This window comes from Leuresthes tenuis, unplaced genomic scaffold, assembly GCF_036924035.1.
Source record: "Leuresthes tenuis unplaced genomic scaffold, fLeuTen1.0.hap1 SCAF_5, whole genome shotgun sequence".
Classification (NCBI taxonomy): Eukaryota; Metazoa; Chordata; class Actinopteri; order Atheriniformes; family Atherinopsidae; genus Leuresthes; species Leuresthes tenuis.
In genome coordinates this window covers 24,669,228-24,811,929 of record NW_027325359.1, presented here as the reverse complement: position 1 = coordinate 24,811,929, position 142,702 = coordinate 24,669,228, and the positions used below count along the sequence as shown (strand labels likewise).

At 44.6% G+C, this 142,702-nt stretch overlaps 25 non-coding genes across 25 annotated transcripts; all 25 read left to right on the top strand.

Annotated features, from left to right (window-relative positions):
* The first annotated feature begins 12,290 nt into the window (after positions 1 to 12,290).
* Positions 12,291 to 12,404, top strand: LOC140308176 (U5 spliceosomal RNA). The gene has a single exon (XR_011916147.1). It is a non-coding gene; the product is annotated as a U5 spliceosomal RNA (small nuclear RNA).
* A 285-nt stretch (positions 12,405 to 12,689) lies between these two features.
* On the top strand, positions 12,690 to 12,880 carry LOC140308055 (U2 spliceosomal RNA). The gene has a single exon (XR_011916053.1). It is a non-coding gene; the product is annotated as a U2 spliceosomal RNA (small nuclear RNA).
* Positions 12,881 to 13,291: 411 nt separating this feature from the next.
* LOC140308302 (U5 spliceosomal RNA) lies at positions 13,292 to 13,405 on the top strand. Its single transcript, XR_011916261.1, has one exon. It is a non-coding gene; the product is annotated as a U5 spliceosomal RNA (small nuclear RNA).
* A 27,774-nt stretch (positions 13,406 to 41,179) lies between these two features.
* LOC140308175 (U5 spliceosomal RNA) lies at positions 41,180 to 41,293 on the top strand. Its single transcript, XR_011916146.1, has one exon. It is a non-coding gene; the product is annotated as a U5 spliceosomal RNA (small nuclear RNA).
* Positions 41,294 to 41,578: 285 nt separating this feature from the next.
* On the top strand, positions 41,579 to 41,769 carry LOC140308043 (U2 spliceosomal RNA). The gene has a single exon (XR_011916052.1). It is a non-coding gene; the product is annotated as a U2 spliceosomal RNA (small nuclear RNA).
* A 411-nt stretch (positions 41,770 to 42,180) lies between these two features.
* Positions 42,181 to 42,294, top strand: LOC140308174 (U5 spliceosomal RNA). The gene has a single exon (XR_011916145.1). It is a non-coding gene; the product is annotated as a U5 spliceosomal RNA (small nuclear RNA).
* Positions 42,295 to 42,602: 308 nt separating this feature from the next.
* On the top strand, positions 42,603 to 42,793 carry LOC140307917 (U2 spliceosomal RNA). The gene has a single exon (XR_011915938.1). It is a non-coding gene; the product is annotated as a U2 spliceosomal RNA (small nuclear RNA).
* A 411-nt stretch (positions 42,794 to 43,204) lies between these two features.
* LOC140308173 (U5 spliceosomal RNA) lies at positions 43,205 to 43,318 on the top strand. Its single transcript, XR_011916144.1, has one exon. It is a non-coding gene; the product is annotated as a U5 spliceosomal RNA (small nuclear RNA).
* Positions 43,319 to 43,626: 308 nt separating this feature from the next.
* LOC140307916 (U2 spliceosomal RNA) lies at positions 43,627 to 43,817 on the top strand. The gene has a single exon (XR_011915937.1). It is a non-coding gene; the product is annotated as a U2 spliceosomal RNA (small nuclear RNA).
* A 411-nt stretch (positions 43,818 to 44,228) lies between these two features.
* Positions 44,229 to 44,342, top strand: LOC140308300 (U5 spliceosomal RNA). Its single transcript, XR_011916259.1, has one exon. It is a non-coding gene; the product is annotated as a U5 spliceosomal RNA (small nuclear RNA).
* Positions 44,343 to 69,277: 24,935 nt separating this feature from the next.
* On the top strand, positions 69,278 to 69,391 carry LOC140308172 (U5 spliceosomal RNA). The gene has a single exon (XR_011916143.1). It is a non-coding gene; the product is annotated as a U5 spliceosomal RNA (small nuclear RNA).
* A 274-nt stretch (positions 69,392 to 69,665) lies between these two features.
* LOC140307811 (U2 spliceosomal RNA) lies at positions 69,666 to 69,856 on the top strand. The gene has a single exon (XR_011915842.1). It is a non-coding gene; the product is annotated as a U2 spliceosomal RNA (small nuclear RNA).
* Positions 69,857 to 70,267: 411 nt separating this feature from the next.
* Positions 70,268 to 70,381, top strand: LOC140308171 (U5 spliceosomal RNA). Its single transcript, XR_011916142.1, has one exon. It is a non-coding gene; the product is annotated as a U5 spliceosomal RNA (small nuclear RNA).
* Positions 70,382 to 70,689: 308 nt separating this feature from the next.
* Positions 70,690 to 70,880, top strand: LOC140307915 (U2 spliceosomal RNA). The gene has a single exon (XR_011915936.1). It is a non-coding gene; the product is annotated as a U2 spliceosomal RNA (small nuclear RNA).
* Positions 70,881 to 71,291: 411 nt separating this feature from the next.
* On the top strand, positions 71,292 to 71,405 carry LOC140308298 (U5 spliceosomal RNA). The gene has a single exon (XR_011916258.1). It is a non-coding gene; the product is annotated as a U5 spliceosomal RNA (small nuclear RNA).
* A 26,253-nt stretch (positions 71,406 to 97,658) lies between these two features.
* On the top strand, positions 97,659 to 97,772 carry LOC140308383 (U5 spliceosomal RNA). The gene has a single exon (XR_011916335.1). It is a non-coding gene; the product is annotated as a U5 spliceosomal RNA (small nuclear RNA).
* A 285-nt stretch (positions 97,773 to 98,057) lies between these two features.
* Positions 98,058 to 98,248, top strand: LOC140308129 (U2 spliceosomal RNA). The gene has a single exon (XR_011916103.1). It is a non-coding gene; the product is annotated as a U2 spliceosomal RNA (small nuclear RNA).
* A 411-nt stretch (positions 98,249 to 98,659) lies between these two features.
* Positions 98,660 to 98,773, top strand: LOC140308297 (U5 spliceosomal RNA). Its single transcript, XR_011916257.1, has one exon. It is a non-coding gene; the product is annotated as a U5 spliceosomal RNA (small nuclear RNA).
* A 31,551-nt stretch (positions 98,774 to 130,324) lies between these two features.
* Positions 130,325 to 130,438, top strand: LOC140308170 (U5 spliceosomal RNA). The gene has a single exon (XR_011916141.1). It is a non-coding gene; the product is annotated as a U5 spliceosomal RNA (small nuclear RNA).
* A 308-nt stretch (positions 130,439 to 130,746) lies between these two features.
* LOC140307982 (U2 spliceosomal RNA) lies at positions 130,747 to 130,937 on the top strand. The gene has a single exon (XR_011915998.1). It is a non-coding gene; the product is annotated as a U2 spliceosomal RNA (small nuclear RNA).
* A 412-nt stretch (positions 130,938 to 131,349) lies between these two features.
* Positions 131,350 to 131,465, top strand: LOC140308368 (U5 spliceosomal RNA). Its single transcript, XR_011916321.1, has one exon. It is a non-coding gene; the product is annotated as a U5 spliceosomal RNA (small nuclear RNA).
* Positions 131,466 to 131,771: 306 nt separating this feature from the next.
* Positions 131,772 to 131,962, top strand: LOC140308021 (U2 spliceosomal RNA). Its single transcript, XR_011916034.1, has one exon. It is a non-coding gene; the product is annotated as a U2 spliceosomal RNA (small nuclear RNA).
* Positions 131,963 to 132,373: 411 nt separating this feature from the next.
* On the top strand, positions 132,374 to 132,487 carry LOC140308169 (U5 spliceosomal RNA). The gene has a single exon (XR_011916140.1). It is a non-coding gene; the product is annotated as a U5 spliceosomal RNA (small nuclear RNA).
* A 308-nt stretch (positions 132,488 to 132,795) lies between these two features.
* On the top strand, positions 132,796 to 132,986 carry LOC140307970 (U2 spliceosomal RNA). The gene has a single exon (XR_011915987.1). It is a non-coding gene; the product is annotated as a U2 spliceosomal RNA (small nuclear RNA).
* Positions 132,987 to 133,397: 411 nt separating this feature from the next.
* LOC140308296 (U5 spliceosomal RNA) lies at positions 133,398 to 133,511 on the top strand. The gene has a single exon (XR_011916256.1). It is a non-coding gene; the product is annotated as a U5 spliceosomal RNA (small nuclear RNA).
* Positions 133,512 to 142,702: the final 9,191 nt, after the last annotated feature.

Sequence of the window (142,702 nt, the reverse complement as noted above, 5' to 3'; positions counted from 1 at the left end):
CAGACCGCCAAGGCCTCTGCCTTCGGCCGCTACCCAGCTCACATCGCACCCGACCCCCTTGGCCCCTCCCACGGGTGGTGAGCCCGTCAGAAGGGGGACCCACGTCATCATTTCGGGCTATGCCCGACCGAGCCCCATGGGCACAGACCCGGCCACCAGGCGCCCGCTGCCGGGCCCCACCCCCGGGCCTGGCTCCGGGGGGAGGCCCCGGTGTCCCATATCCAGGCAAGGGATCACGAGGTCCAAATTTTTTGTTCATCATAAGGGGTCTTTTGAGCTGTTCTTTGTCTGGTCCCTCATCTAGGATCTGCTTGCCTTGGGTGACCCTACCAGGGGCTTAAAGCCCCGAGCAACATAGCTCCCGGACTCATTGGGGCACGCAAACTCCCCCACCACGATAAGGTGACAGCTCAGGAGGGAGGGATGTCAGATCATAATTTGCAAAAAGCTGATGAGAAAGGGTGAGAATGCCCAACTATACACCATCAAATGCGGGAGCGGAGTTGTTCGTCTGTGAGTAGGTGTGAATCTCCGACCATAATTGCTGAAAAATGTGTTAGAAAAGGTAAGAATGCCGGTCCATACATCATCAAAAGCGAGAGAAGTGGTGTTCTGCTGAAAGTAGGTGTGAATGTCCAGCCATAATTACTCACAAACGGGTAAGAAAAGGTAGTATTGCCAGACCATACATGATCAAAACAGGGAGCGGAGGTGGTTCAGCTGCAAGAAGGTGTGAATGTCCGACTAAAGTTCAAATATATTAACAAAAGCGAGAGGAGAAGTCTTCGGATGAGAGTGTTTGAGAATTTCCAACCATAATCTATAAAATGCGGTGAAAAAAAGGTGTTATAGAACACTAAAAGGTGGAGCGGAAGTGTTCGGCTGCAAGAAGGTGTGAATGTCCGACTATATTTGGTGAAAAGCATGTGAAGCAAGGTCTGAATGCCCAACCTTACATCATCAAAAGCGAGATCAGAGGTGTTTGGCTGCAAGAAGGCCATAGTTTGCCAAAAGCGGGTAAGGTGCGAATGACCGACTAAATATCAACAAAAGTGGGGGCGGAGGTCTTCGGATGCAAGTGGGTGTGAATATTCCACCATACAAGTATGGTGGAGAGGAAGCTATGAATTGCTGACCATTGTTTGCAAAAAGCGGGTGAGAAAAGGTGCGAATGTCCAACCATACATGATCAAAACAGGGAGCGGACGTGTTTGGCTGCGACAAGGTTTTAATGTCCACCCATAATTAATGAATAGCGGGCAACAAGTAGGTTCCAATGCCCAACCATACATCATCAAAAGCAGGAGTGGATGTGTTCGGCTACAAGAAGGTTTGAATGTCCGAGCATAGTTTGTAAAAATCGGGTAAGAAAAGCTTCGAATGCCCGAACATACACCATCAAAAGACAGACCGGACGTGTTCCGCTGTAAGTAGGTGTGAATGCCCAACCATAGTTGGTAAAAAGAAGGTAAGAAAAGGTTCAAATATCCGACTGTACACAATCAATAGCGGGAGCGGATGTGTTCGGCTACAAGAAGGTGTGAAAGTCTCACCATGGTTTGTAAAAAGCGGGTAAGAAAAGGTGCGAATGCCCGACAATGTATGATCAAAAGAGGGAGCGGAGGTTTTCGGCTACAAGAAGGTCTGAATGTCCGACCAAAGTTTGTAAAAAGCGGGTAAGAAAGGTTTGAATGCCCGACTATACACCATCAAAAGCGGGAGCGGAGGTGTTGCACTGTAAGACGGTGTGAATGTCTGACCATAGTTTGTAAAAAGCAGTAGGTGTGAATGTCAGATCATAATTTGCAAAAAGCTGATGAGAAAGGGTGAGAATGCCCTACTATACACCATCAAAAGCGGGAGAGGTGGTGTTCGGCTGCAAGAAGGTGTGAATATCCAGCCATAATTACTCACAAACGGGTAAGAAAAGGTAAGAATACCAAACCATAAATTATCAAAAGCGGCAGCAGAGATGTTCGGCTGGTATTTATAAATGTCTAGATAGATTTGAACAAAAAACAACGTAGTATTTTGCAGTAAAAGAAAGAAAGGTTCAGAAATCCGAGAAAAAGCTTTTCATGAGTTCTGCATGATTTGGGATTTTGCTTATAAAATGCATTCCTTCAATCAAACTATGGTAAAACGGCTTTTACCTTCATATTTATCAATGTCTAGATCGACTTCAACAAAGAACAACATTAGATTTTGCAGTAGAAGAAAGAGAGACACTGAAGGAACAGGAATCCGAGAATAAGCTTACTTTCATACGTTCTGCATGATTTGGGATTTTATGTATAAAATGAATTCCTTCACTCAAACCAAGTGAAAACTTCTTTGTCCTTCATATTTATCAATGTCTAGATCGACTTCAACAAAGAACAACATTGTATATTGCAGTAGAAGAAAGAGAGACACTGAAGGAACAGGAATCCGAGAATAAGCTTCTTTTCATACGTTCTGCATGATTTGGGATTTTGCTATAAAATGAATTCCTTCACTCAAACTATGTTAAAACTGCTTTTAACTTCATATTTATCAATGTCTAGATCGACTTCAACAAAGAACAACATTGTATATTGCAGTAGAAGAAAGAGCAACACTGAAGGAACAGGAATCCGAGAATAAGCTTATTTTCATACGTTCTGCATGATTTCGGATTTTCCTATAAAATGAATTGCTTTGCTCAAACCAAGTTAAAATTGCTTTGTCTTCATATTTATCAATGTCAAAGCAGTTTTAACATAGTTTGAGTGAAGGAATTCATTTTAAAACAAAATCTCAAAACATGCACAACACATGAAAAGCTTATTCTCGGATTCCTGATCCTTCAGTGTTGCTATTTGTTATATTGCAAAGTACAACGTGTTTTCTTTGTTTTGTTTAAATCTATCTCGACATTGATAAATATGGAAGGACAAAGCAGGTTTAACTTGGTTTGAGCAAAGCAATTCATTTTGTAGCAAAATCCGAAATCGTGAAGAACTCATGAAAGCAAGCTTATACTCGGATTCCTGAAACTTTTAGATCTTAGATTTGCTCTTTCTTTTACTGCAAAGTACGTTGGGGTTTTTTTTTGTTTAAATCTTTCTAGACAAGGTAAATATGAAGGACAAATCAGTTTTAACATAGTTTGAGTGAAGGAATGCATTTTATAAGCAAAATCCCAAATCATGCAAAACTAACGAAAAGCTTTTTCTCGCTTTTCACTGCTTTTTACAAACTGGTCGGACGTTCACACCTTCTTGCAGCCGAACAATTCCGCTTCCACTTTTGATGGTGTATATTCGGGCATTCAAACCTTTTCTTACCCGCTTTTTACAAACCATGGTCGGACTTTCACACCTTCTTGCAGCCGAACACCACCTCTCCCGCTTTTGATGATGTATGGTCCAGCATTCTTACCTTTTCTAACACATTTTTCAGCAATTATGGTCGGACATTCACACCTACTCACAGCCAAACACTTCCGCTCCCGCATTTGATGGTGTTTAGTCAGGCATTCTCACCCTTTCTCATCAACTTTTTGCATATGATCTGATATTCACACCTACTTGCAGTCGAACACCTCTGCTTCCGCTTTTGATGGTACATATTTGGGCATTCGAACCTTTTCTTACCCGCTTTTTACATACCATGGGTGGACTTTCACACCTTCTTGTAGCCGAACAACTCTGCTCCCGCTATTGATTGTGTACAGTCGGGTATTTTAACCTTTTCTTACCCGCTTTTTACCAACTATGGTCGGACATTCACACCTTCTTACAGCGGAACACGTCCGCTCCCTCTTTTGATGGTGTATGTTCGGGCATTCGAACCTTTTCTTACCTGCTTTTTACAAACCATGGTCGGACTTTCACACCTTCTTGTAGCTGAACACCTCCGCTCCCTCTTTTGATCATACATTGTTGGGCATTCGCACCTTGTCTTACCCGCTTGTTACAAACTATAGTCAGACATTCACACGTTGCAGCTGAACCACCTCCGCTCCCTGTTTTGATCATGTATGGTCTGGCAATACTAGCTTTTCTTACCCGTTTGTGAGTAATTATGGCTGGACATTCACACCTACTTGCAGTCGAACAGCTCTGCTCCCGCTTTTGATTTTGTTTGGTTGGATATTCGAACCTTTTCTTAACTGCTTTTTACAAACTTTGGTCGGACGTTCACACCTTCTTGCAGCCGAACAACTCCACTCCCGCTATTTATTGTGTACAGTCGGGTAGTTTAACCTTTTCTTACCCGCTTTTTACCAACTATGGTCGGACATTCACACCGTCTTACAGCGGAACACCTCCGCTTCCGCTTTTGATGGTGTATAGTCGGGCATGCCAACCTTTTCTTACCCGCTTTTTACAAACTATGGTCGGACATTCAAACCTTCTTGTAGCCGAAAGCCTCCGCTGCCTCTTTTGATCATACATTGTCGGGCATTCGCACCCTTTCTTACCCGCTTTTTATAAAACCATGGTCGGACTGTCACAACTTCTTGTAGCCGATCACATCTGCTCCCGCTATCGATTGTGTACAGTTGGGTTTTTTAACCTTTTCTTACCCGCTTTTTACCAGCTCTGGTCGGACATTCACACCTTCTTACAGCGGAACACGTCCGCTCCCTCTTTTGATGGTGTATTTTCGGGCATTCAAACCTTTTCTTACCCGCTTTTTACAAACTATGCTCGGACATTCAGACCTTCTTGCAGCTGAATCACCTCCGCTCCCTGTTTTGATTATGTATGGTCTGGCAATACTACCTTTTCTTACCCGTTTGTGAGTAATTATGGCTGGACATTCACACCTACTTTCAGCAGAACACCACCTCTCTCGCTTTTGATGATGTATGGACCGGCATTCTTACCTTTTCTAACACATTTTTCAGCAATTATGGTCGGACATTCCCACCTACTCAGAGCCGAACACCTCCGTTCCCGCATTTGATGGTGTATAGTCGGGCATTCTCACTCTTTCTCATCAGCTTTTTGCAAATTATGATCTGATATTCACAGCTGCTTTTGATAATGTATGGTTGGGCATTCGCACCTTTTTTTACCCATTTTTCAGGAATTATGGGTGGACATTCACACCGTCTTGCAGCTGAAAACATCCTCTCCCGCTTATGATCATGTGCGGTTTGATATTCGAAAATTTTCTTTCATGTTTTAAAGAAATTATTGATGGACATTCAGACCTTCTTGCAGCTGAACCCCTCTGCTCGCGCTTTTGATGGTGTATAGTAGGGCTTTCGAGCCTTTTTTTCCCGGTTTTTACAAATTATGGTTGGACATTCAGACCTTCTTGCAACCTAACACCTCCGCTCCCTCTTTTGATCATACATTGTCTGGCATTCGCACCTTGTCTTACGCGCTTTTTACAAACTTTAGTCGGACATTCAGACCTTCTTGCAGCTGAACCACCTCCGCTCCCTGTTTTGATCATGTATGGTCTGGCAATACTACCTTTTCTTACCCGTTTGTGAGTAATTTTGGCTGGACATTCACACCTACTCAAAGCCGAACAACTCCGCTACCGCATTTGATGGTGTATAGTCGGGCATTCTCACCCTTTCTCATCAGCTTTTTGCAAATTATGATCTGACATTCACACCTACTTGCAGTCGAACAGCTCTGCTCCCGCTTTTGATTATGTTTGGTTGGATATTCGAACCTTTTCTTCACTGCTTTTTACAAACTTTGTTCGGAGGTACACGTCTTCTTGAAGCCGAACACCTCCGCTTCCGCTTTTGATGGTGTATAGTCGGGCTTTCGAGCCTTTTCTTACCTGGTTTTTAGAAATTATGGTTGGACATTCAGACCTCGCAGCCGAACACCTCCGCTCCCTCTTTTGATCATACATTGTCGGTTATTCGCACCTTGTCTTACCCGCTTTTTACAAACTATAGTCAGACATTCACACGTTGCAGCTGAACCACCTCTGCTCCCTGTTTTGATTATGTATGGTCTGGCAATACTACCTTTTCTTACCCGGTTGTGAGTAATTATGGCTGGACATTCACACCTACTTGCAGTCGAACAGCTCTGCTCCCGCTTTTGATTTTGTTTGGTTGGATATTCGAACCTTTTCTTAACTGCTTTTTACAAACTTTGGTCGGACGTTCACACCTTCTTGCAGCCGAACAACTCCACTCCCGCTATTTATTGTGTACAGTCGGGTAGTTTAACCTTTTCTTACCCGCTTTTTACCAACTATGGTCGGACATTCACACCGTCTTACAGCGGAACACCTCCGCTTCCGCTTTTGATGGTGTATAGTCGGGCATGCGAACCTTTTCTTACCCGCTTTTTACAAACTATGGTCGGACATTCAAACCTTCTTGTAGCCGAAAGCCTCCGCTGCCTCTTTTGATCATACATTGTCGGGCATTCGCACCCTTTCTTACCCGCTTTTTATAAAACCATGGTCGGACTGTCACAACTTCTTGTAGCCGAACACATCTGCTCCCGCTATCGATTGTGTACAGTTGGGTTTTTTAACCTTTTCTTACCCGCTTTTTACCAGCTCTGGTCGGACATTCACACCTTCTTACAGCGGAACACGTCCGCTCCCTCTTTTGATGGTGTATTTTCGGGCATTCAAACCTTTTCTTACCCGCTTTTTACAAACTATGCTCGGACATTCAGACCTTCTTGCAGCTGAATCACCTCCGCTCCCTGTTTTGATTATGTATGGTCTGGCAATACTACCTTTTCTTACCCGTTTGTGAGTAATTATGGCTGGACATTCACACCTACTTTCAGCAGAACACCACCTCTCTCGCTTTTGATGATGTATGGACCGGCATTCTTACCTTTTCTAACACATTTTTCAGCAATTATGGTCGGACATTCCCACCTACTCAGAGCCGAACACCTCCGTTCCCGCATTTGATGGTGTATAGTCGGGCATTCTCACTCTTTCTCATCAGCTTTTTGCAAATTATGATCTGATATTCACAGCTGCTTTTGATAATGTATGGTTGGGCATTCGCACCTTTTTTTACCCATTTTTCAGGAATTATGGGTGGACATTCACACCGTCTTGCAGCTGAAAACATCCTCTCCCGCTTATGATCATGTGCGGTTTGATATTCGAAAATTTTCTTTCATGTTTTAAAGAAATTATTGATGGACATTCAGACCTTCTTGCAGCTGAACCCCTCTGCTCGCGCTTTTGATGGTGTATAGTAGGGCTTTCGAGCCTTTTCTTCCCGGTTTTTACAAATTATGGTTGGACATTCAGACCTTCTTGCAACCTAACACCTCCGCTCCCTCTTTTGATCATACATTGTCTGGCATTCGCACCTTGTCTTACGCGCTTTTTACAAACTTTAGTCGGACATTCAGACCTTCTTGCAGCTGAACCACCTCCGCTCCCTGTTTTGATCATGTATGGTCTGGCAATACTACCTTTTCTTACCCGTTTGTGAGTAATTTTGGCTGGACATTCACACCTACTCAAAGCCGAACAACTCCGCTATCGCATTTGATGGTGTATAGTCGGGCATTCTCACCCTTTCTCATCAGCTTTTTGCAAATTATGATCTGACATTCACACCTACTTGCAGTCGAACAGCTCTGCTCCCGCTTTTGATTATGTTTGGTTGGATATTCGAACCTTTTCTTAACTGCTTTTTACAAACTTTGTTCGGAGGTACACGTCTTCTTGAAGCCGAACACCTCCGCTTCCGCTTTTGATGGTGTATAGTCGGGCTTTCGAGCCTTTTCTTACCTGGTTTTTAGAAATTATGGTTGGACATTCAGACCTTGCAGCCGAACACCTCCGCTCCCTCTTTTGATCATACATTGTCGGTTATTCGCACCTTGTCTTACCCGCTTTTTGCAAACTATAGTCAGACATTCACACGTTGCAGCTGAACCACCTCTGCTCCCTGTTTTGATTATGTATGGTCTGGCAATACTACCTTTTCTTACCCGGTTGTGAGTAATTATGGCTGGACATTCACACCTACTTGCAGTCGAACAGCTCTGCTCCCGCTTTTGATTTTGTTTGGTTGGATATTCAAACCTTTTCTTAACTGCTTTTTACAAACTTTGGTCGGACGTTCACACCTTCTTGCAGCCGAACACCTCCGCTTCCGCTTTTGATAGTATATATTCGGGCATTCGAACCTTTTGTTACCCGCTTTTTACAAACCATGGGTGGACATTCACACCGTCTTGCAGCTGAAAACATCCTCTCCCGCTTATGATCATGTGCGGTTTGATATTCGAAAATTTTCTTTCATGTTTTAAAGAAATTATTGATGGACATTCAGACCTTCTTGCAGCTGAACCCCTCTGCTCGCGCTTTTGATGGTGTATAGTAGGGCTTTCGAGCCTTTTCTTCCCGGTTTTTACAAATTATGGTTGGACATTCAGACCTTCTTGCAACCTAACACCTCCGCTCCCTCTTTTGATCATACATTGTCTGGCATTCGCACCTTGTCTTACGCGCTTTTTACAAACTTTAGTCGGACATTCAGACCTTCTTGCAGCTGAACCACCTCCGCTCCCTGTTTTGATCATGTATGGTCTGGCAATACTACCTTTTCTTACCCGTTTGTGAGTAATTTTGGCTGGACATTCACACCTACTCAAAGCCGAACAACTCCGCTATCGCATTTGATGGTGTATAGTCGGGCATTCTCACCCTTTCTCATCAGCTTTTTGCAAATTATGATCTGACATTCACACCTACTTGCAGTCGAACAGCTCTGCTCCCGCTTTTGATTATGTTTGGTTGGATATTCGAACCTTTTCTTAACTGCTTTTTACAAACTTTGTTCGGAGGTACACGTCTTCTTGAAGCCGAACACCTCCGCTTCCGCTTTTGATGGTGTATAGTCGGGCTTTCGAGCCTTTTCTTACCTGGTTTTTAGAAATTATGGTTGGACATTCAGACCTTGCAGCCGAACACCTCCGCTCCCTCTTTTGATCATACATTGTCGGTTATTCGCACCTTGTCTTACCCGCTTTTTGCAAACTATAGTCAGACATTCACACGTTGCAGCTGAACCACCTCTGCTCCCTGTTTTGATTATGTATGGTCTGGCAATACTACCTTTTCTTACCCGGTTGTGAGTAATTATGGCTGGACATTCACACCTACTTGCAGTCGAACAGCTCTGCTCCCGCTTTTGATTTTGTTTGGTTGGATATTCAAACCTTTTCTTAACTGCTTTTTACAAACTTTGGTCGGACGTTCACACCTTCTTGCAGCCGAACACCTCCGCTTCCGCTTTTGATAGTATATATTCGGGCATTCGAACCTTTTGTTACCCGCTTTTTACAAACCATGGGTGGACTTTCACACCTTCTTGTACCCGAACAACCCTGCTCCCGCTATTGGTGGTGTACAGTCGGGTATTTTAACCTTTTCTTACCCGCTTTTTACAAACTATGGTCGGACATTCACACCTTCTTACAGCGGAACACGTCTGCTCCACCTTTTAGTGTTCTATCACACCTTTTTTTCACCGCATTTTATGGATTATGGTTGGAAATTCTCAACCACTCTCATCCGAAGACCTCTCCTCCCGCTTTTGTGAATATATTTGAACTTTAGTCGGACATTCACACCTTCTTGCAGCTGAACCACCTCCGCTCCCTGTTTTGATCATGTATGATCTGGCAATACTACATTTTCTTACCTGTTTGTGAGTAATTATGGCTGGACATTCACACCTACTTTCAGCAGAACACCACCTCTCTCGCTTTTGATGATGTATGGACCGGCATTCTTACCTTTTCTAACACATTTTTCAGCAATTATGGTCGGAGATTCACACCTACTAACAGACGAACAACTCCGCTCCCGCATTTGATGTTGTATAGTTGTTGTTTTGCAAATTATGATCTGACATTCACACTTACTTGCAGTCGAACAGTTCTGCTCCCGCTTTTGATTATGTTTGGTTGGATATTCGAAACTTTTCTTAACTGCTTTTTACAAACTTTGGTTGGACGTTCAAACCCTCTTGTAGCCGAACACATCCACAGCTGCTTTTGATGATGTATGGTTGGGTATTCGCACCTTTTTTTTACCCATTTTTCAGTAATTATGGGTGGACATTCACACCTTCTTGCAGCTGAACACCTCCTCTCCCACTTATGATCATGTGCGGTTTGATTTTCAAAATTTTTACTTTAATTTTTTCTAGCAATTATTGATGGACATTCAGACCTTCTTGCAGCTGAACAACTCCGCTCCCTCTTTTGATCATAAATTGTCGGGCATTCGAACCTTTTCTTACCCGCTTTTTACAAAACTTGGTCGGACTTTCACACCTTTTAGTAGCCGAACAACTCCGCTCCCGCTATTGATTGTGTACAGTCGGGTATTTTAACCTTTTCTTACCCGCTTTTTACCAACTATGGTCGGACATTCATAACTTCTTACAACGGAACACCTCCGCTCCTTATTTTGATGATGTATGGTTGGGCATTCAAACCTACTTGTTGCCCGCTTTTCATTAATTATGGGTGGACATTCACACCTTGTCGCAGCCAAACACCTCCGCTCCCTGTTTTGATGGTGTATAATGGTGGACATTCGCACCTTTTCTCACCCGCTTTTTACTATGGTCGGCCATTCACAGCTTCCTCTCCACCATACTTGTATGGTGGGATATTCACACCCACTTGCATCCGAAGACCTCCGCCCCCACTTTTGTTGATATTTAGTCGGTCATTCGCACCTTACCCGCTTTTGGCAAACTATGGCCTTCTTGCAGCCAAACACCTGATCTCGCTTTTGATGATGTAAGGTTGGGCATTCAGACCTTGCTTCACCTACTTTTCACCAAATATAGTCGGACATTCACACCTTCTTGCAGCCGAACACTTCCGCTCCACTTTTGAGTGTTCTATGTAGCATTCACACCTTTTTCTTCACCGCATTTTATAGATTATGGTTGGAAATTCTCACCCACTCTCATCCGAAGACCTCTCCTCCCGCTTTTGTTAATGTATAGTCGGGCATGAGAACCTTTTCTTACCCGCTTTTTACAAATTATGGTTGGACATTCACACCTACTTGCAGCCGAATACTGATACTGATCCTCCCGTAATAAAATGGTCGGATCTTATCAAACACACTTTGTTTCTTGTGACAATCAAGTCAGCGAAACAGCGTATACACGTCAAGACACTGAATCAAGTTTGCCACAAGAACTCATAAGTTTGGCAGTATTGCTCTGCCGTCAGCAATCATACACCCATTTTATTTTCGTGAGACATGTGCAGGCACCTGTTCATCTACTGTTCTATCACTATGAATTAGTTTATCTATTATCAATAAGGATACTTCTACAACTACTATCAAAGTATGTCCGGACTTCTTATGTTGTCAGTTGCTATATATGAATAAGTGGGTAGCTACTGACAAGCATTAAGCATGTCACACAGCCCAAACATATAACATTTCAGGACACACCACACAGTTAACAACCACAGTGAAGCGTGTCAAAGCCCAAACATGTAACATTCAACGGGACACTTACACAACACATTCAAATCAAACAGTCAGACAACATACAAGAACATATACCCCAGCTGGCATTCCTCCCTGCCTATTTTCCTACAGCTCACTATGTGTGCGCACACCTTTATTCACAAACTCTTCAACTTATACTCTTTTACCGAAGCTGCTACAGCTCGATTGGCCGAATACCCTTAGATCCTATTTCGGTGAATTTGACATCTGCCTTACATGTAACAGATTAGCGATTTAGTTTGAGTGAAGGAATTCATTTTATAGCAAAATCCCAAATCGTGAAGAACTCATGAAAGTAAGCTTATTCTCGGATTCATGAAACTTTAGATTTGCTCTGTCTTTTACTGCAAAGTACAACGTTGTTTTTTTTGTTTAAATCTTTCTAGACATGGTAAATATGAAGGACAAAGCAGTTTTAACATAGTTTGAGTGAAGGAATTCATTTTATAGATAAAATCCCAAGAGTCTGCTGAGAAACAAGAATGAATGAGAAGTAGACTTTAACACGGCTCTAGGAGCGAGCCGAGTGTGGGCTAACCGGGAGAATTGCTTGAAAGAAACGCGACACCGAATGAGCGGTCAGAACAAAGCCTCAATACGGTTTTCCCGTGGTGTTTTTGTTGCTGCCTTGTCTTTTGCACAGAGTAAAAGACAAGGCAGCCATCGAATAGGGCCCGATTGTTCCTACTTGGTCAGCCGAGGAGCAAGGGGGGGAGCAAGCGTCTCAACCAAGCAAAGCTCACCATGGGGAAGGTGGCTATGCCAACTAGCCTGATGCCCTGCTCCCGCAGTGATGGATAATCGTACTCTGGTTTCTCTTCATAACGTACAAGTCTTTCGCCTTTTACTAAAGACTTCCGTGGAAAGCAGCACTAATGAGTTGTTTCTATTTTTGGCAGGCTTTACCTTTGCGGGTGAAGCCCTTTCCGTCTGTGCAAAAGAAATCTTGTTACTGTGCAGAGTGACTTCTCTGAGTAGAGTCGCCTTACTTGTTGCAACTGTGCCGATGTTGCTTGGATGGTGCTTGCTGGAGCGTGCGGGAGTGCAAAGTTATACCATTTAAAAGGGCTGAAGAGTGCTCAGTGCAGCGGGTGGGCGGAGGTGCAAAGTGACACTCTGGCCACCTATGGCCATAAAAAGAACACCGCTACAAGTGCGCATTGTGCCAGGAAGGGCCCTTGGACGTGAACCAGTGGACAGATATCGCTTCTCGGCCTTTTGGCTAAGATCAAGTGTAGTACCTGTTCTTATCAGTTTAATATCTGATATGGCCTTTGTACGAGGACTACATATTAAATTGATTTTTAGCAATAGGAGTTGAAAAAGGAGCTTGCTCCGTTCACTCCAAGCATCGACCCGGTACTGCAGTGCCGCTGGGAACGGTGCGCTCTTCTCTGCTCTTGTGAAAAAGCAAACAGTGGTGCAGGATGGAAGTTTCAGGGAGCCCAAGATGAAACTTTCTTTTAGTCTGCTGAGAAAAGAGAGTGAATGCGAAGTAGACTTTAACACAGCTCTGGGGGCGAGCCGAGTGCGGGCTAACCGGGAGAATTGCTTGAAAGAAACGCGACACTGAATGAGCGGTCAGAACAAAGCCTCAATACGGTGTTCCCGTGGTGTTTGTGGCTGCCTTGTCTTTTGCACAGAGTAAAAGACAAGGCAGCCATCGAATAGGGCCCGATTTTTCCTACTTGGTCAGCCGAGGAGCAAGGAGGGGGAGCAAGCGTCTCAACCAAGCAAAGCTCACCATGGGGAAGGTGGCTATGCCAAACAGCCTGATGCCCTGCTCCCGCAGTGACAGATAATCGTACTCTGGTTTCTCTTCATAATGTACAAGTCTTTCGCCTTTTACTAAAGACTTCCGTGGAGAGCAGCACTAATGAGTTGTTGCTATTTTTGGCAGGCTTTACCTTTGCGGGTGAAGCCCTTTCTGTCTGTGCAAAAGAAATCTTGTTACTGTGCAGAGTGACTTCTCTGAGTAGAGTTGCCTTACTTGTTGCGACTGTGCCGATGTTTGAAGCTGGAGTGCAAAGTTGTTGCTTGAATGGTGCTCGCTGGAGCGTGCGGGAGTGCAAAGTTATACCATTTAAAAGGGCTGAAGAGTGCTCAGTGCAGCGGGTGGGCGGAGATGCAAAGTGACACTCTGGCCACCTCGAAAACCGAGGTTACATCCAGTACCAGGGGCAGCCCAAGCTCTGCCGCAAGTGTGGTGAGCATGGGCACCTGGTTGAGGCTTGTACCAAGGTGATATGTTGGAAGTGCAGAGAAATTGGGGACACTTTTGGAGAGTGTCCAAATGGCAGGAAATGTAATATCTGTGGAGAATTAAATCACCTCTTCTGAGATTGCCCTAAATCTTTTGCCAACAAATTAAAGACGGTAAAGCCACAGTCAAGCCAACAAAGAGAAGGACCAGAGGTGGCAGTTGGTGAACAAAGTGAAGAGGTTGACCCAATAAATTCAAACTTCCCGCTAAAAGCTTGGATTGGAAGTGAGGAGCAAAAAGGAGAGGGGCCTGTAGAGGCCTCACCACTCAGTGCTGAAGTCTGTGAGAATTCACAGGCAGAGGGTGGAGCTAAGCTAAATGAGGAGGAAGAGCAGACAGGTGAGTCTAGTGAAGGTACTCACCTCCCCGAAGGTCAACAGCCGAGGAGGACGGCATCTGAGTTGTCCTCTGATTCCCTTTAGCTCTGCAATCAACCCCCAGGGACTCAAAGTTAAATGCAACATTGCATCAGAGGCCAACACGAGAGTCCGAAAAGGAGAGCTAGTTTCCCAAGAAATAACCTGAGTGTGTAATTTGTTTTGATAACTTAGAAAAACGAAAATGACATACCTACTTTCCTTTATCCTTTTAATGGTTCTCACCTTCTCAACACTAAATGTGAGAAGTGTGAAATCAAAGACAAGAGCCCAGAGTATTATATCCTTCTTAGACTCCATAAAATCAGATGTGTTTTTAATACAAGAATGTGGACTACCTTTTTTGAAAAACCATAGACAATGGGAGGAAATGTGGCCCAATTTATCGATATGGAGTGGCTCAAATCAAATTAAAAATGATGGTGTGGCCATTCTAATTAAAAATCCGCATGTTCTGGTGCGAGACGGACGGGCACTTTTAGCACACTTGAATTTTATGGGGCAAGACTTTAACCTCTTAAATATTTATGGTTTCAATGGAAAAAATGACAGGTATGACCTTTTAGAAGATTACTCACAAACGGGTAAGAAATGGTAGTATTGCCAGACAATACATGATCAAAACAGGGAGCGGAGGTGATTCAGCTGCAAGGTGTGAATTTCTGACTAAAGTTTGTAAAAAGCGCGTAAGACAAGGTGCGAATGTCCAACAATGTATGATCAAAAGAGGGAGCGGAGGTTTTCGGCTGCAAGGTCTGAATGTCCAACCATAATTTGTAAAAACCGGGGAAGAAAAGGCTCGAAAGCCCGACTATACACCATCAAAAGCGGGAGCGGAGGTGTTCAGCTGCAAGAAGGTGTGAATGTCCGACCATAGTTGGTAAGAAGCGGGTAAGAAAAGGTTAAAATGCCCGACTGTACACCATCAAAAGCGGAAGCGGAGGTGTTCGGCTTCAAGAAGACGTGAACCTCCGAACAAAGTTTGTAAAAAGCAGTTAAGAAAAGGTTCGAATATCCAACCAAACATAATCAAAAGCGGGAGCAGAGCTTTTCGACTGCAAGTAGGTGTGAATGTCAGATCATGATTTGCAAAAAGCTGATGAGAAAGGGTGAGAATGCCCGACTATACACCATCAAATGCGGTAGCGGAGTTGTTTGTCTGTGAGTAGGTGTGAATCTGCGACCATAATTGCTGAAAAATGTGTTAGAAAAGGTAAGAATGCCGGTCCATACATCATCAAAAGCGAGAGAGGTGGTGTTCTGCTGAAAGTAGGTGTGAATGTCCAGCCATAATTACTCACAAACGGGTAAGAAAAGGTAGTATTGCCAGACCATACATGATCAAAACAGGGAGCGGAGGTGGTTCAGCTGCAACGTGTGAATGTCTGACTATAGTTTGTAAAAAGCGGGTAAGACAAGGTGCGAATGCCCGACAATGTATAATCAAAAGAGGGAGCGGAGGTGTTCGGCTGCAAGGTCTGAATGTCCAACCATAATTTCTAAAAACCGGGTAAGAAAAGGCTCAAAAGCCCGACTTTACACCATCAAAAGCGGGAGCGGAGGTGTTCAGCTGCAACGTGTGAATGTCTGACTATAGTTTGTAAAAAGCGGGTAAGACAAGGTGCGAATGCCCGACAATGTATAATCAAAAGAGGGAGCGGAGGTGTTCGGCTGCAAGGTCTGAATGTCCAACCATAATTTCTAAAAACCGGGTAAGAAAAGGCTCAAAAGCCCGACTTTACACCATCAAAAGTGGGAGCTGAGGTGTTCAGCTGCAAGAAGGTGTGAATGTTCGACTAAAGTTTGTAAAAATCTGGTAAGACAAGGTATGAATGTCCGACAATGTATGATCAAAAGCGGGAGCGGAGATGTTCAGCTGCAAGAAGGTCTGAATGTCCATCAATAATTGCTAGAAAAAATTAAAGTAAAAATTTCGAAAATCAAACCGCACATGATCATAAGTGGGAGAGGAGGTGTTCAGCTGCAAGAAGGTGTGAATGTCCACCCATAATTCCTTAAAAATGGGTAAAAAAAAGGTGCGAATACCCAACCATACATCATCAAAAGCAGGTGTTAATGTCAGATCATAATTTGCAAAAAGCTGATGAGAAAGGGTGAGAATGCCCGACTATACACCATCAAATGCGGGAGCGGAGTTGTTTGTCTGTGAGTAGGTGTGAATCTCCGACCATAATTGCTGAAAAATGTGTTAGAAAAGGTAAGAATGCCGGTCCATACATCATCAAAAGCGAGAGAGGTGGTGTTCTGCTGAAAGTAGGTGTGAATGTCCAGCCATAATTACTCACAAACGGGTAAAAAAAAGTAGTATTGCCAGACCATACATGATCAAAACAGGGAGCGGAGGTGGTTCAGCTGCAAGAAGGTGTGAATGTCTGACTAAAGTTCAAATATATTAACAAAAGCGGGAGGAGAGGTCTTCGGATAGATTGGTTGAGAATTTCCAACCATAATCTATAAAATGCGGTGAAAAAAAGGTGTGATAGAACACTAAAAGGTGGAGCGGAAGTGTTCCGCTGCAAGAAGGTGTGAATGTCCGACTATATTTGGTGAAAAGCAGGTGAAGCAAGGTCTGAATGCCCAACCTTACATCATCAAAAGTGAGATCAGAGGTGTTTGGCTGCAAGAAGGCCATAGTTTGCCAAAAGCGGGTAAGGTGCGAATGACCGACTAAATATCAACAAAAGTGGGGGCGGAGGTCTTCGGATGCAAGTGGGTGTGAATATCCCACCATACAAGTATGGTGGAGAGGAAGCTGTGAATTGCTGACCATAGTTTGCAAAAAGCGGGTGAGAAAAGGTGCGAATGTCCAACCATACACCATCAAAACAGTGAGCGGAGGTGTTTGGCTGCGACAAGGTGTGAATGTCCACCCATAATTAATGAAAAGCGGGCAAGAAGTAGGTTCGAATGCCCAACCACTCATCATCAAAAGCAGGAGTGGATGTGTTCGGCTATAAAAAGGTTTGAATGTCCGAGCATAATTTGTAAAAAGCGGGTAAGAAAAGGTTAAACTACACGACTGTACACAATCAATAGCGGGAGTGGAGTTGTTCGGCTACAAGAAGGTGTGAAAGTCCGACCATGGTTTGTAAAAAACGGGTAAGAAAAGGTTCGAATTCCCGAATATATACCATCAAAAGCGGAAGCGGAGGTGTTCGGTTGCAAGAAGGTGTGAACGTCCGACCAAAGTTTGTAAAAAGCAGTTAAGAAAAGGTTCGAATATCCAACCAAACAAAATCAAAAGCAGGAGCAGAGCTGTTCGACTGCAAGTAGGTGTGAATGTCCAGCCATAATTACTCACAAACGGGTAAGAAAAGGTAGTATTGCCACTACATACATGATCAAAACAGGGAGCGGAGGTGGTTCAGCTGCAACGTGTGAATGTCTGACTATAGTTTGTAAAAAGCGGGTAAGACAAGGTGCGAATGCCCGACAATGTATGATCAAAAGTGGGAGCGGAGGTGTTCGGCTGCAAGGTCTGAATATCCAACCATAATTTCTAAAAACCGGGTAAGAAAAGGCTCGAAAGCCCGACTTTACACCATCAAAAGCGGGAGCGGAGGTGTTCAGCTGCAAGAAGGTGTGAATGTTCGACTAAAGTTTGTAAAAATCTGGTAAGACAAGGTATGAATGTCCGACAATGTATGATCAAAAGCGGGAGCGGAGGTGTTCATCTGCAAGCAGGTCTGAATGTCCATCAATAATTGCTAGAAAACATGAAAGTAAAAATTTCTAAAATCAAACCACACATGATCATAAGTGGGAGAGGAGGTGTTCAGCTGCAAGAAGGTGTGAATATCCACCCATAATTCCTGAAAAATGGGTAAAAAAAAGGTGCGAATGCCCAACCATACATCATCAAAAGCAGCTGTGGATGTGTTCGGCTACAAGAAGGTGTGAACGTCCAACCAAAGTTTGTAAAAAGCAGTTAAGAAAAGGTTCGAATATCCAACCAAACATAATCAAAAGCGGGAGCAGAACTCTTCGACTGCAAGTAGGTGTGGATGTCAGATCATGATTTGCAAAAAGCTGATGAGAAAGGGTGAGAATGCCCGACTATACACCATCAAATGCGGGAGCGGAGTTGTTTGTCTGTGAGTAGGTGTGAATCTGCGACCATAATTGCTGAAAAATGTGTTAGAAAAGGTAAGAATGCCGGTCCATACATCATCAAAAGCGAGAGAGGTGGTGTTCTGCTGAAAGTAGGTGTGAATGTCCAGCCATAATTACTCACAATCGGGTAAGAAAAGGTAGTATTGCCAGACCATACATGATCAAAACAGGGAGCGGAGGTGGTTCAGCTGCAACGTGTGAATGTCTGACTATAGTTTGTAAAAAGCGGGTAAGACAAGGTGCGAATGCCCGACAATGTATAATCAAAAGAGGGAGCGGAGGTGTTCAGCTGCAAGAAGGTGTGAATGTTCGACTAAAGTTTGTAAAAATCTGGTAAGACAAGGTGCGAATGCCCGACAATGTATGATCAAAAGCGGGAGCGGAGGTGTTCAGCTGCAAGAAGGTCTGAATGTCCATCAATAATTGCTAGAAAAAAATAAAGTAAAAATTTCGAAAATCAAAGCGCACATGATCATAAGTGGGAGAGGAGGTGTTCAGCTGCAAGAAGGTGTGAATGTCCACCCATAATTGCTGAAAAATGGGTAAAAAAAAGGTGCGAATACCCAACCATACATCATCAAAAGCAGGTGTTAATGTCAGATCATAATTTGCAAAAAGCTGATGAGAAAGGGTGAGAATGCCCGACTATACACCATCAAATGCGGGAGCGGAGTTGTTTGTCTGTGAGTAGGTGTGAATCTCCGACCATAATTGCTGAAAAATGTGTTAGAAAAGGTACACACCATCAAAAGCGAGAGAGGTGGTGTTCTGCTGAAAGTAGGTGTGAATGTCCAGCCATAATTACTCACAAACGGGTAAGAAAAAGTAGTATTGCCAGACCATACATGATCAAAACAGGGAGCGGAGGTGGTTCAGCTGCAAGAAGGTGTGAATGTCCGACTAAAGTTCAAATATATTAACAAAAGCGGGAGGAGAGGTCTTCGGATGAGAGTGTTTGAGAATTTCCAACCATAAGCTATAAAATGCGGTGAAAAAAAGGTGTGATAGAACACTAAAAGGTGGAGCGGAAGTGTTCGGCTGCAAGAAGGTGTGAATGTCCGACTATATTTGGTGAAAAGCAGGGGAAGCAAGGTCTGAATGCCCAACCTTACATCATCAAAAGCGAGATCAGAGGTGTTTGGCTGCAAGAAGGCCATAGTTTGCCAAAAGCGGGTAAGGTGCGAATGACCGACTAAATATCAACAAAAGTGGGGGCGGAGGTCTTCGGATGCAAGTGGGTGTGAATATCCCACCATACAAGTATGGTGGAGAGGAAGCTGTGAATTGCTGACCATAGTTTGCAAAAAGCGGGTGAGAAAAGGTGCGAATGTCCAACCATATGTGATCAAAACAGGGAGCGGAGGTGTTTGGCTGCGACAAGGTGTGAATGTCCACCCATAATTAATGAAAAGCGGGCAAGAAGTGGGTTCGAATGCCCAACCACACATCATCAAAAGCAGGAGTGGATGTGTTCGGCTATAAGAAGGTTTGAATGTCCGAGCATAGTTTGTAAAAAGCGGGTAAGAAAAGGTTCGAATGCCCGAACATACACCATCAAAAGAGGGAGCGGAGGTGTTCCGCTGTAAGAAGGTGTGAATGTCCGACCAGAGTTGGTAAAAAGCGGGTAAGAAAAGGTTAAAAAAACCCGACTGTACACAATCAATAGCGGGAGCAGATGTGTTCGGCTACAAGAAGGTGTGACAGTCCGACCATGGTTTGTAAAAAGCGGGTAAGAAAAGGTGCAAATGCCCGACAATGTATGATCAAAAGAGGGAGCGGAGCTTTTCGGCTACAAGAAGGTTTGAATGTCCGACCATAGTTTGTAAAAAGCGGGTAAGAAAAGGTTCGAATGCCCGACTATACACCATCAAAAGCGGAAGCGGAGGTGTTCCGCTGTAGACGGTGTGAATGTCCGACCATAGTTGGTAAAAAGCGGGTAAGAAAAGGTTAAACTACACGACTGTACACAATCAATAGCGGGAGTGGAGTTGTTCGGCTACAAGAAGGTGTGAAAGTCCGACCATGGTTTGTAAAAAACGGGTAAGATAATGTTCGAATTCCCGAATATATACCATCAAAAGCGGAAGCGGAGGTGTTCGGTTGCAAGAAGGTGTGAACGTCCGACCAAAGTTTGTAAAAAGCAGTTAAGAAAAGGTTCGAATATCCAACCAAACAAAATCAAAAGCAGGAGCAGAGCTGTTCGACTGCAAGTAGGTGTGAATGTCCAGCCATAATTACTCACAAATGGGTAAGAAAAGGTAGTATTGCCACTCCATACATGATCAAAACAGGGAGCGGAGGTGGTTCAGCTGCAACGTGTGAATGTCTGACTATAGTTTGTAAAAAGCGGGTAAGACAAGGTGCGAATGCCCGACAATGTATGATCAAAAGAGGGAGCGGAGGTGTTCGGCTGCAAGGTCTGAATATCCAACCATAATTTCTAAAAACCGGGTAAGAAAAGGCTCGAAAGCCCGACTTTACACCATCAAAAGCGGGAGCGGAGGTGTTCAGCTGCAAGAAGGTGTGAATGTTCGACTAAAGTTTGTAAAAATCTGGTAAGACAAGTTATGAATGCCCGACAATGTATGATCAAAAGCGGGAGCGGAGGTGTTCAGCTGCAAAGAAGGTCTGAATGTCCATCAATAATTGCTAGAAAACATGAAAGTAAAAATTTCTAATATCAAACCGCGCATGATCATAAGTGGGAGAGGAGGTGTTCAGCTGCAAGAAGGTGTGAATGTCCATCAATAATTGCTAGAAAACATGAAAGTAAAAATTTCTAAAATCAAACCGCACATGATCATAAGTGGGAGAGGAGGTGTTCAGCTGCAAGAAGGTGTGAATATCCACCCATAATTCCTGAAAAATGGGTAAAAAAAAGGTGCGAATGCCCAACCATACATCATCAAAAGCAGCTGTGGATGTGTTCGGCTACAAGAAGGTGTGAACGTCCAACCAAAGTTTGTAAAAAGCAGTTAAGAAAAGGTTCGAATATCCAACCAAACATAATCAAAAGCGGGAGCAGAACTGTTCGACTGCAAGTAGGTGTGGATGTCAGATCATAATTTGCAAAAAGCTGATGAGAAAGGGTGAGAATGCCCGACTATACACCATCAAATGCGGGAGCGGAGTTGTTCGTCTGTGAGTAGGTGTGAATCTCCGAACATAATTGCTGAAAAATGTGTTAGAAAAGGTAAGAATGCCGGTCCATACATCATCAAAAGCGAGAGAGGTGGTGTTCTGCTGAAAGTAGGTGTGAATGTCCAGCCATAATTACTCACAAACGGGTAAGAAAAGGTAGTATTGCCAGACCATACATGATCAAAACAGTAAGCGGAGGTGGTTCAGCTGCAAGAAGGTGTGGATGTCTGACTATAGTTTGTAAAAAGCGGGTAAGACAAGGTGCGAATGCCCGACAATGTAAGGCAAGGCAAGACAAGGCAAGTATATTTGTATAGCACAATTCAACAACAAGGTGATTCAAAGTGCTTCACAGAGACATTAAAACAGAAGAAATAAAAAGCATGATTTAAAATTTAAACAAAAGAAGGAAATAAGAACAATAGATAAAATCAGAAAAAATTATATATATGAAAGATAAAATCAATAGTTAAAACATGATTCCGTTTTGAAACTCAAGCTTATTCAAATGCAGCTGAAAATAGATGTGTCTTCAACCTGGACTTAAATACACTGAGTGTTTCAGCTGATCTGAGGCTTTCTGGGACTTTGTTCCAGACATGTGGAGCATAGAAGCTGAATGCAGCTTCTCCATGTCTGGTTTTGACTCTGGGAACTGATAAAATACCGGATCCAGATGACCTGAGGGGTCTGGAAGGTTCATAGTGGGTCAGGAGGTCACTGATGTATTTTGGTCCTTGACCATTCAGAGCTTTATAGACCAGCATCAGAACTTTAAAGTCTATCCTCTGATGGACAGGCAGCCAGTGTAAAGACTTGAGAGCTGGACTGTGATGTGCTCCACTTTTTTGGTCTTAGTGAGGACTCGAGCAGCTGAGTTCTGGATGAGCTGCAGTTGTCTAACTGACTTTTTAGGCAGACCTGTAAAGATGCTATTACAATAATCAAGCCTACTAAAGATGAATGCATGGACTAGTTTTTCCAGGTCCTGCTGAGACATCAGATCTTTTAGCCTTGATATATTCTTAAGGTGATAGTAGGCTGACTTTGTTAATGCCTTAATGTGTTTGTCCAAATTTAGGTCTGAGTCCATCACTACACCCAGATTTCTGGCCTGGTTGGTCGTTTTTAGATTTATAGATTGAAGCTCTGTGGTGACTTTCAATCGTTTATCTTTGGCTCCAAAGACAATTACCTCAGTTTTGTTTTTGTTTAGCTGGAGGAAGTTGTGGCACATCCAGTCATTAATCTCCTCAATGCATTTTCCAAGGGCCTGTACAGGCCCTCTGTCTCCTGGTGACATTGTTATATACATCTGTGTGTCATCTGCATAGCTATGGTAGTTTATTTGGTTGTTTTTTATAATCTGTGCCAGTGGGAGCATGTAGATGTTAAACAGAAGAGGTCCCAGGATGGAACCTTGGGGAACTTGTGATTCTTGTCTGCTCAGATGTAAAGTTACCTATTGACACAAAGTACTTCCTGTTCTCTAAGTATGTTTTGAACCAGTTTAGTACAGTTCCGGAAAGACCAGCCCAGTTCTCCAGTTGTTTGAGTAATATATTGTGGTCAACTGTATCAAAGGCAGCACTGAGATCCAGTAAAACTAAGACTGACATTTTTCCACTGTCTGTATTCAGACATATGTCATTAAACACTTTGGTCAGAGCAGTCTCAGTGCTGTGGTGCTGTCTAAAGCCTGACTGGAAGGTATCATAGCAGTTATTTTGTGTTAAAAAGTAATTAAGCTGTTGAAAAACCGCTTTTTCAATGATCTTACTTAAAAATGGGAGATTTGAGATGGGCCTGTAGTTGTTCATTTGCGTCTTATCAAGATTGTCCTTTTTCAGCAGAGGTTTAATTACAGCTGTTTTTAGTGGCTCTGGAAACACACCTGACGTTAAGGACAGGTTCACAATCAGTAACAGGTCTGACTCCAAAGTCTTTGAGACCCCTTTGAAAAAACCTGTTGGTAGGATGTCTAAACAGCAAGAGGAGGACTTCAGGTGACGTAAGATGTCCTCCAGGTCTTTACTGTTAATGGGTTGAAATAGTGTCATGGTGTTTAAACCGGTTTTCGGTGGACACAGTACATATGCTGAACCTGCTGCTGATGTACCAACTGCTTGTCTAATATTTTGGACTTTGTCTATGAAGAATTTGGCAAAGTCATTGCAGGCCATGGTGGAATGGAGTTCATTTGCCACTGACACAGGAGGGTTTGTTAGCCTGTCAACTGTAGCAAATAAGGCCCGAGCATTATGACTGTTTTTGGTGATGATGTCAGGGAAGTAGGATTTCCTTGCATTCCTCAGTTGTAAATTATAAGAGTGAAGTTTCTCTTTATAGATGTCATAATGAACCTGGAGATTTGTTTTTCTCCATCGGCGCTCAGCTTTCCGACACACTCTTTTCCCATTTTTCACCAGTGTGGAATTTCGCCATGGAGACTTCTTCCTTCCAGAGATAACCTTCACCTTAATGGGAGCAATAGTATCCATAACATTTAACATTTTAGTATTAAAGCTACTGACGAGCTCACTGACTGAACCCCCAGACAGGGCAGGTGCTAAGGAGAAAACCTGGTTAAAGATCTTACTACTGTTTTCAGTTTTGAGATCACTGCTGTTGAGACATTTGTGTGCACTGAAATCGTACTCTCAAAGAAAACACAGGAATGGTCAGACAGGCCCACATCAGACACAGTAATCTTTGAAATGCTTAGACCCTTGGAGATCACTAAGTCTAGAGTGTGCCCCCTATTGTGCGTATGCTCTGTTATATGCTGAGTCAGCCCAAAGTTGTCCAGAGTGTTACTCAGGTCTTTAGTCCCTCTGTCCTGAGGATTGTCCATATGGATGTTAAAATCACCAACAATAATTATACAGTCAAAATCAACACAGATCATAGACAGCAGTTCACTGAGGTCTTCAGAAAAATCTGAACAGTATTTAGGGGGCCTGTAAATATTCAGAAACAGGACACTGGGTGAGGCCTTCACCTGTATAGCCATATATTCAAAGGACTGAAAACTTCCAGGAGATAACTGCTTACATTGAAAGGATTCATTGAATAAGACTGCGACCCCTCCTCCTCTCCTGCTCACTCTGGCCTCGCTGATAAAACTGTAACCAGGAGGGGTTGACTCAATAAGAACAGCAGCACTGTTATTTTGTTCCAACCAAGTTTCAGTTAAAAACATAAAATCCAGGGTGTGCTCAGTGATAAAATCATCAATTAAGAATGTTTTCCCAGCTAAAGACCTAACATTTAATAAAGCCAACTTAAGTGTTTTAGAGGTATTATTTGCCCCCTCGTGTTTGGGTGCAGTCTGTGGCACACAAGGTATGTTTACTTTATTTAAAGATCTTTTTGAGTGCAACTCTCTGTGTTTTGACTGGGTCACATTTCTCCTTCTGTCACCTAAAAGTACAGAAATGTTAAGATCTTCTAATAAACAGGGTCCCAGCTTGTCCTGGGAAAAGTCACGACTGTCAGAATTCACACAGCCTGGACCCCTCACACATCACACATCAGACTGCGGAGACAGTACATGGTGGCAGCGTGAAGGGACAGAAGGGGGTGGGGCTGGGCTCCGTCGCTTCGGCTGCTCTAGTAGGGGCGGGGCTCGGCGGGGAACCTTTGGCCGCTTTGGTGGGGGGTTTATGGGGGATAAAAAGGGATTGGGCTGGGGGGTAGATCTAAGCCCAGCATTGACCCGTTCCATCATCTCCTCAGTGAATTTCAGGTGAGGGGAGGAGGAGGGAGAAAGGGAGGGTGAGGAGCACAATGACCTGTCAGGGGTTTGGGGGGCTGGGGAAGGTCCTGGTCCTGGTCCCTGGTCCTGGTCATTAGTGCTGTTGAGAGGGTTTGGGGCAAATAAAGACCTCTCTTCTTGCCTCTGATGTCTCTCCTTTCCAAAGTTCCTCTTGGGTGGGGGCAGATGGAGTTCCTCCTCAAGGTTTCTGCTGGGATTTGTTTGTTCCTCTCTATGAGATAACTCCTTGTTTATCTCAGCCTTGGCCCCGAGCACAGATGGATGACGTAGGAAATAAAATATGTTGGAGGTGAACAGTTTCACCCCTGACTTGTTAAAATTAAATCCATTTGCCATGTATGATCAAAAGAGGGAGCGGAGGTGTTTGGCTGCAAGGTCTGAATGTCCAGCCATAATTTCTAAAAACCGGGTAAGAAAAGGCTCGAAAGCCCGACTTTACACCATCAAAAGCGGGAGCGGAGGTGTTCAGCTGCAAGAAGGTGTGAATGTTCGACTAAAGTTTGTAAAAATCTGGTAAGACAAGGTGCGAATGCCCAACAATGTATGATCAAAAGCGGGAGCGGAGGTGTTCAGCTGCAAGAAGGTCTGAATGTCCATCAATAATTGCTAGAAAACATGAAAGTAAAAATTTCGAAAATCAAACCGCACATGATCATAAGTGGGAGAGGAGGTGTTCCGCTGCAAGAAGATGTGAATATCCACCCATAATTCCTGAAAAAAGGGGAAAAAAATGGTGCGAATGCCCAACCATACATCATCAAAAGCAGCTGTAGATGTGTTCGGCTACAAGAAGGTGTGAACGTCCAACCAAAGTTTGTAAAAAGCAGTTAAGAAAAGGTTCGAATATCCAACCAAACATAATCAAAAGCGGGAGCAGAACTGTTCGACTGCAAGTAGGTGTGGATGTCAGATCCATCCATCCATCCATCATCTGCCGCTTATCCGGGGGTCGGGTCGCGGGGGCAGCAGCTTGAGCAGAGAAACCCAGACGTCTCTGTCCCCGGCCACTTCCTCCAGCTCTTCCGGGGGGACCCCGAGGCGTTCCCAGGCCAGCCGAGAGACATAGTCTCTCCAGCGTGTCCTGGGTCTTCCCCGTGGGGTCTCCTCCCAGTGGGACGTGCCCGGAACACCTCCCCAGGGAGGCGCCCAGGGGGCATCCTAACCAGATGCCCGAGCCACCTCATCTGACTCCTCTCAATGCGGAGGAGCAGCGGTTCTACTCCGAGCCCCTCCCGGATGACTGAGCTTCTCACCCTATCTCTAAGGGAGAGCCCAGACACCCTGCGGAGGAAACCCATTTCGGCCGCTTGTATTCGCGATCTTGTTCTTTCGGTCACTACCCACAACTCGTGACCATAGGTGAGGATGGGAATGTAGATTGACCAGTAAGTAGAGAGCTTCGCCTTCTGGCTCAGCTCCCTCTTCACAACGACGGGTCGGTGCAGAGCCCGCAACACTGCAGACGCCGCACCGATCCGCCCGTCAATCTCCCGCTCCATTCGTCCCTCACTCGTGAACAAGACCCCGAGATACTTGAACTCCTCCACTTGGGGAAGGATCTCATTCCCGACCCGGAGAGAGCATTCCACCCTTTTCCGGCTGAGAACCATAGTCTCGGATTTGGAGGTGCTGATTCTCATCCCAGCCGCTTCACACTCGGCTGCGAATCGCTCCAGTGAGAGCTGAAGGTCACGGCCTGACGACGCTAACAGAACCACATCATCTGCAAAAAGCAGAGACCCGATTCTGAGGTCGCCAAATCGGACACCCTCAACGCCCTGGCTGCGCCTAGAAATTCTGTCCATAAAAGTTAGGAACAGAATCGGTGACAAAGGGCAGCCCTGACGGAGTCCAACTCTCACCGGAAACGTATCCGACTTACTGCCGGCAATGCGGACCAAACTCTGGCACCGGTCATACAGAGACCGAACGGACCCTATCAAGGGGTCCGGCACTCCATATTCCCGGAGCACCCCCCACAGGACTCCACGAGGGACACGGTCGAACGCTTTCTCCAAGTCCACAAAACACATGTAGACTGGTTGGGCGAACTCCCATGCACCCTCCAGGATCCTGCCGAGGGTATAGAGCTGGTCCACTGTTCCACGGCCAGGACGAAAGCCACACTGCATCTCCTGAATCCGAGGCTCGATTATCCGACGGATCTTCCTCTCCAATACCCCCGAATAGACCTTACCAGGGAGGCTGAGGAGTGTGATACCCCTATAGTTGGAACACACCCTCCGGTCCCCCTTTTTAAAGAGGGGGACCACCACCCCAATCTGCCAGTCCAGAGGCACTGTCCCCGATGTCCACGCGATGCTGCAGAGGCGTGTCAGCCAAGACAGCCCTACAACATCCAGAGCCTTGAGAAACTCAGGACGGACCTCATCCACCCCCGGGGCCTTGCCACCGAGGAGCTTTTTGACCACCTCGGCAACCTCAGCCCCAGAAATGGGAGGCCCCGTCTCCGAGCTCTCCGACTCTGCCTCTTCCGAGCACGTGTTGGTAGGATTGAGGAGTTCCTCGAAGTACTCCCCCCACCGACTCACAACATCCCTAGTTGAGGTCAGCAAAGCCCCGTCCCCACTGTAAACAGTGTTGACTGTGAGCCGCTTCCCCCCCCTGAGACGCCGGATGGTGGACCAGAATCTCTTCGAGGCCGTCCGGAAATCGTTCTCCATGGTCTCACCGAACTCCTCCCAGGCCCGAGTTTTTTTCTCAGCAACCGCCGAAGCCGCAGCCCGTCTGGCCTGTCGGTACCTATCAGCTGCTTCCAGGGTCCCACTGGCCAAAAAGGCCCGATAGGACTCCTTCTTCAGCTTGACGGCTTCCCTCACCACTGGTGTCCACCAGCAGGTTCGAGGGTTGCCGCCACGACAGGCACCGACCACCTTACGGCCACAACTCCGATCAGCTGCCTCGGCAATGGAGTCACGGAACATGGCCCATTCGGACTCAATGTCCCCCACCTCCCCCGGGATATGGTTGAAGCTCTGCCGGAGGTGGGAGTTAAAGCTCCTTCTGACGGGGGATTCTGACAAACGCTCCCAGCAGACCCTCACAATACGTTTGGGCCTGCCAGGTCTGATCGGCATCCTCCCCCACCAGCGGAGCCAACTCACCACCAGGTGGTGATCAGTTGACAGCTCCGCCCCTCTCTTCACCCGAGTGTCCAGGACATACGGCCGCAAGTCCGATGATACAACCACAAAGTCGATCATCGAACTGCGGCCAAGGGTGTCCTGGTGCCAAGTGCACATATGGACACCCTTATGTCTGAACATGGTGTTCGTTATGGACAGTCCATGACCAGCACAGAAGTCCAACAACATAACACCACTCTGGTTCAGATCGGGGGGGCCGTTCCTCCCAATCACACCCCTCCAGGTCTCACTGTCATTGCCCACGTGAGCATTGAAGTCCCCCAGCAGAACGAGGGAGTCTCCGGTAGGAGCATTCTCCAGTGCCTCCCCCAGAGACTCCAAAAAGGGTGGGTACTCTGAACTGCTGTTTGGCGCATAGGCACAAACAACAGTCAGGACTCGTCCCCCCACCCGAAGGCGGAGGGAGGCTACCCTCTCGTTCACTGGGGTAAACCCCAATGTACTGGCACACAGCCGGGGGGCAATAAGTATGCCCACACCTGCTCTGCGCCTCTCACCACGGGCAACTCCAGAGTGGAAGAGAGTCCAACCCCTCTCAAGAGGACTGGTTCCAGAGCCCAAGCCGTGCGTCGAGGTGAGTCCGACTATATCTAGCCGGAACCGCTCAGCCTCGCGCACCAGCTCCGGCTCCTTCCCCAACAGAGAGGTGACATTCCACGTCCCAAGAGCTAGCTTCAGTAGCCGAGGATCAGACCGCCAAGGCCTCTGCCTTCGGCCGCTACCCAGCTCACATCGCACCCGACCCCCTTGGCCCCTCCCACGGGTGGTGAGCCCGTCGGAAGGGGGACCCACGTCATCATTTCGGGCTATGCCCGACCGAGCCCCATGGGCACAGACCCGGCTACCAGGCGCCCGCTGCCGGGCCCCACCCCCGGGCCTGGCTCCGGGGGGAGGCCCCGGTGTCCCATATCCGGGCAAGGGATCACGAGGTCCAAATTTTTTGTTCATCATAAGGGGTCTTTTGAGCTGTTCTTTGTCTGGTCCCTCATCTAGGATCTGCTTGCCTTGGGTGACCCTACCAGGGGCTTAAAGCCCCGAGCAACATAGCTCCCGGACTCATTGGGGCACGCAAACTCCCCCACCACGATAAGGTGACAGCTCAGGAGGGAGGGATGTCAGATCATAATTTGCAAAAAGCTGATGAGAAAGGGTGAGAATGCCCAACTATACACCATCAAATGCGGGAGCGGAGTTGTTCGTCTGTGAGTAGGTGTGAATCTCCGACCATAATTGCTGAAAAATGTGTTAGAAAAGGTAAGAATGCCGGTCCATACATCATCAAAAGCGAGAGAAGTGGTGTTCTGCTGAAAGTAGGTGTGAATGTCCAGCCATAATTACTCACAAACGGGTAAGAAAAGGTAGTATTGCCAGACCATACATGATCAAAACAGGGAGCGGAGGTGGTTCAGCTGCAAGAAGGTGTGAATGTCCGACTAAAGTTCAAATATATTAACAAAAGCGAGAGGAGAAGTCTTCGGATGAGAGTGTTTGAGAATTTCCAACCATAATCTATAAAATGCGGTGAAAAAAAGGTGTTATAGAACACTAAAAGGTGGAGCGGAAGTGTTCGGCTGCAAGAAGGTGTGAATGTCCGACTATATTTGGTGAAAAGCATGTGAAGCAAGGTCTGAATGCCCAACCTTACATCATCAAAAGCGAGATCAGAGGTGTTTGGCTGCAAGAAGGCCATAGTTTGCCAAAAGCGGGTAAGGTGCGAATGACCGACTAAATATCAACAAAAGTGGGGGCGGAGGTCTTCGGATGCAAGTGGGTGTGAATATTCCACCATACAAGTATGGTGGAGAGGAAGCTATGAATTGCTGACCATTGTTTGCAAAAAGCGGGTGAGAAAAGGTGCGAATGTCCAACCATACATGATCAAAACAGGGAGCGGACGTGTTTGGCTGCGACAAGGTTTTAATGTCCACCCATAATTAATGAATAGCGGGCAACAAGTAGGTTCCAATGCCCAACCATACATCATCAAAAGCAGGAGTGGATGTGTTCGGCAACAAGAAGGTTTGAATGTCCGAGCATAGTTTGTAAAAAGCGGGTAAGAAAAGCTTCGAATGCCCGAACATACACCATCAAAAGACAGACCGGACGTGTTCCGCTGTAAGTAGGTGTGAATGCCCAACCATAGTTGGTAAAAAGAAGGTAAGAAAAGGTTCAAATATCCGACTGTACACAATCAATAGCGGGAGCGGATGTGTTCGGCTACAAGAAGGTGTGAAAGTCTCACCATGGTTTGTAAAAAGCGGGTAAGAAAAGGTGCGAATGCCCGACAATGTATGATCAAAAGAGGGAGCGGAGGTTTTCGGCTACAAGAAGGTCTGAATGTCCGACCAAAGTTTGTAAAAAGCGGGTAAGAAAGGTTTGAATGCCCGACTATACACCATCAAAAGCGGGAGCGGAGGTGTTGCACTGTAAGACGGTGTGAATGTCTGACCATAGTTTGTAAAAAGCAGTAGGTGTGAATGTCAGATCATAATTTGCAAAAAGCTGATGAGAAAGGGTGAGAATGCCCTACTATACACCATCAAATGCGAGAGCGGAGGTGTTTGTCTGTGAGTAGGTGTGAATGTCCCACCCTAGTTGCTGAAAAATGTGTTAGAAAAGGTAAGAATGCCAGCCCATACATCATCAAAAGCGGGAGAGGTGATGTTCGGCTGCAAGAAGGTGTGAATATCCAGCCATAATTACTCACAAACGGGTAAGAAAAGGTAAGAATACCAAACCATAAATTATCAAAAGCGGCAGCAGAGATGTTCGGCTGGTATTTATAAATGTCTAGATAGATTTGAACAAAAAACAACGTAGTATTTTGCAGTAAAAGAAAGAAAGGTTCAGAAATCCGAGAAAAAGCTTTTCATGAGTTCTGCATGATTTGGGATTTTGCTTATAAAATGCATTCCTTCAATCAAACTATGGTAAAACGGCTTTTACCTTCATATTTATCAATGTCTAGATCGACTTCAACAAAGAACAACATTAGATTTTGCAGTAGAAGAAAGAGAGACACTGAAGGATCAGGAATCCGAGAATAAGCTTATTTTCATACGTTCTGCATGATTTGGGATTTTGCTATAAAATGAATTCCTTCACTCAAACTATGTTAAAACTGCTTTTACCTTCATATTTATCAATGTCTAGATCGACTTCAACAAAGAACAACATTGTATATTGCAGGAGTAGAAAGAGCAACACTGAAGGAACAGGAATCCGAGAATAAGCTTACTTTCATACGTTCTGCATGATTTGGGATTTTATGTATAAAATGAATTCCTTCACTCAAACCAAGTGAAAACTTCTTTGTCCTTCATATTTATCAATGTCTAGATCGACTTCAACAAAGAACAATATTGTATATTGCAGTAGAAGAAAGAGAGACACTGAAGGAACAGGAATCCGAGAATAAGCTTCTTTTCATACGTTCTGCATGATTTGGGATTTTGCTATAAAATGAATTCCTTCACTCAAACTATGTTAAAACTGCTTTTAACTTCATATTTATCAATGTCTAGATCGACTTCAACAAAGAACAACATTGTATATTGCAGTAGAAGAAAGAGCAACACTGAAGGAACAGGAATCCGAGAATAAGCTTATTTTCATACGTTCTGCATGATTTCGGATTTTCCTATAAAATGAATTGCTTTGCTCAAACCAAGTTAAAATTGCTTTGTCTTCATATTTATCAATGTCAAAGCAGTTTTAACATAGTTTGAGTGAAGGAATTCATTTTAAAACAAAATCTCAAAACATGCACAACACATGAAAAGCTTATTCTCGGATTCCTGATCCTTCAGTGTTGCTATTTGTTATATTGCAAAGTACAACGTGTTTTCTTTGTTTTGTTTAAATCTATCTCGACATTGATAAATATGGAAGGACAAAGCAGGTTTAACTTGGTTTGAGCAAAGCAATTCATTTTGTAGCAAAATCCGAAATCGTGAAGAACTCATGAAAGCAAGCTTATACTCGGATTCCTGAAACTTTTAGATCTTAGATTTGCTCTTTCTTTTACTGCAAAGTACGTTGGGGTTTTTTTTTGTTTAAATCTTTCTAGACAAGGTAAATATGAAGGACAAATCAGTTTTAACATAGTTTGAGTGAAGGAATGCATTTTATAAGCAAAATCCCAAATCATGCAAAACTAACGAAAAGCTTTTTCTCGCTTTTCACTGCTTTTTACAAACTGGTCGGACGTTCACACCTTCTTGCAGCCGAACAATTCCGCTTCCACTTTTGATGGTGTATATTCGGGCATTCAAACCTTTTCTTACCCGCTTTTTACAAACCATGGTCGGACTTTCACACCTTCTTGCAGCCGAACACCACCTCTCCCGCTTTTGATGATGTATGGTCCAGCATTCTTACCTTTTCTAACACATTTTTCAGCAATTATGGTCGGACATTCACACCTACTCACAGCCAAACACTTCCGCTCCCGCATTTGATGGTGTTTAGTCAGGCATTCTCACCCTTTCTCATCAACTTTTTGCATATGATCTGATATTCACACCTACTTGCAGTCGAACACCTCTGCTTCCGCTTTTGATGGTACATATTTGGGCATTCGAACCTTTTCTTACCCGCTTTTTACATACCATGGGTGGACTTTCACACCTTCTTGTAGCCGAACAACTCTGCTCCCGCTATTGATTGTGTACAGTCGGGTATTTTAACCTTTTCTTACCCGCTTTTTACCAACTATGGTCGGACATTCACACCTTCTTACAGCGGAACACGTCCGCTCCCTCTTTTGATGGTGTATGTTCGGGCATTCGAACCTTTTCTTACCTGCTTTTTACAAACCATAGTCGGACTTTCACACCTTCTTGTAGCCGAACACCTCCGCTCCCTCTTTTGATCATACATTGTTGGGCATTCGCACCTTGTCTTACCCGCTTGTTACAAACTATAGTCAGACATTCACACGTTGCAGCTGAACCACCTCCGCTCCCTGTTTTGATCATGTATGGTCTGGCAATACTAGCTTTTCTTACCCGTTTGTGAGTAATTATGGCTGGACATTCACACCTACTTGCAGTCGAACAGCTCTGCTCCCGCTTTTGATTTTGTTTGGTTGGATATTCGACGCTTTTCTTAACTGCTTTTTACAAACTTTGGTCGGACGTTCAAACCTTCTTGCAACCGAACACCTCCGCTTCCGCTTTTGATGGTATATATTCGGGAATTCGAACCTTTTCTTACCCGCTTTTTACAAACCATGGTCGAACTTTCACACCTTCTTGTAGCCGAACAACTCCACTCACGCTATTGATTGTGTACAGTCGGGTAGTTTAACCTTTTCTTACCCGCTTTTTACCAACTATGGTTGGACATTCACACCGTCTTACAGCGGAACACCTCCGCTTCCGCTTTTGATGGTGTATAGTCGGGCATTCGAACATTTTCTTACCCGCTTTTTACAAACTATGGTCGGACATTCAATCCTTCTTGTAGCCGAAAAGCTCCGCTCCCTCTTTTGATCATACATTGTCGGGCATTTGCAACTTTTCTTACCCGCTTTTTACAAACCATGGTCGGACTGTCACACCTTCTTGTAGCTGAACACATCCGCTCCCACTATTGATTGTGTACAGTCAGGTTTTTTAACGTTTTCTTACCCGCTTCTTACCAACTCTGGTCGGACATTCACACCTTCTTAAAGCGGAACACGTCCGCTCCATCTTTTGATGGTGTATGTTTGGGCATTCGAACCTTTTCTTACCCGCTTTTTACAAACTATGCTCGGACATTCAAACCTTCTTGTAGCCGAACACATCCACTCCTGCTTTTGATGATGTGTGGTTGGGCATTCGAACCTACTTCTTGCCCGCTTTTCATTAATTATGGGTGGACATTCACACCTTGTCGCAGCCAAACACCTCCGCTCCCTGTTTTGATCATGTACGGTTGGACATTCGCACCTTTTCTCAACCGCTTTTTGCAAACTATGGTCAGCGATTCACAGCTTCCTCTCCACCATACTTGTATGGTGGAAGATTCACACCCACTTGCATCCGAAGACCTCCGCCCCCACTTTTGTTGATATTTAGTCGGTCATTCGCACCTTACCCGCTTTTGGCAAACTATGGCCTTCTTGCAGCCAAACACCACTGATCTCGTTTTTGATGATGTAAGGTTGGACAATCAGACCTTGCTTCACCTGCTTTTCACCAAATATAGTCGGACATTCACACCTTCTTGCAGCCGAACACTTCCGCTCCACCTTTTAGTGTTCTATCACACCTTTTTTTCACCGCATTTTATAGATTATGGTTGGAAATTCTCAACCATTGTCATCCGAAGACCTCTCCTCCCGCTTTTGTTAATATATTTGAACTTTAGTCGGACATTCACACCTTCTTGCAGCTGAACCACCTCCTCTCCCTGTTTTGATCATGTATGGTCTGGCAATACTACCTTTTCTTACCCGTTTGTGAGTAATTATGGCTGGACATTCACACCTACTTTCAGCAGAACACCACCTCTCTCGCTTTTGATGATGTATGGACCGGCATTCTTACCTTTTCTAACACATTTTTCAGCAATTATGGTCGGACATTCCCACCTACTCAGAGCCGAACACCTCCGCTCCCGCATTTGATGGTGTATAGTCGGGCATTCTCACTCTTTCTCATCAGCTTTTTGCAAATTATGATCTGATATTCACAGCTGCTTTTGATAATGTATGGTTGGGCATTCGCACCTTTTTTTACCCATTTTTCAGGAATTATGGGTGGATATTCACACCGTCTTGCAGCTGAAAACATCCTCTCCCGCTTATGATCATGTGCGGTTTGATATTCGAAAATTTTCTTTCATGTTTTAAAGAAATTATTGATGGACATTCAGACCTTCTTGCAGCTGAACCCCTCTGCTCGCGCTTTTGATGGTGTATAGTAGGGCTTTCGAGCCTTTTCTTCCCGGTTTTTACAAATTATGGTTGGACATTCAGACCTTCTTGCAACCTAACACCTCCGCTCCCTCTTTTGATCATACATTGTCTGGCATTCGCACCTTGTCTTACGCGCTTTTTACAAACTTTAGTCGGACATTCAGACCTTCTTGCAGCTGAACCACCTCCGCTCCCTGTTTTGATCATGTATGGTCTGGCAATACTACCTTTTCTTACCCGTTTGTGAGTAATTTTGGCTGGACATTCACACCTACTCAAAGCCGAACAACTCCGCTACCGCATTTGATGGTGTATAGTCGGGCATTCTCACCCTTTCTCATCAGCTTTTTGCAAATTATGATCTGACATTCACACCTACTTGCAGTCGAACAGCTCTGCTCCCGCTTTTGATTATGTTTGGTTGGATATTCGAACCTTTTCTTCACTGCTTTTTACAAACTTTGTTCGGAGGTACACGTCTTCTTGAAGCCGAACACCTCCGCTTCCGCTTTTGATGGTGTATAGTCGGGCTTTCGAGCCTTTTCTTACCTGGTTTTTAGAAATTATGGTTGGACATTCAGACCTCGCAGCCGAACACCTCCGCTCCCTCTTTTGATCATACATTGTCGGGCATTCGCACCTTGTCTTACCCGCTTTTTACAAACTATAGTCAGACATTCACACGTTGCAGCTGAACCACCTCTGCTCCCTGTTTTGATTATGTATGGTCTGGCAATACTACCTTTTCTTACCCGGTTGTGAGTAATTATGGCTGGACATTCACACCTACTTGCAGTCGAACAGCTCTGCTCCCGCTTTTGATTTTGTTTGGTTGGATATTCGAACCTTTTCTTAACTGCTTTTTACAAACTTTGGTCGGACGTTCACACCTTCTTGCAGCCGAACAACTCCACTCCCGCTATTTATTGTGTACAGTCGGGTAGTTTAACCTTTTCTTACCCGCTTTTTACCAACTATGGTCGGACATTCACACCGTCTTACAGCGGAACACCTCCGCTTCCGCTTTTGATGGTGTATAGTCGGGCATGCGAACCTTTTCTTACCCGCTTTTTACAAACTATGGTCGGACATTCAAACCTTCTTGTAGCCGAAAGCCTCCGCTGCCTCTTTTGATCATACATTGTCGGGCATTCGCACCCTTTCTTACCCGCTTTTTATAAAACCATGGTCGGACTGTCACAACTTCTTGTAGCCGAACACATCTGCTCCCGCTATCGATTGTGTACAGTTGGGTTTTTTAACCTTTTCTTACCCGCTTTTTACCAGCTCTGGTCGGACATTCACACCTTCTTACAGCGGAACACGTCCGCTCCCTCTTTTGATGGTGTATTTTCGGGCATTCAAACCTTTTCTTACCCGCTTTTTACAAACTATGCTCGGACATTCAGACCTTCTTGCAGCTGAATCACCTCCGCTCCCTGTTTTGATTATGTATGGTCTGGCAATACTACCTTTTCTTACCCGTTTGTGAGTAATTATGGCTGGACATTCACACCTACTTTCAGCAGAACACCACCTCTCTCGCTTTTGATGATGTATGGACCGGCATTCTTACCTTTTCTAACACATTTTTCAGCAATTATGGTCGGACATTCCCACCTACTCAGAGCCGAACACCTCCGTTCCCGCATTTGATGGTGTATAGTCGGGCATTCTCACTCTTTCTCATCAGCTTTTTGCAAATTATGATCTGATATTCACAACTGCTTTTGATAATGTATGGTTGGGCATTCGCACCTTTTTTTACCCATTTTTCAGGAATTATGGGTGGACATTCACACCGTCTTGCAGCTGAAAACATCCTCTCCCGCTTATGATCATGTGCGGTTTGATATTCGAAAATTTTCTTTCATGTTTTAAAGAAATTGTTGATGGACATTCAGACCTTCTTGCAGCTGAACCCCTCTGCTCGCGCTTTTGATGGTGTATAGTAGGGCTTTCGAGCCTTTTCTTCCCGGTTTTTACAAATTATGGTTGGACATTCAGACCTTCTTGCAACCTAACACCTCCGCTCCCTCTTTTGATCATACATTGTCTGGCATTCGCACCTTGTCTTACGCGCTTTTTACAAACTTTAGTCGGACATTCAGACCTTCTTGCAGCTGAACCACCTCCGCTCCCTGTTTTGATCATGTATGGTCTGGCAATACTACCTTTTCTTACCCGTTTGTGAGTAATTTTGGCTGGACATTCACACCTACTCAAAGCCGAACAACTCCGCTACCGCATTTGATGGTGTATAGTCGGGCATTCTCACCCTTTCTCATCAGCTTTTTGCAAATTATGATCTGACATTCACACCTACTTGCAGTCGAACAGCTCTGCTACCGCTTTTGATTATGTTTGGTTGGATATTCGAACCTTTTCTTAACTGCTTTTTACAAACTTTGTTCGGAGGTACACGTCTTCTTGAAGCCGAACACCTCCGCTTCCGCTTTTGATGGTGTATAGTCGGGCTTTCGAGCCTTTTCTTACCTGGTTTTTAGAAATTATGGTTGGACATTCAGACCTTGCAGCCGAACACCTCCACTCCCTCTTTTGATCATACATTGTCGGTTATTCGCACCTTGTCTTACCCGCTTTTTGCAAACTATAGTCAGACATTCACACGTTGCAGCTGAACCACCTCTGCTCCCTGTTTTGATTATGTATGGTCTGGCAATACTACCTTTTCTTACCCGGTTGTGAGTAATTATGGCTGGACATTCACACCTACTTGCAGTCGAACAGCTCTGCTCCCGCTTTTGATTTTGTTTGGTTGGATATTCGAACCTTTTCTTAACTGCTTTTTACAAACTTTGGTCGGACGTTCACACCTTCTTGCAGCCGAACACCTCCGCTTCCGCTTTTGATAGTATATATTCGGGCATTCGAACCTTTTGTTACCCGCTTTTTACAAACCATGGGTGGACTTTCACACCTTCTTGTACCCGAACAACCCTGCTCCCGCTATTGGTGGTGTACAGTCGGGTATTTTAACCTTTTCTTACCCGCTTTTTACAAACTATGGTCGGACATTCACACCTTCTTACAGCGGAACACGTCTGCTCCACCTTTTAGTGTTCTATCACACCTTTTTTTCACCGCATTTTATGGATTATGGTTGGAAATTCTCAACCACTCTCATCCGAAGACCTCTCCTCCCGCTTTTGTGAATATATTTGAACTTTAGTCGGACATTCACACCTTCTTGCAGCTGAACCACCTCCGCTCCCTGTTTTGATCATGTATGGTCTGGCAATACTACTTTTTCTTACCCGTTTGTGAGTAATTATGGCTGGACATTCACACCTACTTTCAGCAGAACACCACCTCTCTCGCTTTTGATGATGTATGGACCGGCATTCTTACCTTTTCTAACACATTTTTCAGCAATTATGGTCGGAGATTCACACCTACTAACAGACGAACAACTCCGCTCCCGCATTTGATGGTGTATAGTTGTTGTTTTGCAAATTATGATCTGACATTCACACTTACTTGCAGTCGAACAGTTCTGCTCCCGCTTTTGATTATGTTTGGTTGGATATTCGAAACTTTTCTTAACTGCTTTTTACAAACTTTGGTTGGACGTTCAAACCCTCTTGTAGCCGAACACATCCACAGCTGCTTTTGATGATGTATGGTTGGGTATTCGCACCTTTTTTTTACCCATTTTTCAGTAATTATGGGTGGACATTCACACCTTCTTGCAGCTGAACACCTCCTCTCCCACTTATGATCATGTGCGGTTTGATTTTCAAAATTTTTACTTTAATTTTTTCTAGCAATTATTGATGGACATTCAGACCTTCTTGCAGCTGAACAACTCCGCTCCCTCTTTTGATCATAAATTGTCGGGCATTCGAACCTTTTCTTACCCGCTTTTTACAAAACTTGGTCGGACTTTCACACCTTTTAGTAGCCGAACAACTCCGCTCCCGCTATTGATTGTGTACAGTCGGGTATTTTAACCTTTTCTTACCCGCTTTTTACCAACTATGGTCGGACATTCATAACTTCTTACAACGGAACACCTCCGCTCCTTATTTTGATGATGTATGGTTGGGCATTCAAACCTACTTGTTGCCCGCTTTTCATTAATTATGGGTGGACATTCACACCTTGTCGCAGCCAAACACCTCCGCTCCCTGTTTTGATGGTGTATAATGGTGGACATTCGCACCTTTTCTCACCCGCTTTTTACTATGGTCGGCCATTCACAGCTTCCTCTCCACCATACTTGTATGGTGGGATATTCACACCCACTTGCATCCGAAGACCTCCGCCCCCACTTTTGTTGATATTTAGTCGGTCATTCGCACCTTACCCGCTTTTGGCAAACTATGGCCTTCTTGCAGCCAAACACCTGATCTCGCTTTTGATGATGTAAGGTTGGGCATTCAGACCTTGCTTCACCTACTTTTCACCAAATATAGTCGGACATTCACACCTTCTTGCAGCCGAACACTTCCGCTCCACTTTTGAGTGTTCTATGTAGCATTCACACCTTTTTCTTCACCGCATTTTATAGATTATGGTTGGAAATTCTCACCCACTCTCATCCGAAGACCTCTCCTCCCGCTTTTGTTAATGTATAGTCGGGCATGAGAACCTTTTCTTACCCGCTTTTTACAAATTATGGTTGGACATTCACACCTACTTGCAGCCGAATACTGATACTGATCCTCCCGTAATAAAATGGTCGGATCTTATCAAACACACTTTGTTTCTTGTGACAATCAAGTCAGCGAAACAGCGTATACACGTCAAGACACTGAATCAAGTTTGCCACAAGAACTCATAAGTTTGGCAGTATTGCTCTGCCGTCAGCAATCATACACCCATTTTATTTTCGTGAGACATGTGCAGGCACCTGTTCATCTACTGTTCTATCACTATGAATTAGTTTATCTATTATCAATAAGGATACTTCTACAACTACTATCAAAGTATGTCCGGACTTCTTATGTTGTCAGTTGCTATATATGAATAAGTGGGTAGCTACTGACAAGCATTAAGCATGTCACACAGCCCAAACATATAACATTTCAGGACACACCACACAGTTAACAACCACAGTGAAGCGTGTCAAAGCCCAAACATGTAACATTCAACGGGACACTTACACAACACATTCAAATCAAACAGTCAGACAACATACAAGAACATATACCCCAGCCGGCATTGCTCCCTGCCTATTTTCCTACAGCTCACTATGTGTGCGCACACCTTTATTCACAAACTCTTCAACTTATACTCTTTTACCGAAGCTGCTACAGCTCGATTGGCCGAATACCCTTAGATCCTATTTCGGTGAATTTGACATCTGCCTTACATGTAACAGATTAGCGATTTAGTTTGAGTGAAGGAATTCATTTTATAGCAAAATCCCAAATCGTGAAGAACTCATGAAAGTAAGCTTATTCTCGGATTCATGAAACTTTAGATTTGCTCTGTCTTTTACTGCAAAGTACAACGTTGTTTTTTTTGTTTAAATCTTTCTAGACATGGTAAATATGAAGGACAAAGCAGTTTTAACATAGTTTGAGTGAAGGAATTCATTTTATAGATAAAATCCCAAGAGTCTGCTGAGAAACAAGAATGAATGAGAAGTAGACTTTAACACGGCTCTAGGAGCGAGCCGAGTGTGGGCTAACCGGGAGAATTGCTTGAAAGAAACGCGACACCGAATGAGCGGTCAGAACAAAGCCTCAATACGGTTTTCCCGTGGTGTTTTTGTTGCTGCCTTGTCTTTTGCACAGAGTAAAAGACAAGGCAGCCATCGAATAGGGCCCGATTGTTCCTACTTGGTCAGCCGAGGAGCAAGGGGGGGAGCAAGCGTCTCAACCAAGCAAAGCTCACCATGGGGAAGGTGGCTATGCCAACTAGCCTGATGCCCTGCTCCCGCAGTGATGGATAATCGTACTCTGGTTTCTCTTCATAACGTACAAGTCTTTCGCCTTTTACTAAAGACTTCCGTGGAAAGCAGCACTAATGAGTTGTTTCTATTTTTGGCAGGCTTTACCTTTGCGGGTGAAGCCCTTTCCGTCTGTGCAAAAGAAATCTTGTTACTGTGCAGAGTGACTTCTCTGAGTAGAGTCGCCTTACTTGTTGCAACTGTGCCGATGTTGCTTGGATGGTGCTTGCTGGAGCGTGCGGGAGTGCAAAGTTATACCATTTAAAAGGGCTGAAGAGTGCTCAGTGCAGCGGGTGGGCGGAGGTGCAAAGTGACACTCTGGCCACCTATGGCCATAAAAAGAACACCGCTACAAGTGCGCATTGTGCCAGGAAGGGCCCTTGGACGTGAACCAGTGGACAGATATCGCTTCTCGGCCTTTTGGCTAAGATCAAGTGTAGTACCTGTTCTTATCAGTTTAATATCTGATATGGCCTTTGTACGAGGACTACATATTAAATTGATTTTTAGCAATAGGAGTTGAAAAAGGAGCTTGCTCCGTTCACTCCAAGCATCGACCCGGTACTGCAGTGCCGCTGGGAACGGTGCGCTCTTCTCTGCTCTTGTGAAAAAGCAAACAGTGGTGCAGGATGGAAGTTTCAGGGAGCCCAAGATGAAACTTTCTTTTAGTCTGCTGAGAAAAGAGAGTGAATGCGAAGTAGACTTTAACACAGCTCTGGGGGCAAGCCGAGTGCGGGCTAACCGGGAGAATTACTTGAAAGAAACGCGACACTGAATGAGCGGTCAGAACAAAGCCTCAATACAGTGTTCCCGTGGTGTTTGTGGCTGCCTTGTCTTTTGCACAGAGTAAAAGACAAGGCAGCCATCGAATAGGGCCCGATTTTTCCTACTTGGTCAGTCGAGGATCATGGAGGGGGAGCAAGCGTCTCAACCAAGCAAAGCTCACCATGGGGAAGGTGGCTATGCCAACTAGCCTGATGCCCTGCTCCCGCAGTGACGGATAATCGTACTCTGGTTTCTCTTCATAACGTACAAGTCTTTCGCCTTTTACTAAAGACTTCCGTGGAAAGCAGCACTAATGAGTTGTTTCTATTTTTGGCAGGCTTTACCTTTGCGGGTGAAGCCCTTTCCGTCTGTGCAAAAGAAATCTTGTTACTGTGCAGAGTGACTTCTCTGAGTAGAGTCGCCTTACTTGTTGCGACTGTGCCGATGTTTGAAGCTGGAGTGCAACGTTGTTGCTTGGATGGTGCTTGCTGGAGCGTGCGGGAGTGCAAAGTTATACCATTTAAAAGGGCTGAAGAGTGCTCAGTGCAGCGGGTGGGCGGAGGTGCAAAGTGACACTCTGGCCACCTATGGCCATAAAAAGAACACCGCTACAAGTGCGCATTGTGCCAGGAAGGGCCCTCGGACGTGAACCAGTGGACAGTTATCGCTTCTCGGCCTTTTGGCTAAGATCAAGTGTAGTACCTGTTCTTATCAGTTTAATATCTGATATGGCCTTTGTACGAGGACTACATATTAAATGGATTTTTAGCAATAGGAGTTGAAAAAGGAGCTTGCTCCGTTCACTCCAAGCATCGACCCGGTACTGCAGTGCCGCTGGGAACGGTGCGCTCTTCTCTGCTCTTGTGAAAAAGCAAACAGTGGTGCAGGATGGAAGTTTCAGGGAGCCCAAGATGAAACTTTCTTTTAGTCTGCTGAGAAAAGAGAGTGAATGCGAAGTAGACTTTAACACAGCTCTGGGGGCGAGCCGAGTGCGGGCTAACCGGGAGAATTACTTGAAAGAAACGCGACACTGAATGAGCGGTCAGAACAAAGCCTCAATACGGTGTTCCCGTGGTGTTTGTGGCTGCCTTGTCTTTTGCACAGAGTAAAAGACAAGGCAGCCATCGAATAGGGCCCGATTTTTCCTACTTGGTCAGCTGAGGAGCAAGGAGGGGGAGCAAGCGTCTCAACCAAGCAAAGCTCACCATGGGGAAGGTGGCTATGCCAACTAGCCTGATGCCCTGCTCCCGCAGTGACGGATAATCGTACTCTGGTTTCTCTTCATAACGTACAAGTCTTTCGCCTTTTACTAAAGACTTCCGTGGAAAGCAGCACTAATGAGTTGTTTCTATTTTTGGCAGGCTTTACCTTTGCGGGTGAAGCCCTTTCCGTCTGTGCAAAAGAAATCTTGTTACTGTGCAGAGTGACTTCTCTGAGTAGAGTCGCCTTACTTGTTGCGACTGTGCCGATGTTTGAAGCTGGAGTGCAACGTTGTTGCTTGGATGGTGCTTGCTGGAGCGTGCGGGAGTGCAAAGTTATACCATTTAAAAGGGCTGAAGAGTGCTCAGTGCAGCGGGTGGGCGGAGGTGCAAAGTGACACTCTGGCCACCTCTGGCCATAAAAAGAACACCGCTACAAGTGCGCATTGTGCCAGGAAGGGCCCTCGGACGTGAACCAGTGGACAGTTATCGCTTCTCGGCCTTTTGGCTAAGATCAAGTGTAGTACCTGTTCTTATCAGTTTAATATCTGATATGGCCTTTGTACGAGGACTACATATTAAATGGATTTTTAGCAATAGGAGTTGAAAAAGGAGCTTGCTCCGTTCACTCCAAGCATCGACCCGGTACTGCAGTGCCGCTGGGAACGGTGCGCTCTTCTCTGCTCTTGTGAAAAAGCAAACAGTGGTGCAGGATGGAAGTTTTAGGGAGCCCAAGATGAAACTTTCTTTTAGTCTGCTGAGAAAAGAGAGTGAATGCGAAGTAGACTTTAACACAGCTCTGGGGGCGAGCCGAGTGCGGGCTAACCGGGAGAATTGCTTGAAAGAAACGCGACACTGAATGAGCGGTCAGAACAAAGCCTCAATACGGTGTTCCCGTGGTGTTTGTGGCTGCCTTGTCTTTTGCACAGAGTAAAAGACAAGGCAGCCATCGAATAGGGCCCGATTTTTCCTACTTGGTCAGCCGAGGAGCAAGGAGGGGGAGCAAGCGTCTCAACCAAGCAAAGCTCACCATGGGGAAGGTGGCTATGCCAACTAGCCTGATGCCCTGCTCCCGCAGTGACAGATAATCGTACTCTGGTTTCTCTTCATAATGTACAAGTCTTTCGCCTTTTACTAAAGACTTCCGTGGAGAGCAGCACTAATGAGTTGTTGCTATTTTTGGCAGGCTTTACCTTTGCGGGTGAAGCCCTTTCTGTCTGTGCAAAAGAAATCTTGTTACTGTGCAGAGTGACTTCTCTGAGTAGAGTTGCCTTACTTGTTGCGACTGTGCCGATGTTTGAAGCTGGAGTGCAAAGTTGTTGCTTGAATGGTGCTCGCTGGAGCGTGCGGGAGTGCAAAGTTATACCATTTAAAAGGGCTGAAGAGTGCTCAGTGCAGCGGGTGGGCGGAGATGCAAAGTGACACTCTGGCCACCTCGAAAACCGAGGTTACATCCAGTACCAGGGGCAGCCCAAGCTCTGCCGCAAGTGTGGTGAGCATGGGCACCTGGTTGAGGCTTGTACCAAGGTGATATGTGGGAAGTGCAGAGAAATTGGGGACACTTTTGGAGAGTGTCCAAATGGCAGGAAATGTAATCTCTGTGGAGAATTAAATCACCTCTTCTGAGATTGCCCTAAATCTTTTGCCAACAAATTAAAGACGGTAAAGCCACAGTCAAGCCAACAAAGAGAAGGACCAGAGGTGGCAGTTGGTGAACAAAGTGAAGAGGTTGACCCAATAAATTCAAACTTCCCGCTAAAAGCTTGGATTGGAAGTGAGGAGCAAAAAGGAGAGGGGCCTGTAGAGGCCTCACCACTCAGTGCTGAAGTCTGTGAGAATTCACAGGCAGAGGGTGGAGCTAAGCTAAATGAGGAGGAAGAGCAGACAGGTGAGTCTAGTGAAGGTACTCACCTCCCCGAAGGTCAACAGCCGAGGAGGACGGCATCTGAGTTGTCCTCTGATTCCCTTTAGCTCTGCAATCAACCCCCAGGGACTCAAAGTTAAATGCAACATTGCATCAGAGGCCAACACGAGAGTCCGAAAAGGAGAGCTAGTTTCCCAAGAATTAACCTGAGTGTGTAATTTGTTTTGATAACTTAGAAAAACGAAAATGACATACCTACTTTCCTTTATCCTTTTAATGGTTCTCACCTTCTCAACACTAAATGTGAGAAGTGTGAAATCAAAGACAAGAGCCCAGAGTATTATATCCTTCTTAGACTCCATAAAATCAGATGTGTTTTTAATACAAGAATGTGGACTACCTTTTTTGAAAAACCATAGACAATGGGAGGAAATGTGGCCCAATTTATCGATATGGAGTGGCTCAAATCAAATTAAAAATGATGGTGTGGCCATTCTAATTAAAAATCCGCATGTTCTGGTGCGAGACGGACGGGCACTTTTAGCACACTTGAATTTTATGGGGCAAGACTTTAACCTCTTAAATATTTATGGTTTCAATGGAAAAAATGACAGGTATGACCTTTTAGAAGATTACTCACAAACGGGTAAGAAATGGTAGTATTGCCAGACAATACATGATCAAAAGGGAGCGGAGGTGGTTCAGCTGCAAGGTGTGAATTTCTGACTAAAGTTTGTAAAAAGCGCGTAAGACAAGGTGCGAATGCCCAACAATGTATGATCAAAAGAGGGAGCGGAGGTTTTCGGCTTCAAGAAGACGTGAACCTCCGAACAAAGTTTGTAAAAAGCAGTTAAGAAAAGGTTCGAATATCCAACCAAACATAATCAAAAGCGGGAGCAGAGCTTTTCGACTGCAAGTAGGTGTGAATGTCAGATCATGATTTGCAAAAAGCTGATGAGAAAGGGTGAGAATGCCCGACTATACACCATCAAATGCGGTAGCGGAGTTGTTTGTCTGTGAGTAGGTGTGAATCTGCGACCATAATTGCTGAAAAATGTGTTAGAAAAGGTAAGAATGCCGGTCCATACATCATCAAAAGCGAGAGAGGTGGTGTTCTGCTGAAAGTAGGTGTGAATGTCCAGCCATAATTACTCACAAACGGGTAAGAAAAGGTAGTATTGCCAGACCATACATGATCAAAACAGGGAGCGGAGGTGGTTCAGCTGCAACGTGTGAATGTCTGACTATAGTTTGTAAAAAGCGGGTAAGACAAGGTGCGAATGCCCGACAATGTATAATCAAAAGAGGGAGCGGAGGTGTTCGGCTGCAAGGTCTGAATGTCCAACCATAATTTCTAAAAACCAGATAAGAAAAGGCTCAAAAGCCCGACTTTACACCATCAAAAGCGGGAGCGGAGGTGTTCAGCTGCAACGTGTGAATGTCTGACTATAGTTTGTAAAAAGCGGGTAAGACAAGGTGCGAATGCCCGACAATGTATAATCAAAAGAGGGAGCGGAGGTGTTCGGCTGCAAGGTCTGAATGTCTAACCATAATTTCTAAAAACCGGGTAAGAAAAGGCTCAAAAGCCCGACTTTACACCATCAAAAGTGGGAGCGGAGGTGTTCAGCTGCAAGAAGGTGTGAATGTTCGACTAAAGTTTGTAAAAATCTGGTAAGACAAGGTATGAATGTCCGACAATGTATGATCAAAAGCGGGAGCGGAGATGTTCAGCTGCAAGAAGGTCTGAATGTCCATCAATAATTGCTAGAAAAAATTAAAGTAAAAATTTCGAAAATCAAACCGCACATGATCATAAGTGGGAGAGGAGGTGTTCAGCTGCAAGAAGGTGTGAATGTCCACCCATAATTCCTTAAAAATGGGTAAAAAAAAGGTGCGAATACCCAACCATACATCATCAAAAGCAGGTGTTAATGTCAGATCATAATTTGCAAAAAGCTGATGAGAAAGGGTGAGAATGCCCGACTATACACCATCAAATGCGGGAGCGGAGTTGTTTGTCTGTGAGTAGGTGTGAATCTCCGACCATAATTGCTGAAAAATGTGTTAGAAAAGGTAAGAATGCCGGTCCATACATCATCAAAAGCGAGAGAGGTGGTGTTCTGCTGAAAGTAGGTGTGAATGTCCAGCCATAATTACTCACAAACGGGTAAAAAAAAGTAGTATTGCCAGACCATACATGATCAAAACAGGGAGCGGAGGTGGTTCAGCTGCAAGAAGGTGTGAATGTCTGACTAAAGTTCAAATATATTAACAAAAGCGGGAGGAGAGGTCTTCGGATAGATTGGTTGAGAATTTCCAACCATAATCTATAAAATGCGGTGAAAAAAAGGTGTGATAGAACACTAAAAGGTGGAGCGGAAGTGTTCGGCTGCAAGAAGGTGTGAATGTCCGACTATATTTGGTGAAAAGCAGGTGAAGCAAGGTCTGAATGCCCAACCTTACATCATCAAAAGTGAGATCAGAGGTGTTTGGCTGCAAGAAGGCCATAGTTTGCCAAAAGCGGGTAAGGTGCGAATGACCGACTAAATATCAACAAAAGTGGGGGCGGAGGTCTTCGGATGCAAGTGGGTGTGAATATCCCACCATACAAGTATGGTGGAGAGGAAGCTGTGAATTGCTGACCATAGTTTGCAAAAAGCGGGTGAGAAAAGGTGCGAATGTCCAACCATACACCATCAAAACAGGGAGCGGAGGTGTTTGGCTGCGACAAGGTGTGAATGTCCACCCATAATTAATGAAAAGCGGGCAAGAAGTAGGTTCGAATGCCCAACCACTCATCATCAAAAGCAGGAGTGGATGTGTTCGGCTATAAAAAGGTTTGAATGTCCGAGCATAATTTGTAAAAAGCGGGTAAGAAAAGGTTCGAATGCCCGAACATACACCATCAAAAGAGGGAGCGGAGGTGTTCCGCTGTAAGAAGGTGTGAATGTCCGACCAGAGTTGGTAAAAAGCGGGTAAGAAAAGGTTAAAAAACCCGACTGTACACAATCAATAGCGGGAGCAGATGTGTTCGGCTACAAGAAGGTGTGACAGTCCGACCATGGTTTGTAAAAAGCGGGTAAGAAAAGGTGCAAATGCCCGACAATGTATGATCAAAAGAGGGAGCGGAGCTTTTCGGCTACAAGAAGGTTTGAATGTCCGACCATAGTTTGTAAAAAGCGGGTAAGAAAAGGTTCGAATGCCCGACTATACACCATCAAAAGCGGAAGCGGAGGTGTTCCGCTGTAGACGGTGTGAATGTCCGACCATAGTTGTTAAAAAGCGGGTAAGAAAAGGTTAAACTACACGACTGTACACAATCAATAGCGGGAGTGGAGTTGTTCGGCTACAAGAAGGTGTGAAAGTCCGACCATGGTTTGTAAAAAACGGGTAAGAAAAGGTTCGAATTCCCGAATATATACCATCAAAAGCGGAAGCGGAGGTGTTCGGTTGCAAGAAGGTGTGAACGTCCGACCAAAGTTTGTAAAAAGCAGTTAAGAAAAGGTTCGAATATCCAACCAAACAAAATCAAAAGCAGGAGCAGAGCTGTTCGACTGCAAGTAGGTGTGAATGTCCAGCCATAATTACTCACAAACGGGTAAGAAAAGGTAGTATTGCCACTCCATACATGATCAAAACAGGGAGCGGAGGTGGTTCAGCTGCAACGTGTGAATGTCTGACTATAGTTTGTAAAAAGCGGGTAAGACAAGGTGCGAATGCCCGACAATGTATGATCAAAAGTGGGAGCGGAGGTGTTCGGCTGCAAGGTCTGAATATCCAACCATAATTTCTAAAAACCGGGTAAGAAAAGGCTCGAAAGCCCGACTTTACACCATCAAAAGCGGGAGCGGAGGTGTTCAGCTGCAAGAAGGTGTGAATGTTCGACTAAAGTTTGTAAAAATCTGGTAAGACAAGGTATGAATGTCCGACAATGTATGATCAAAAGCGGGAGCGGAGGTGTTCATCTGCAAGCAGGTCTGAATGTCCATCAATAATTGCTAGAAAACATGAAAGTAAAAATTTCTAAAATCAAACCACACATGATCATAAGTGGGAGAGGAGGTGTTCCGCTGCAAGAAGGTGTGAATATCCACCCATAATTCCTGAAAAATGGGTAAAAAAAAGGTGCGAATGCCCAACCATACATCATCAAAAGCAGCTGTGGATGTGTTCGGCTACAAGAAGGTGTGAACGTCCAACCAAAGTTTGTAAAAAGCAGTTAAGAAAAGGTTCGAATATCCAACCAAACATAATCAAAAGCGGGAGCAGAACTCTTCGACTGCAAGTAGGTGTGGATGTCAGATCATGATTTGCAAAAAGCTGATGAGAAAGGGTGAGAATGCCCGACTATACACCATCAAATGCGGGAGCGGAGTTGTTTGTCTGTGAGTAGGTGTGAATCTGCGACCATAATTGCTGAAAAATGTGTTAGAAAAGGTAAGAATGCCGGTCCATACATCATCAAAAGCGAGAGAGGTGGTGTTCTGCTGAAAGTAGGTGTGAATGTCCAGCCATAATTACTCACAATCGGGTAAGAAAAGGTAGTATTGCCAGACCATACATGATCAAAACAGGGAGTGGAGGTGGTTCAGCTGCAACGTGTGAATGTCTGACTATAGTTTGTAAAAAGCGGGTAAGACAAGGTGCGAATGCCCGACAATGTATAATCAAAAGAGGGAGCGGAGGTGTTCAGCTGCAAGAAGGTGTGAATGTTCGACTAAAGTTTGTAAAAATCTGGTAAGACAAGGTGCGAATGCCCGACAATGTATGATCAAAAGCGGGAGCGGAGGTGTTCAGCTGCAAGAAGGTCTGAATGTCCATCAATAATTGCTAGAAAAAAATAAAGTAAAAATTTCGAAAATCAAACCGCACATGATCATAAGTGGGAGAGGAGGTGTTCAGCTGCAAGAAGGTGTGAATGTCCACCCATAATTGCTGAAAAATGGGTAAAAAAAAGATGCGAATACCCAACCATACATCATCAAAAGCAGGTTTAAATGTCAGATCATAATTTGCAAAAAGCTGATGAGAAAGGGTGAGAATGCCCGACTATACACCATCAAATGCGGGAGCGGAGTTGTTTGTCTGTGAGTAGGTGTGAATCTCCGACCATAATTGCTGAAAAATGTGTTAGAAAAGGTAAGAATGCCGGTCCATACATCATCAAAAGCGAGAGAGGTGGTGTTCTGCTGAAAGTAGGTGTGAATGTCCAGCCATAATTACTCACAAACGGGTAAGAAAAAGTAGTATTGCCAGACCATACATGATCAAAACAGGGAGCGGAGGTGGTTCAGCTGCAAGAAGGTGTGAATGTCCGACTAAAGTTCAAATATATTAACAAAAGCGGGAGGAGAGGTCTTCGGATGAGAGTGGTTGAGAATTTCCAACCATAATCTATAAAATGCGGTGAAAAAAAGGTGTGATAGAACACTAAAAGGTGGAGCGGAAGTGTTCGGCTGCAAGAAGGTGTGAATGTCCGACTACATTTGGTGAAAAGCAGGGGAAGCAAGGTCTGAATGCCCAACCTTACATCATCAAAAGCGAGATCAGAGGTGTTTGGCTGCAAGAAGGCCATAGTTTGCCAAAAGCGGGTAAGGTGCGAATGACCGACTAAATATCAACAAAAGTGGGGGCGGAGGTCTTCGGATGCAAGTGGGTGTGAATATCCCACCATACAAGTATGGTGGAGAGGAAGCTGTGAATTGCTGACCATAGTTTGCAAAAAGCGGGTGAGAAAAGGTGCGAATGTCCAACCATACGTGATCAAAACAGGGAGCGGAGGTGTTTGGCTGCGACAAGGTGTGAATGTCCACCCATAATTAATGAAAAGCGGGCAAGAAGTGGGTTCGAATGCCCAACCACACATCATCAAAAGCAGGAGTGGATGTGTTCGGCTATAAGAAGGTTTGAATGTCCGACCAGAGTTGGTAAAAAGCGGGTAAGAAAAGGTTAAAAAAACCCGACTGTACACAATCAATAGCGGGAGCAGATGTGTTCGGCTACAAGAAGGTGTGACAGTCCGACCATGGTTTGTAAAAAGCGGGTAAGAAAAGGTGCGAATGCCCGACTATACACCATCAAAAGCGGAAGCGGAGGTGTTCCGCTGTAGACGGTGTGAATGTCCGACCATAGTTGGTAAAAAGCGGGTAAGAAAAGGTTAAACTACACTACTGTACACAATCAATAGCGGGAGTGGAGTTGTTCGGCTACAAGAAGGTGTGAAAGTCCGACCATGGTTTGTAAAAAACGGGTAAGATAATGTTCGAATTCCCGAATATATACCATCAAAAGCGGAAGCGGAGGTGTTCGGTTGCAAGAAGGTGTGAACGTCCGACCAAAGTTTGTAAAAAGCAGTTAAGAAAAGGTTCGAATATCCAACCAAACAAAATCAAAAGCAGGAGCAGAGCTGTTCGACTGCAAGTAGGTGTGAATGTCCAGCCATAATTACTCACAAATGGGTAAGAAAAGGTAGTATTGCCACTCCATACATGATCAAAACAGGGAGCGGAGGTGGTTCAGCTGCAACGTGTGAATGTCTGACTATAGTTTGTAAAAAGCGGGTAAGACAAGGTGCGAATGCCCGACAATGTATGATCAAAAGAGGGAGCGGAGGTGTTCGGCTGCAAGGTCTGAATATCCAACCATAATTTCTAAAAACCGGGTAAGAAAAGGCTCGAAAGCCCGACTTTACACCATCAAAAGCGGGAGCGGAGGTGTTCAGCTGCAAGAAGGTGTGAATGTTCGACTAAAGTTTGTAAAAATCTGGTAAGACAAGTTATGAATGCCCGACAATGTATGATCAAAAGCGGGAGCGGAGGTGTTCAGCTGCAAAGAAGGTCTGAATGTCCATCAATAATTGCTAGAAAACATGAAAGTAAAAATTTCTAATATCAAACCGCGCATGATCATAAGTGGGAGAGGAGGTGTTCAGCTGCAAGAAGGTCTGAATGTCCATCAATAATTGCTAGAAAACATGAAAGTAAAAATTTCTAAAATCAAACCGCACATGATCATAAGTGGGAGAGGAGGTGTTCAGCTGCTAGAAGGTGTGAATATCCACCCATAATTCCTGAAAAATGGGTAAAAAAAAGGTGCGAATGCCCAACCATACATCATCAAAAGCAGCTGTGGATGTGTTCGGCTACAAGAAGGTGTGAACGTCCAACCAAAGTTTGTAAAAAGCAGTTAAGAAAAGGTTCGAATATCCAACCAAACATAATCAAAAGCGGGAGCAGAACTGTTCGACTGCAAGTAGGTGTGGATGTCAGATCATAATTTGCAAAAAGCTGATGAGAAAGGGTGAGAATGCCCGACTATACACCATCAAATGCGGGAGCGGAGTTGTTCGTCTGTGAGTAGGTGTGAATCTCCGAACATAATTGCTGAAAAATGTGTTAGAAAAGGTAAGAATGCCGGTCCATACATCATCAAAAGCGAGAGAGGTGGTGTTCTGCTGAAAGTAGGTGTGAATGTCCAGCCATAATTACTCACAAACGGGTAAGAAAAGGTAGTATTGCCAGACCATACATGATCAAAACAGTAAGCGGAGGTGGTTCAGCTGCAAGAAGGTGTGGATGTCTGACTATAGTTTGTAAAAAGCGGGTAAGACAAGGTGCGAATGCCCGACAATGTAAGGCAAGGCAAGACAAGGCAAGTATATTTGTATAGCACAATTCAACAACAAGGTGATTCAAAGTGCTTCACAGAGACATTAAAACAGAAGAAATAAAAAGCATGATTTAAAATTTAAACAAAAGAAGGAAATAAGAACAATAGATAAAATCGGAAAAAATTATATATATGAAAGATAAAATCAATAGTTAAAACATGATTCCGTTTTGAAACTCAAGCTTATTCAAATGCAGCTGAAAATAGATGTGTCTTCAACCTGGACTTAAATACACTGAGTGTTTCAGCTGATCTGAGGCTTTCTGGGACTTTGTTCCAGACATGTGGAGCATAGAAGCTGAATGCAGCTTCTCCATGTCTGGTTTTGACTCTGGGAACTGATAAAATACCGGATCCAGATGACCTGAGGGGTCTGGAAGGTTCATAGTGGGTCAGGAGGTCACTGATGTATTTTGGTCCTTGACCATTCAGAGCTTTATAGACCAGCATCAGAACTTTAAAGTCTATCCTCTGATGGACAGGCAGCCAGTGTAAAGACTTGAGAGCTGGACTGTGATGTGCTCCACTTTTTTGGTCTTAGTGAGGACTCGAGCAGCTGAGTTCTGGATGAGCTGCAGTTGTCTAACTGACTTTTTAGGCAGACCTGTAAAGATGCTATTACAATAATCAAGCCTACTAAAGATGAATGCATGGACTAGTTTTTCCAGGTCCTGCTGAGACATCAGATCTTTTAGCCTTGATATATTCTTAAGGTGATAGTAGGCTGACTTTGTTAATGCCTTAATGTGTTTGTCCAAATTTAGGTCTGAGTCCATCACTACACCCAGATTTCTGGCCTGGTTGGTCGTTTTTAGATTTATAGATTGAAGCTCTGTGGTGACTTTCAATCGTTTATCTTTGGCTCCAAAGACAATTACCTCAGTTTTGTTTTTGTTTAGCTGGAGGAAGTTGTGGCACATCCAGTCATTAATCTCCTCAATGCATTTTCCAAGGGCCTGTACAGGCCCTCTGTCTCCTGGTGACATTGTTATATACATCTGTGTGTCATCTGCATAGCTATGGTAGTTTATTTGGTTGTTTTTTATAATCTGTGCCAGTGGGAGCATGTAGATGTTAAACAGAAGAGGTCCCAGGATGGAACCTTGGGGAACTTGTGATTCTTGTCTGCTCAGATGTAAAGTTACCTATTGACACAAAGTACTTCCTGTTCTCTAAGTATGTTTTGAACCAGTTTAGTACAGTTCCGGAAAGACCAGCCCAGTTCTCCAGTTGTTTGAGTAATATATTGTGGTCAACTGTATCAAAGGCAGCACTGAGATCCAGTAAAACTAAGACTGACATTTTTCCACTGTCTGTATTCAGACATATGTCATTAAACACTTTGGTCAGAGCAGTCTCAGTGCTGTGGTGCTGTCTAAAGCCTGACTGGAAGGTATCATAGCAGTTATTTTGTGTTAAAAAGTAATTAAGCTGTTGAAAAACCGCTTTTTCAATGATCTTACTTAAAAATGGGAGATTTGAGATGGGCCTGTAGTTGTTCATTTGCGTCTTATCAAGATTGTCCTTTTTCAGCAGAGGTTTAATTACAGCTGTTTTTAGTGGCTCTGGAAACACACCTGACGTTAAGGACAGGTTCACAATCAGTAACAGGTCTGACTCCAAAGTCTTTGAGACCCCTTTGAAAAAACCTGTTGGTAGGATGTCTAAACAGCAAGAGGAGGACTTCAGGTGACGTAAGATGTCCTCCAGGTCTTTACTGTTAATGGGTTGAAATAGTGTCATGGTGTTTAAACCGGTTTTCGGTGGACACAGTACATATGCTGAACCTGCTGCTGATGTACCAACTGCTTGTCTAATATTTTGGACTTTGTCTATGAAGAATTTGGCAAAGTCATTGCAGGCCATGGTGGAATGGAGTTCATTTGCCACTGACACAGGAGGGTTTGTTAGCCTGTCAACTGTAGCAAATAAGGCCCGAGCATTATGACTGTTTTTGGTGATGATGTCAGGGAAGTAGGATTTCCTTGCATTCCTCAGTTGTAAATTATAAGAGTGAAGTTTCTCTTTATAGATGTCATAATGAACCTGGAGATTTGTTTTTCTCCATCGGCGCTCAGCTTTCCGACACACTCTTTTCCCATTTTTCACCAGTGTGGAATTTCGCCATGGAGACTTCTTCCTTCCAGAGATAACCTTCACCTTAATGGGAGCAATAGTATCCATAACATTTAACATTTTAGTATTAAAGCTACTGACGAGCTCACTGACTGAACCCCCGGACAGGGCAGGTGCTAAGGAGAAAACCTGGTTAAAGATCTTACTACTGTTTTCAGTTTTGAGATCACTGCTGTTGAGACATTTGTGTGCACTGAAATCGTACTCTCAAAGAAAACACAGGAATGGTCAGACAGGCCCACATCAGACACAGTAATCTTTGAAATACTTAGACCCTTGGAGATCACTAAGTCTAGAGTGTGCCCCCTATTGTGCGTAGGCTCTGTTATATGCTGAGTCAGCCCAAAGTTGTCCAGAGTGTTACTCAGGTCTTTAGTCCCTCTGTCCTGAGGATTGTCCATATGGATGTTAAAATCACCAACAATAATTATACAGTCAAAATCAACACAGATCATAGACAGCAGTTCACTGAGGTCTTCAGAAAAATCTGAACAGTATTTAGGGGGCCTGTAAATATTCAGAAACAGGACACTGGGTGAGGCCTTCACCTGTATAGCCATATATTCAAAGGACTGAAAACTTCCAGGAGATAACTGCTTACATTGAAAGGATTCATTGAATAAGACTGCGACCCCTCCTCCTCTCCTGCTCACTCTGGCCTCGCTGATAAAACTGTAACCAGGAGGGGTTGACTCAATAAGAACAGCAGCACTGTTATTTTGTTCCAACCAAGTTTCAGTTAAAAACATAAAATCCAGGGTGTGCTCAGTGATAAAATCATCAATTAAGAATGTTTTCCCAGCTAAAGACCTAACATTTAATAAAGCCAACTTAAGTGTTTTAGAGGTATTATTTGCCCCCTCGTGTTTGGGTGCAGTCTGTGGCACACAAGGTATGTTTACTTTATTTAAAGATCTTTTTGAGTGCAACTCTCTGTGTTTTGACTGGGTCACATTTCTCCTTCTGTCACCTAAAAGTACAGAAATGTTAAGATCTTCTAATAAACAGGGTCCCAGCTTGTCCTGGGAAAAGTCACGACTGTCAGAATTCACACAGCCTGGACCCCTCACACATCACACATCAGACTGCGGAGACAGTACATGGTGGCAGCGTGAAGGGACAGAAGGGGGTGGGGCTGGGCTCCGTCGCTTCGGCTGCTCTAGTAGGGGCGGGGCTCGGCGGGGAACCTTTGGCCGCTTTGGTGGGGGGTTTATGGGGGATAAAAAGGGATTGGGCTGGGGGGTAGATCTAAGCCCAGCATTGACCCGTTCCATCATCTCCTCAGTGAATTTCAGGTGAGGGGAGGAGGAGGGAGAAAGGGAGGGTGAGGAGCACAATGACCTGTCAGGGGTTTGGGGGGCTGGGGAAGGTCCTGGTCCTGGTCCCTGGTCCTGGTCATTAGTGCTGTTGAGAGGGTTTGGGGCAAATAAAGACCTCTCTTCTTGCCTCTGATGTCTCTCCTTTCCAAAGTTCCTCTTGGGTGGGGGCAGATGGAGTTCCTCCTCAAGGTTTCTGCTGGGATTTGTTTGTTCCTCTCTATGAGATAACTCCTTGTTTATCTCAGCCTTGGCCCCGAGCACAGATGGATGACGTAGGAAATAAAATATGTTGGAGGTGAACAGTTTCACCCCTGACTTGTTAAAATTAAATCCATTTGCCATGTATGATCAAAAGAGGGAGCGGAGGTGTTTGGCTGCAAGGTCTGAATGTCCAGCCATAATTTCTAAAAACCGGGTAAGAAAAGGCTCGAAAGCCCGACTTTACACCATCAAAAGCGGGAGCGGAGGTGTTCAGCTGCAAGAAGGTGTGAATGTTCGACTAAAGTTTGTAAAAATCTGGTAAGACAAGGTGCGAATGCCCAACAATGTATGATCAAAAGCGGGAGCGGAGGTGTTCAGCTGCAAGAAGGTCTGAATGTCCATCAATAATTGCTAGAAAACATGAAAGTAAAAATTTCGAAAATCAAACCGCACATGATCATAAGTGGGAGAGGAGGTGTTCCGCTGCAAGAAGATGTGAATATCCACCCATAATTCCTGAAAAAAGGGGAAAAAAATGGTGCGAATGCCCAACCATACATCATCAAAAGCAGCTGTAGATGTGTTCGGCTACAAGAAGGTGTGAACGTCCAACCAAAGTTTGTAAAAAGCAGTTAAGAAAAGGTTCGAATATCCAACCAAACATAATCAAAAGCGGGAGCAGAACTGTTCGACTGCAAGTAGGTGTGGATGTCAGATCCATCCATCCATCCATCATCTGCCGCTTATCCGGGGGTCGGGTCGCGGGGGCAGCAGCTTGAGCAGAGAAACCCAGACGTCTCTGTCCCCGGCCACTTCCTCCAGCTCTTCCGGGGGGACCCCGAGGCGTTCCCAGGCCAGCCGAGAGACATAGTCTCTCCAGCGTGTCCTGGGTCTTCCCCGGGGTCTCCTCCCAGTGGGACGTGCCCGGAACACCTCCCCAGGGAGGCGCCCAGGGGGCATCCTAACCAGATGCCCGAGCCACCTCATCTGACTCCTCTCAATGCGGAGGAGCAGCGGTTCTACTCCGAGCCCCTCCCGGATGACTGAGCTTCTCACCCTATCTCTAAGGGAGAGCCCAGACACCCTGCGGAGGAAACCCATTTCGGCCGCTTGTATTCGCGATCTTGTTCTTTCGGTCACTACCCACAACTCGTGACCATAGGTGAGGATGGGAACGTAGATTGACCAGTAAGTAGAGAGCTTCGCCTTCTGGCTCAGCTCCCTCTTCACAACGACGGGTCGGTGCAGAGCCCACAACACTGCAGACGCCGCACCGATCCGCCCGTCAATCTCCCGCTCCATTCGTCCCTCACTCGTGAACAAGACCCCGAGATACTTGAACTCCTCCACTTGGGGAAGGATCTCATTCCCGACCCGGAGAGAGCATTCCACCCTTTTCCGGCTGAGAACCATAGTCTCGGATTTGGAGGTGCTGATTCTCATCCCAGCCGCTTCACACTCGGCTGCGAATCGCTCCAGTGAGAGCTGAAGGTCACGGCCTGACGACGCTAACAGAACCACATCATCTGCAAAAAGCAGAGACCCGATTCTGAGGTCGCCAAATCGGACACCCTCAACGCCCTGGCTGCGCCTAGAAATTCTGTCCATAAAAGTTAGGAACAGAATCGGTGACAAAGGGCAGCGCTGACGGAGTCCAACTCTCACCGGAAACGTATCCGACTTACTGCCGGCAATGCGGACCAAACTCTGGCACCGGTCATACAGAGACCGAACGGACCCTATCAAGGGGTCCGGCACTCCATATTCCCGGAGCACCCCCCACAGGACTCCACGAGGGACACGGTCGAACGCTTTCTCCAAGTCCACAAAACACATGTAGACTGGTTGGGCGAACTCCCATGCACCCTCCAGGATCCTGCCGAGGGTATAGAGCTGGTCCACTGTTCCACGGCCAGGACGAAAGCCACACTGCATCTCCTGAATCCGAGGCTCGATTATCCGACGGATCCTCCTCTCCAATACCCCCGAATAGACCTTACCAGGGAGGCTGAGGAGTGTGATACCCCTATAGTTGGAACACACCCTCCGGTCCCCCTTTTTAAAGAGGGGGACCACCACCCCAATCTGCCAGTCCAGAGGCACTGTCCCCGATGTCCACGCGATGCTGCAGAGGCGTGTCAGCCAAGACAGCCCTACAACATCCAGAGCCTTGAGAAACTCAGGACGGACCTCATCCACCCCCGGGGCCTTGCCACCGAGGAGCTTTTTGACCACCTCGGCAACCTCAGCCCCAGAAATGGGAGGCCCCGTCTCCGAGCTCTCCGACTCTGCCTCTTCCGAGCACGTGTTGGTAGGATTGAGGAGTTCCTCGAAGTACTCCCCCCACCGACTCACAACATCCCTAGTTGAGGTCAGCAAAGCCCCGTCCCCACTGTAAACAGTGTTGACTGTGAGCCGCTTCCCCCCCCTGAGACGCCGGATGGTGGACCAGAATCTCTTCGAGGCCGTCCGGAAATCGTTCTCCATGGTCTCACCGAACTCCTCCCAGGCCCGAGTTTTTTTCTCAGCAACCGCCGAAGCCGCAGCCCGTCTGGCCTGTCGGTACCTATCAGCTGCTTCCAGGGTCCCACTGGCCAAAAAGGCCCGATAGGACTCCTTCTTCAGCTTGACGGCTTCCCTCACCACTGGTGTCCACCAGCAGGTTCGAGGGTTGCCGCCACGACAGGCACCGACCACCTTACGGCCACAACTCCGATCAGCTGCCTCGGCAATGGAGTCACGGAACATGGCCCATTCGGACTCAATGTCCCCCACCTCCCCCGGGATATGGTTGAAGCTCTGCCGGAGGTGGGAGTTAAAGCTCCTTCTGACGGGGGATTCTGACAAACGCTCCCAGCAGACCCTCACAATACGTTTGGGCCTGCCAGGTCTGATCGGCATCCTCCCCCACCAGCGGAGCCAACTCACCACCAGGTGGTGATCAGTTGACAGCTCCGCCCCTCTCTTCACCCGAGTGTCCAGGACATACGGCCGCAAGTCCGATGATACAACCACAAAGTCGATCATCGAACTGCGGCCAAGGGTGTCCTGGTGCCAAGTGCACATATGGACACCCTTATGTCTGAACATGGTGTTCGTTATGGACAGTCCATGACCAGCACAGAAGTCCAACAACATAACACCACTCTGGTTCAGATCGGGGGGGCCGTTCCTCCCAATCACACCCCTCCAGGTCTCACTGTCATTGCCCACGTGAGCATTGAAGTCCCCCAGCAGAACGAGGGAGTCTCCGGTAGGAGCATTCTCCAGTGCCTCCCCCAGAGACTCCAAAAAGGGTGGGTACTCTGAACTGCTGTTTGGCGCATAGGCACAAACAACAGTCAGGACTCGTCCCCCCACCCGAAGGCGGAGGGAGGCTACCCTCTCGTTCACTGGGGTAAACCCCAATGTACTGGCACACAGCCGGGGGGCAATAAGTATGCCCACACCTGCTCTGCGCCTCTCACCACGGGCAACTCCAGAGTGGAAGAGAGTCCAACCCCTCTCAAGAGGACTGGTTCCAGAGCCCAAGCCGTGCGTCGAGGTGAGTCCGACTATATCTAGCCGGAACCGCTCAGCCTCGCGCACCAGCTCCGGCTCCTTCCCCAACAGAGAGGTGACATTCCACGTCCCAAGAGCTAGCTTCAGTAGCCGAGGATCAGACCGCCAAGGCCTCTGCCTTCGGCCGCTACCCAGCTCACATCGCACCCGACCCCCTTGGCCCCTCCCACGGGTGGTGAGCCCGTCGGAAGGGGGACCCACGTCATCATTTCGGGCTATGCCCGACCGAGCCCCATGGGCACAGACCCGGCCACCAGGCGCCCGCTGCCGGGCCCCACCCCCGGGCCTGGCTCCGAGGTCCAAATTTTTTGTTCATCATAAGGGGTCTTTTGAGCTGTTCTTTGTCTGGTCCCTCATCTAGGATCTGCTTGCCTTGGGTGACCCTACCAGGGGCTTAAAGCCCCGAGCAACATAGCTCCCGGACTCATTGGGGCACGCAAACTCCCCCACCACGATAAGGTGACAGCTCAGGAGGGAGGGATGTCAGATCATAATTTGCAAAAAGCTGATGAGAAAGGGTCAAAAGCGAGATCAGAGGTGTTTGGCTGCAAGAAGGCCATAGTTTGCCAAAAGCGGGTAAGGTGCGAATGACCGACTAAATATCAACAAAAGTGGGGGCGGAGGTCTTCGGATGCAAGTGGGTGTGAATATTCCACCATACAAGTATGGTGGAGAGGAAGCTATGAATTGCTGACCATTGTTTGCAAAAAGCGGGTGAGAAAAGGTGCGAATGTCCAACCATACATGATCAAAACAGGGAGCGGACGTGTTTGGCTGCGACAAGGTTTTAATGTCCACCCATAATTAATGAATAGCGGGCAACAAGTAGGTTCCAATGCCCAACCATACATCATCAAAAGCAGGAGTGGATGTGTTCGGCTACAAGAAGGTTTGAATGTCCGAGCATAGTTTGTAAAAAGCGGGTAAGAAAAGCTTCGAATGCCCGAACATACACCATCAAAAGACAGACCGGACGTGTTCCGCTGTAAGGGTGTAAGGGTGTGAATGCCCAACCATAGTTGGTAAAAAGAAGGTAAGAAAAGGTTCAAATATCCGACTGTACACAATCAATAGCGGGAGCGGATGTGTTCGGCTACAAGAAGGTGTGAAAGTCTCACCATGGTTTGTAAAAAGCGGGTAAGAAAAGGTGCGAATGCCCGACAATGTATGATCAAAAGAGGGAGCGGAGGTTTTCGGCTACAAGAAGGTCTGAATGTCCGACCAAAGTTTGTAAAAAGTGGGTAAGAAAGGTTTGAATGCCCGACTATACACCATCAAAAGCGGGAGCGGAGGTGTTGCACTGTAAGACGGTGTGAATGTCTGACCATAGTTTGTAAAAAGCAGTAGGTGTGAATGTCAGATCATAATTTGCAAAAAGCTGATGAGAAAGGGTGAGAATGCCCTACTATACACCATCAAATGCGAGAGCGGAGGTGTTTGTCTGTGAGTAGGTGTGAATGTCCCACCCTAGTTGCTGAAAAATGTGTTAGAAAAGGTAAGAATGCCAGCCCATACATCATCAAAAGCGGGAGAGGTGGTGTTCGGCTGCAAGAAGGTGTGAATATCCAGCCATAATTACTCACAAACGGGTAAGAAAAGGTAAGAATACCAAACCATAAATTATCAAAAGCGGCAGCAGAGATGTTCGGCTGGTATTTATAAATGTCTAGATAGATTTGAACAAAAAACAACGTAGTATTTTGCAGTAAAAGAAAGAAAGGGTCAGAAATCCGAGAAAAAGCTTTTCATGAGTTCTGCATGATTTGGGATTTTGCTTATAAAATGCATTCCTTCAATCAAACTATGGTAAAACGGCTTTTACCTTCATATTTATCAATGTCTAGATCGACTTCAACAAAGAACAACATTAGATTTTGCAGTAGAAGAAAGAGAGACACTGAAGGATCAGGAATCCGAGAATAAGCTTATTTTCATACGTTCTGCATGATTTGGGATTTTGCTATAAAATGAATTCCTTCACTCAAACTATGTTAAAACTGCTTTTACCTTCATATTTATCAATGTCTAGATCGACTTCAACAAAGAACAACATTGTATATTGCAGTAGTAGAAAGAGCAACACTGAAGGAACAGGAATCCGAGAATAAGCTTATTTTCATACGTTCTGCATGATTTCGGATTTTCCTATAAAATGAATTGCTTTGCTCAAACCAAGTTAAAATTGCTTTGTCTTCATATTTATCAATGTCAAAGCAGTTTTAACATAGTTTGAGTGAAGGAATTCATTTTAAAACAAAATCTCAAAACATGCACAACACATGAAAAGCTTATTCTCGGATTCCTGATCCTTCAGTGTTGCTATTTGTTATATTGCAAAGTACAACGTGTTTTCTTTGTTTTGTTTAAATCTATCTCGACATTGATAAATATGGAAGGACAAAGCAGGTTTAACTTGGTTTGAGCAAAGCAATTCATTTTGTAGCAAAATCCGAAATCGTGAAGAACTCATGAAAGCAAGCTTATACTCGGATTCCTGAAACTTTTAGATCTTAGATTTGCTCTTTCTTTTACTGCAAAGTACGTTGGGGTTTTTTTTTGTTTAAATCTTTCTAGACAAGGTAAATATGAAGGACAAATCAGTTTTAACATAGTTTGAGTGAAGGAATGCATTTTATAAGCAAAATCCCAAATCATGCAAAACTAACGAAAAGCTTTTTCTCGCTTTTCACTGCTTTTTACAAACTGGTCGGACGTTCACACCTTCTTGCAGCCGAACAATTCCGCTTCCACTTTTGATGGTGTATATTCGGGCATTCAAACCTTTTCTTACCCGCTTTTTACAAACCATGGTCGGACTTTCACACCTTCTTGCAGCCGAACACCACCTCTCCCGCTTTTGATGATGTATGGTCCAGCATTCTTACCTTTTCTAACACATTTTTCAGCAATTATGGTCGGACATTCACACCTACTCACAGCCAAACACTTCCGCTCCCGCATTTGATGGTGTTTAGTCAGGCATTCTCACCCTTTCTCATCAACTTTTTGCATATGATCTGATATTCACACCTACTTGCAGTCGAACACCTACGCTTCCGCTTTTGATAGTATATATTCGGGCATTCGAACCTTTTCTTACCCGCTTTTTACATACCATGGGTGGACTTTCACACCTTCTTGTAGCCGAACAACTCTGCTCCCGCTATTGATTGTGTACAGTCGGGTATTTTAACCTTTTCTTACCCGCTTTTTACCAACTATGGTCGGACATTCACACCTTCTTACAGCGGAACACGTCCGCTCCCTCTTTTGATGGTGTATGTTCGGGCATTCGAACCTTTTCTTACCTGCTTTTTACAAACCATGGTCGGACTTTCACACCTTCTTGTAGCCGAACACCTCCGCTCCCTCTTTTGATCATACATTGTTGGGCATTCGCACCTTGTCTTACCCGCTTGTTACAAACTATAGTCAGACATTCACACGTTGCAGCTGAACCACCTCCGCTCCCTGTTTTGATCATGTATGGTCTGGCAATACTAGCTTTTCTTACCCGTTTGTGAGTAATTATGGCTGGACATTCACACCTACTTGCAGTCGAACAGCTCTGCTCCCGCTTTTGATTTTGTTTGGTTGGATATTCGACGCTTTTCTTAACTGCTTTTTACAAACTTTGGTCGGACGTTCAAACCTTCTTGCAACCGAACACCTCCGCTTCCGCTTTTGATGGTATATATTCGGGAATTCGAACCTTTTCTTACCCGCTTTTTACAAACCATGGTCGAACTTTCACACCTTCTTGTAGCCGAACAACTCCACTCACGCTATTGATTGTGTACAGTCGGGTAGTTTAACCTTTTCTTACCCGCTTTTTACCAACTATGGTTGGACATTCACACCGTCTTACAGCGGAACACCTCCGCTTCCGCTTTTGATGGTGTATAGTCGGGCATTCGAACATTTTCTTACCCGCTTTTTACAAACTATGGTCGGACATTCAATCCTTCTTGTAGCCGAAAAGCTCCGCTCCCTCTTTTGATCATACATTGTCGGGCATTTGCAACTTTTCTTACCCGCTTTTTACAAACCATGGTCGGACTGTCACACCTTCTTGTAGCTGAACACATCCGCTCCCACTATTGATTGTGTACAGTCAGGTTTTTTAACGTTTTCTTACCCGCTTCTTACCAACTCTGGTCGGACATTCACACCTTCTTAAAGCGGAACACGTCCGCTCCCTCTTTTGATGGTGTATGTTTGGGCATTCGAACCTTTTCTTACCCGCTTTTTACAAACTATGCTCGGACATTCAAACCTTCTTGTAGCCGAACACATCCACTCCTGCTTTTGATGATGTGTGGTTGGGCATTCGAACCTACTTCTTGCCCGCTTTTCATTAATTATGGGTGGACATTCACACCTTGTCGCAGCCAAACACCTCCGCTCCCTGTTTTGATCATGTATGGTTGGACATTCGCACCTTTTCTCAACCGCTTTTTGCAAACTATGGTCAGCGATTCACAGCTTCCTCTTCACCATACTTGTATGGTGGAAGATTCACACCCACTTGCATCCGAAGACCTCCGCCCCCACTTTTGTTGATATTTAGTCGGTCATTCGCACCTTACCCGCTTTTGGCAAACTATGGCCTTCTTGCAGCCAAACACCACTGATCTCATTTTTGATGATGTAAGGTTGGACAATCAGACCTTGCTTCACCTGCTTTTCACCAAATATAGTCGGACATTCACACCTTCTTGCAGCCGAACACTTCCGCTCCACCTTTTAGTGTTCTATCACACCTTTTTTTCACCGCATTTTATAGATTATGGTTGGAAATTCTCAACCATTGTCATCCGAAGACCTCTCCTCCCGCTTTTGTTAATATATTTGAACTTTAGTCGGACATTCACACCTTCTTGCAGCTGAACCACCTCCGCTCCCTGTTTTGATCATGTATGGTCTGGCAATACTACCTTTTCTTACCCGTTTGTGAGTAATTATGGCTGGACATTCACACCTACTTTCAGCAGAACACCACCTCTCTCGCTTTTGATGATGTATGGACCGGCATTCTTACCTTTTCTAACACATTTTTCAGCAATTATGGTCGGACATTCCCACCTACTCAGAGCCGAACACCTCCGCTCCCGCATTTGATGGTGTATAGTCGGGCATTCTCACTCTTTCTCATCAGCTTTTTGCAAATTATGATCTGATATTCACAGCTGCTTTTGATAATGTATGGTTGGGCATTCGCACCTTTTTTTACCCATTTTTCAGGAATTATGGGTGGACATTCACACCGTCTTGCAGCTGAAAACATCCTCTCCCGTTTATGATCATGTGCGGTTTGATATTCGAAAATTTTCTTTCATGTTTTAAAGAAATTATTGATGGACATTCAGACCTTCTTGCAGCTGAACCCCTCTGCTCGCGCTTTTGATGGTGTATAGTAGGGCTTTCGAGCCTTTTCTTCCCGGTTTTTACAAATTATGGTTGGACATTCAGACCTTCTTGCAACCTAACACCTCCGCTCCCTCTTTTGATCATACATTGTCTGGCATTCGCACCTTGTCTTACGCGCTTTTTACAAACTTTAGTCGGACATTCAGACCTTCTTGCAGCTGAACCACCTCCGCTCCCTGTTTTGATCATGTATGGTCTGGCAATACTACCTTTTCTTACCCGTTTGTGAGTAATTTTGGCTGGACATTCACACCTACTCAAAGCCGAACAACTCCGCTACCGCATTTGATGGTGTATAGTCAGGCATTCTCACCCTTTCTCATCAGCTTTTTGCAAATTATGATCTGACATTCACACCTACTTGCAGTCGAACAGCTCTGCTCCCGCTTTTGATTATGTTTGGTTGGATATTCGAACCTTTTCTTAACTGCTTTTTACAAACTTTGTTTGGAGGTACACGTCTTCTTGAAGCCGAACACCTCCGCTTCCGCTTTTGATGGTGTATAGTCGGGCTTTCGAGCCTTTTCTTACCTGGTTTTTAGAAATTATGGTTGGACATTCAGACCTTGCAGCCGAACACCTCCGCTCCCTCTTTTGATCATACATTGTCGGTTATTCGCACCTTGTCTTACCCGCTTTTTGCAAACTATAGTCAGACATTCACACGTTGCAGCTGAACCACCTCTGCTCCCTGTTTTGATTATGTATGGTCTGGCAATACTACCTTTTCTTACCCGGTTGTGAGTAATTATGGCTGGACATTCACACCTACTTGCAGTCGAACAGCTCTGCTCCCGCTTTTGATTTTGTTTGGTTGGATATTCAAACCTTTTCTTAACTGCTTTTTACAAACTTTGGTCGGACGTTCACACCTTCTTGCAGCCGAACACCTCCGCTTCCGCTTTTGATAGTATATATTAGGGCATTCGAACCTTTTGTTACCCGCTTTTTACAAACCATGGGTGGACTTTCACACCTTCTTGTACCCGAACAACCCTGCTCCCGCTATTGGTGGTGTACAGTCGGGTATTTTAACCTTTTCTTACCCGCTTTTTACAAACTATGGTCGGACATTCACACCTTCTTACAGCGGAACACGTCTGCTCCACCTTTTAGTGTTCTATCACACCTTTTTTTCACCGCATTTTATGGATTATGGTTGGAAATTCTCAACCACTCTCATCCGAAGACCTCTCCTCCCGCTTTTGTGAATATATTTGAACTTTAGTCGGACATTCACACCTTCTTGCAGCTGAACCACCTCCGCTCCCTGTTTTGATCATGTATGATCTGGCAATACTACATTTTCTTACCTGTTTGTGAGTAATTATGGCTGGACATTCACACCTACTTTCAGCAGAACACCACCTCTCTCGCTTTTGATGATGTATGGACCGGCATTCTTACCTTTTCTAACACATTTTTCAGCAATTATGGTCGGAGATTCACACCTACTAACAGACGAACAACTCCGCTCCCGCATTTGATGGTGTATAGTTGTTGTTTTGCAAATTATGATCTGACATTCACACTTACTTGCAGTCGAACAGTTCTGCTCCCGCTTTTGATTATGTTTGGTTGGATATTCGAAACTTTTCTTAACTGCTTTTTACAAACTTTGGTTGGACGTTCAAACCCTCTTGTAGCCGAACACATCCACAGCTGCTTTTGATGATGTATGGTTGGGTATTCGCACCTTTTTTTTACCCATTTTTCAGTAATTATGGGTGGACATTCACACCTTCTTGCAGCTGAACACCTCCTCTCCCACTTATGATCATGTGCGGTTTGATTTTCAAAATTTTTACTTTAATTTTTTCTAGCAATTATTGATGGACATTCAGACCTTCTTGCAGCTGAACAACTCCGCTCCCTCTTTTGATCATAAATTGTCGGGCATTCGAACCTTTTCTTACCCGCTTTTTACAAAACTTGGTCGGACTTTCACACCTTTTAGTAGCCGAACAACTCCGCTCCCGCTATTGATTGTGTACAGTCGGGTATTTTAACCTTTTCTTACCCGCTTTTTACCAACTATGGTCGGACATTCATAACTTCTTACAACGGAACACCTCCGCTCCTTATTTTGATGATGTATGGTTGGGCATTCAAACCTACTTGTTGCCCGCTTTTCATTAATTATGGGTGGACATTCACACCTTGTCGCAGCCAAACACCTCCGCTCCCTGTTTTGATGGTGTATAATGGTGGACATTCGCACCTTTTCTCACCCGCTTTTTACTATGGTCGGCCATTCACAGCTTCCTCTCCACCATACTTGTATGGTGGGATATTCACACCCACTTGCATCCGAAGACCTCCGCCCCCACTTTTGTTGATATTTAGTCGGTCATTCGCACCTTACCCGCTTTTGGCAAACTATGGCCTTCTTGCAGCCAAACACCTGATCTCGCTTTTGATGATGTAAGGTTGGGCATTCAGACCTTGCTTCACCTACTTTTCACCAAATATAGTCGGACATTCACACCTTCTTGCAGCCGAACACTTCCGCTCCACTTTTGAGTGTTCTATGTAGCATTCACACCTTTTTCTTCACCGCATTTTATAGATTATGGTTGGAAATTCTCACCCACTCTCATCCGAAGACCTCTCCTCCCGCTTTTGTTAATGTATAGTCGGGCATGAGAACCTTTTCTTACCCGCTTTTTACAAATTATGGTTGGACATTCACACCTACTTGCAGCCGAATACTGATACTGATCCTCCCGTAATAAAATGGTCGGATCTTATCAAACACACTTTGTTTCTTGTGACAATCAAGTCAGCGAAACAGCGTATACACGTCAAGACACTGAATCAAGTTTGCCACAAGAACTCATAAGTTTGGCAGTATTGCTCTGCCGTCAGCAATCATACACCCATTTTATTTTCGTGAGACATGTGCAGGCACCTGTTCATCTACTGTTCTATCACTATGAATTAGTTTATCTATTATCAATAAGGATACTTCTACAACTACTATCAAAGTATGTCCGGACTTCTTATGTTGTCAGTTGCTATATATGAATAAGTGGGTAGCTACTGACAAGCATTAAGCATGTCACACAGCCCAAACATATAACATTTCAGGACACACCACACAGTTAACAACCACAGTGAAGCGTGTCAAAGCCCAAACATGTAACATTCAACGGGACACTTACACAACACATTCAAATCAAACAGTCAGACAACATACAAGAACATATACCCCAGCCGGCATTGCTCCCTGCCTATTTTCCTACAGCTCACTATGTGTGCGCACACCTTTATTCACAAACTCTTCAACTTATACTCTTTTACCGAAGCTGCTACAGCTCGATTGGCCGAATACCCTTAGATCCTATTTCGGTGAATTTGACATCTGCCTTACATGTAACAGATTAGCGATTTAGTTTGAGTGAAGGAATTCATTTTATAGCAAAATCCCAAATCGTGAAGAACTCATGAAAGTAAGCTTATTCTCGGATTCATGAAACTTTAGATTTGCTCTGTCTTTTACTGCAAAGTACAACGTTGTTTTTTTTGTTTAAATCTTTCTAGACATGGTAAATATGAAGGACAAAGCAGTTTTAACATAGTTTGAGTGAAGGAATTCATTTTATAGATAAAATCCCAAGAGTCTGCTGAGAAACAAGAATGAATGAGAAGTAGACTTTAACACGGCTCTAGGAGCGAGCCGAGTGTGGGCTAACCGGGAGAATTGCTTGAAAGAAACGCGACACCGAATGAGCGGTCAGAACAAAGCCTCAATACGGTTTTCCCGTGGTGTTTTTGTTGCTGCCTTGTCTTTTGCACAGAGTAAAAGACAAGGCAGCCATCGAATAGGGCCCGATTGTTCCTACTTGGTCAGCCGAGGAGCAAGGGGGGGAGCAAGCGTCTCAACCAAGCAAAGCTCACCATGGGGAAGGTGGCTATGCCAACTAGCCTGATGCCCTGCTCCCGCAGTGATGGATAATCGTACTCTGGTTTCTCTTCATAACGTACAAGTCTTTCGCCTTTTACTAAAGACTTCCGTGGAAAGCAGCACTAATGAGTTGTTTCTATTTTTGGCAGGCTTTACCTTTGCGGGTGAAGCCCTTTCCGTCTGTGCAAAAGAAATCTTGTTACTGTGCAGAGTGACTTCTCTGAGTAGAGTCGCCTTACTTGTTGCAACTGTGCCGATGGTGCTTGCTGGAGCGTGCGGGAGTGCAAAGTTATACCATTTAAAAGGGCTGAAGAGTGCTCAGTGCAGCGGGTGGGCGGAGGTGCAAAGTGACACTCTGGCCACCTATGGCCATAAAAAGAACACCGCTACAAGTGCGCATTGTGCCAGGAAGGGCCCTTGGACGTGAACCAGTGGACAGATATCACTTCTCGGCCTTTTGGCTAAGATCAAGTGTAGTACCTGTTCTTATCAGTTTAATATCTGATATGGCCTTTGTACGAGGACTACATATTAAATTGATTTTTAGCAATAGGAGTTGAAAAAGGAGCTTGCTCCGTTCACTCCAAGCATCGACCCGGTACTGCAGTGCCGCTGGGAACGGTGCGCTCTTCTCTGCTCTTGTGAAAAAGCAAACAGTGGTGCAGGATGGAAGTTTCAGGGAGCCCAAGATGAAACTTTCTTTTAGTCTGCTGAGAAAAGAGAGTGAATGCGAAGTAGACTTTAACACAGCTCTGGGGGCAAGCCGAGTGCGGGCTAACCGGGAGAATTACTTGAAAGAAACGCGACACTGAATGAGCGGTCAGAACAAAGCCTCAATACAGTGTTCCCGTGGTGTTTGTGGCTGCCTTGTCTTTTGCACAGAGTAAAAGACAAGGCAGCCATCGAATAGGGCCCGATTTTTCCTACTTGGTCAGTCGAGGATCATGGAGGGGGAGCAAGCGTCTCAACCAAGCAAAGCTCACCATGGGGAAGGTGGCTATGCCAACTAGCCTGATGCCCTGCTCCCGCAGTGACGGATAATCGTACTCTGGTTTCTCTTCATAACGTACAAGTCTTTCGCCTTTTACTAAAGACTTCCGTGGAAAGCAGCACTAATGAGTTGTTTCTATTTTTGGCAGGCTTTACCTTTGCGGGTGAAGCCCTTTCCGTCTGTGCAAAAGAAATCTTGTTACTGTGCAGAGTGACTTCTCTGAGTAGAGTCGCCTTACTTGTTGCGACTGTGCCGATGTTTGAAGCTGGAGTGCAACGTTGTTGCTTGGATGGTGCTTGCTGGAGCGTGCGGGAGTGCAAAGTTATACCATTTAAAAGGGCTGAAGAGTGCTCAGTGCAGCGGGTGGGCGGAGGTGCAAAGTGACACTCTGGCCACCTATGGCCATAAAAAGAACACCGCTACAAGTGTGCATTGTGCCAGGAAGGGCCCTCGGACGTGAACCAGTGGACAGTTATCGCTTCTCGGCCTTTTGGCTAAGATCAAGTGTAGTACCTGTTCTTATCAGTTTAATATCTGATATGGCCTTTGTACGAGGACTACATATTAAATGGATTTTTAGCAATAGGAGTTGAAAAAGGAGCTTGCTCCGTTCACTCCAAGCATCGACCCGGTACTGCAGTGCCGCTGGGAACGGTGCGCTCTTCTCTGCTCTTGTGAAAAAGCAAACAGTGGTGCAGGATGGAAGTTTCAGGGAGCCCAAGATGAAACTTTCTTTTAGTCTGCTGAGAAAAGAGAGTGAATGCGAAGTAGACTTTAACACAGCTCTGGGGGCGAGCCGAGTGCGGGCTAACCGGGAGAATTGCTTGAAAGAAACGCGACACTGAATGAGCGGTCAGAACAAAGCCTCAATACGGTGTTCCCGTGGTGTTTGTGGCTGCCTTGTCTTTTGCACAGAGTAAAAGACAAGGCAGCCATCGAATAGGGCCCGATTTTTCCTACTTGGTCAGCCGAGGAGCAAGGAGGGGGAGCAAGCGTCTCAACCAAGCAAAGCTCACCATGGGGAAGGTGGCTATGCCAACTAGCCTGATGCCCTGCTCCCGCAGTGACAGATAATCGTACTCTGGTTTCTCTTCATAATGTACAAGTCTTTCGCCTTTTACTAAAGACTTCCGTGGAGAGCAGCACTAATGAGTTGTTGCTATTTTTGGCAGGCTTTACCTTTGCGGGTGAAGCCCTTTCTGTCTGTGCAAAAGAAATCTTGTTACTGTGCAGAGTGACTTCTCTGAGTAGAGTTGCCTTACTTGTTGCGACTGTGCCGACGTTTGAAGCTGGAGTGCAAAGTTGTTGCTTGAATGGTGCTCGCTGGAGCGTGCGGGAGTGCAAAGTTATACCATTTAAAAGGGCTGAAGAGTGCTCAGTGCAGCGGGTGGGCGGAGATGCAAAGTGACACTCTGGCCACCTCGAAAACCGAGGTTACATCCAGTACCAGGGGCAGCCCAAGCTCTGCCGCAAGTGTGGTGAGCATGGGCACCTGGTTGAGGCTTGTACCAAGGTGATATGTGGGAAGTGCAGAGAAATTGGGGACACTTTTGGAGAGTGTCCAAATGGCAGGAAATGTAATCTCTGTGGAGAATTAAATCACCTCTTCTGAGATTGCCCTAAATCTTTTGCCAACAAATTAAAGACGGTAAAGCCACAGTCAAGCCAACAAAGAGAAGGACCAGAGGTGGCAGTTGGTGAACAAAGTGAAGAGGTTGACCCAATAAATTCAAACTTCCCGCTAAAAGCTTGGATTGGAAGTGAGGAGCAAAAAGGAGAGGGGCCTGTAGAGGCCTCACCACTCAGTGCTGAAGTCTGTGAGAATTCACAGGCAGAGGGTGGAGCTAAGCTAAATGAGGAGGAAGAGCAGACAGGTGAGTCTAGTGAAGGTACTCACCTCCCCGAAGGTCAACAGCCGAGGAGGACGGCATCTGAGTTGTCCTCTGATTCCCTTTAGCTCTGCAATCAACCCCCAGGGACTCAAAGTTAAATGCAACATTGCATCAGAGGCCAACACGAGAGTCCGAAAAGGAGAGCTAGTTTCCCAAGAAATAACCTGAGTGTGTAATTTGTTTTGATAACTTAGAAAAACGAAAATGACATACCTACTTTCCTTTATCCTTTTAATGGTTCTCACCTTCTCAACACTAAATGTGAGAAGTGTGAAATCAAAGACAAGAGCCCAGAGTATTATATCCTTCTTAGACTCCATAAAATCAGATGTGTTTTTAATACAAGAATGTGGACTACCTTTTTTGAAAAACCATAGACAATGGGAGGAAATGTGGCCCAATTTATCGATATGGAGTGGCTCAAATCAAATTAAAAATGATGGTGTGGCCATTCTAATTAAAAATCCGCATGTTCTGGTGCGAGACGGACGGGCACTTTTAGCACACTTGAATTTTATGGGGCAAGACTTTAACCTCTTAAATATTTATGGTTTCAATGGAAAAAATGACAGGTATGACCTTTTAGAAGATTACTCACAAACGGGTAAGAAATGGTAGTATTGCCAGACAATACATGATCAAAACAGGGAGCGGAGGTGGTTCAGCTGCAAGGTGTGAATTTCTGACTAAAGTTTGTAAAAAGCGCGTAAGACAAGGTGCGAATGCCCAACAATGTATGATCAAAAGAGGGAGCGAAGGTTTTCGGCTGCAAGGTCTGAATGTCCAACCATAATTTGTAAAAACCGGGGAAGAAAAGGCTCGAAAGCCCAACTATACACCATCAAAAGCGGGAGCGGAGGTGTTCAGCTGCAAGAAGGTGTGAATGTCCGACCATAGTTGGTAAAAAGCGGGTAAGAAAAGGTTAAAATGCCCGACTGTACACCATCAAAAGCGGAAGCGGAGGTGTTCGGCTTCAAGAAGACGTGAACCTCCGAACAAAGTTTGTAAAAAGCAGTTAAGAAAAGGTTCGAATATCCAACCAAACATAATCAAAAGCGGGAGCAGAGCTTTTCGACTGCAAGTAGGTGTGAATGTCAGATCATAATTTGCAAAAAGCTGATGAGAAAGGGTGAGAATGCCCGACTATACACCATCAAATGCGGTAGCGGAGTTGTTTGTCTGTGAGTAGGTGTGAATCTGCGACCATAATTGCTGAAAAATGTGTTAGAAAAGGTAAGAATGCCGGTCCATACATCATCAAAAGCGAGAGAGGTGGTGTTCTGCTGAAAGTAGGTGTGAATGTCCAGCCATAATTACTCACAAACGGGTAAGAAAAGGTAGTATTGCCAGACCATACATGATCAAAACAGGGAGCGGAGGTGGTTCAGCTGCAACGTGTGAATGTCTGACTATAGTTTGTAAAAAGCGGGTAAGACAAGGTGCGAATGCCCGACAATGTATAATCAAAAGAGGGAGCGGAGGTGTTCGGCTGCAAGGTCTGAATGTCCAACCATAATTTCTAAAAACCGGGTAAGAAAAGGCTCAAAAGCCCGACTTTACACCATCAAAAGCGGTAGCGGAGGTGTTCAGCTGCAACGTGTGAATGTCTGACTATAGTTTGTAAAAAGCTGGTAAGACAAGGTGCGAATGCCCGACAATGTATAATCAAAAGAGGGAGCGGAGGTGTTCGGCTGCAAGGTCTGAATGTCCAACCATAATTTCTAAAAACCGGGTAAGAAAAGGCTCAAAAGCCCGACTTTACACCATCAAAAGTGGGAGCGGAGGTGTTCAGCTGCAAGAAGGTGTGAATGTTCGACTAAAGTTTGTAAAAATCTGGTAAGACAAGGTATGAATGTCCGACAATGTATGATCAAAAGCGGGAGCGGAGATGTTCAGCTGCAAGAAGGTCTGAATGTCCATCAATAATTGCTAGAAAAATTTAAAGTAAAAATTTCGAAAATCAAACCGCACATGATCATAAGTGGGAGAGGAGGTGTTCAGCTGCAAGAAGGTGTGAATGTCCACCCATAATTCCTTAAAAATGGGTAAAAAAAAAGGTGCGAATACCCAACCATACATAATCAAAAGCAGGTGTTAATGTCAGATCATAATTTGCAAAAAGCTGATGAGAAAGGGTGAGAATGCCCGACTATACACCATCAAATGCGGGAGCGGAGTTGTTTGTCTGTGAGTAGGTGTGAATCTGCGACCATAATTGCTGAAAAATGTGTTAGAAAAGGTAAGAATGCCGGTCCATACATCATCAAAAGCGAGAGAGGTGGTGTTCTGCTGAAAGTGGGTGTGAATGTCCAGCCATAATTACTCACAAACGGGTAAAAAAAAGTAGTATTGCCAGACCATACATGATCAAAACAGGGAGCGGAGGTGGTTCAGCTGCAAGAAGGTGTGAATGTCCGACTAAAGTTCAAATATATTAACAAAAGCGGGAGGAGAGGTCTTCGGATAGATTGGTTGAGAATTTCCAACCATAATCTATAAAATGCGGTGAAAAAAAGGTGTGATAGAACACTAAAAGGTGGAGCGGAAGTGTTCGGCTGCAAGAAGGTGTGAATGTCCGACTATATTTGGTGAAAAGCAGGTGAAGCAAGGTCTGAATGCCCAACCTTACATCATCAAAAGTGAGATCAGAGGTGTTTGGCTGCAAGAAGGCCATAGTTTGCCAAAAGCGGGTAAGGTGCGAATGACCGACTAAATATCAACAAAAGTGGGGGCGGAGGTCTTCGGATGCAAGTGGGTGTGAATATCCCACCATACAAGTATGGTGGAGAGGAAGCTGTGAATTGCTGACCATAGTTTGCAAAAAGCGGGTGAGAAAAGGTGCGAATGTCCAACCATACACCATCAAAACAGGGAGCGGAGGTGTTTGGCTGCGACAAGGTGTGAATGTCCACCCATAATTAATGAAAAGCGGGCAAGAAGTAGGTTCGAATGCCCAACCACTCATCATCAAAAGCAGGAGTGGATGTGTTCGGCTATAAAAAGGTTTGAATGTCCGAGCATAATTTGTAAAAAGCGGGTAAGAAAAGGTTCGAATGCCCAAACATACACCATCAAAAGAGGGAGCGGAGGTGTTCCGCTGTAAGAAGGTGTGAATGTCCGACCAGAGTTGGTAAAAAGCGGGTAAGAAAAGGTTAAAAAACCCGACTGTACACAATCAATAGCGGGAGCAGATGTGTTCGGCTACAAGAAGGTGTGACAGTCCGACCATGGTTTGTAAAAAGCGGGTAAGAAAAGGTGCAAATGCCCGACAATGTATGATCAAAAGAGGGAGCGGAGCTTTTCGGCTACAAGAAGGTTTGAATGTCCGACCATAGTTTGTAAAAAGCGGGTAAGAAAAGGTTCGAATGCCCGACTATACACCATCAAAAGCGGAAGCGGAGGTGTTCCGCTGTAGACGGTGTGAATGTCCGACCATAGTTGTTAAAAAGCGGGTAAGAAAAGGTTAAACTACACGACTGTACACAATCAATAGCGGGAGTGGAGTTGTTCGGCTAAAAGAAGGTGTGAAAGTCCGACCATGGTTTGTAAAAAACGGGTAAGAAAAGGTTCGAATTCCCGAATATATACCATCAAAAGCGGAAGCGGAGGTGTTCGGTTGCAAGAAGGTGTGAACGTCCGACCAAAGTTTGTAAAAAGCAGTTATGAAAAGGTTCGAATATCCAACCAAACAAAATCAAAAGCAGGAGCAGAGCTGTTCGACTGCAAGTAGGTGTGAATGTCCAGCCATAATTACTCACAAACGGGTAAGAAAAGGTAGTATTGCCACTCCATACATGATCAAAACAGGGAGCGGAGGTGGTTCAGCTGCAACGTGTGAATGTCTGACTATAGTTTGTAAAAAGCGGGTAAGACAAGGTGCGAATGCCCGACAATGTATGATCAAAAGAGGGAGCGGAGGTGTTCGGCTGCAAGGTCTGAATATCCAACCATAATTTCTAAAAACCGGGTAAGAAAAGGCTCGAAAGCCCGACTTTACACCATCAAAAGCGGGAGCGGAGGTGTTCAGCTGCAAGAAGGTGTGAATGTTCGACTAAAGTTTGTAAAAATCTGGTAAGACAAGGTATGAATGTCCGACAATGTATGATCAAAAGCGGGAGCGGAGGTGTTCATCTGCAAGCAGGTCTGAATGTCCATCAATAATTGCTAGAAAACATGAAAGTAAAAATTTCTAAAATCAAACCACACATGATCATAAGTGGGAGAGGAGGTGTTCAGCTGCAAGAAGGTGTGAATATCCACCCATAATTCCTGAAAAATGGGTAAAAAAAAGGTGCGAATGCCCAACCATACATCATCAAAAGCAGCTGTGGATGTGTTCGGCTACAAGAAGGTGTGAAGGTCCAACCAAAGTTTGTAAAAAGCAGTTAAGAAAAGGTTCGAATATCCAACCAAACATAATCAAAAGCGGGAGCAGAACTCTTCGACTGCAAGTAGGTGTGGATGTCAGATCATGATTTGCAAAAAGCTGATGAGAAACGGTGAGAATGCCCGACTATACACCATCAAATGCGGGAGCGGAGTTGTTTGTCTGTGAGTAGGTGTGAATCTGCGACCATAATTGCTGAAAAATGTGTTAGAAAAGGTAAGAATGCCGGTCCATACATCATCAAAAGCGAGAGAGGTGGTGTTCTGCTGAAAGTAGGTGTGAATGTCCAGCCATAATTACTCACAATCGGGTAAGAAAAGGTAGTATTGCCAGACCATACATGATCAAAACAGGGAGCGGAGGTGGTTCAGCTGCAACGTGTGAATGTCTGACTATAGTTTGTAAAAAGCGGGTAAGACAAGGTGCGAATGCCCGACAATGTATAATCAAAAGAGGGAGCGGAGGTGTTCAGCTGCAAGAAGGTGTGAATGTTCGACTAAAGTTTGTAAAAATCTGGTAAGACAAGGTGCGAATGCCCGACAATGTATGATCAAAAGCGGGAGCGGAGGTGTTCAGCTGCAAGAAGGTCTGAATGTCCATCAATAATTGCTAGAAAAAAATAAAGTAAAAATTTCGAAAATCAAACCGCACATGATCATAAGTGGGAGAGGAGGTGTTCAGCTGCAAGAAGGTGTGAATGTCCACCCATAATTGCTGAAAAATGGGTAAAAAAAAGGTGCGAATACCCAACCATACATCATCAAAAGCAGGTGTTAATGTCAGATCATAATTTGCAAAAAGCTGATGAGAAAGGGTGAGAATGCCCGACTATACACCATCAAATGCGGGAGCGGAGTTGTTTGTCTGTGAGTAGGTGTGAATCTCCGACCATAATTGCTGAAAAATGTGTTAGAAAAGGTAAGAATGCCGGTCCATACATCATCAAAAGCGAGAGAAGTGGTGTTCTGCTGAAAGTAGGTGTGAATGTCCAGCCATAATTACTCACAAACGGGTAAGAAAAGGTAGTATTGCCAGACCATACATGATCAAAACAGGGAGCGGAGGTGGTTCAGCTGCAAGAAGGTGTGAATGTCCGACTAAAGTTCAAATATATTAACAAAAGCGGGAGGAGAGGTCTTCGGATGAGAGTGGTTGAGAATTTCCAACCATAATCTATAAAATGCGGTGAAAAAAAGGTGTGATAGAACACTAAAAGGTGGAGCGGAAGTGTTCGGCTGCAAGAAGGTGTGAATGTCCGACTATATTTGGTGAAAAGCAGGGGAAGCAAGGTCTGAATGCCCAACCTTACATCATCAAAAGCGAGATCAGAGGTGTTTGGCTGCAAGAAGGCCATAGTTTGCCAAAAGCGGGTAAGGTGCGAATGACCGACTAAATATCAACAAAAGTGGGGGCGGAGGTCTTCGGATGCAAGTGGGTGTGAATATCCCACCATACAAGTATGGTGGAGAGGAAGCTGTGAATTGCTGACCATAGTTTGCAAAAAGCGGGTGAGAAAAGGTGCGAATGTCCAACCATACGTGATCAAAACAGGGAGCGGAGGTGTTTGGCTGCGACAAGGTGTGAATGTCCACCCATAATTAATGAAAAGCGGGCAAGAAGTGGGTTCGAATGCCCAACCACACATCATCAAAAGCAGGAGTGGATGTGTTCGGCTATAAGAAGGTTTGAATGTCCGAGCATAGTTTGTAAAAAGCGGGTAAGAAAAGGTTCGAATGCCCGAACATACACCATCAAAAGAGGGAGCGGAGGTGTTCCGCTGTAAGAAGGTGTGAATGTCCGACCAGAGTTGGTAAAAAGCGGGTAAGAAAAGGTTAAAAAAACCCGACTGTACACAATCAATAGCGGGAGCAGATGTGTTCGGCTACAAGAAGGTGTGACAGTCCGACCATGGTTTGTAAAAAGCGGGTAAGAAAAAGGTGCAAATGCCCGACAATGTATGATCAAAAGAGGGAGCGGAGCTTTTCGGCTACAAGAAGGTTTGAATGTCCGACCATAGTTTGTAAAAAGCGGGTAAGAAAAGGTTCGAATGCCCGACTATACACCATCAAAAGCGGAAGCGGAGGTGTTCCGCTGTAGACGGTGTGAATGTCCGACCATAGTTGGTAAAAAGCGGGTAAGAAAAGGTTAAACTACACGACTGTACACAATCAATAGCGGGAGTGGAGTTGTTCGGCTACAAGAAGGTGTGAAAGTCCGACCATGGTTTGTAAAAAACGGGTAAGATAATGTTCGAATTCCCGAATATATACCATCAAAAGCGGAAGCGGAGGTGTTCGGTTGCAAGAAGGTGTGAACGTCCGACCAAAGTTTGTAAAAAGCAGTTAAGAAAAGGTTCGAATATCCAACCAAACAAAATCAAAAGCAGGAGCAGAGCTGTTCGACTGCAAGTAGGTGTGAATGTCCAGCCATAATTACTCACAAATGGGTAAGAAAAGGTAGTATTGCCACTCCATACATGATCAAAACAGGGAGCGGAGGTGGTTCAGCTGCAACGTGTGAATGTCTGACTATAGTTTGTAAAAAGCGGGTAAGACAAGGTGCGAATGCCCGACAATGTATGATCAAAAGAGGGAGCGGAGGTGTTCGGCTGCAAGGTCTGAATATCCAACCATAATTTCTAAAAACCGGGTAAGAAAAGGCTCGAAAGCCCGACTTTACACCATCAAAAGCGGGAGCGGAGGTGTTCAGCTGCAAGAAGGTGTGAATGTTCGACTAAAGTTTGTAAAAATCTGGTAAGACAAGTTATGAATGCCCGACAATGTATGATCAAAAGCGGGAGCGGAGGTGTTCAGCTGCAAAGAAGGTCTGAATGTCCATCAATAATTGCTAGAAAACATGAAAGTAAAAATTTCTAATATCAAACCGCGCATGATCATAAGTGGGAGAGGAGGTGTTCAGCTGCAAGAAGGTCTGAATGTCCATCAATAATTGCTAGAAAACATGAAAGTAAAAATTTCTAAAATCAAACCGCACATGATCATAAGTGGGAGAGGAGGTGTTCAGCTGCAAGAAGGTGTGAATATCCACCCATAATTCCTGAAAAATGGGTAAAAAAAAGGTGCGAATGCCCAACCATACATCATCAAAAGCAGCTGTGGATGTGTTCGGCTACAAGAAGGTGTGAACGTCCAACCAAAGTTTGTAAAAAGCAGTTAAGAAAAGGTTCGAATATCCAACCAAACATAATCAAAAGCTTGAGCAGAACTGTTCGACTGCAAGTAGGTGTGGATGTCAGATCATAATTTGCAAAAAGCTGATGAGAAAGGGTGAGAATGCCCGACTATACACCATCAAATGCGGGAGCGGAGTTGTTCGTCTGTGAGTAGGTGTGAATCTCCGAACATAATTGCTGAAAAATGTGTTAGAAAAGGTAAGAATGCCGGTCCATACATCATCAAAAGCGAGAGAGGTGGTGTTCTGCTGAAAGTAGGTGTGAATGTCCAGCCATAATTACTCACAAACGGGTAAGAAAAGGTAGTATTGCCAGACCATACATGATCAAAACAGTAAGCGGAGGTGGTTCAGCTGCAAGAAGGTGTGGATGTCTGACTATAGTTTGTAAAAAGCGGGTAAGACAAGGTGCGAATGCCCGACAATGTAAGGCAAGGCAAGACAAGGCAAGTATATTTGTATAGCACAATTCAACAACAAGGTGATTCAAAGTGCTTCACAGAGACATTAAAACAGAAGAAATAAAAAGCATGATTTAAAATTTAAACAAAAGAAGGAAATAAGAACAATAGATAAAATCAGAAAAAATTATATATATGAAAGATAAAATCAATAGTTAAAACATGATTCCGTTTTGAAACTCAAGCTTATTCAAATGCAGCTGAAAATAGATGTGTCTTCAACCTGGACTTAAATACACTGAGTGTTTCAGCTGATCTGAGGCTTTCTGGGACTTTGTTCCAGACATGTGGAGCATAGAAGCTGAATGCAGCTTCTCCATGTCTGGTTTTGACTCTGGGAACTGATAAAATACCGGATCCAGATGACCTGAGGGGTCTGGAAGGTTCATAGTGGGTCAGGAGGTCACTGATGTATTTTGGTCCTTGACCATTCAGAGCTTTATAGACCAGCATCAGAACTTTAAAGTCTATCCTCTGATGGACAGGCAGCCAGTGTAAAGACTTGAGAGCTGGACTGTGATGTGCTCCACTTTTTTGGTCTTAGTGAGGACTCGAGCAGCTGAGTTCTGGATGAGCTGCAGTTGTCTAACTGACTTTTTAGGCAGACCTGTAAAGATGCTATTACAATAATCAAGCCTACTAAAGATGAATGCATGGACTAGTTTTTCCAGGTCCTGCTGAGACATCAGATCTTTTAGCCTTGATATATTCTTAAGGTGATAGTAGGCTGACTTTGTTAATGCCTTAATGTGTTTGTCCAAATTTAGGTCTGAGTCCATCACTACACCCAGATTTCTGGCCTGGTTGGTCGTTTTTAGATTTATAGATTGAAGCTCTGTGGTGACTTTCAATCGTTTATCTTTGGCTCCAAAGACAATTACCTCAGTTTTGTTTTTGTTTAGCTGGAGGAAGTTGTGGCACATCCAGTCATTAATCTCCTCAATGCATTTTCCAAGGGCCTGTACAGGCCCTCTGTCTCCTGGTGACATTGTTATATACATCTGTGTGTCATCTGCATAGCTATGGTAGTTTATTTGGTTGTTTTTTATAATCTGTGCCAGTGGGAGCATGTAGATGTTAAACAGAAGAGGTCCCAGGATGGAACCTTGGGGAACTTGTGATTCTTGTCTGCTCAGATGTAAAGTTACCTATTGACACAAAGTACTTCCTGTTCTCTAAGTATGTTTTGAACCAGTTTAGTACAGTTCCGGAAAGACCAGCCCAGTTCTCCAGTTGTTTGAGTAATATATTGTGGTCAACTGTATCAAAGGCAGCACTGAGATCCAGTAAAACTAAGACTGACATTTTTCCACTGTCTGTATTCAGACATATGTCATTAAACACTTTGGTCAGAGCAGTCTCAGTGCTGTGGTGCTGTCTAAAGCCTGACTGGAAGGTATCATAGCAGTTATTTTGTGTTAAAAAGTAATTAAGCTGTTGAAAAACCGCTTTTTCAATGATCTTACTTAAAAATGGGAGATTTGAGATGGGCCTGTAGTTGTTCATTTGCGTCTTATCAAGATTGTCCTTTTTCAGCAGAGGTTTAATTACAGCTGTTTTTAGTGGCTCTGGAAACGCACCTGACGTTAAGGACAGGTTCACAATCAGTAACAGGTCTGACTCCAAAGTCTTTGAGACCCCTTTGAAAAAACCTGTTGGTAGGATGTCTAAACAGCAAGAGGAGGACTTCAGGTGACGTAAGATGTCCTCCAGGTCTTTACTGTTAATGGGTTGAAATAGTGTCATGGTGTTTAAACCGGTTTTCGGTGGACACAGTACATATGCTGAACCTGCTGCTGATGTACCAACTGCTTGTCTAATATTTTGGACTTTGTCTATGAAGAATTTGGCAAAGTCATTGCAGGCCATGGTGGAATGGAGTTCATTTGCCACTGACACAGGAGGGTTTGTTAGCCTGTCAACTGTAGCAAATAAGGCCCGAGCATTATGACTGTTTTTGGTGATGATGTCAGGGAAGTAGGATTTCCTTGCATTCCTCAGTTGTAAATTATAAGAGTGAAGTTTCTCTTTATAGATGTCATAATGAACCTGGAGATTTGTTTTTCTCCATCGGCGCTCAGCTTTCCGACACACTCTTTTCCCATTTTTCACCAGTGTGGAATTTCGCCATGGAGACTTCTTCCTTCCAGAGATAACCTTCACCTTAATGGGAGCAATAGTATCCATAACATTTAACATTTTAGTATTAAAGCTACTGACGAGCTCACTGACTGAACCCCCGGACAGGGCAGGTGCTAAGGAGAAAACCTGGTTAAAGATCTTACTACTGTTTTCAGTTTTGAGATCACTGCTGTTGAGACATTTGTGTGCACTGAAATCGTACTCTCAAAGAAAACACAGGAATGGTCAGACAGGCCCACATCAGACACAGTAATCTTTGAAATGCTTAGACCCTTGGAGATCACTAAGTCTAGAGTGTGCCCCCTATTGTGCGTAGGCTCTGTTATATGCTGAGTCAGCCAAAAGTTGTCCAGAGTGTTACTCAGGTCTTTAGTCCCTCTGTCCTGAGGATTGTCCATATGGATGTTAAAATCACCAACAATAATTATACAGTCAAAATCAACACAGATCATAGACAGCAGTTCACTGAGGTCTTCAGAAAAATCTGAACAGTATTTAGGGGGCCTGTAAATATTCAGAAACAGGACACTGGGTGAGGCCTTCACCTGTATAGCCATATATTCAAAGGACTGAAAACTTCCAGGAGATAACTGCTTACATTGAAAGGATTCATTGAATAAGACTGCGACCCCTCCTCCTCTCCTGCTCACTCTGGCCTCGCTGATAAAACTGTAACCAGGAGGGGTTGACTCAATAAGAACAGCAGCACTGTTATTTTGTTCCAACCAAGTTTCATTTAAAAACATAAAATCCAGGGTGTGCTCAGTGATAAAATCATCAATTAAGAATGTTTTCCCAGCTAAAGACCTAACATTTAATAAAGCCAACTTAAGTGTTTTAGAGGTATTATTTGCCCCCTCGTGTTTGGGTGCAGTCTGTGGCACACAAGGTATGTTTACTTTATTTAAAGATCTTTTTGAGTGCAACTCTCTGTGTTTTGACTGGGTCACATTTCTCCTTCTGTCACCTAAAAGTACAGAAATTTTAAGATCTTCTAATAAACAGGGTCCCAGCTTGTCCTGGGAAAAGTCACGACTGTCAGAATTCACACAGCCTGGACCCCTCACACATCACACATCAGACTGCGGAGACAGTACATGGTGGCAGCGTGAAGGGACAGAAGGGGGTGGGGCTGGGCTCCGTCGCTTCGGCTGCTCTAGTAGGGGCGGGGCTCGGCGGGGAACCTTTGGCCGCTTTGGTGGGGGGTTTATGGGGGATAAAAAGGGATTGGGCTGGGGGGTAGATCTAAGCCCAGCATTGACCCGTTCCATCATCTCCTCAGTGAATTTCAGGTGAGGGGAGGAGGAGGGAGAAAGGGAGGGTGAGGAGCACAATGACCTGTCAGGGGTTTGGGGGGCTGGGGAAGGTCCTGATCCTGGTCCCTGGTCCTGGTCATTAGTGCTGTTGAGAGGGTTTGGGGCAAATAAAGACCTCTCTTCTTGCCTCTGATGTCTCTCCTTTCCAAAGTTCCTCTTGGGTGGGGGCAGATGGAGTTCCTCCTCAAGGTTTCTGCTGGGACTTGTTTGTTCCTCTCTATGAGATAACTCCTTGTTTATCTCAGCCTTGGCCCCGAGCACAGATGGATGACGTAGGAAATAAAATATGTTGGAGGTGAACAGTTTCACCCCTGACTTGTTAAAATTAAATCCATTTGCCATGTATGATCAAAAGAGGGAGCGGAGGTGTTTGGCTGCAAGGTCTGAATGTCCAGCCATAATTTCTAAAAACCGGGTAAGAAAAGGCTCGAAAGCCCGACTTTACACCATCAAAAGCAGGAGCGGAGGTGTTCAGCTGCAAGAAGGTGTGAATGTTCGACTAAAGTTTGTAAAAATCTGGTAAGACAAGGTGCGAATGCCCAACAATGTATGATCAAAAGCGGGAGCGGAGGTGTTCAGCTGCAAGAAGGTCTGAATGTCCATCAATAATTGCTAGAAAACATGAAAGTAAAAATTTCGAAAATCAAACCGCACATGATCATAAGTGGGAGAGGAGGTGTTCCGCTGCAAGAAGATGTGAATATCCACCCATAATTCCTGAAAAAAGGGGAAAAAAATGGTGCGAATGCCCAACCATACATCATCAAAAGCAGCTGTAGATGTGTTCGGCTACAAGAAGGTGTGAACGTCCAACCAAAGTTTGTAAAAAGCAGTTAAGAAAAGGTTCGAATATCCAACCAAACATAATCAAAAGCGGGAGCAGAACTGTTCGACTGCAAGTAGGTGTGGATGTCAGATCCATCCATCCATCCATCATCTGCCGCTTATCCGGGGGTCGGGTCGCGGGGGCAGCAGCTTGAGCAGAGAAACCCAGACGTCTCTGTCCCCGGCCACTTCCTCCAGCTCTTCCGGGGGGACCCCGAGGCGTTCCCAGGCCAGCCGAGAGACATAGTCTCTCCAGCGTGTCCTGGGTCTTCCCCGGGGTCTCCTCCCAGTGGGACGTGCCCGGAACACCTCCCCAGGGAGGCGCCCAGGGGGCATCCTAACCAGATGCCCGAGCCACCTCATCTGACTCCTCTCAATGCGGAGGAGCAGCGGTTCTACTCCGAGCCCCTCCCGGATGACTGAGCTTCTCACCCTATCTCTAAGGGAGAGCCCAGACACCCTGCGGAGGAAACCCATTTCGGCCGCTTGTATTCGCGATCTTGAGGAGCTGATTCTCATCCCAGCCGCTTCACACTCGGCTGCGAATCGCTCCAGTGAGAGCTGAAGGTCACGGCCTGACGACGCTAACAGAACCACATCATCTGCAAAAAGCAGAGACCCGATTCTGAGGTCGCCAAATCGGACACCCTCAACGCCCTGGCTGCGCCTAGAAATTCTGTCCATAAAAGTTAGGAACAGAATCGGTGACAAAGGGCAGCCCTGACGGAGTCCAACTCTCACCGGAAACGTATCCGACTTACTGCCGGCAATGCGGACCAAACTCTGGCACCGGTCATACAGAGACCGAACGGACCCTATCAAGGGGTCCGGCACTCCATATTCCCGGAGCACCCCCCACAGGACTCCACGAGGGACACGGTCGAACGCTTTCTCCAAGTCCACAAAACACATGTAGACTGGTTGGGCGAACTCCCATGCACCCTCCAGGATCCTGCCGAGGGTATAGAGCTGGTCCACTGTTCCACGGCCAGGACGAAAGCCACACTGCATCTCCTGAATCCGAGGCTCGATTATCCGACGGATCCTCCTCTCCAATACCCCCGAATAGACCTTACCAGGGAGGCTGAGGAGTGTGATACCCCTATAGTTGGAACACACCCTCCGGTCCCCCTTTTTAAAGAGGGGGACCACCACCCCAATCTGCCAGTCCAGAGGCACTGTCCCCGATGTCCACGCGATGCTGCAGAGGCGTGTCAGCCAAGACAGCCCTACAACATCCAGAGCCTTGAGAAACTCAGGACGGACCTCATCCACCCCCGGGCCCTTGCCACCGAGGAGCTTTTTGACCACCTCGGCAACCTCAGCCCCAGAAATGGGAGGCCCCGTCTCCGAGCTCTCCGACTCTGCCTCTTCCGAGCACGTGTTGGTAGGATTGAGGAGTTCCTCGAAGTACTCCCCCCATCGACTCACAACATCCCTAGTTGAGGTCAGCAAAGCCCCGTCCCCACTGTAAACAGTGTTGACTGTGAGCCGCTTCCCCCCCCTGAGACGCCGGATGGTGGACCAGAATCTCTTCGAGGCCGTCCGGAAATCGTTCTCCATGGTCTCACCGAACTCCTCCCAGGCCCGAGTTTTTTTCTCAGCAACCGCCGAAGCCGCAGCCCGTCTGGCCTGTCGGTACCTATCAGCTGCTTCCAGGGTCCCACTGGCCAAAAAGGCCCGATAGGACTCCTTCTTCAGCTTGACGGCTTCCCTCACCACTGGTGTCCACCAGCAGGTTCGAGGGTTGCCGCCACGACAGGCACCGACCACCTTACGGCCACAACTCCGATCAGCTGCCTCGGCAATGGAGTCACGGAACATGGCCCATTCGGACTCAATGTCCCCCACCTCCCCCGGGATATGGTTGAAGCTCTGCCGGAGGTGGGAGTTAAAGCTCCTTCTGACGGGGGATTCTGACAAACGCTCCCAGCAGACCCTCACAATACGTTTGGGCCTGCCAGGTCTGATCGGCATCCTCCCCCACCAGCGGAGCCAACTCACCACCAGGTGGTGATCAGTTGACAGCTCCGCCCCTCTCTTCACCCGAGTGTCCAGGACATACGGCCGCAAGTCCGATGATACAACCACAAAGTCGATCATCGAACTGCGGCCAAGGGTGTCCTGGTGCCAAGTGCACATATGGACACCCTTATGTCTGAACATGGTGTTCGTTATGGACAGTCCATGACCAGCACAGAAGTCCAACAACATAACACCACTCTGGTTCAGATCGGGGGGGCCGTTCCTCCCAATCACACCCCTCCAGGTCTCACTGTCATTGCCCACGTGAGCATTGAAGTCCCCCAGCAGAACGAGGGAGTCTCCGGTAGGAGCATTCTCCAGTGCCTCCCCCAGAGACTCCAAAAAGGGTGGGTACTCTGAGCTGCTGTTTGGCGCATAGGCACAAACAACAGTCAGGACTCGTCCCCCCACCCGAAGGCGGAGGGAGGCTACCCTCTCGTTCACTGGGGTAAACCCCAATGTACTGGCACACAGCCGGGGGGCAATAAGTATGCCCACACCTGCTCTGCGCCTCTCACCACGGGCAACTCCAGAGTGGAAGAGAGTCCAACCCCTCTCAAGAGGACTGGTTCCAGAGCCCAAGCCGTGCGTCGAGGTGAGTCCGACTATATCTAGCCGGAACCGCTCAGCCTCGCGCACCAGCTCCGGCTCCTTCCCCAACAGAGAGGTGACATTCCACGTCCCAAGAGCTAGCTTCAGTAGCCGAGGATCAGACCGCCAAGGCCTCTGCCTTCGGCCGCTACCCAGCTCACATCGCACCCGACCCCCTTGGCCCCTCCCACGGGTGGTGAGCCCGTCGGAAGGGGGACCCACGTCATCATTTCGGGCTATGCCCGACCGAGCCCCATGGGCACAGACCCGGCCACCAGGTGCCCGCTGCCGGGCCCCACCCCCGGGCCTGGCTCCGGGGGGAGGCCCCGGTGTCCCATATCCGGGCAAGGGATCACGAGGTCCAAATTTTTTGTTCATCATAAGGGGTCTTTTGAGCTGTTCTTTGTCTGGTCCCTCATCTAGGATCTGCTTGCCTTGGGTGACCCTACCAGGGGCTTAAAGCCCCGAGCAACATAGCTCCCGGACTCATTGGGGCACGCAAACTCCCCCACCACGATAAGGTGACAGCTCAGGAGGGAGGGATGTCAGATCATAATTTGCAAAAAGCTGATGAGAAAGGGTGAGAATGCCCAACTATACACCATCAAATGCGGGAGCGGAGTTGTTCGTCTGTGAGTAGGTGTGAATCTCCGACCATAATTGCTGAAAAATGTGTTAGAAAAGGTAAGAATGCCGGTCCATACATCATCAAAAGCGAGAGAGGTGGTGTTCTGCTGAAAGTAGGTGTGAATGTCCAGCCATAATTACTCACAAACGGGTAAGAAAAGGTAAGAATACCAAACCATAAATTATCAAAAGCGGCAGCAGAGATGTTCGGCTGGTATTTATAAATGTCTAGATAGATTTGAACAAAAAACAACGTAGTATTTTGCAGTAAAAGAAAGAAAGGTTCAGAAATCCGAGAAAAAGCTTTTCATGAGTTCTGCATGATTTTGGATTTTGCTTATAAAATGCATTCCTTCAATCAAACTATGGTAAAACGGCTTTTACCTTCATATTTATCAATGTCTAGATCGACTTCAACAAAGAACAACATTAGATTTTGCAGTAGAAGAAAGAGAGACACTGAAGGATCAGGAATCCGAGAATAAGCTTATTTTCATACGTTCTGCATGATTTGGGATTTTGCTATAAAATGAATTCCTTCACTCAAACTATGTTAAAACTGCTTTTACCTTCATATTTATCAATGTCTAGATCGACTTCAACAAAGAACAACATTGTATATTGCAGTAGAAGAAAGAGCAACACTGAAGGAACAGGAATCCGAGAATAAGCTTACTTTCATACGTTCTGCATGATTTGGGATTTTATGTATAAAATGAATTCCTTCACTCAAACCAAGTGAAAACTACTTTGTCCTTCATATTTATCAATGTCTAGATCGACTTCAACAAAGAACAACATTGTATATTGCAGTAGAAGAAAGAGAGACACTGAAGGAACAGGAATCCGAGAATAAGCTTCTTTTCATACGTTCTGCATGATTTGGGATTTTGCTATAAAATGAATTCCTTCACTCAAACTATGTTAAAACTGCTTTTAACTTCATATTTATCAATGTCTAGATCGACTTCAACAAAGAACAACATTGTATATTGCAGTAGAAGAAAGAGCAACACTGAAGGAACAGGAATCCGAGAATAAGCTTATTTTCATACGTTCTGCATGATTTCGGATTTTCCTATAAAATGAATTGCTTTGCTCAAACCAAGTTAAAATTGCTTTGTCTTCATATTTATCAATGTCAAAGCAGTTTTAACATAGTTTGAGTGAAGGAATTCATTTTAAAACAAAATCTCAAAACATGCACAACACATGAAAAGCTTATTCTCGGATTCCTGATCCTTCAGTGTTGCTATTTGTTATATTGCAAAGTACAACGTGTTTTCTTTGTTTTGTTTAAATCTATCTCGACATTGATAAATATGGAAGGACAAAGCAGGTTTAACTTGGTTTGAGCAAAGCAATTCATTTTGTAGCAAAATCCGAAATCGTGAAGAACTCATGAAAGCAAGCTTATACTCGGATTCCTGAAACTTTTAGATCTTAGATTTGCTCTTTCTTTTACTGCAAAGTACGTTGGGGTTTTTTTTTGTTTAAATCTTTCTAGACAAGGTAAATATGAAGGACAAATCAGTTTTAACATAGTTTGAGTGAAGGAATGCATTTTATAAGCAAAATCCCAAATCATGCAAAACTAACGAAAAGCTTTTTCTCGCTTTTCACTGCTTTTTACAAACTGGTCGGACGTTCACACCTTCTTGCAGCCGAACAATTCCGCTTCCACTTTTGATGGTGTATATTCGGGCATTCAAACCTTTTCTTACCCGCTTTTTACAAACCATGGTCGGACTTTCACACCTTCTTGCAGCCGAACACCACCTCTCCCGCTTTTGATGATGTATGGTCCAGCATTCTTACCTTTTCTAACACATTTTTCAGCAATTATGGTCGGACATTCACACCTACTCACAGCCAAACACTTCCGCTCCCGCATTTGATGGTGTTTAGTCAGGCATTCTCACCCTTTCTCATCAACTTTTTGCATATGATCTGATATTCACACCTACTTGCAGTCGAACACCTCTGCTTCCGCTTTTGATGGTACATATTTGGGCATTCGAACCTTTTGTTACCCGCTTTTTACATACCATGGGTGGACTTTCACACCTTCTTGTAGCCGAACAACTCTGCTCCCGCTATTGATTGTGTACAGTCGGGTATTTTAACCTTTTCTTACCCGCTTTTTACCAACTATGGTCGGACATTCACACCTTCTTACAGCGGAACACGTCCGCTCCCTCTTTTGATGGTGTATGTTCGGGCATTCGAACCTTTTCTTACCTGCTTTTTACAAACCATGGTCGGACTTTCACACCTTCTTGTAGCCGAACACCTCCGCTCCCTCTTTTGATCATACATTGTTGGGCATTCGCACCTTGTCTTACCCGCTTTTTACAAACTATAGTCAGACATTCACACGTTGCAGCTGAACCACCACCGCTCCCTGTTTTGATCATGTATGGTCTGGCAATACTAGCTTTTCTTACCCGTTTGTGAGTAATTATGGCTGGACATTCACACCTACTTGCAGTCGAACAGCTCTGCTCCCGCTTTTGATTTTGTTTGGTTGGATATTCGACGCTTTTCTTAACTGCTTTTTACAAACTTTGGTCGGACGTTCAAACCTTCTTGCAACCGAACACCTCCGCTTCCGCTTTTGATGGTATATATTCGGGAATTCGAACCTTTTCTTACCCGCTTTTTACAAACCATGGTCGGACTTTCACACCTTCTTGTAGCCGAACAACTCCACTCACGCTATTGATTGTGTACAGTCGGGTAGTTTAACCTTTTCTTACCCGCTTTTTACCAACTATGGTTGGACATTCACACCGTCTTACAGCGGAACACCTCCGCTTCCGCTTTTGATGGTGTATAGTCGGGCATTCGAACCTTTTCTTACCCGCTTTTTACAAACTATGGTCGGACATTCAATCCTTCTTGTAGCCGAAAAGCTCCGCTCCCTCTTTTGATCATACATTGTCGGGCATTTGCAACTTTTCTTACCCGCTTTTTACAAACCATGGTCGGACTGTCACACCTTCTTGTAGCTGAACACATCCGCTCCCACTATTGATTGTGTACAGTCAGGTTTTTTAACGTTTTCTTACCCGCTTCTTACCAACTCTGGTCGGACATTCACACCGTCTTACAGCGGAACACCTCCGCTTCCGCTTTTGATGGTGTATAGTCGGGCATTCGAACCTTTTCTTACCCGCTTTTTACAAACTATGGTCGGACATTCAATCCTTCTTGTAGCCGAAAAGCTCCGCTCCCTCTTTTGATCATACATTGTCGGGCATTTGCAACTTTTCTTACCCGCTTTTTACAAACCATGGTCGGACTGTCACACCTTCTTGTAGCTGAACACATCCGCTCCCACTATTGATTGTGTACAGTCAGGTTTTTTAACGTTTTCTTACCCGCTTCTTACCAACTCTGGTCGGACATTCACACCTTCTTAAAGCGGAACACGTCCGCTCCCTCTTTTGATGGTGTATGTTTGGGCATTCGAACCTTTTCTTACCCGCTTTTTACAAACTATGCTCGGACATTCAAACCTTCTTGTAGCCGAACACATCCACTCCTGCTTTTGATGATGTGTGGTTGGGCATTCGAACCTACTTCTTGCCCGCTTTTCATTAATTATGGGTGGACATTCACACCTTGTCGCAGCCAAACACCTCCGCTCCCTGTTTTGATCATGTATGGTTGGACATTCGCACCTTTTCTCAACCGCTTTTTGCAAACTATGGTCAGCAATTCACAGCTTCCTCTCCACCATACTTGTATGGTGGAAGATTCACACCCACTTGCATCCGAAGACCTCCGCCCCCACTTTTGTTGATATTTAGTCGGTCATTCGCACCTTACCCGCTTTTGGCAAACTATGGCCTTCTTGCAGCCAAACACCTCTGATCTCGCTTTTGATGATGTAAGGTTGGGCATTCAGACCTTGCTTCCCCTGCTTTTCACCAAATATAGTCGGACATTCACACCTTCTTGCAGCCGAACACTTCCGCTCCACCTTTTAGTGTTCTATAACACCTTTTTTTCACCGCATTTTATAGATTATGGTTGGAAATTCTCAACCATTGTCATCCGAAGACCTCTCCTCCCGCTTTTGTTAATATATTTGAACTTTAGTCGGACATTCACACCTTCTTGCAGCTGAACCACCTCCGCTCCCTGTTTTGATCATGTATGGTCTGGCAATACTACCTTTTCTTACCCGTTTGTGAGTAATTATGGCTGGACATTCACACCTACTTTCAGCAGAACACCACCTCTCTCGCTTTTGATGATGTATGGACCGGCATTCTTACCTTTTCTAACACATTTTTCAGCAATTATGGTCGGACATTCCCACCTACTCAGAGCCGAACACCTCCGCTCCCGCATTTGATGGTGTATAGTCGGGCATTCTCACTCTTTCTCATCAGCTTTTTGCAAATTATGATCTGATATTCACAGCTGCTTTTGATAATGTATGGTTGGGCATTCGCACCTTTTTTTACCCATTTTTCAGGAATTATGGGTGGACATTCACACCGTCTTTCAGCTGAAAACATCCTCTCCCGCTTATGATCATGTGCGGTTTGATATTCGAAAATTTTCTTTCATGTTTTAAAGAAATTATTGATGGACATTCAGACCTTCTTGCAGCTGAACCCCTCTGCTCGCGCTTTTGATGGTGTATAGTAGGGCTTTCGAGCCTTTTCTTCCCGGTTTTTACAAATTATGGTTGGACATTCAGACCTTCTTGCAACCTAACACCTCCGCTCCCTCTTTTGATCATACATTGTCTGGCATTCGCACCTTGTCTTACGCGCTTTTTACAAACTTTAGTCGGACATTCAGACCTTCTTGCAGCTGAACCACCTCCGCTCCCTGTTTTGATCATGTATGGTCTGGCAATACTACCTTTTCTTACCCGTTTGTGAGTAATTTTGGCTGGACATTCACACCTACTCAAAGCCGAACAACTCCGCTACCGCATTTGATGGTGTATAGTCGGGCATTCTCACCCTTTCTCATCAGCTTTTTGCAAATTATGATCTGACATTCACACCTACTTGCAGTCGAACAGCTCTGCTCCCGCTTTTGATTATGTTTGGTTGGATATTCGAACCTTTTCTTCACTGCTTTTTACAAACTTTGTTCGGAGGTACACGTCTTCTTGAAGCCGAACACCTCCGCTTACGCTTTTGATGGTGTATAGTCGGGCTTTCGAGCCTTTTCTTACCTGGTTTTTAGAAATTATGGTTGGACATTCAGACCTCGCAGCCGAACACCTCCGCTCCCTCTTTTGATCATACATTGTCGGTTATTCGCACCTTGTCTTACCCGCTTTTTACAAACTATAGTCAGACATTCACACGTTGCAGCTGAACCACCTCTGCTCCCTGTTTTGATTATGTATGGTCTGGCAATACTACCTTTTCTTACCCGGTTGTGAGTAATTATGGCTGGACATTCACACCTACTTGCAGTCGAACAGCTCTGCTCCCGCTTTTGATTTTGTTTGGTTGGATATTCGAACCTTTTCTTAACTGCTTTTTACAAACTTTGGTCGGACGTTCACACCTTCTTGCAGCCGAACAACTCCACTCCCGCTATTTATTGTGTACAGTCGGGTAGTTTAACCTTTTCTTACCCGCTTTTTACCAACTATGGTCGGACATTCACACCGTCTTACAGCGGAACACCTCCGCTTCCGCTTTTGATGGTGTATAGTCGGGCATGCGAACCTTTTCTTACCCGCTTTTTTACAAACTATGGTCGGACATTCAAACCTTCTTGTAGCTGAAAGCCTCCGCTGCCTCTTTTGATCATACATTGTCGGGCATTCGCACCCTTTCTTACCCGCTTTTTATAAAACCATGGTCGGACTGTCACAACTTCTTGTAGCCGAACACATCTGCTCCCGCTATCGATTGTGTACAGTTGGGTTTTTTAACCTTTTCTTACCCGCTTTTTACCAGCTCTGGTCGGACATTCACACCTTCTTACAGCGGAACACGTCCGCTCCCTCTTTTGATGGTGTATTTTCGGGCATTCAAACCTTTTCTTACCCGCTTTTTACAAACTATGCTCGGACATTCAGACCTTCTTGCAGCTGAATCACCTCCGCTCCCTGTTTTGATTATGTATGGTCTGGCAATACTACCTTTTCTTACCCGTTTGTGAGTAATTATGGCTGGACATTCACACCTACTTTCAGCAGAACACCACCTCTCTCGCTTTTGATGATGTATGGACCGGCATTCTTACCTTTTCTAACACATTTTTCAGCAATTATGGTCGGACATTCCCACCTACTCAGAGCCGAACACCTCCGTTCCCGCATTTGATGGTGTATAGTCGGGCATTCTCACTCTTTCTCATCAGCTTTTTGCAAATTATGATCTGACATTCACACCTACTTGCAGTCGAACAGCTCTGCTCCCGCTTTTGATTATGTTTGGTTGGATATTCGAACCTTTTCTTAACTGCTTTTTACAAACTTTGTTCGGAGGTACACGTCTTCTTGAAGCCGAACACCTCCGCTTCCGCTTTTGATGGTGTATAGTCGGGCTTTCGAGCCTTTTCTTACCTGGTTTTTAGAAATTATGGTTGGACATTCAGACCTTGCAGCCGAACACCTCCGCTCCCTCTTTTGATCATACATTGTCGGTTATTCGCACCTTGTCTTACCCGCTTTTTACAAACTATAGTCAGACATTCACACGTTGCAGCTGAACCACCTCTGCTCCCTGTTTTGATTATGTATGGTCTGGCAATACTACCTTTTCTTACCCGGTTGTGAGTAATTATGGCTGGACATTCACACCTACTTGCAGTCGAACAGCTCTGCTCCCGCTTTTGATTTTGTTTGGTTGGATATTCGAACCTTTTCTTAACTGCTTTTTACAAACTTTGGTCGGACGTTCACACCTTCTTGCAGCCGAACACCTCCGCTTCCGCTTTTGATAGTATATATTCGGGCATTCGAACCTTTTGTTACCCGCTTTTTACAAACCATGGGTGGACTTTCACACCTTCTTGTACCCGAACAACCCTGCTCCCGCTATTGGTGGTGTACAGTCGGGTATTTTAACCTTTTCTTACCCGCTTTTTACAAACTATGGTAGGACATTCACACCTTCTTACAGCGGAACACGTCTGCTCCACCTTTTAGTGTTCTATCACACCTTTTTTTCACCGCATTTTATGGATTATGGTTGGAAATTCTCAACCACTCTCATCCGAAGACCTCTCCTCCCGCTTTTGTGAATATATTTGAACTTTAGTCGGACATTCACACCTTCTTGCAGCTGAACCACCTCCGCTCCCTGTTTTGATCATGTATGATCTGGCAATACTACATTTTCTTACCTGTTTGTGAGTAATTATGGCTGGACATTCACACCTACTTTCAGCAGAACACCACCTCTCTCGCTTTTGATGATGTATGGACCGGCATTCTTACCTTTTCTAACACATTTTTCAGCAATTATGGTCGGAGATTCACACCTACTAACAGACGAACAACTCCGCTCCCGCATTTGATGGTGTATAGTTGTTGTTTTGCAAATTATGATCTGACATTCACACTTACTTGCAGTCGAACAGTTCTGCTCCCGCTTTTGATTATGTTTGGTTGGATATTCGAAACTTTTCTTAACTGCTTTTTACAAACTTTGGTTGGACGTTCAAACCCTCTTGTAGCCGAACACATCCACAGCTGCTTTTGATGATGTATGGTTGGGTATTCGCACCTTTTTTTTACCCATTTTTCAGTAATTATGGGTGGACATTCACACCTTCTTGCAGCTGAACACCTCCTCTCCCACTTATGATCATGTGCGGTTTGATTTTCAAAATTTTTACTTTAATTTTTTCTAGCAATTATTGATGGACATTCAGACCTTCTTGCAGCTGAACAACTCCGCTCCCTCTTTTGATCATACATTGTCGGGCATTCGAACCTTTTCTTACCCGCTTTTTACAAAACTTGGTCGGACTTTCACACTTTTTAGTAGCCGAACAACTCCGCTCCCGCTATTGATTGTGTACAGTCGGGTATTTTAACCTTTTCTTACCCGCTTTTTACCAACTATGGTCGGACATTCATAACTTCTTACAACGGAACACCTCCGCTCCTTATTTTGATGATGTATGGTTGGGCATTCAAACCTACTTGTTGCCCGCTTTTCATTAATTATGGGTGGACATTCACACCTTGTCGCAGCCAAACACCTCCGCTCCCTGTTTTGATGGTGTATAATGGTGGACATTCGCACCTTTTCTCACCCGCTTTTTACTATGGTCGGCCATTCACAGCTTCCTCTCCACCATACTTGTATGGTGGGATATTCACACCCACTTGCATCCGAAGACCTCCGCCCCCACTTTTGTTGATATTTAGTCGGTCATTCGCACCTTACCCGCTTTTGGCAAACTATGGCCTTCTTGCAGCCAAACACCTGATCTCGCTTTTGATGATGTAAGGTTGGGCATTCAGACCTTGCTTCACCTACTTTTCACCAAATATAGTCGGACATTCACACCTTCTTGCAGCCGAACACTTCCGCTCCACTTTTGAGTGTTCTATGTAGCATTCACACCTTTTTCTTCACCGCATTTCATAGATTATGGTTGGAAATTCTCACCCACTCTCATCCGAAGACCTCTCCTCCCGCTTTTGTTAATGTATAGTCGGGCATGAGAACCTTTTCTTACCCGCTTTTTACAAATTATGGTTGGACATTCACACCTACTTGCAGCCGAATACTGATACTGATCCTCCCGTAATAAAATGGTCGGATCTTATCAAACACACTTTGTTTCTTGTGACAATCAAGTCAGCGAAACAGCGTATACACGTCAAGACACTGAATCAAGTTTGCCACAAGAACTCATAAGTTTGGCAGTATTGCTCTGCCGTCAGCAATCATACACCCATTTTATTTTCGTGAGACATGTGCAGGCACCTGTTCATCTACTGTTCTATCACTATGAATTAGTTTATCTATTATCAATAAGGATACTTCTACAACTACTATCAAAGTATGTCCGGACTTCTTATGTTGTCAGTTGCTATATATGAATAAGTGGGTAGCTACTGACAAGCATTAAGCATGTCACACAGCCCAAACATATAACATTTCAGGACACACCACACAGTTAACAACCACAGTGAAGCGTGTCAAAGCCCAAACATGTAACATTCAACGGGACACTTACACAACACATTCAAATCAAACAGTCAGACAACATACAAGAACATATACCCCAGCCGGCATTGCTCCCTGCCTATTTTCCTACAGCTCACTATGTGTGCGCACACCTTTATTCACAAACTCTTCAACTTATACTCTTTTACCGAAGCTGCTACAGCTCGATTGGCCGAATACCCTTAGATCCTATTTCGGTGAATTTGACATCTGCCTTACATGTAACAGATTAGCGATTTAGTTTGAGTGAAGGAATTCATTTTATAGCAAAATCCCAAATCGTGAAGAACTCATGAAAGTAAGCTTATTCTCGGATTCATGAAACTTTAGATTTGCTCTGTCTTTTACTGCAAAGTACAACGTTGTTTTTTTTGTTTAAATCTTTCTAGACATGGTAAATATGAAGGACAAAGCAGTTTTAACATAGTTTGAGTGAAGGAATTCATTTTATAGATAAAATCCCAAGAGTCTGCTGAGAAACAAGAATGAATGCGAAGTAGACTTTAACACGGCTCTAGGAGCGAGCCGAGTGTGGGCTAACCGGGAGAATTGCTTGAAAGAAACGCGACACCGAATGAGCGGTCAGAACAAAGCCTCAATACGGTTTTCCCGTGGTGTTTTTGTTGCTGCCTTGTCTTTTGCACAGAGTAAAAGACAAGGCAGCCATCGAATAGGGCCCGATTGTTCCTACTTGGTCAGCCGAGGAGCAAGGGGGGGAGCAAGCGTCTCAACCAAGCAAAGCTCACCATGGGGAAGGTGGCTATGCCAACTAGCCTGATGCCCTGCTCCCGCAGTGATGGATAATCGTACTCTGGTTTCTCTTCATAACGTACAAGTCTTTCGCCTTTTACTAAAGATTTCCGTGGAAAGCAGCACTAATGAGTTGTTTCTATTTTTGGCAGGCTTTACCTTTGCGGGTGAAGCCCTTTCCGTCTGTGCAAAAGAAATCTTGTTACTGTGCAGAGTGACTTCTCTGAGTAGAGTCGCCTTACTTGTTGCAACTGTGCCGATGTTGCTTGGATGGTGCTTGCTGGAGCGTGCGGGAGTGCAAAGTTATACCATTTAAAAGGGCTGAAGAGTGCTCAGTGCAGCGGGTGGGCGGAGGTGCAAAGTGACACTCTGGCCACCTATGGCCATAAAAAGAACACCGCTACAAGTGCGCATTGTGCCAGGAAGGGCCCTTGGACGTGAACCAGTGGACAGATATCACTTCTCGGCCTTTTGGCTAAGATCAAGTGTAGTAACTGTTCTTATCAGTTTAATATCTGATATGGCCTTTGTACGAGGACTACATATTAAATTGATTTTTAGCAATAGGAGTTGAAAAAGGAGCTTGCTCCGTTCACTCCAAGCATCGACCCGGTACTGCAGTGCCGCTGGGAACGGTGCGCTCTTCTCTGCTCTTGTGAAAAAGCAAACAGTGGTGCAGGATGGAAGTTTCAGGGAGCCCAAGATGAAACTTTCTTTTAGTCTGCTGAGAAAAGAGAGTGAATGCGAAGTAGACTTTAACACAGCTCTGGGGGCGAGCCGAGTGCGGGCTAACCGGGAGAATTGCTTGAAAGAAACGCGACACTGAATGAGCGGTCAGAACAAAGCCTCAATACGGTGTTCCCGTGGTGTTTGTGGCTGCCTTGTCTTTTGCACAGAGTAAAAGACAAGGCAGCCATCGAATAGGGCCCGATTTTTCCTACTTGGTCAGCCGAGGAGCAAGGAGGGGGAGCAAGCGTCTCAACCAAGCAAAGCTCACCATGGGGAAGGTGGCTATGCCAACTAGCCTGATGCCCTGCTCCCGCAGTGACAGATAATCGTACTCTGGTTTCTCTTCATAATGTACAAGTCTTTCGCCTTTTACTAAAGACTTCCGTGGAGAGCAGCACTAATGAGTTGTTGCTATTTTTGGCAGGCTTTACCTTTGCGGGTGAAGCCCTTTCTGTCTGTGCAAAACAAATCTTGTTACTGTGCAGAGTGACTTCTCTGAGTAGAGTTGCCTTACTTGTTGCGACTGTGCCGATGTTTGAAGCTGGAGTGCAAAGTTGTTGCTTGAATGGTGCTCGCTGGAGCGTGCGGGAGTGCAAAGTTATACCATTTAAAAGGGCTGAAGAGTGCTCAGTGCAGCGGGTGGGCGGAGATGCAAAGTGACACTCTGGCCACCTCGAAAACCGAGGTTACATCCAGTACCAGGGGCAGCCCAAGCTCTGCCGCAAGTGTGGTGAGCATGGGCACCTGGTTGAGGCTTGTACCAAGGTGATATGTGGGAAGTGCAGAGAAATTGGGGACACTTTTGGAGAGTGTCCAAATGGCAGGAAATGTAATCTCTGTGGAGAATTAAATCACCTCTTCTGAGATTGCCCTAAATCTTTTGCCAACAAATTAAAGACGGTAAAGCCACAGTCAAGCCAACAAAGAGAAGGACCAGAGGTGGCAGTTGGTGAACAAAGTGAAGAGGTTGACCCAATAAATTCAAACTTCCCGCTAAAAGCTTGGATTGGAAGTGAGGAGCAAAAAGGAGAGGGGCCTGTAGAGGCCTCACCACTCAGTGCTGAAGTCTGTGAGAATTCACAGGCAGAGGGTGGAGCTAAGCTAAATGAGGAGGAAGAGCAGACAGGTGAGTCTAGTGAAGGTACTCACCTCCCCGAAGGTCAACAGCCGAGGAGGACGGCATCTGAGTTGTCCTCTGATTCCCTTTAGCTCTGCAATCAACCCCCAGGGACTCAAAGTTAAATGCAACATTGCATCAGAGGCCAACACGAGAGTCCGAAAAGGAGAGCTAGTTTCCCAAGAAATAACCTGAGTGTGTAATTTGTTTTGATAACTTAGAAAAACGAAAATGACATACCTACTTTCCTTTATCCTTTTAATGGTTCTCACCTTCTCAACACTAAATGTGAGAAGTGTGAAATCAAAGACAAGAGCCCAGAGTATTATATCCTTCTTAGACTCCATAAAATCAGATGTGTTTTTAATACAAGAATGTGGACTACCTTTTTAGAAAAACCATAGACAATGAGAGGAAATGTGGCCCAATTTATCGATATGGAGTGGCTCAAATCAAATTAAAAATGATGGTGTGGCCATTCTAATTAAAAATCCGCATGTTCTGGTGCGAGACGGACGGGCACTTTTAGCACACTTGAATTTTATGGGGCAAGACTTTAACCTCTTAAATATTTATGGTTTCAATGGAAAAAATGACAGGTATGACCTTTTAGAAGATTACTCACAAACGGGTAAGAAATGGTAGTATTGCCAGACAATACATGATCAAAACAGGGAGCGGAGGTGGTTCAGCTGCAAGGTGTGAATTTCTGACTAAAGTTTGTAAAAAGCGCGTAAGACAAGGTGCGAATGCCCAACAATGTATGATCAAAAGAGGGAGCGGAGGTTTTCGGCTGCAAGGTCTGAATGTCCAACCATAATTTGTAAAAACCGGGGAAGAAAAGGCTCGAAAGCCCAACTATACACCATCAAAAGCGGGAGCGGAGGTGTTCAGCTGCAAGAAGGTGTGAATGTCCGACCATAGTTGGTAAAAAGCGGGTAAGAAAAGGTTAAAATGCCCGACTGTACACCATCAAAAGCGGAAGCGGAGGTGTTCGGCTTCAAGAAGACGTGAACCTCCGAACAAAGTTTGTAAAAAGCAGTTAAGAAAAGGTTCGAATATCCAACCAAACATAATCAAAAGCGGGAGCAGAGCTTTTCGACTGCAAGTAGGTGTGAATGTCAGATCATGATTTGCAAAAAGCTGATGAGAAAGGGTGAGAATGCCCGACTATACACCATCAAATGCGGTAGCGGAGTTGTTTGTCTGTGAGTAGGTGTGAATCTGCGACCATAATTGCTGAAAAATGTGTTAGAAAAGGTAAGAATGCCGGTCCATACATCATCAAAAGCGAGAGAGGTGGTGTTCTGCTGAAAGTAGGTGTGAATGTCCAGCCATAATTACTCACAAACGGGTAAGAAAAGGTAGTATTGCCAGACCATACATGATCAAAACAGGGAGCGGAGGTGGTTCAGCTGCAACGTGTGAATGTCTGACTATAGTTTGTAAAAAGCGGGTAAGACAAGGTGCGAATGCCCGACAATGTATAATCAAAAGAGGGAGCGGAGGTGTTCGGCTGCAAGGTCTGAATGTCCAACCATAATTTCTAAAAACCGGGTAAGAAAAGGCTCAAAAGCCCGACTTTACACCATCAAAAGCGGGAGCGGAGGTGTTCAGCTGCAAGAAGGTGTGAATGTCTGACTATAGTTTGTAAAAAGCGGGTAAGACAAGGTGCGAATGCCCGACAATGTATAATCAAAAGAGGGAGCGGAGGTGTTCGGCTGCAAGGTCTGAATGTCCAACCATAATTTCTAAAAACCGGGTAAGAAAAGGCTCAAAAGCCCGACTTTACACCATCAAAAGCGGGAGCGGAGGTGTTCAGCTGCAAGAAGGTGTGAATGTTCGACTAAAGTTTGTAAAAATCTGGTAAGACAAGGTATGAATGTCCGACAATGTATGATCAAAAGCGGGAGCGGAGATGTTCAGCTGCAAGAAGGTCTGAATGTCCATCAATAATTGCTAGAAAAAATTAAAGTAAAAATTTCGAAAATCAAACCGCACATGATCATAAGTGGGAGAGGAGGTGTTCAGCTGCAAGAAGGTGTGAATGTCCACCCATAATTCCTTAAAAATGGGTAAAAAAAAGGTGCGAATACCCAACCATACATCATCAAAAGCAGGTGTTAATGTCAGATCATAATTTGCAAAAAGCTGATGAGAAAGGGTGAGAATGCCCGACTATACACCATCAAATGCGGGAGCGGAGTTGTTTGTCTGTGAGTAGGTGTGAATCTGCGACCATAATTGCTGAAAAATGTGTTAGAAAAGGTAAGAATGCCGGTCCATACATCATCAAAAGCGAGAGAGGTGGTGTTCTGCTGAAAGTAGGTGTGAATGTCCAGCCATAATTACTCACAAACGGGTAAAAAAAAGTAGTATTGCCAGACCATACATGATCAAAACAGGGAGCGGAGGTGGTTCAGCTGCAAGAAGGTGTGAATGTCTGACTAAAGTTCAAATATATTAACAAAAGCGGGAGGAGAGGTCTTCGGATAGATTGGTTGAGAATTTCCAACCATAATCTATAAAATGCGGTGAAAAAAAAGGTGTGATAGAACACTAAAAGGTGGAGCGGAAGTGTTCGGCTGCAAGAAGGTGTGAATGTCCGACTATATTTGGTGAAAAGCAGGTGAAGCAAGGTCTGAATGCCCAACCTTACATCATCAAAAGTGAGATCAGAGGTGTTTGGCTGCAAGAAGGCCATAGTTTGCCAAAAGCGGGTAAGGTGCGAATGACCGACTAAATATCAACAAAAGTGGGGGCGGAGGTCTTCGGATGCAAGTGGGTGTGAATATCCCACCATACAAGTATGGTGGAGAGGAAGCTGTGAATTGCTGACCATAGTTTGCAAAAAGCGGGTGAGAAAAGGTGCGAATGTCCAACCATACACCATCAAAACAGGGAGCGGAGGTGTTTGGCTGCGACAAGGTGTCAATGTCCACCCATAATTAATGAAAAGCGGGCAAGAAGTAGGTTCGAATGCCCAACCACTCATCATCAAAAGCAGGAGTGGATGTGTTCGGCTATAAAAAGGTTTGAATGTCCGAGCATAATTTGTAAAAAGCGGGTAAGAAAAGGTTCGAATGCCCGAACATACACCATCAAAAGAGGGAGCGGAGGTGTTCCGCTGTAAGAAGGTGTGAATGTCCGACCAGAGTTGGTAAAAAGCGGGTAAGAAAAGGTTAAAAAACCCGACTGTACACAATCAATAGCGGGAGCAGATGTGTTCGGCTACATGAAGGTGTGACAGTCCGACCATGGTTTGTAAAAAGCGGGTAAGAAAAGGTGCTAATGCCCGACAATGTATGATCAAAAGAGGGAGCGGAGCTTTTCGGCTACAAGAAGGTTTGAATGTCCGACCATAGTTTGTAAAAAGCGGGTAAGAAAAGGTTCGAATGCCCGACTATACACCATCAAAAGCGGAAGCGGAGGTGTTCCGCTGTAGACGGTGTGAATGTCCGACCATAGTTGTTAAAAAGCGGGTAAGAAAAGGTTAAACTACACGACTGTACACAATCAATAGCGGGAGTGGAGTTGTTCGGCTACAAGAAGGTGTGAAAGTCCGACCATGGTTTGTAAAAAACGGGTAAGAAAAGGTTCGAATTCCCGAATATATACCATCAAAAGCGGAAGCGGAGGTGTTCGGTTGCAAGAAGGTGTGAACGTCCGACCAAAGTTTGTAAAAAGCAGTTAAGAAAAGGTTCGAATATCCAACCAAACAAAATCAAAAGCAGGAGCAGAGCTGTTCGACTGCAAGTAGGTGTGAATGTCCAGCCATAATTACTCACAAACGGGTAAGAAAAGGTAGTATTGCCACTCCATACATGATCAAAACAGGGAGCGGAGGTGGTTCAGCTGCAACGTGTGAATGTCTGACTATAGTTTGTAAAAAGCGGGTAAGACAAGGTGCGAATGCCCGACAATGTATGATCAAAAGTGGGAGCGGAGGTGTTCGGCTGCAAGGTCTGAATATCCAACCATAATTTCTAAAAACCGGGTAAGAAAAGGCTCGAAAGCCCGACTTTACACCATCAAAAGCGGGAGCGGAGGTGTTCAGCTGCAAGAAGGTGTGAATGTTCGACTAAAGTTTGTAAAAATCTGGTAAGACAAGGTATGAATGTCCGACAATGTATGATCAAAAGCGGGAGCGGAGGTGTTCATCTGCAAGCAGGTCTGAATGTCCATCAATAATTGCTAGAAAACATGAAAGTAAAAATTTCTAAAATCAAACCACACATGATCATAAGTGGGAGAGGAGGTGTTCAGCTGCAAGAAGGTGTGAATATCCACCCATAATTCCTGAAAAATGGGTAAAAAAAAGGTGCGAATGCCCAACCATACATCATCAAAAGCAGCTGTGGATGTGTTCGGCTACAAGAAGGTGTGAACGTCCAACCAAAGTTTGTAAAAAGCAGTTAAGAAAAGGTTCGAATATCCAACCAAACATAATCAAAAGCGGGAGCAGAACTCTTCGACTGCAAGTAGGTGTGGATGTCAGATCATAATTTGCAAAAAGCTGATGAGAAAGGGTGAGAATGCCCGACTATACACCATCAAATGCGGGAGCGGAGTTGTTTGTCTGTGAGTAGGTGTGAATCTGCGACCATAATTGCTGAAAAATGTGTTAGAAAAGGTAAGAATGCCGGTCCATACATCATCAAAAGCGAGAGAGGTGGTGTTCTGCTGAAAGTAGGTGTGAATTTCCAGCCATAATTACTCACAAACGGGTAAGAAAAGGTAGTATTGCCAGACCATACATGATCAAAACAGGGAGCGGAGGTGGTTCAGCTGCAACGTGTGAATGTCTGACTATAGTTTGTAAAAAGCGGGTAAGACAAGGTGCGAATGCCCGACAATGTATAATCAAAAGAGGGAGCGGAGGTGTTCAGCTGCAAGAAGGTGTGAATGTTCGACTAAAGTTTGTAAAAATCTGGTAAGACAAGGTGCGAATGCCCGACAATGTATGATCAAAAGCGGGAGCGGAGGTGTTCAGCTGCAAGAAGGTCTGAATGTCCATCAATAATTGCTAGAAAAAAATAAAGTAAAAATTTCGAAAATCAAATCGCACATGATCATAAGTGGGAGAGGAGGTGTTCAGCTGCAAGAAGGTGTGAATGTCCACCCATAATTGCTGAAAAATGGGTAAAAAAAAGGTGCGAATACCCAACCATACATCATCAAAAGCAGGTGTTAATGTCAGATCATAATTTGCAAAAAGCTGATGAGAAAGGGTGAGAATGCCCGACTCTACACCATCAAATGCGGGAGCGGAGTTGTTTGTCTGTGAGTAGGTGTGAATCTCCGACCATAATTGCTGAAAAATGTGTTAGAAAAGGTAAGAATGCCGGTCCATACATCATCAAAAGCGAGAGAGGTGGTGTTCTGCTGAAAGTAGGTGTGAATGTCCAGCCATAATTACTCACAAACGGGTAAGAAAAAGTAGTATTGCCAGACCATACATGATCAAAACAGGGAGCGGAGGTGGTTCAGCTGCAAGAAGGTGTGAATGTCCGACTAAAGTTCAAATATATTAACAAAAGCGGAAGGAGAGGTCTTCGGATGAGAGTGGTTGAGAATTTCCAACCATAATCTATAAAATGCGGTGAAAAAAAGGTGTGATAGAACACTAAAAGGTGGAGCGGAAGTGTTCGGCTGCAAGAAGGTGTGAATGTCCGACTATATTTGGTGAAAAGCAGGGGAAGCAAGGTCTGAATGCCCAACCTTACATCATCAAAAGCGAGATCAGAGGTGTTTGGCTGCAAGAAGGCCATAGTTTGCCAAAAGCGGGTAAGGTGCGAATGACCGACTAAATATCAACAAAAGTGGGGGCGGAGGTCTTCGGATGCAAGTGGGTGTGAATATCCCACCATACAAGTATGGTGGAGAGGAAGCTGTGAATTGCTGACCATAGTTTGCAAAAAGCGGGTGAGAAAAGGTGCGAATGTCCAACCATACGTGATCAAAACAGGGAGCGGAGGTGTTTGGCTGCGACAAGGTGTGAATGTCCACCCATAATTAATGAAAAGCGGGCAAGAAGTGGGTTCGAATGCCCAACCACACATCATCAAAAGCAGGAGTGGATGTGTTCGGCTATAAGAAGGTTTGAATGTCCGAGCATAGTTTGTAAAAAGCGGGTAAGAAAAGGTTCGAATGCCCGAACATACACCATCAAAAGAGGGAGCGGAGGTGTTCCGCTGTAAGAAGGTGTGAATGTCCGACCAGAGTTGGTAAAAAGCGGGTAAGAAAAGGTTAAAAAAACCCGACTGTACACAATCAATAGCGGGAGCAGATGTGTTCGGCTACAAGAAGGTGTGACAGTCCGACCATGGTTTGTAAAAAGCGGGTAAGAAAAGGTGCAAATGCCCGACAATGTATGATCAAAAGAGGGAGCGGAGCTTTTCGGCTACAAGAAGGTTTGAATGTCCGACCATAGTTTGTAAAAAGCGGGTAAGAAAAGGTTCGAATGCCCGACTATACACCATCAAAAGCGGAAGCGGAGGTGTTCCGCTGTAGACGGTGTGAATGTCCGACCATAGTTGGTAAAAAGCGGGTAAGAAAAGGTTAAACTACACGACTGTACACAATCAATAGCGGGAGTGGAGTTGTTCGGCTACAAGAAGGTGTGAAAGTCCGACCATGGTTTGTAAAAAACGGGTAAGATAATGTTCGAATTCCCGAATATATACCATCAAAAGCGGAAGCGGAGGTGTTCGGTTGCAAGAAGGTGTGAACGTCCGACCAAAGTTTGTAAAAAGCAGTTAAGAAAAGGTTCAAATATCCAACCAAACAAAATCAAAAGCAGGAGCAGAGCTGTTCGACTGCAAGTAGGTGTGAATGTCCAGCCATAATTACTCACAAATGGGTAAGAAAAGGTAGTATTGCCACTCCATACATGATCAAAACAGGGAGCGGAGGTGGTTCAGCTGCAACGTGTGAATGTCTGACTATAGTTTGTAAAAAGCGGGTAAGACAAGGTGCGAATGCCCGACAATGTATGATCAAAAGAGGGAGCGGAGGTGTTCGGCTGCAAGGTCTGAATATCCAACCATAATTTCTAAAAACCGGGTAAGAAAAGGCTCGAAAGCCCGACTTTACACCATCAAAAGCGGGAGCGGAGGTGTTCAGCTGCAAGAAGGTGTGAATGTTCGACTAAAGTTTGTAAAAATCTGGTAAGACAAGTTATGAATGCCCGACAATGTATGATCAAAAGCGGGAGCGGAGGTGTTCAGCTGCAAAGAAGGTCTGAATGTCCATCAATAATTGCTAGAAAACATGAAAGTAAAAATTTCTAATATCAAACCGCGCATGATCATAAGTGGGAGAGGAGGTGTTCAGCTGCAAGAAGGTGTGAATGTCCATCAATAATTGCTAGAAAACATGAAAGTAAAAATTTCTAAAATCAAACCGCACATGATCATAAGTGGGAGAGGAGGTGTTCAGCTGCAAGAAGGTGTGAATATCCACCCATAATTCCTGAAAAATGGGTAAAAAAAAGGTGCGAATGCCCAACCATACATCATCAAAAGCAGCTGTGGATGTGTTCGGCTACAAGAAGTTGTGAACGTCCAACCAAAGTTTGTAAAAAGCAGTTAAGAAAAGGTTCGAATATCCAACCAAACATAATCAAAAGCGGGAGCAGAACTGTTCGACTGCAAGTAGGTGTGGATGTCAGATCATAATTTGCAAAAAGCTGATGAGAAAGGGTGAGAATGCCCGACTATACACCATCAAATGCGGGAGCGGAGTTGTTCGTCTGTGAGTAGGTGTGAATCTCCGAACATAATTGCTGAAAAATGTGTTAGAAAAGGTAAGAATGCCGGTCCATACATCATCAAAAGCGAGAGAGGTGGTGTTCTGCTGAAAGTAGGTGTGAATGTCCAGCCATAATTACTCACAAACGGGTAAGAAAAGGTAGTATTGCCAGACCATACATGATCAAAACAGTAAGCGGAGGTGGTTCAGCTGCAAGAAGGTGTGGATGTCTGACTATAGTTTGTAAAAAGCGGGTAAGACAAGGTGCGAATGCCCGACAATGTAAAGCAAGGCAAGACAAGGCAAGTATATTTGTATAGCACAATTCAACAACAAGGTGATTCAAAGTGCTTCACAGAGACATTAAAACAGAAGAAATAAAAAGCATGATTTAAAATTTAAACAAAAGAAGGAAATAAGAACAATAGATAAAATCAGAAAAAATTATATATATGAAAGATAAAATCAATAGTTAAAACATGATTCCGTTTTGAAACTCAAGCTTATTCAAATGCAGCTGAAAATAGATGTGTCTTCAACCTGGACTTAAATACACTGAGTGTTTCAGCTGATCTGAGGCTTTCTGGGACTTTGTTCCAGACATGTGGAGCATAGAAGCTGAATGCAGCTTCTCCATGTCTGGTTTTGACTCTGGGAACTGATAAAATACCGGATCCAGATGACCTGAGGGGTCTGGAAGGTTCATAGTGGGTCAGGAGGTCACTGATGTATTTTGGTCCTTGACCATTCAGAGCTTTATAGACCAGCATCAGAACTTTAAAGTCTATCCTCTGATGGACAGGCAGCCAGTGTAAAGACTTGAGAGCTGGACTGTGATGTGCTCCACTTTTTTGGTCTTAGTGAGGACTCGAGCAGCTGAGTTCTGGATGAGCTGCAGTTGTCTAACTGACTTTTTAGGCAGACCTGTAAAGATGCTATTACAATAATCAAGCCTACTAAAGATGAATGCATGGACTAGTTTTTCCAGGTCCTGCTGAGACATCAGATCTTTTAGCCTTGATATATTCTTAAGGTGATAGTAGGCTGACTTTGTTAATGCCTTAATGTGTTTGTCCAAATTTAGGTCTGAGTCCATCACTACACCCAGATTTCTGGCCTGGTTGGTCGTTTTTAGATTTATAGATTGAAGCTCTGTGGTGACTTTCAATCGTTTATCTTTGGCTCCAAAGACAATTACCTCAGTTTTGTTTTTGTTTAGCTGGAGGAAGTTGTGGCACATCCAGTCATTAATCTCCTCAATGCATTTTCCAAGGGCCTGTACAGGCCCTCTGTCTCCTGGTGACATTGTTATATACATCTGTGTGTCATCTGCATAGCTATGGTAGTTTATTTGGTTGTTTTTTATAATCTGTGCCAGTGGGAGCATGTAGATGTTAAACAGAAGAGGTCCCAGGATGGAACCTTGGGGAACTTGTGATTCTTGTCTGCTCAGATGTAAAGTTACCTATTGACACAAAGTACTTCCTGTTCTCTAAGTATGTTTTGAACCAGTTTAGTACAGTTCCGGAAAGACCAGCCCAGTTCTCCAGTTGTTTGAGTAATATATTGTGGTCAACTGTATCAAAGGCAGCACTGAGATCCAGTAAAACTAAGACTGACATTTTTCCACTGTCTGTATTTAGACATATGTCATTAAACACTTTGGTCAGAGCAGTCTCAGTGCTGTGGTGCTGTCTAAAGCCTGACTGGAAGGTATCATAGCAGTTATTTTGTGTTAAAAAGTAATTAAGCTGTTGAAAAACCGCTTTTTCAATGATCTTACTTAAAAATGGGAGATTTGAGATGGGCCTGTAGTTGTTCATTTGCGTCTTATCAAGATTGTCCTTTTTCAGCAGAGGTTTAATTACAGCTGTTTTTAGTGGCTCTGGAAACACACCTGGCGTTAAGGACAGGTTCACAATCAGTAACAGGTCTGACTCCAAAGTCTTTGAGACCCCTTTGAAAAAACCTGTTGGTAGGATGTCTAAACAGCAAGAGGAGGACTTCAGGTGACGTAAGATGTCCTCCAGGTCTTTACTGTTAATGGGTTGAAATAGTGTCATGGTGTTTAAACCGGTTTTCGGTGGACACAGTACATATGCTGAACCTGCTGCTGATGTACCAACTGCTTGTCTAATATTTTGGACTTTGTCTATGAAGAATTTGGCAAAGTCATTGCAGGCCATGGTGGAATGGAGTTCATTTGCCACTGACACAGGAGGGTTTGTTAGCCTGTCAACTGTAGCAAATAAGGCCCGAGCATTATGACTGTTTTTGGTGATGATGTCAGGGAAGTAGGATTTCCTTGCATTCCTCAGTTGTAAATTATAAGAGTGAAGTTTCTCTTTATAGATGTCATAATGAACCTGGAGATTTGTTTTTCTCCATCTGCGCTCAGCTTTCCGACACTCTCTTTTCCCATTTTTCACCAGTGTGGAATTTCGCCATGGAGACTTCTTCCTTCCAGAGATAACCTTCACCTTAATGGGAGCAATAGTATCCATAACATTTAACATTTTAGTATTAAAGCTACTGACGAGCTCACTGACTGAACCCCCGGACAGGGCAGGTGTTAAGGAGAAAACCTGGTTAAAGATCTTACTACTGTTTTCAGTTTTGAGATCACTGCTGTTGAGACATTTGTGTGCACTGAAATCGTACTCTCAAAGAAAACACAGGAATGGTCAGACAGGCCCACATCAGACACAGTAATCTTTGAAATGCTTAGACCCTTGGAGATCACTAAGTCTAGAGTGTGCCCCCTATTGTGCGTGGGCTCTGTTATATGCTGAGTCAGCCCAAAGTTGTCCAGAGTGTTACTCAGGTCTTTAGTCCCTCTGTCCTGAGGATTGTCCATATGGATGTTAAAATCACCAACAATAATTATACAGTCAAAATCAACACAGATCATAGACAGCAGTTCACTGAGGTCTTCAGAAAAATCTGAACAGTATTTAGGGGGCCTGTAAATATTCAGAAACAGGACACTGGGTGAGGCCTTCACCTGTATAGCCATATATTCAAAGTACTGAAAACTTCCAGGAGATAACTGCTTACATTGAAAGGATTCATTGAATAAGACTGCGACCCCTCCTCCTGTCCTGCTCACTCTGGCCTCGCTGATAAAACTGTAACCAGGAGGGGTTGACTCAATAAGAACAGCAGCACTGTTATTTTGTTCCAACCAAGTTTCAGTTAAAAACATAAAATCCAGGGGGTGCTCAGTGATAAAATCATCAATTAAGAATGTTTTCCCAGCTAAAGACCTAACATTTAATAAAGCCAACTTAAGTGTTTTAGAGGTATTATTTGCCCCCTCGTGTTTGGGTGCAGTCTGTGGCACACAAGGTATGTTTACTTTATTTAAAGATCTTTTTGAGTGCAACTCTCTGTGTTTTGACTGGGTCACATTTCTCCTTCTGTCACCTAAAAGTACAGAAATTTTAAGATCTTCTAATAAACAGGGTCCCAGCTTGTACTGGGAAAAGTCACGACTGTCAGAATTCACACAGCCTGGACCCCTCACACATCACACATCAGACTGCGGAGACAGTACATGGTGGCAGCGTGAAGGGACAGAAGGGGGTGGGGCTGGGCTCCGTCGCTTCGGCTGCTCTAGTAGGGGCGGGGCTCGGCGGGGAACCTTTGGCCGCTTTGGTGAGGGGTTTATGGGGGATAAAAAGGGATTGGGCTGGGGGGTAGATCAAAGCCCAGCATTGACCCGTTCCATCATCTCCTCAGTGAATTTCAGGTGAGGGGAGGAGGAGGGAGAAAGGGAGGGTGAGGAGCACAATGACCTGTCAGGGGTTTGGGGGGCTGGGGAAGGTCCTGGTCCTGGTCCCTGGTCCTGGTCATTAGTGCTGTTGAGAGGGTTTGGGGCAAATAAAGACCTCTCTTCTTGCCTCTGATGTCTCTCCTTTCCAAAGTTCCTCTTGGGTGGGGGCAGATGGAGTTCCTCCTCAAGGTTTCTGCTGGGATTTGTTTGTTCCTCTCTATGAGATAACTCCTTGTTTATCTCAGCCTTGGCCCCGAGCACAGATGGATGACGTAGGAAATAAAATATGTTGGAGGTGAACAGTTTCACCCCTGACTTGTTAAAATTAAATCCATTTGCCATGTATGATCAAAAGAGGGAGCGGAGGTGTTCGGCTGCAAGGTCTGAATGTCCAACCATAATTTCTAAAAACCGGGTAAGAAAAGGCTCGAAAGCCCGACTTTACACCATCAAAAGCGGGAGCGGAGGTGTTCAGCTGCAAGAAGGTGTGAATGTTCGACTAAAGTTTGTAAAAATCTGGTAAGACAAGGTGCGAATGCCCGACAATGTATGATCAAAAGCGGGAGCGGAGGTGTTCAGCTGCAAGAAGGTCTGAATGTCCATCAATAATTGCTAGAAAACATGAAAGTAAAAATTTCGAAAATCAAACCGCACATGATCATAAGTGGGAGAGGAGGTGTTCAGCTGCAAGAAGGTGTGAATATCCAGCCATAATTCCTGAAAAAAGGGGAAAAAAATGGTGCGAATGCCCAACCATACATCATCAAAAGCAGCTGTAGATGTGTTCGGCTACAAGAAGGTGTGAACGTCCAACCAAAGTTTGTAAAAAGCAGTTGAGAAAAGGTTCGAATATCCAACCAAACATAATCAAAAGCGGGAGCAGAACTGTTCGACTGCAAGTAGGTGTGGATGTCAGATCATAATTTGCAAAAAGCTGATGAGAAAGGGTGAGAATGCCCAACTATACACCATCAAATGCGGGAGCGGAGTTTTTCGTCTGTGAGTAGGTGTGAATCTCCGACCATAATTGCTGAAAAATGTGTTAGAAAAGGTAAGAATGCCGGTCCATACATCATCAAAAGCGAGAGAAGTGGTGTTCTGCTGAAAGTAGGTGTGAATGTCCAGCCATAATTACTCACAAACGGGTAAGAAAAGGTAGTATTGCCAGACCATACATGATCAAAACAGGGAGCGGAGGTGGTTCAGCTGCAAGAAGGTGTGAATGTCCGACTAAAGTTCAAATATATTAACAAAAGCGAGAGGAGAAGTCTTCGGATGAGAGTGTTTGAGAATTTCCAACCATAATCTATAAAATGCGGTGAAAAAAAGGTGTTATAGAACACTAAAAGGTGGAGCGGAAGTGTTCGGCTGCAAGAAGCTGTGAATGTCCGACTATATTTGGTGAAAAGCAGGTGAAGCAAGGTCTGAATGCCCAACCTTACATCATCAAAAGTGAGATCAGAGGTGTTTGGCTGCAAGAAGGCCATAGTTTGCCAAAAGCGGGTAAGGTACGAATGACCGACTAAATATCAACAAAAGTGGGGGCGGAGGTATTCGGATGCAAGTGGCTGTGAATATCCCACCATACAAGTATGGTGGAGAGGAAGCTGTGAATTATTGACCATAGTTTGCAAAAAGCGGGTGAGAAAAGGTGCGAATGTCCAACCATACATGATCAAAACAGGGAGCGGAGGTGTTTGGCTGCGACAAGGTGTGAATGTCCACCCATAATTAATGAAAAGCGGGCAAGAAGTAGGTTCGAATGCCCAACCACACATCATCAAAAGCAGGAGTGGATGTGTTCGGCTACAAGAAGGTTTGAATGTCCGAGCATAGTTTGTAAAAAGCGGGTAAGAAAAGGTTAGAATGCCCGACCATACACCATCAAAAGAGGGAGCGGAGGTGTTCCGCTGTAAGAAGGTGTGAATGTCCGACCAGAGTTGGTAAAAAGCGGGTAAGACAAGGTTAAAAAACCCGACTCTACACAATCAATAGCGGGAGCGGATGTGTTCGGCTACAAGAAGGTGTGACAGTCCGACCATGGTTTGTAAAAAGCGGGTAAGAAAAGGTGCGAATGCCCGACAATGTATGATCAAAAGCGGAAGCGGAGGTGTTCGGCTGCAAGAAGGTGTGAACGTCCGACCAAAGTTTGTAAAAAGCAGTTAAGAAAAGGTTCGAATATCCAACCAAACAAAATCAAAAGCGGGAGCAGAGCTGTTCGACTGCAAGTAGGTGTAAATGTCCAGCCATAATTACTCACAAACGGGTAAGAAAAGGTAGAATTGCCAGACCAAACATGATCAAAATAGGGAGCGGAGGTGGTTCAGCTGCAACGTGTGAATGTCTGACTATAGTTTGTGAAAAGCGGGTAAGACAAGGTGCGAATGCCCGACAATGTATGATCAAAAGAGGGAACGGAGGTGTTCGGCTGCAAGGTCTGAATGTCCAACCATAATTTCTAAAAACCGGGTAAGAAAAGGCTCGAAAGCCCGTCTATACACCATCAAAAGCGGGAGCGGAGGTGTTCAGCTGCAAGAAGGTGTGAATGTCCATCAATAATTGCTAGAAAACATGAATGTAAAAATTTCGAAAATCAAACCGCACATGATAATAAGTGGGAGAGGAGGTGTTCAGCTGCAAGAAGGTGTGAATGTCCACACATAATTACTGAAAAATGGGTAAAAAAAAAATGTGCGAATGCCCATCCATACATCATCAAAAGCAGCTGTGGATGAGCAAACCAAAGTTTGTAAAAAGCAGTTAAAAAAGGTTCGAATATCCAACCAAACATAATCAAAAGCGGGAGCAGAACTGTTCGACTGCAAATAGGTGTGAATGTCAGATCATAATTTGCAAAAAGCTGATGAGAAAGGGTGAGAATGCCCGACTATACACCATCAAATGCGGGAGCGGAGTTGTTCGGCTGTGAGTAGGTGTGAATCTCCGACCATAATTGCTGAAAAATGTGTTAGAAAAGGTAAGAATGCCGGTCCATACATCATCAAAAGCGAGAGAGGTGGTGTTCTGCTGAAAGTAGGTGTGAATGTCCAGCCATAATTACTCACAAACGGGTAAGAAAAGGTAGTATTGCAAGACCATACATGATCAAAACAGGGAGCGGAGGTGGTTCAGCTGCAAGAAGGTGTGAATGTCCGACTAAAGTTCAAATATATTAACAAAAGCGGGAGGAGAGGTCTTCGGATGAGAGTGGTTGAAAATTTCCAACCATAATCTATAAAATGCGGTGAAAAAAAGGTGTTATAGAACACTAAAAGGTGGAGCGGAAGTGTGAAGAAGGTGTGAATGTCCGACTATATTTGGTGAAAAGCAGGTGAAGCAAGGTCTGAATGCTCAACCTTACATCATCAAAAGCGAGATCAGAGGTGTTTGGCTGCAAGAAGGCCATAGTTTGCCAAAAGCGGGTAAGGTGCAAATGACCAACTCAATATCAACAAAAGTGGGGGCGGAGGTCTTCGGATGCAAGTGGGTGTGAATATCCCACCATACAAGTATGGTGGAGAGGAAGCTATGAATTGCTGAACATTGTTTGCAAAAAGCGGGTGAGAAAAGGTGCGAATGTCCAACCATACATGATCAAAACAGGGAGCGGACGTGTTTGGCTGCGACAAGGTTTTAATGTCCACCCATAATTAATGAATAGCGGGCAACAAGTAGGTTCCAATGCCCAACCATACACCATCAAAAGCGGGAGCGGAGGTGTTCAGCTGCAAGAAGGTGTGAATGTCCATCAATAATTGCTAGAAAACATGAATGTAAAAATTTCGAAAATCAAACCGCACATGATAATAAGTGGGAGAGGAGGTGTTCAGCTGCAAGAAGGTGTGAATGTCCACCCATAATTACTGAAAAATGGTTAAAAAAAATGTGCGAATGCCCATCCATACATCATCAAAAGCAGCTGTGGATGAGCAAACCAAAGTTTGTAAAAAGCAGTTAAAAAAGGTTCGAATATCCAACCAAACATAATCAAAAGCGGGAGCAGAACTGTTCGACTGCAAATAGGTGTGAATGTCAGATCATAATTTGCAAAAAGCTGATGAGAAAGGGTGAGAATGCCCGACTATACACCATCAAATGCGGTAGCGGAGTTGTTCGGCTGTGAGTAGGTGTGAATCTCCGACCATAATTGCTGAAAAATGTGTTAGAAAAGGTAAGAATGCCGGTCCATACATCATCAAAAGCGAGAGAGGTGGTGTTCTGCTGAAAGTAGGTGTGAATGTCCAGCCATAATTACTCACAAACGGGTAAGAAAAGGTAGTATTGCAAGACCATACATGATCAAAACAGGGAGCGGAGGTGGTTCAGCTGCAAGAAGGTGTGAATGTCCGACTAAAGTTCAAATATATTAACAAAAGTGGGAGGAGAGGACTTCGGATGAGAGTGGTTGAAAATTTCCAACCATAATCTATAAAATGCGGTGAAAAAAAGGTGTTATAGAACACTAAAAGGTGGAGCGGAAGTGTGAAGAAGGTGTGAATGTCCGAATATATTTGGTGAAAAGCAGGTGAAGCAAGGTCTGAATGCTCAACCTTACATCATCAAAAGCGAGATCAGAGGTGTTTGGCTGCAAGAAGGCCATAGTTTGCCAAAAGCGGGTAAGGTGCAAATGACCAACTCAATATCAACAAAAGTGGGGGCGGAGGTCTTCGGATGCAAGTGGGTGTGAATATCCCACCATACAAGTATGGTGGAGAGGAAGCTATGAATTGCTGAACATTGTTTGCAAAAAGCGGGTGAGAAAAGGTGCGAATGTCCAACCATACATGATCAAAACAGGGAGCGGACGTGTTTGGCTGCGACAAGGTTTTAATGTCCACCCATAATTAATGAATAGCGGGCAACAAGTAGGTTCCAATGCCCAACCATACATCATCAAAAGCAGGAGTGGATGTGTTCGGCTACAAGAAGGTGTGAACGTCCAACCAAAGTTTGTAAAAAGCAGTTAAGAAAAGGTTCGAATATCCAACCAAACATAATCAAAAGCGGGAGCAGAACTGTTCGACTGCAAGTAGGTGTGGATGTCAGATCATAATTTGCAAAAAGCTGATGAGAAAGGGTGAGAATGCCCGACTATACACCATCAAATGCGGTAGCGGAGTTGTTCGGCTGTGAGTAGGTGTGAATCTCCGACCATAATTGCTGAAAAATGTGTTAGAAAAGGTAAGAATGCCGGTCCATACATCATCAAAAGCGAGAGAGGTGGTGTTCTGCTGAAAGTAGGTGTGAATGTCCAGCCATAATTACTCACAATCGGGTAAGAAAAGGTAGTATTGCAAGACCATACATGATCAAAACAGGGAGCGGAGGTGGTTCAGCTGCAAGAAGGTGTGAATGTCCGACTAAAGTTCAAATATATTAACAAAAGTGGGAGGAGAGGTCTTCGGATGAGAGTGGTTGAAAATTTCCAACCATAATCTATAAAATGCGGTGAAAAAAAGGTGTTATAGAACACTAAAAGGTGGAGCGGAAGTGTGAAGAAGGTGTGAATGTCCGAATATATTTGGTGAAAAGCAGGTGAAGCAAGGTCTGAATGCTCAACCTTACATCATCAAAAGCGAGATCAGAGGTGTTTGGCTGCAAGAAGGCCATAGTTTGCCAAAAGCGGGTAAGGTGCAAATGACCAACTCAATATCAACAAAAGTGGGGGCGGAGGTCTTCGGATGCAAGTGGGTGTGAATATCCCACCATACAAGTATGGTGGAGAGGAAGCTATGAATTGCTGAACATTGTTTGCAAAAAGCGGGTGAGAAAAGGTGCGAATGTCCAACCATACATGATCAAAACAGGGAGCGGACGTGTTTGGCTGCGACAAGGTTTTAATGTCCACCCATAATTAATGAATAGCGGGCAACAAGTAGGTTCCAATGCCCAACCATACATCATCAAAAGCAGGAGTGGATGTGTTCGGCTACAAGAAGGTTTGAATGTCCGAGCATAGTTTGTAAAAAGCGGGTAAGAAAAGCTTCGAATGCCCGAACATACACCATCAAAAGACAGAGCGGACGTGTTCCGCTGTAAGTAGGTGTGAATGCCCGACCATAGTTGGTAAAAAGAAGGTAAGAAAAGGTTCAAATATCCGACTGTACACAATCAATAGCGGGAACGGATGTGTTCGGCTACAAGAAGGTGTGAAAGTATCACCATGGTTTGTAAAAAGCGGGTAAGAAAAGGTGCGAATGCCCGACAATGTATGATCAAAAGAGGGAGCGGAGGTTTTCGGCTACAGGCGGAGGTTTTCGGCTTTGGTCTGAATGTCCGACCAAAGATTGTAAAAAGCGGGTAAGAAAGGTTTGAATGCCCGACTATACACCATCAAAAGCGGGAGCGGAGGTGTTGCACTGTAAGACGGTGTGAATGTCCGACCATAGTTTGTAAAAAGCAGTAGGTGTGAATGTCAGATCATAATTTGCAAAAAGCTGATGAGAAAGGGTGAGAATGCCCTACTATACACCATCAAATGCGAGAGCGGAGGTGTTTGTCTGTGAGTAGGCGTGAATGTCCCACCCTAGTTGCTGAAAAATGTGTTAGAAAAGGTAAGAATGCCGGCCCATACATCATCAAAAGCGGGAGAGGTGGTGTTCGGCTGCAAGAAGGTGTGAATATCCAGCCATAATTACTCACAAACGGGTAAGAAAATGTAAGAATGCCAAACCATAAATTATCAAAAGCGGCAGCAGAGATGTTCGGCTGGTATTTATAAATGTCTAGATAGATTTGAACAAAAAACAACGTAGTATTTTGCAGTAAAAGAAAGAAAGGTTCAGAAATCCGAGAAAAAGCTTTTCATGAGTTCTGCATGATTTGGGATTTTGCTTATAAAATGCATTCCTTCAATCAAACTATGGTAAAACGGCTTTTACCTTCATATTTATCAATGTCTAGATCGACTTCAACAAAGAACAACATTAGATTTTGCAGTAGAAGAAAGAGAGACACTGAAGGATCAGGAATCCGAGAATAAGCTTATTTTCATACGTTCTGCATGATTTGGGATTTTGCTATAAAATGAATTCCTTCACTCAAACTATGTTAAAACTGCTTTTACCTTCATATTTATCAATGTCTAGATCGACTTCAACAAAGAACAACATTGTATATTGCAGTAGAAGAAAGAGCAACACTGAAGGAACAGGAATCCGAGAATAAGCTTATTTTTATACGTTCTGCATGATTTGGGATGTTGCTATAAAATGAATTCCTTCACTCAAACCAAGTGAAAACTTCTTTGTCCTTCATATTTATCAATGTCTAGATCGACTTCAACAAAGAACAACATTGTATATTGCAGTAGAAGAAAGAGAGACACTGTAGGATCAGGAATCCGAGAATAAGCTTCTGTTCATGAGTTCTGCATGATTTGGGATTTTGCTTATAAAATGCATTCCTTCAATCAAACTATGGTAAAACGGCTTTTACCTTCATATTTATCAATGTCTAGATCAACTTCAACAAAGAACAACATTAGATTTTGCAGTAGAAGAAAGAGAGACGCTGAAGGATCAGGAATCCGAGAATAAGCTTACTTTCATACGTTCTGCATGATTTGGGATTTTATGTATAAAATGAATTCCTTCACTCAAACCAAGTGAAAACTTCTTTGTCCTTCATATTTATCAATGTCTAGATCGACTTCAACAAAGAACAACATTGTATATTGCAGTAGAAGAAAGAGAGACACTGAAGGATCAGGAATCCGAGAATAAGCTTCTTTTCATACGTTCTGCATGATTTGGGATTTTGCTATAAAATGAATTCCTTCACTCAAACTATGTTAAAACTGCTTTTAACTTCATATTTATCAATGTCTAGATCGACTTCAACAAAGAACAACATTGTATATTGCAGTAGAAGAAAGAGCAACACTGAAGGCACAGGAATCCGAGAATAAGCTTATTTTCATACGTTCTGCATGATTTCGGATTTTCCTATAAAATGAATTGCTTTGCTCAAACCAAGTTAAAATTGCTTTGTCTTCATATTTATCAATGTCAAAGCAGTTTTAACATAGTTTGAGTGAATAGTTTGAGTGAATATTGCAAAGTACAACGTGTTTTTTTTGTTTTGTTTAAATCTATCTCGACATTGATAGATATGGAAGGACAAAGCAGGTTTAACTTGGTTTGAGCAAAGCAATTCATTTTGTAGCAAAATCCGAAATCGTGAAGAACTCATGAAAGCAAGCTTATACTCGGATTCCTGAAACTTTTAGATCTTAGATTTGCTCTTTCTTTTACTGCAAAGTACGTTGGGTTTTTTTTGTTTAAATCTTTCTAGACAAGGTAAATATGAAGGACAAATCAGTTTTAACATAGTTTGAGTGAAGGAATGCATTTTATAAGCAAAATCCCAAATCATGCAAAACTAACGAAAAGCTTTTTCTCGCTTTTCACTGCTTTTTACAAACTGGTCGGACGTTCACACCTTCTTGCAGCCGAACAATTCCGCTTCCACTTTTGATGGTGTATATTCGGGCATTCAAACCTTTTCTTACCCGCTTTTTACAAACCATGGTCGGACTTTCACACCTTCTTGCAGCCGAACACCACCTCTCCCGCTTTTGATGATGTATGGTCCAGCATTCTTACCTTTTCTAACACATTTTTCAGCAATTATGGTCGGACATTCACACCTACTCACAGCCAAACACTTCCGCTCCCGCATTTGATGGTGTTTAGTCTGGCATTCTCACCCTTTCTCATCAACTTTTTGCATATGATCTGATATTCACACCTACTTGCAGTCGAACACCACCGCTTCCGCTTTTGATGGTATATATTTGGGCATTCGAACCTTTTGTTACCCGCTTTTTACATACCATGGGTGGACTTTCACACCTTCTTGTAGCCGAACAACTCTGCTCCCGCTATTGATTGTGTACAGTCGGGTATTTTAACCTTTCTTACCCGCTTTTTACAAACTATGGTCGGACATTCACACCTTCTTACAGCGGAACACGTCCGCTCCCTCTTTTGATGGTGTATGTTCGGGCATTCGAACCTTTTCTTACCCGCTTTTTACAAACCATGGTCGGACTTTCACACTTTCTTGTAGCCGAACACCTCCGCTCCCTCTTTTGATCATACATTGTTGGGCATTCGCACCTTGTCTTACCCGCTTTTTACAAATTATAGTCAGACATTCACACGTTGCAGCTGAACCACCTCCGCTCCCTGTTTTGATCATGTATGGAGTGGCAATACTACCTTTTCTTACCCATTTGTGAGTAATTATGTCTGGACATTCACACCTACTTGCAGTCTAACAGCTCTGCTCCCGCTTTTGATTTTGTTTGGTTGGATATTTGACGCTTTTCTTAACTGCTTTTTACAAACTTTGGTCGGACGTTCACACCTTCTTGCAACCGAACACCTCCGCTTCCGCTTTTGATGGTATATATTCGGGAATTCGAACCTTTTCTTACCCGCTTTTTACAAAACATGGTCGGACTTTCACACCTTCTTGTAGCCGAACAAGTCCACTCACGCTATTGATTGTGTACAGTCGGGTAGTTTAACCTTTTCTTACCCGCTTTTTACCAACTATGGTTGGACATTCACACCGTCTTACAGCGGAACACCTCCGCTTCCGCTTTTGATGGTGTATAGTCGGGCATTCGAACCTTTTCTTACCCGCTTTTTACAAACTATGGTCGGACATTCAAACCTTCTTGTAGCCGAAAAGCTCCGCTCCCTCTTTTGATCATACATTGTCGGGCATTTGCACCTTTTCTTACCCGCTTTTTACAAACCATGGTCGGACTGTCACACCTTCTTGTAGCTGAACACATCCGCTCCCGCTATTGATTGTGTACAGTCAGGTTTTTTAACGTTTTCTTACCCGCTTCTTACCAACTCTGGTCGGACATTCACACCTTCTTACAGCGGAACACGTCCGCTCCCTCTTTTGATGGTGTATGTTTGGGCATTCGAACCTTTTCTTACCCGCTTTTTACAAACTATGCTCGGACATTCAAACCTTCTTGTAGCCGAACACATCCACTCCTGCTTTTGATGATGTGTGGTTGGGCATTCGAACCTACTTCTTGCCCGCTTTTCATTAATTATGGGTGGACATTCACACCTTGTCGCAGCCAAACACGTCCGCTCCCTGTTTTGATCATGTATGGTTGGACATTCGCACCTTTTCTCAACCGCTTTTTGCAAACTATGGTCAGCAATTCACAGCTTCCTCTCCACCATACTTGTATGGTGGAAGATTCACACCCACTTGCATCCGAAGACCTCCGCCCCCACTTTTGTTGATATTTAGTCGGTCATTCGCACCTTACCCGCTTTTGGCAAACTATGGCCTTCTTGCAGCCAAACACCACTGATCTCGTTTTTGATGATGTAAGGTTGGACAATCAGACCTTGCTTCACCTGCTTTTCACCAAATATAGTCGGACATTCACACCTTCTTGCAGCCGAATACTTCCGCTCCACCTTTTAGTTTTCTATCACACCTTTTTTTCACCGCATTTTATAGATTATGGTTGGAAATTCTCAACCATTGTCATCCGAAGACCTCTCCTCCCGCTTTTGTTAATATATTTGAACTTTAGTCGGACATTCACACCTTCTTGCAGCTGAACCACCTCCGCTCCCTGTTTTGATCATGTATGGTCTGGCAATACTACCTTTTCTTACCCGTTTGTGAGTAATTATGGCTGGACATTCACACCTACTTTCAGCAGAACACCACCTCTCTCGCTTTTGATGATGTATGGACCGGCATTCTTACCTTTTCTAACACATTTTTCAGCAATTATGGTCGGACATTCACACCTACTCAGAGCCGAACACCTCCGCTCCCGCATTTGATGGTGTATAGTCGGGCATTCTCACTCTTTCTCATCAGCTTTTTGCAAATTATGATCTGATATTCACAGCTGCTTTTGATAATGTATGGTTGGGCATTCGCACCTTTTTTTACCCATTTTTCAGGAATTATGGGTGGACATTCACACCGTCTTGCAGCTGAAAACATCCTCTCCCGCTTATGATCATGTGCGGTTTGATATTCGAAAATTTTCTTTCATGTTTTAAAGAAATTATTGATGGACATTCAGACCTTCTTGCAGCTGAACCCCTCTGCTCGCGCTTTTGATGGTGTATAGTAGGGCTTTCGCGCCGTTTCTTCACGGTTTTTACAAATTATGGTTGGACATTCAGACCTTCTTGCAACCTAACACCTCCGCTCCCTCTTTTGATCATACATTGTCTGGCATTCGCACCTTGTCTTACGCGCTTTTTACAAACTTTAGTCGGACATTCAGACCTTCTTGCAGCTGAACCACCTTCGCTCCCTGTTTTGATCATGTATGGTCTGGCAATACTACCTTTTCTTACCCGTTTGTGAGTAATTTTGGCTGGACATTCACACCTACTCAAAGCCGAAAAACTCCGCTACCGCATTTGATGGTGTATAGTCGGGCATTCTCACCCTTTCTCATCAGCTTTTTGCAAATTATGATCTGACATTCACACCTACTTGCAGTCGAACAGCTCTGCTCCCGCTTTTGATTATGTTTGGTTGGATATTCGAACCTTTTCTTAACTGCTTTTTACAAATTTTGTTCGGAAGTACACGTCTTCTTGAAGCCGAACACCTCCGCTTCCGCTTTTGATGGTGTATAGTCGGGCTTTCGAGCCTTTTCTTACCTGGTTTTTAGAAATTATGGTTGGACATTCAGACCTTGCAGCCGAACATCTCCGCTCCCTCTTTTGATCATACATTGTCGGGCATTCGCACCTTGTCTTACCCGCTTTTTACAAACTATAGTCAGACATTCACACGTTGCAGCTGAACCACCTCTGCTCCCTGTTTTGATTATGTATGGTCTGGCAATACTACCTTTTCTTACCCGGTTGTGAGTAATTATGGCTGGACATTCACACCTACTTGCAGTCGAACAGCTCTGCTCCCGCTTTTCATTTTGTTTGGTTGGATATTCGAACCTTTTCTTAACTGCTTTTTACAAACTTTGGTCGGACGTTCACACCTTCTTGCAGCCGAACAACTCCACTCCCGCTATTTATTGTGTACAGTCAGGTAGTTTAACCTTTTCTTACCCGCTTTTTACCAACTATGGTCGGACATTCACACGTCTTACAGCGGAACACCTCCGCTTCCGCTTTTGATGGCGTATAGTCGGGCATTCGAACCTTTTCTTACCCGCTTTTTACAAACTATGGTCGGACATTCAAACCTTCTTGTAGCCGAAAGCCTCCGCTGCCTCTTTTGATCATACATTGTCGGGCATTCGCACCCTTTCTTACCCGCTTTTTAAAAAACCATGGTCGGACTGTCACAACTTCTTGTAGCCGAACACATCCGCTCCCGCTATTGATTGTGTACAGTTGGCTTTTTTAACCTTTTCTTACCCGCTTTTTACCAACTCTGGTCGGACATTCACACCTTCTTACAGCGGAACACCTCCGCTCCCTCTTTTGATGGTGTATGTTCGGGTATTCGAACCTTTTCTTACCCGCCTTTTAAAAACTATGCTCGGACATTCAAACCTTCTTGTAGCCGAACACATCCACTCCTGCTTTTGATGGTGTATGGTTGGCTATTCGTGCCTTTTCTTAACCATTTTTCAGTAATTATTGGTGGACATTCAGACCTTCTTGCAGCTGAATCCCCTCCGCTCCCTGTTTTGATTATGTATGGTCTGGCAATACTACCTTTTCTTACCCGTTTGTGAGTAATTTTGGCTGGACATTTACACCTACTCACAGCCGAACAACTCCGCTACCGCATTTGATGGTGTATAGTCGGGCATTCTCACCCTTTCTCATCAGCTTTTTGCAAATTATGATCTGACATTCACACCTACTTGCAGTCGAACAGCTCTGTTCCCGCTTTTGATTATGTTTGGTTGGATATTCGAACCTTTTCTTAACTGCTTTTTACAAACTTTGTTCGGAGGTTCACGTCTTCTTACAGCGGAACACCTCCGCTCCCTCTTTTGATGGTGTATGTTCGGGTATTCGAACCTTTTCTTACCCGCCTTTTAAAAACTATGGTCGGACATTCAAACCTTCTTGTAGCCGAACACATCCACTCCTGCTTTTGATGGTGTATGGTTGGCTATTCGTGCCTTTTCTTAACCATTTTTCAGTAATTATTGGTGGACATTCAGACCTTCTTGCAGCTGAACACCTCCGCTCCCGCTTTTGATGGTGTATAGTCGGGCTTTCGAGCCTTTTCTTCCCCCGTTTTTACTAATTATGGTTGGACATTCAGACCTTGCAGCCGAAAACCTCCGCTCCCTCTTTTTATCATACAATGTCGGGCATTCGCACCTTTTCGCTTTTGATGATGTATGGTCCGGCATTCTTACCTTTTCTAACACATTTTCAGCAATTATGGTCGGATATTCACACCTACTCACAGCCGAATACTTCCGCTCCCGCATTTGACGTTCACGTCTTCTTGAAGCCGAACACCTCCGCTTCCGCTTTTGATGGTGTATATTCGGGCATACGAACCTTTTCTTACCCGCTTTTTACCAACCATGGTTGGACATTCAAACCTTCTTGTAGCCGAACACCTCCGCTCCCTCTTTTGATGATGTATATTTGGGCATTCGCACATTTTCTTACCCGCCTTTTAAAAACTATGGTCGGACATTCACACCTACTTGCAGTCGAACAGCTCTGCTCCCGCTTTTGATTATGTTTGATTGGATATTCGAACCTTTTCTTAACTGCTTTTTACAAACTTTGTTCGGAGGTTCACGTCATCTTGAAGCCGAACACCTCCGCATCCGCTTTTGATGGTGTACAGTCGGGCATTTTAACCTTTTCTTACCCGCTTTTTACCAACTATGGTCGGACATTCACACCTTCTTACAGCGGAACACCTCCGCTCCCTCTTTTGATGTTGTATGATCGGGCATTCGAACCTTTTCTTACCCGCCTTTTAAAAACTATGGTCGGACATTCAAACCTTCTTGTAGCCGAACACATCCACTCCTGCTTTTGATGATGTATGGTTGGGCATTCGCGCCTTTTCTTAACCATTATTCAGTAATTATTGGTGGACATTCAGACCTTCTTGCAGCTGAACACCTCCGCTCCCGCTTTTGATGGTGTATAGTCGGGCTTTCGAGCCTTTTCTTCCCGGTTTTTACAAATTATGGTTGGACATTCAGACCTTCTTGCAACCTAACAGCTCCGCTCCCTCTTTTGATCATACATTGTCGGGCATTCGCACCTTGTCTCACCCGCTTTTTACAAACTTTAGTCGGACATTCAGACCTTCTTGCAGCTGAACCACCTCCGCTCCCTGTTTTGATCATGTATGGTCTGGCAATACTACCTTTTCTTACCCGTTTGTGAGTAATTTTGGCTGGACATTCACACCTACTCACAGCCGAACAACTCCGCTACCGCATTTGATGGTGTATAGTCGGGCATTCTCACCCTTCCTCATCAGCTTTTTGCAAATTATGATCTGACATTCACACCTACTTGCAGTCGAACAGCTCTGCTCCCGCTTTTGATTATGTTTGGTTGGATATTCGAACCTTTTCTTAACTGCTTTTTACTTACTTTGTTCGGAGGTTCACGTCTTCTTGAAGCCGAACACCTCCGCTTTTGATGGTGTACAGTCGGGCATTTTAATCTTTTCTTACCCGCTTTTTACCAACTATGGTCGGACATTCACACCTTCTTACAGCGGAACACCTCCGCTCCCTCTTTTGATGGTGTATGTTCAGGCATTCGAACCTTTTCTTACCCGCCTTTTAAAAACTATGGTCGGACATTCAAACCTTCTTGTAGCCGAACACATCCACTCCTGCTTTTTATGATGTATGGTTGGGCATTCGCACCTTTTCTTAACCATTTTTCAGTAATTATTGGTGGACATTCAGACCTTCTTGCAGCTGAACACCTCCGCTCCCGCTTTTGATGGTGTATAGTCGGGCTTTCGAGCCTTTTCTTCCCCGGTTTTTACAAATTATGGTTGGACATTCAGACCTTGCAGCCGAAAACCTCCGCTCCCTCTTTTGATCATACATTGTTGGGCATTCGCACCTTGTCTTACGCGCTTTTTACAAACTTTAGTCAGAAATTCACACCTTGCAGCTGAACCACCTCCGCTCCCTGTTTTGATCATGTATTGTCTGGCAATACTACCATTTCTTACCCGTTTGTGAGTAATCTTCTAAAAGGTCATACCTGTCATTTTTTCCATTGAAACCATAAATATTTAAGAGGTTAAAGTCTTGCCCCATAAAATTCAAGTGTGCTAAAAGTGCCCGTCCGTCTCTCACCACTGTGCTACCTTTCACCAGAACATGCAGATTTTTAATTAGAATGGCCACACCATCATTTTTATTTTTATTTGAGCCACTCCATATCGATAAATGGGGCCACATTTCTTCCCATTGTCTATGGTTTTTCAAAAAAGGTAGTCCACATTCTTGTATTAAAAACACATCTGATTTTATGGAGTCTAAGAAGGATATAATACTCTGGGCTATTGTCTTTGATTTCACACTTCTCACATTTAGTGTTGAGAAGGTGAGAACCATTAAAAGGATAAAGTCGGGTGGTTTGGAATTGGTTTGAGCAAAGCAAGTCATTTTATAGCAAAATCCGAAATCGTGCAGAACTCATGAAAGCAAGCTTATACTCGGATTCCTAAAACTTTAGATTTGCTCTTTCTTTTACTGCAAAGTACAACGTTGTTTTTTTTGTTTAAATCTTTCTAGACATGGTAAATATGAAGGACAAATCGGTTTTAACATAGTTTGAGTGAAGGAATGCATTTTATAAGCAAAATCCCAAATCATGCAAAACTCACGAAAAGCTTTTTCTACCTTTTCACTACTTTTTACAAACTTTGGTTTCTTTTGGTTTCTTACCCGCTTTTTACAAACCATGGTCGGACTTTCACACCTTCTTGCAGCCGAACACCACCTCTCCCGCTTTTGATGATGTATGGTCCAGCATTCTTACCTTTTCTAACACATGTTTCAGCAATTATGGTCGGACATTCACACCTACTCACAGCCAAACACTTCCGCTCCCGCATTTGATGGTGTATAGTCTGGTATTCTCACCCTTTCTCATCAGCTTTTCGCATATTATGATCTGACATTCACACCTACTTGCAGTCGAACAGCTCTGCTCCCGCTTTTGATTATGTTTGGTTGGATATTCGAACCTTTTCTTAACTGCTTTTTACGAACTTTGGTCGGACGTTCACACCTTCTTGCAGCCGAACACCTCCGCTTCCGCTTTTGATAGTATATATTCGGGCATTCGAACCTTTTCTTACCCGCTTTTTACAAACCATGGGTGGACTTTCACACCTTCTTGTACCCGAACAACCCTGCTCCCGCTATTGGTGGTGTACAGTCGGGTATTTTAACCTTTTCTTACCCGCTTTTTACAAACTATGGTCGGACATTCACACCTTCTTACAGCGGAACACGTCTGCTCCACCTTTTAGTGTTCTATCACACCTTTTTTTCACCGCATTTTATGGATTATGGTTGGAAATTCTCAACCACTCTCATCCGAAGACCTCTCCTCCCGCTTTTGTGAATATATTTGAACTTTAGTCGGACATTCACACCTTCTTGCAGCTGAACCACCTCCGCTCCCTGTTTTGATCATGTATGGTCTGGCAATACTACCTTTTCTTACCCGTTTGTGAGTAATTATGGCTGGACATTCACACCTACTTTAAGCAGAACACCACCTCTCTCGCTTTTGATGATGTATGGACCGGCATTCTTACCTTTTCTAACACATTTTTCAGCAATTATGGTCGGAGATTCACACCTACTAACAGACGAACAACTCCGCTCCCGCATTTGATGGTGTATAGTCGGGCATTCTCACCCTTTCTCATCAGCTTTTTGCAAATTATGATCTGACATTCACACTTACTTGCAGTCGAACAGTTCTGCTCCCGCTTTTGATTATGTTTGGTTGGATATTCGAAACTTTTCTTAACTGCTTTTTACAAACTTTGGTTGGACGTTCAAACCTTCTTGTAGCCGAACACATCCACAGCTGCTTTTGATGATGTATGGTTGGGTATTCGCACCTTTTTTTTACCCATTTTTCAGTAATTATGGGTGGACATTCACACCTTGTTGCAGCCGAACACCTCCTCTCATGTGCGGTTTGATTTTCAAAATTTTTACTTTAATTTTTTCTAGCAATTATTGATGGACATTCAGACCTTCTTGCAGCTGAACAACTCCGCTCCCTCTTTTGATCATAAATTGTCGGGCATTCGCACCTTTTCTTACCCGCTTTTTACAAAACTTGGTCGGACTTTCACACCTTTTAGTAGCCGAACAACTCCGCTCCCGCTATTGATTGTGTACAGTCGGGTATTTTAACCTTTTCTTACCCGCTTTTTACCAACTATGGTCGGACATTCATAACTTCTTACAACGGAACACCTCCGCTCCTTATTTTGATGATGTATGGTTGGGCATTCAAACCTACTTGTTGCCCGCTTTTCATTAATTATGGGTGGACATTCACACCTTGTCGCAGCCAAACACCTCCGCTCCCTGTTTTGATGGTGTATAATGGTGGACATTCGCACCTTTTCTCACCCGCTTTTTACTATGGTCGGCCATTCACAGCTTCCTCTCCACCATACTTGTATGGTGGGATATTCACACCCACTTGCATCCGAAGACCTCCACCCCCACTTTTGTTGATATTTAGTCGGTCATTCGCACCTTTTGGCAAACTATGGCCTTCTTGCAGCCAAACACCTGATCTCGCTTTTGATGATGTAAGGTTGGGCATTCAGACCTTGCTTCACCTACTTTTCACCAAATATAGTCGGACATTCACACCTTCTTGCAGCCGAACACTTCCGCTCCACTTTTGAGTGTTCTATGTAGCATTCACACCTTTTTCTTCACCGCATTTTATAGATTATGGTTGGAAATTCTTACCCACTCTCATCCGAAGACCTCTCCTCCCGCTTTTGTTAATGTATAGTCGGGCATGAGAACCTTTTCTTACCCGCTTTTTACAAATTATGGTTGGACATTCACACCTACTTGCAGCCGAATACTGATACTGATCCTCCCGTAATAAAATGGTCGGATCTTATCAAACACACTTTGTTTCTTGTGACAATCAAGTCAGCGAAACAGCGTATACACGTCAAGACACTGAATCAAGTTTGCCACAAGAACTCATAAGTTTGGCAGTATTGCTCTGCCGTCAGCAATCATACACCCATTTTATTTTCGTGAGACATGTGCAGGCACCTGTTCATCTACTGTTCTATCACTATGAATTAGTTTATCTATTATCAATAAGGATACTTCTACAACTACTATCAAAGTATGTCCGGACTTCTTATGTTGTCAGTTGCTATATATGAATAAGTGGGTAGCTACTGACAAGCATTAAGCATGTCACACAGCCCAAACATATAACATTTCAGGACACACCACACAGCTAACAACCACAGTGAAGCGTGTCAAAGCCCAAACATGTAACATTCAACAGGACACTTACACAACACATTCAAATCAAACAGTCAGACAACATACAAGAACATATACCCCAGCCGGCATTGCTCCCTGCCTATTTTCCTACAGCTCACTATGTGTGCGCACACCTTTATTCACAAACTCTTCAACTTATACTCTTTTACCGAAGCTGCTACAGCTCGATTGGCCGAATACCCTTAAATCCTATTTCGGTGAATTTGACATCTGCCTTACATGTAACAGATTAGCGGTTTAGCAGTTTTAATTTAGTTTGAGTGAAGGAATTCATTTTATAGCAAAATCCCAAATCGTGAAGAACTCATGAAAGTAAGCTTATTCTCGGATTCATGAAACTTTAGATTTGCTCTGTCTTTTACTGCAAAGTACAACGTTGTTTTTTTTGTTTAAATCTTTCTAGACATGGTAAATATGAAGGACAAAGCAGTTTTAACATAGTTTGAGTGAAGGAATTCATTTTATAGATAAAATCCCAAGAGTCTGCTGAGAAACAAGAATGAATGCGAAGTAGACTTTAACACGGCTCTAGGAGCGAGCCGAGTGTGGGCTAACCGGGAGAATTGCTTGAAAGAAACGCGACACCGAATGAGCGGTCAGAACAAAGCCTCAATACGGTTTTCCCGTGGTGTTTTTGTTGCTGCCTTGTCTTTTGCACAGAGTAAAAGACAAGGCAGCCATCGAATAGGGCCCGATTGTTCCTACTTGGTCAGCCGAGGAGCAAGGGGGGGAGCAAGCGTCTCAACCAAGCAAAGCTCACCATGGGGAAGGTGGCTATGCCAACTAGCCTGATGCCCTGCTCCCGCAGTGACGGATAATCGTACTCTGGTTTCTCTTCATAACGTACAAGTCTTTCGCCTTTTACTAAAGACTTCCGTGGAAAGCAGCACTAATGAGTTGTTTCTATTTTTGGCAGGCTTTACCTTTGCGGGTGAAGCCCTTTCCGTCTGTGCAAAAGAAATCTTGTTACTGTGCAGAGTGACTTCTCTGAGTAGAGTCGCCTTACTTGTTGCGACTGTGCCGATGTTTGAAGCTGGAGTGCAACGTTGTTGCTTGAATGGTGCTTGCTGGAGCGTGCGGGAGTGCAAAGTTATACCATTTAAAAGGGCTGAAGAGTGCTCAGTGCAGCGGGTGGGCGGAGGTGCAAAGTGACACTCTGGCCACCTCTGGCCATAAAAAGAACACCGCTACAAGTGCGCATTGTGCCAGGAAGGGCCCTCGGACGTGAACCAGTGGACAGTTATCGCTTCTCGGCCTTTTGGCTAAGATCAAGTGTAGTACCTGTTCTTATCAGTTTAATATCTGATATGGCCTTTGTACGAGGACTACATATTAAATGGATTTTTAGCAATAGGAGTTGAAAAAGGAGCTTGCTCCGTTCACTCCAAGCATCGACCCAGTACTGCAGTGCCGCTGGGAACGGTGCGCTCTTCTCTGCTCTTGTGAAAAAGCAAACAGTGGTGCAGGATGGAAGTTTCAGGGAGCCCAAGATGAAACTTTCTTTTAGTCTGCTGAGAAAAGAGAGTGAATGCGAAGTAGACTTTAACACAGCTCTGGGGGTGAGCCGAGTGCGGGCTAACCGGGAGAATTGCTTGAAAGAAACGCGACACTGAATGAGCGGTCAGAACAAAGCCTCAATACGGTTTTCCCGTGGTGTTTTTGTTGCTGCCTTGTCTTTTGCACAGAGTAAAAGACAAGGCAGCCATCGAATAGGGCCCGATTGTTCCTACTTGGTCAGCCGAGGAGCAAGGGGGGGAGCAAGCGTCTCAACCAAGCAAAGCTCACCATGGGGAAGGTGGCTATGCCAACTAGCCTGATGCCCTGCTCCCGCAGTGACGGATAATCGTACTCTGGTTTCTCTTCATAACGTACAAGTCTTTCGCCTTTTACTAAAGACTTCCGTGGAAAGCAGCACTAATGAGTTGTTTCTATTTTTGGCAGGCATTACCTTTGCGGGTGAAGCCCTTTCCGTCTGTGCAAAAGAAATCTTGTTACTGTGCAGAGTGACTTCTCTGAGTAGAGTCGCCTTACTTGTTGCAACTGTGCCGATGTTTGAAGCTGGAGTGCAACGTTGTTGCTTGGATGGTGCTTGCTGGAGCGTGCGGGAGTGCAAAGTTATACCATTTAAAAGGGCTGAAGAGTGCTCAGTGCAGCGGGTGGGCGGAGGTGCAAAGTGACACTCTGGCCACCTATGGCCATAAAAAAAACACCGCTACAAGTGCGCATTGTGCCAGGAAGGGCCCTCGGACGTGAACCAGTGTACAGTTATCGCTTCTCGGCCTTTTGGCTAAGATCAAGTGTAGTACCTGTTCTTATCAGTTTAATATCTGATATGGCCTTTGTACGAGGACTACATATTAAATGGATTTTTAGCAATAGGAGATGAAAAAGGAGCTTGCTCCGTTCACTCCAAGCATCGAGCCGGTACTGCAGTGCCGCTGGGAACGGTGCGCTCTTCTCTGCTCTTGTGAAAAAGCAAACAGTGGTGCAGGATGGAAGTTTCAGGGAGCCCAAGATGAAACTTTCTTTTAGTCTGCTGAGAAAAGAGAGTGAATGCGAAGTAGACTTTAACACAGCTCTGGGGGCGAGCCGAGTGCGGGCTAACCGGGAGAATTACTTGAAAGAAACGCGACACTGAATGAGCGGTCAGAACAAAGCGTCAATACGGTGTTCCCGTGGTGTTTGTGGCTGCCTTGTCTTTTGCACAGAGTAAAAGACAAGGCAGCCATCGAATAGGGCCCGATTTTTCCTACTTGGTCAGCCGAGGAGCAAGGAGGGGGAGCAAGCGTCTCAACCAAGCAAAGCTCACCATGGGGAAGGTGGCTATGCCAACTAGCCTGATGCCCTGCTCCCGCAGTGACGGATAATCGTACTCTGGTTTCTCTTCATAACGTACAAGTCTTTCGCCTTTTACTAAAGACTTCCGTGGAAAGCAGCACTAATGAGTTGTTTCTATTTTTGGCAGGCTTTACCTTTGCGGGTGAAGCCCTTTCCGTCTGTGCAAAAGAAATCTTGTTACTGTGCAGAGTGACTTCTCTGAGTAGAGTCGCCTTACTTGTTGCGACTGTGCCGATGTTTGAAGCTGGAGTGCAACGTTGTTGCTTGGATGGTGCTTGCTGGAGCGTGCGGGAGTGCAAATTTATACCATTTAAAAGGGCTGAAGAGTGCTCAGTGCAGCGGGTGGGCGGAGGTGCAAAGTGACACTCTGGCCACCTCTGGCCATAAAAAGAACACCGCTACAAGTGCGCATTGTGCCAGGAAGGGCCCTCGGACGTGAACCAGTGGACAGTTATCGCTTCTCGGCCTTTTGGCTAAGATCAAGTGTAGTACCTGTTCTTATCAGTTTAATATCTGATATGGCCTTTGTACGAGGACTACATATTAAATGGATTTTTAGCAATAGGAGTTGAAAAAGGAGCTTGCTCCGTTCACTCCAAGCATCGACCCAGTACTGCAGTGCCGCTGGGAACGGTGCGCTCTTCTCTGCTCTTGTGAAAAAGCAAACAGTGGTGCAGGATGGAAGTTTCAGGGAGCCCAAGATGAAACTTTCTTTTAGTCTGCTGAGAAAAGAGAGTGAATGCGAAGTAGACTTTAACACAGCTCTGGGGGCGAGCCGAGTGCGGGCTAACCGGGAGAATTGCTTGAAAGAAACGCGACACTGAATGAGCGGTCAGAACAAAGCCTCAATACGGTGTTCCCGTGGTGTTTGTGGCTGCCTTGTCTTTTGCACAGAGTAAAAGACAAGGCAGCCATCGAATAGGGCCCGATTTTTCCTACTTGGTCAGCCGAGGAGCAAGGAGGGGGAGCAAGCGTCTCAACCAAGCAAAGCTCACCATGGGGAAGGTGGCTATGCCAACTAGCCTGATGCCCTGCTCCCGCAGTGACAGATAATCGTACTCTGGTTTCTCTTCATAATGTACAAGTCTTTCGCCTTTTACTAAAGACTTCCGTGGAGAGCAGCACTAATGAGTTGTTGCTATTTTTGGCAGGCTTTACCTTTGCGGGTGAAGCCCTTTCTGTCTGTGCAAAAGAAATCTTGTTACTGTGCAGAGTGACTTCTCTGAGTAGAGTTGCCTTACTTGTTGCGACTGTGCCGATGTTTGAAGCTGGAGTGCAAAGTTGTTGCTTGAATGGTGCTCGCTGGAGCGTGCGGGAGTGCAAAGTTATACCATTTAAAAGGGCTGAAGAGTGCTCAGTGCAGCGGGTGGGCGGAGATGCAAAGTGACACTCTGGCCACCTCGAAAACCGAGGTTACATCCAGTACCAGGGGCAGCCCAAGCTCTGCCGCAAGTGTGGTGAGCATGGGCACCTGGTTGAGGCTTGTACCAAGGTGATATGTGGGAAGTGCAGAGAAATTGGGGACACTTTTGGAGAGTGTCCAAATGGCAGGAAATGTAATCTCTGTGGAGAATTAAATCACCTCTTCTGAGATTGCCCTAAATCTTTTGCCAACAAATTAAAGACGGTAAAGCCACAGTCAAGCCAACAAAGAGAAGGACCAGAGGTGGCAGTTGGTGAACAAAGTGAAGAGGTTGACCCAATAAATTCAAACTTCCCGCTAAAAGCTTGGATTGGAAGTGAGGAGCAAAAAGGAGAGGGGCCTGTAGAGGCCTCACCACTCAGTGCTGAAGTCTGTGAGAATTCACAGGCAGAGGGTGGAGCTACGCTAAATGAGGAGGAAGAGCAGACAGGTGAGTCTAGTGAAGGTACTCACCTCCCCGAAGGTCAACAGCCGAGGAGGACCTTTTAGAAGATTACTCACAAACGGGTAAGAAATGGTAGTATTGCCAGACAATACATGATCAAAACAGGGAGCGGAGGTGGTTCAGCTGCAAGGTGTGAATTTCTGACTAAAGTTTGTAAAAAGCGCGTAAGACTAGGTGCGAATGCCCAACAATGTATGATCAAAAGAGGGAGCGGAGGTTTTCGGCTGCAAGGTCTGAATGTCCAACCATAATTTCTAAAAACCGGGTAAGAAAAGGCTCGAAAGCCCGACTATACACCATCAAAAGCGGGAGCGGAGGTGTTCAGCTGCAAGAAGGTGTGAATGTTCGACTAAAGTTTGTAAAAAGCTGGTAAGACAAGGTGCGAATGCCCGACAATGTATGATCAAAAGCGGGAGCGGAGGTGTTCAGCTGCAAGAAGGTCTGAATGTCCATCAATAATTGCTAGAAAAAATTAAAGTAAAAATTTCGAAAATCATTCCGCACATGATCATAAGTGGGAGAGGAGGTGTTCAGCTGCAAGAAGGTGTGAATGTCCACCCATAATTCCTGAAAAATGGATAAAAAAAAGATGCGAATGCCCAACCATACATCATCAAAAGCAGCTCTGGATGTGTTCGGCTACAAGAAGGTGTGAACGTCCAACCAAAGTTTGTAAAAAGCAGTTAAGAAAAGGTTCGAATATCCAACCAAACATAATCAAAAGCGGGAGCAGAACTCTTCGACTGCAAGTAGGTGTGGATGTCAGATCATAATTTGCAAAAAGCTGATGAGAAAGGGTGAGAATGCCCGACTATACACCATCAAATGCGGGAGCGGAGTTGTTTGTCTGTGAGTAGGTGTGAATCTGCGACCATAATTGCTGAAAAATGTGTTAGAAAAGGTAAGAATGCCGGTCCATACATCATCAAAAGCGAGAGAGGTGGTGTTCTGCTGAAAGTAGGTGTGAATGTCCAGCCATAATTACTCACAAACGGGTAAGAAAAGGTAGTATTGCCAGACCATACATGATCAAAACAGGGAGCGGAGGTGGTTCAGCTGCAACGTGTGAATGTCTGACTATAGTTTGTAAAAAGCGGGTAAGACAAGGTGCGAATGCCCGACAATGTATAATCAAAAGAGGGAGCGGAGGTGTTCGGCTGCAAGGTCTGAATGTCCAACCATAATTTCTAAAAAACGGGTAAGAAAAGGCTCGAAAGCCCGACTTTACACCATCAAAAGCGGGAGCGGAGGTGTTCAGCTGCAAGAAGGTGTGAATGTTCGACTAAAGTTTGTAAAAATCTGGTAAGACAAGGTGCGAATGCCCGACAATGTATGATCAAAAGCGGGAGCGGAGGTGTTCAGCTGCAAGAAGGTCTGAATGTCCATCAATAATTGCTAGAAAAAATTAAAGTAAAAATTTCGAAAATCAAACCGCACATGATCATAAGTGGGAGAGGAGGTGTTCAGCTGCAAGAAGGTGTGAATGTCCACCCATAATTCCTGAAAAATGGGTAAAAAAAAGGTGCGAATACCCAACCATACATCATCAAAAGCAGGTGTTAATGTCAGATCATAATTTGCAAAAAGCTGATGAGAAAGGGTGAGAATGCCCGACTATACACCATCAAATGCGGGAGCGGAGTTGTTTGTCTGTGAGTAGGTGTGAATCTCCGACCATAATTGCTGAAAAATGTGTTAGAAAAGGTAAGAATGCCGGTCCATACATCATCAAAAGCGAGAGAGGTGGTGTTCTGCTGAAAGTAGGTGTGAATGTCCAGCCATAATTACTCACAAACGGGTAAGAAAAAGTAGTATTGCCAGACCATACATGATCAAAACAGGGAGCGGAGGTGGTTCAGCTGCAAGAAGGTGTGAATGTCTGACTAAAGTTCAAATATATTAACAAAAGCGGGAGGAGAGGTCTTCGGATAGAGTGGTTGAGAATTTCCAACCATAATCTATAAAATGCGGTGAAAAAAAGGTGTGATAGAACACTGAAAGGTGGAGCGGAAGTGTTCGGCTGCAAGAAGGTGTGAATGTCCGACTATATTTGGTGAAAAGCAGGTGAAGCAAGGTCTGAATGCCCAACCTTACATCATCAAAAGCGAGATCAGAGGTGTTTGGCTGCAAGAAGGCCATAGTTTGCCAAAAGCGGGTAAGGTGCGAATGACCGACTAAATATCAACAAAAGTGGGGGCGGAGGTCTTCGGATGCAAGTGGGTGTGAATATCCCACCATACAAGTATGGTGGAGAGGAAGCTGTGAATTGCTGACCATAGTTTGCAAAAAGCGGGTGAGAAAAGGTGCGAATGTCCAACCATACACCATCAAAACAGGGAGCGGAGGTGTTTGGCTGCGACAAGGTGTGAATGTCCACCCATAATTAATGAAAAGCGGGCAAGAAGTAGGTTCGAATGCCCAACCACTCATCATCAAAAGCAGGAGTGGATGTGTTCGGCTATAAGAAGGTTTGAATGTCCGAGCATAATTTGTAAAAAGCGGGTAAGAAAAGGTTCGAATGCCTGAACATACACCATCAAAAGAGGGAGCGGAGGTGTTCCGCTGTAAGAAGGTGTGAATGTCCGACCAGAGTTGGTAAAAAGCGGGTAAGAAAAGGTTAAAAAACCCGACTGTACACAATCAATAGCGGGAGCAGATGTGTTCGGCTACAAGAAGGTGTGACAGTCCGACCATGGTTTGTAAAAAGCGGGTAAGAAAAGGTGCAAATGCCCGACAATGTATGATCAAAAGAGGGAGCGGAGCTTTTCGGCTACAAGAAGGTTTGAATGTCCGACCATAGTTTGTAAAAAGCGGGTAAGAAAAGGTTCGAATGCCCGACTATACACCATCAAAAGCGGAAGCGGAGGTGTTCCGCTGTAGACGGTGTGAATGTCCGACCATAGTTGTTAAAAAGCGGGTAAGAAAAGGTTAAACTACCCTACTGTACACAATCAATAGCGGGAGTGGAGTTGTTTGGCTACAAGAAGGTGTGAAAGTCCGACCATGGTTTGTAAAAAACGGGTAAGAAAAGGTTCGAATTCCCGAATATATACCATCAAAAGCGGAAGCGGAGGTGTTCGGTTGCAAGAAGGTGTGAACGTCCGACCAAAGTTTGTAAAAAGCAGTTAAGAAAAGGTTCGAATATCCAACCAAACAAAATCAAAAGCAGGAGCAGAGCTGTTCGACTGCAAGTAGGTGTGAATGTCCAGCCATAATTACTCACAAACGGGTAAGAAAAGGTAGTATTGCCACTCCATACATAATCAAAACAGGGAGCGGAGGTGGTTCTGCTGCAACGTGTGAATGTCTGACTATAGTTTGTAAAAAGCGGGTAAGACAAGGTGCGAATGCCCGACAATGTATGATCAAAAGAGGGAGCGGAGGTGTTCGGCTGCAAGGTCTGAATATCCAACCATAATTTCTAAAAACCGGGTAAGAAAAGGCTCGAAAGCCCGACTTTACACCATCAAAAGCGGGAGCGGAGGTGTTCAGCTGCAAGAAGGTGTGAATGTTCGACTAAAGTTTGTAAAAATCTGGTAAGACAAGGTATGAATGTCCGACAATGTATGATCAAAAGCGGGAGCGGAGGTGTTCAGCTGCAAGCAGGTCTGAATGTCCATCAATAATTGCTAGAAAACATGAAAGTAAAAATTTCTAAAATCAAACCACACATGATCATAAGTGGGAGAGGAGGTGTTCAGCTGCAAGAAGGTGTGAATATCCACCCATAATTCCTGAAAAATGGGTAAAAAAAAGGTGCGAATGCCCAACCATACATCATCAAAAGCAGCTGTGGATGTGTTCGGCTACAAGAAGGTGTGAACGTCCAACCAAAGTTTGTAAAAAGCAGTTAAGAAAAGGTTCGAATATCCAACCAAACATAATCAAAAGCGGGAGCAGAACTCTTCGACTGCAAGTAGGTGTGGATGTCAGATCATAATTTGCAAAAAGCTGATGAGAAAGGGTGAGAATGCCCGACTATACACCATCAAATGCGGGAGCGGAGTTGTTTGTCTGTGAGTAGGTGTGAATCTGCGACCATAATTGCTGAAAAATGTGTTAGAAAAGGTAAGAATGCCGGTCCATACATCATCAAAAGCGAGAGAGGTGGTGTTCTGCTGAAAGTAGGTGTGAATGTCCAGCCATAATTACTCACAAACGGGTAAGTAAAGGTAGTATTGCCAGACCATACATGATCAAAACAGGGAGCGGAGGTGGTTCAGCTGCAACGTGTGAATGTCTGACTATAGTTTGTAAAAAGCGGGTAAGACAAGGTGCGAATGCCCGACAATGTATAATCAAAAGAGGGAGCGGAGGTGTTCAGCTGCAAGGTCTGAATGTCCAACCATAATTTCTAAAAACCGGGTAAGAAAAGGCTCGAAAGCCCGACTTTACACCATCAAAAGCGGGAGCGGAGGTGTTCAGCTGCAAGAAGGTGTGAATGTTCGACTAAAGTTTGTAAAAATCTGGTAAGACAAGGTGCGAATGCCCGACAATGTATGATCAAAAGCGGGAGCGGAGGTGTTCAGCTGCAAGAAGGTCTGAATGTCCATCAATAATTGCTAGAAAAAAATAAAGTAAAAATTTCGAAAATCAAACCGCACATGATCATAAGTGGGAGAGGAGGTGTTCAGCTGCAAGAAGGTGTGAATGTCCACCCATAATTGCTGAAAAATGGGTAAAAAAAAGGTGCGAATACCCAACCATACATCATCAAAAGCAGGTGTTAATGTCAGATCATAATTTGCAAAAAGCTGATGAGAAAGGGTGAGAATGCCCGACTATACACCATCAAATGCGGGAGCGGAGTTGTTTGTCTGTGAGTAGGTGTGAATCTCCGACCATAATTGCTGAAAAATGTGTTAGAAAAGGTAAGAATGCCGGTCCATACATCATCAAAAGCGAGAGAGGTGGTGTTCTGCTGAAAGTAGGTGTGAATGTCCAGCCATAATTACTCACAAACGGGTAAGAAAAAGTAGTATTGCCAGACCATACATGATCAAAACAGGGAGCGGAGGTGGTTCAGCTGCAAGAAGGTGTGAATGTCTGACTAAAGTTCAAATATATTAACAAAAGCGGGAGGAGAGGTCTTCGGATGAGAGTGGTTGAGAATTTCCAACCATAATCTATAAAATGCGGTGAAAAAAAGGTGTGATAGAACACTAAAAGGTGGAGCGGAAGTGTTCGGCTGCAAGAAGGTGTGAATGTCCGACTATATTTGGTGAAAAGCAGGGGAAGCAAGGTCTGAATGCCCAACCTTACATCATCAAAAGCGAGATCAGAGGTGTTTGGCTGCAAGAAGGCCATAGTTTGCCAAAAGCGGGTAAGGTGCGAATGACCGACTAAATATCAACAAAAGTGGGGGCGGAGGTCTTCGGATGCAAGTGGGTGTGAATATCCCACCATACAAGTATGGTGGAGAGGAAGCTGTGAATTGCTGACCATAGTTTGCAAAAAGCGGGTGAGAAAAGGTGCGAATGTCCAACCATACACCATCAAAACAGGGAGCGGAGGTGTTTGGCTGAGACAAGGTGTGAATGTCCACCCATAATTAATGAAAAGCGGGCAAGAAGTGGGTTCGAATGCCCAACCACACATCATCAAAAGCAGGAGTGGATGTGTTCGGCTATAAGAAGGTTTGAATGTCCGAGCATAGTTTGTAAAAAGCGGGTAAGAAAAGGTTCGAATGCCAGAACATACACCATCAAAAGAGGGAGCGGAGGTGTTCCGCTGTAAGAAGGTGTGAATGTCCGACCAGAGTTGGTAAAAAGCGGGTAAGAAAAGGTTAAAAAACCCGACTGTACACAATCAATAGCGGGAGCAGATGTGTTCGGCTACAAGAAGGTGTGACAGTCCGACCATGGTTTGTAAAAAGCGGGTAAGAAAAGGTGCAAATGCCCGACAATGTATGATCAAAAGAGGGAGCGGAGCTTTTCGGCTACAAGAAGGTTTGAATGTCCGACCATAGTTTGAAAAAAGCGGGTAAGAAAAGGTTCGAATGCCCGACTATACACCATCAAAAGCGGAAGCGGAGGTGTTCCGCTGTAGACGGTGTGAATGTCCGACCATAGTTGGTAAAAAGCGGGTAAGAAAAGGTTAAACTACACGACTGTACACAATCAATAGCGGGAGTGGAGTTGTTCGGCTACAAGAAGGTGTGAAAGTCCGACCATGGTTTGTAAAAAACGGGTAAGATAATGTTCGAATTCCCGAATATATACCATCAAAAGCGGAAGCGGAGGTGTTTGGTTGCAAGAAGGTGTGAACGTCCGACCAAAGTTTGTAAAAAGCAGTTAAGAAAAGGTTCGAATATCCAACCAAACAAAATCAAAAGCAGGAGCAGAGCTGTTCGACTGCAAGTAGGTGTGAATGTCCAGCCATAATTACTCACAAATGGGTAAGAAAAGGTAGTATTGCCACTCCATACATGATCAAAACAGGGAGCGGAGGTGGTTCAGCTGCAACGTGTGAATGTCTGACTATAGTTTGTAAAAAGCGGGTAAGACAAGGTGCGAATGCCCGACAATGTATGATCAAAAGAGGGAGCGGAGGTGTTCGGCTGCAAGGTCTGAATATCCAACCATGATTTCTAAAAACCGGGTAAGAAAAGGCTCGAAAGCCCGACTTTACACCATCAAAAGCGGGAGCGGAGGTGTTCAGCTGCAAGAAGGTGTGAATGTTCGACTAAAGTTTGTAAAAATCTGGTAAGACAAGGTATGAATGCCCGACAATGTATGATCAAAAGCGGGAGCGGAGGTGTTCAGCTGCAAAGAAGGTCTGAATGTCCATCAATAATTGCTAGAAAACATGAAAGTAAAAATTTCTAAAATCAAACCGCACATGATCATAAGTGGGAGAGGAGGTGTTCAGCTGCAAGAAGGTGTGAATATCCACCCATAATTCCTGAAAAATGGGTAAAAAAAAGGTGCGAATGCCCAACCATACATCATCAAAAGCAGCTGTGGATGTGTTCGGCTACAAGAAGGTGTGAACGTCCAACCAAAGTTTGTAAAAAGCAGTTAAGAAAAGGTTCGAATATCCAACCAAACATAATCAAAAGCGGGAGCAGAACTGTTCGACTGCAAGTAGGTGTGGATGTCAGATCATAATTTGCAAAAAGCTGATGAGAAAGGGTGAGAATGCCCGACTATACACCATCAAATGCGGGAGCGGAGTTGTTCGTCTGTGAGTAGGTGTGAATCTCCGAACATAATTGCTGAAAAATGTATTAGAAAAGGTAAGAATGCCGGTCCATACATCATCAAAAGCGAGAGAGGTGGTGTTCTGCTGAAAGTAGGTGTGAATGTCCAGCCATAATTACTCACAAACGGGTAAGAAAAGGTAGTATTGCCAGACCATACATGATCAAAACAGTAAGCGGAGGTGGTTCAGCTGCAAGAAGGTGTGGATGTCTGACTATAGTTTGTAAAAAGCGGGTAAGACAAGGTGCGAATGCCCGACAATGTAAGGCAAGGCAAGACAAGGCAAGTATATTTGTATAGCACAATTCAACAACAAGGTGATTCAAAGTGCTTCACAGAGACATTAAAACAGAAGAAATAAAAAGCATGATTTAAAATTTAAACAAAAGAAGGAAATAAGAACAATAGATAAAATCAGAAAAAATTATATATATGAAAGATAAAATCAATAGTTAAAACATGATTCCGTTTTGAAACTCAAGCTTATTCAAATGCAGCTGAAAATAGATGTGTCTTCAACCTGGACTTAAATACACTGAGTGTTTCAGCTGATCTGAGGCTTTCTGGGACTTTGTTCCAGACATGTGGAGCATAGAAGCTGAATGCAGCTTCTCCATGTCTGGTTTTGACTCTGGGAACTGATAAAATACCGGATCCAGATGACCTGAGGGGTCTGGAAGGTTCATAGTGGGTCAGGAGGTCACTGATGTATTTTGGTCCTTGACCATTCAGAGCTTTATAGACCAGCATCAGAACTTTAAAGTCTATCCTCTGATGGACAGGCAGCCAGTGTAAAGACTTGAGAGCTGGACTGTGATGTGCTCCACTTTTTTGGTCTTAGTGAGGACTCGAGCAGCTGAGTTCTGGATGAGCTGCAGTTGTCTAACTGACTTTTTAGGCAGACCTGTAAAGATGCTATTACAATAATCAAGCCTACTAAAGATGAATGCATGGACTAGTTTTTCCAGGTCCTGCTGAGACATCAGATCTTTTAGCCTTGAGATATTCTTAAGGTGATAGTAGGCTGACTTTGTTAATGCCTTAATGTGTTTGTCCAAATTTAGGTCTGAGTCCATCACTACACCCAGATTTCTGGCCTGGTTGGTCGTTTTTAGATTTATAGATTGAAGCTCTGTGGTGACTTTCAATCGTTTATCTTTGGCTCCAAAGACAATTACCTCAGTTTTGTTTTTGTTTAGCTGGAGGAAGTTGTGGCACATCCAGTCATTAATCTCCTCAATGCATTTTCCAAGGGCCTGTACAGGCCCTCTGTCTCCTGGTGACATTGTT